This window comes from Podarcis raffonei, chromosome 2, assembly GCF_027172205.1.
Source record: "Podarcis raffonei isolate rPodRaf1 chromosome 2, rPodRaf1.pri, whole genome shotgun sequence".
NCBI classification, from domain to species: Eukaryota; Metazoa; Chordata; class Lepidosauria; order Squamata; family Lacertidae; genus Podarcis; species Podarcis raffonei.
In genome coordinates this window covers 71,399,265-71,539,194 of record NC_070603.1, presented here as the reverse complement: position 1 = coordinate 71,539,194, position 139,930 = coordinate 71,399,265, and the positions used below count along the sequence as shown (strand labels likewise).

The following is a 139,930-nucleotide window of genomic DNA, read 5'->3' as shown; positions in this document are numbered from 1 at the left end:
GATTTGATCAAGCTTTTCTTTCCAACAATGGAAATGTGAAATCCTGGGAAACATGCACTGGGTAGGGCTTCCTAAGCCTATATAGGCAACCATTTAAGGTTTCCTTTCCATATATTAGCCACAGCCTTGTCCTCTGAGTATGGTACCAAGGCAGTTTCTTTCCAAATGCAAACCACAGCTGGGTGATCTCCAACGCTAATCATACTCAGAGTATTGGGTTTACTCTGCGTATGACTTAGTTGGATATCACCCATTAACAAAAGGTTGTATTTGTGTGTTTTTTTAAAAAAGCAATAAATTCGTAGCAGAGGGTGAAGAAAAATAAAACCCAGTGTTCCTAGCCAGGAAAGGAGGTTAAGCAAGAACTGAACCATAAAGAAATCACTTTTCAACTGTAACATAAACCAAGGCAAAAAGAGAGGTTAGTTTGCGGCTCTGGTGACCTGAGGTCAAATGGCATCTTAGACTCTAGACAAGCAGGATATCAAACCCTGCAGGTGTCCGCTCTCCCCACAAGGGCCTATCCGCCCTGGCCAGGGCAGGGTCAGCATTCCAGGGCTCTGCCTGATAGGCTCAGGGGATAATGACATCTCCATCCGATGGCAAGAGCCATCTAAATGCAGAGCTGCAGCAGGGTTGTGTCAGCCAGCCCTGGGCCTGAGAAATGATGTGTTCTCAGACACCACTGGAGCAGGCTCCGTCCCCTGGGCACTCTCACGTACAGTACACAAATCACACACGCTTCACACTGGGTATTTGGAAACCACAAGACATCCATGCCCCCCACTCTCCTGATTCCTTTCGCAAACTCATGCTGTGAGAGCAGAGCTGTGGTTTCCTGTAGCCTGTTGCCCATGTGTCTGGAGCTCAGCAAGCACCTTGATGGAACCACTGTTTGCAGGGGGGTTTTCCCCCAGACTCTATGGCCTGAAGGAGGGAGAGAGGAGAGGGATCATTGGAAGCTGTTTCATACTGAGTCAGACCACTGGGTCCAGCAAGCTCAGTATTGTCTGCACAGACTGGCAGTGACAGTGTTTCAGATGGGGGTCCTTCCCCTGCCCTACGTAACCTATGGGACTCAGCTACATATATAAGGATAAAGCGCTTTGTATGTGTTATAACAGAGATGCAGATGGTGCTGTGGTCTAAACCACAGAGCCTAGGGCTTGCCAATCAGAAGGTCGTGGTTCAAATCCCCGTGACGGGGTGAGCTCCTGTTGCTCTGTCCCAGCTCCTGTCAACCTAGCAGTCCGAAAGCACGTGAAATACAAGTAGATAAATAGGTACCGCTCTGGCGGGAAGGTAAACAGTGTTTCTGTGCGCTGCTCTGGTTCGCCAGAAGTGGCTTAGTCATGCTGGCCACATGACCCAGAAGCTGTACGCCGGCACCCTCGGCCAATAAAGCAAGATGAGCGCCACAACCCCAGAGTTGTTCGTGACTGGACCTAATGGTCAGGGGTCCCTTTACCTTTATGCGTTATAACACCATGACACTAGATGGAGCTGTGGAGCTCCGTTTTTTGCCAATGGAGCTTCCCTGTAACGCGTTTACAACGCGTTTAATTGAATTGCTTCTTTGATGTGTCTAGATCCAGCCCTAGAGATGTCCGGGATTGAACCCTGGACAGTTTGCATACATGTGCTCTACCAGAGGGTGGGGGGAGAGAAAGAGATTTAGGGGGGGGGGTTTGCTCAGCCCTGTAGTTTAAAGTTAATCAAATAAATATTTAATGTATTTCACATATATAGACATGACATATACAATAAAGACAGCAGAAAAACAGAAAAAGCAACCAGAATGAGAAGCAGAAGAGGGCAAGATACCCTTGTGAGGAGCGGCTCAAGGTGTTAATTGCCTACTTTCAGCTTCAGAGAAAGGAAACCAAATGTTTCAATCATTTGATGAAATATCACAAGCATTGCTGCTAAGGTAGGAAGATTTCAGCAACATTCTCTGGCTAGGAAAACAGTTTCACATTGTTTTGGCAGCAGCTCTGTTGATTCTGGATTTCCCCATCCACCATACACTGGGCACACCCCAGCCCTGTTTGGTTTTCCCTTTAGCTTGTCTGTTTACTTTCTGGTTTGAGAAGAGCCTCTTTTTCACCTGCACAAGTGGCTGCCTGTTCTACTGGGCCCCGTCCATAAGATCCAAAACCCACATCATATCAGGGATGGAGAAAAGAGCTTAATTCAACTCTCAAGAGTTTCCATCAGATCCCTGGCCAGGAAGATTTGAAATCAAACATATTCCAAATTATTCCAATGAAAAAAGAGCACACTGCTTCACTAGTCCTTAAAAAAACCAGACCCTTTTCAGGAGAACTATCTGAAGACGTAGCTTGAGTATGTCACAGGAAAGGAAAGAGATCATAAACCTCAGAATGAGAAGTAAGAGGAATTTTAAAATGGGGAAAAAACCAACATTAGAAGTTTTTGCTTGTGAGACTTTGTCCATTTCTTGGTTCAATCAATTTGCAATGTAAATGTAAAATGGCACTGGCCAGAGAAGGATCATTCACCTTAGCGCTCCTTCTAGTTTTGCATCAGCTGTGATGAAATGTTTACATAAATGCAAGAGAGGCTGAAAGACGGTTTAAGTTGCATGAAAATACTTGCAGTTAAAATCTCTTCCCTTGGATGTATTTTGTTTTAAAGAGCAAGTTATATAATTCAGGTTATATAATTATTCATTGCTAGCTCCATCACCCCAAATCCCAACATTCCTGGTACCCAGAGAAAGAGTTGTTGTTGTTGGCATCCATCTGTCTCAAGAGACAATGGAGTGTGCCTCTGGGGGTGAAGACAAACCACTGCATTAGCAGCACCAAAGTGACGTCCCCAAGGTGCAAGCAGACTTTACCCTCATCTATGCATTTTTGAACACATTACTTGACTGGAGAACTGCACTGCAAAATTCAAAGGAATGCGAATTTCAAAGGACACCTGTTTCAGTTTGATTCTTGTTTCAGAATGTGCCAACTAAGTAAGTTCACATTTCACTGTGAACCAAATGAAATTTCTCTCCCCTCCCTAAGTGGTACATAGCCTCCGTAGCTGGTTGGCCAGGAGGGAATGCAGTCCTCAGCTTGAAAAAGGTTCCCCACCTCTGCCTTAGAAGTTCTAGGGCATGTTCAAAATAATGGCTCCAGAAGAACAGCTTTTGCAGTGTAAGATGCTTTTGTGCATCTCTGGGGCAACATCAAACTGCAATAACAATGATTGTGTTATTTATACCCCGCCGTCTGGCTGGGTCACCCCGGCCACTCTGGGCATCTTCCAGCATATACAGAAACAATAACAAAAATCATACATTAAAAACAACAAACAAGGATCAGTTTGAAAATGGATGGTGTAATGGATCCCTTCGATTGTGCCACAGGCCACTGGATGCCAGAATTACCGGTACTGTTCATCCCAAGGCAACAGATACTTTGCAGATGAAGAGTGTGTAGAAAGTAGCTTTGCCCAAAGTTTTGACAAGATACTGCTGTTCAAAATGAATGAAATTTCAAGGGATGTGTGTGAAACAGGGTTGTGTGGAGCTCAGTGCTGCCTTTCAGGAGTTGGCTGACTCACCCTGGGAAAGTGAGCCCTAGCAAATGTCAAAGCTGCCATAATGATCCCTAGCAAAAGGGTAACGACCTGCCCAGCTCCAGGAAACTTAGTGAGCGACTGGCAGCAAAATTGCAGGACTCAGGTCTGTGAGAAATATGTGCACTTTGTAACCTCAAGGGGAAAGACCTAACAGAGCCTGGTATTTAGAGAGCCGAATTCTAGATGCTGCATAACTGTCAGGCCCAACCAACCCTTGGTTCATCTGGCTTGCAAGAAGGTATCAAAGCAATCAGGGTTGGGGAAGCAATGGTACATGTTAGGAAGCCCCAGGCCCTGCTGACCCCAGCATATTGTAGCAGCTCCTGGAGAACAGAATAGAGGGTGCACAATGTTTGTAAAGCGTTAAGAGATGGTACAATGATGCTCAGGCAGCCATCTTTACCCAGAAACTCACTTTTGCTCCTTTTACTGAAGCAAAGAATTCTGCCCTTACGAGACTCTCACCAATGATGGTGCATGGATTGCAAGAGACCACTCATTTTCAAACGACTTCTAGCTGGTTCCAAAGGAATTTGGTGAGCAATCAGTTTTATAAGCTAGGTGCAATAAATCATCTTGAACAGTGTTAGAGCAAGTATAAATATACAATATATGCAAATTCTCACACATCTTTGTGGCAAATCTATTACAGTAACTGTATACATTTTAACATGGTCTTTCTTTCTGGAGGCATTTTACGGTGATGTGCTAAGGTCCATACACCAGATCATGTTATTCACACTTTTTAATGCTGCCACTTTGCTTCTGAAGGAAAAGCAGCCATGGAAGGCTCTGATCCAGTGCCACATTCCTGAACCAGATTTGCCCCCCCCCCCGTTTTCCCACTGAAACCAGGGCCACGGCTGTTAGTTGTCCCCAAAGTTGCCACATGTTGTTTTTCTGTTTTCTCAAAAGTCTTGTTTGATCTTCTAAAAAGCAAAGGCCAAAATCAAAGGAAGCCTAGGTGAATCCAAAAGCCTTGCATAGTCAATTAAAATGCCCCAAGTAATTTGGAGCATTGTATCTTGCTAAAAGTCAGGATGTTATTTATGGCTAACAGCCAAAAAGATATTTAGCTTGTGACTGAGTTATTATGGGGAGGAATTTTTTTTAAATGTAACATCTTTAGAAGAACAAAAATGGCTTTCTTTTATTTTGTTAAGCATCTCATGTATCCACCCTTGAAAACTGTGTTTGCACATCTCCTGAACATGTTAAAAACTTCCAGAGGGCTAGTCACACTAGTCACTTGCAGCAAAAATAACAAGGAACACCATAGTACCTTAAAGCCTAGGCTTGAGCTAGAGTCTCCATCATCTAATGGTTCTGTTCCTTCATCTGACGAAGTTCATCTTAGTCCATGAAATCTTATGCCACAATACATTTGTTAAGTTCTTTGTTTCCTAGATAAAAAAGAAAATCCATTCTGTGGATAGCCGGTAACATGGCAAGGACCAGGTTTCATGGTTCTCAACAGTCTACACAGTGCTGAGAAAAATGGCTTCTTAACACTGAGTTTGTGGGAAGAATAAGAATGAATTCAAACCATCCATTTCTGAGCACTGCGTTTGTGATTTTCAGCCAGATCATGCTGAGTTTTCACTTGTGCTGCTATGTGCAGAACTGCCCAGTGCTGGAGCCATGAGCAGAAGTCAGCAGGGAGCAGATATCTGAATGCTATTGCCACTTATGTGAACAGATGGCTTCTCTGTGTGTCATCAGTGGGTCCCCCCCAAGTTTTTAGTGCTCTTACAACAATACAAATACAATAACAATGAAACTTTGTGGAGTGGCACGATCAGATTACAATCACACAATGTAAACTGAGTGAAAACAGCACAATGTGTACAAGACTCTACTGCAGCACTAAGACATCCGGGATTCGTAACCTAACTGCTCTATAGGCAGGCATGGGGGCAGTATTATTGCTTCTGTTTATGTAGATAATAAATGAAAACCAAACCTTGTCAAAATGGTCCTGTTTAACCTGGCCTCTCACCACTCTTCAGTGTTTGGACAGGGCACAATCCCAAACTTTCCCTTCCATCTCAACATCCATGGCCTATTGGGGTGAGAAGCAATTTTGTGTGTCACCAATGTTTGCACAGAAGGTCTCCCCGCATAGCACACATTGCAGCTCAAAAGTCAACATACCCTGGTCAAATGGCCAGCCTGTAATGTGCAGAAATGGTTGTGGGAACAGGCCCTGAAAGAGCAATCCTTTGCCTGTCTTCCTTACTTTTGCTTCCCGTGCTGACATTTTGCAGTGACTAACTATTAACGCATCCTGTTTGATTCTGCTTGTTGTCACCATCCCACGCAGCATCTTAGAGGTGTCAGCTAGGATAAAGATGCTTAGGTTTATCTGGTCTCAGCTCATAAAACCAAAGCCATGGTGGGCAGGAATCAAGCTGTGCACGTAGCACTCCTTCCCAAAGGTCTCTCTGATGGATCACAGCACAGCCACCAGCCCCTAAGCCCAATTCCCTCCAGCAGATGCCATCTCCATATTGATTCACCAGAGCCATTTAAGATCAGACCCCAAGTCCCCCCCACCAAGTTATGGAAAGGTTGGCCCTTCCCTGCAACATGGTTCATCATACAAAACCCTCCCTCCACCACCCTTCTCCCATGCCTCTGTCAGTTCCTTCTCCTTGCATGTTCCCGCTGTTGGAAATGTGTTTTTCCATCTTTGATTCTAAGCCTCCACAATGACCTCATGGCTTTGCTGCACAGAAAGAGCTCTGGACTTGCAAGAGAAAGGGGCCAGAAAGATGCCAGAACCAGGCAAGCTGCGTGTAAACTTATCCCCCAGAGACCGGTTAGGAGACTGATTTAATTAACACAAGCAGCACATTAAGAGCGGCCAAGCAGTGTTCCCAGGTTGACACTCTCCAGACACCCTTTTGTCAGGAGAGCTCTGGCTGTCATCACCAGAACCAAATGCTCTTCTGACATGGCCTGGCTACCCCCTCGCTGGGGAGAGAAGCCTATCCAGACACACAGGCTGCATTCAGCTCAAACCCAGGTCTCGGTGCTCTTGCTTGATTGGTGGGGATGACTTGTACATCTCTGACACCATCTTGAAGAGCCTCTGAGGAGCACAGTCTCAAAGCTGACTCCATAAGGGGGAAACAAGGCATTGACCAATGTTCAGCTAGACACTATGTGCAAAGGCCTAAGATGCCATAATGGGGCCTTTATTACCCGAACCCGAATTTGATTGCCTTATATCAGGGATAGCCAATTTGGTGCCTTCTATGAGTTCTTGAACTCTCTCATCAGTCGCGGCCAGTATGGCCAATGGCCAGGGATGATGGGAGTTTTAGTCCAACAACATCTGAAAGGCAACAGGTTGGCTACTCCAACTTATAGTATCAGGATAGTCAAGCACTTTGGGAATTGGGGCAACCTCTCATTTCCCAATGAGAGAGGATATCACCAGCATGGAGGGAAACAGGATGCAATGCCTTTTGATCCCATCAGCACTGCTTCCCTGAGTGAAACCACTTAGGGAGCAGCTCTGGCCCAGTCAAAGCCAACAGGTAAGACGCCACCTGCCATCTGGCAGCCACTGCTTTCTCTTGCAAGCCCTGCATGGTGCTTTCAAAGGCCCACATGCCTGGAGTCCACACACATCCCTCAAATTTGACCCACAAGGCTAGGATCCAATAAGGATCTGGCCCACACAGGCTAAAAGGGGTTCCCTGCTCAAGGTTTTCAGAGTTTCAGACAGGGCTTTTCCCAGCTGCTGATGCCACACATTGAACCCTGGAACTTACCATGGATGTGCTAAACAGCTGAGATTCAGCCCTTCCTCAAATATCCAGTACTTTTTCCTTCTGGGCAGGGCTTGTCCGGGATATAGATAAAGATTTCTTGTTACGTATTGATTTTGAGTGAATCCAGCAGCTCCACAAAGGAGGTCACTGAGGTTGAGTATCTAATTTCATAAACAACCGAATGTCTGACCGCCAGCTCCATTTGTTGCCTCTGTTTCACTACCTGTGATTTTGAGATACCTCCCTGCCTTAGCCTGGGGCTATTTGTCAATAATTAATTGTTTGCATCTCATCAGCTCCCCACCCTGTCCTGCAAACTGCCATGCCAGGAATGCAGCACTCAGGATAAAGCACAAAGCCCACTTCTGTGCACGTTATCCTCTGGAATGCTACATTCCTGGCACAGAATGTGTGACACGGTGAGCTGGCTCAGCGCATCACGCTGACAGAACTGCAGGGGTCATGGCTGGTGCGCTAGTAACTGCCTCTGTCACCAGCTGTGGTGTGAAGGCAATATGGAAAGTGGTTAAGTAGGTGAGAAGTAGCTGGGGAGGGGAGGACTGTGGAAAATATAGCCACTTGCATTTCTGAAGCCGTGCACAATTTGATCCGAGTCCACCATACACAATTTGATTTCCTTTGACATACCTATGCCCCTCCATTTTCGTCATGCTGTGCCTTAAGAACATAAGGAGAGCATGCTGGATCAGACCAGTGGCCCATCTACTCCAATATCTACCTTCACAGTAGCCAACCAGATGCATGTAGGAAACCAGCAAGCAGGACCTGAGCGCAAGAGCCCTCTGCCCTCCTGTGGCTTCCATCGACTGGCCTTGAGAAGCCCTACTGCCTCCAGCCATGGAGGCAGAACATAGTCATTTGGGCTAGTAGCCACCAATAGCCTTATTTTGACATCCATTAGTCCAGTCACCTTCTAAAGCCATCTGGGTTGGTGCCGATCACTGCCTCCTGTGGGAGCAAGTTCCCATTGTTCAACTATGCGCTGCAAGGAGAGGAGGTGGAAAATGGACCTTCCGGAATATCACTTCAGCCAATTGCCAAACAAGTGGGAACCCTGGCTCTGAAATCCTTGCGATAAGAAAATGCCCAATTCTGCTTTTTTTTTAAAAAGTGTTCATTTTAGGATAAGGATGAATTAAGTAAGCCAATGCAAAAGCCAACACTTGTTCATAATGTTTATTTGTTTGGAGCACAGATCCTGAGTTCGCGTCTGCTCAGCATTGACTTGTCCTATTGTGCTCTACTAAACAGACTTTGCAGCTCCAAGGGGCCCTTCACTTTGACGTCACGCATCTATTTCAGACGACTTCTTTAATGTGCACCACACAGGCAGTTCTGTCCATTCACATTTGGGATTTGGGGCCTGGTCCAAGGGCCAGAAAAATGATTGGCCCAGTTCTGACTGACTTCACTGGAATGCTCTGGGCCAACCCTTTGGCGGGATGCAGAGGACGTATGGTGCTTAATTGAGGCTGTTATTGGTTTGGGGGGGGGGATTCATGTTAAAATGCAAGAATTGTCTAAGCAGAACGAAGGGCAGCAGCTGCACAAATATAACCTATATGGAATAATTGATCTGCTGGATTGTGCAGCTGGCTTTCTTTGTGAGCCGATCCAAAGTTCTCAAATTTACTCATTATTCCAAAAAATCACTGGCAAAATTCTTTGTGCGAGTCTCCCGCGAGAATTCTTTTGTGAATGTCTGAAGTGCACGCTGCTTCAGTTACACACATATCCGGTTACACACATCTTGGCTGGAACTATCTAAACACAACACAAATTCCAAATACTACTACGCGACGTTACAATCTGAAATTCATTTCCGCAGAACTGTTAATCTTCACCTTCTATTGAGAAAGCTCAGCCGGTTACACTTGCAAGGATTGAGGCAAACATACTGTGGCAAGGCCTGAAGTGGTCTGCTTTGGCTTTCTGACAGGGAAACCCTCCTCCAAAGCTCTTCCTGCGAGATGAGGCCAGCACAGGTGAGGCCTGCTTCCATGGATCTGGCAGGCCTGAAAGACCCTTGGTGCCTATTCTACAGGTGGCCAAGCAGAAAGGCTGTGGTGATGCTGGGCAGGAGAATCCATAGACCCTTTTTTATCTTAAAGCAGGGATGGGGAAGCTGTGGCCTTCCAGATGTTGTTGGAATCCAACAGGGCTGGCCCAAGGCGATTTGGAAACTGAGGCAAAACACAAGATCGTGCCTCCTCCACTAGGGGTGAGTGAAGATCTACATCAGGAACAAGTGGGGAATCAAATCAACCTTACCCAATGGTCAAACCTTTCAAGGGAAAGAGATCTGCCCTGAATCACACAGTGTGGGTGCTGAGCCCAAAAGACCTCAGAGGGCAGCCCTTGTCATTTCCTCCCTAGGGTTGGAAAGAGACCAGCAGTGCCTCATATTCACCAAGAGGCTGCTGCAGAGGTGGCATTATGAGGGGTTGCTGAGAAATGCACAGCAGCAACAGTGATGGGTGATGCACTCCTTGGAGGCCGGATCTGCTGCCCCTGTGGGTCCTGCCACCCAAGGCAGTTGCCTCACCTTGCCTCATGGGTTGGCCAGCCCTGGACACCAAATCCCATCATTCCTGACCACTGGCTGGGGTTGATGGGAGTTGGAGTCTAACAACACTTGGAGAAGGGCTATAAATCCTGGTTATGGACATAAGGAGGTGTCCCCATTCTAGCTCTAGATCTTCTCCAGGCAGTGCTCAGAAGATGAGAGTGAAAGGCAAACCAAGGCACTGGGACTTGGTTTGTCCTACAACTGGCTTCTCCACATGGCTTTTTGAAATAGGACATGTGGCTATTTTCAGAGAGCCTGAGAATGACTCCTAGTCAAATTTCAGGACGGACCCAAGACCAGCCACAATCAGACTGAGTTAAGAAGAACTCCTGCTTCAAAAGCAATTGAAAACCAAATGGAGCAGAGTGGGCTTTGGATCAGGTGGTATACCTAGTTAACTAGGGCCAAGAGGACCAGCACACACAGAGTATATTCTCCAACACATCACGGTGAAAAACCAGGACAACATCTTTCAGGGCCACAGTCCCGCATGAGTCACGTCTCCTGCATGAAATCGCAGCCCCCAAAAGTGCTTTTTGGGAGAGTGAGATGTGCGGAATCACACAGGATTGCGGTTCCCAAAATGGCCCCGTGCTCTTGTGGGGATGTCCGGGTTTTACCAGCACAGTTGAGGGGTAGAAGAAGTCCTTGGGTAGAATGTACTTTAAGCAAAAGGCTGGCTTTGGATGGCCTCCAAACTGAGCAAAGCTAAGGGGATGCAACAACCCTAAAATGTGGGGTACCTCTTCAACTCTCTTCTACTGCACCTTGGGGCTCCTTCCAGCCTGACTGGCAGCAAACCAGCATTGTGACCCCCCCCCCTTTAACAGCTACAGCAATAATAAAAAATAATAATTTGCAGCAGCTCCAGTACGAATCGCCAAGAGGGCTGGGGGTGGGGATTCATCGGGGCAGCTTTACGTGTCATGTGCAAAAAAATCACAGCCTAACCCTTTACTTACTTACTTACTTACTTACTTACTTACTTACTTACTTACTTAGAGAAAAATGCTGTGAGGTCATTTGCAAAAGCAGCCCTTTCAAAGAGTTATATTTGGGGCTCCTTTCTGTGGCCATGGTTACTGTGCGCCACGCTCTCACTTTGCCTCAGTGGCATTAAGGCCTTGGCTGGGGTTCCAGGAGAAGAGGAGGGGACGGAGGGGGCTGCATTTCCTGCTTTCCCTTGCAAATCACCTCATTCTTTGGGGCTTCTAAATGACTGCAGCAGCACACCGACTCACACAAAAGCAGGCCTGCCCTCTCTGTCAAAGACATCAAGTTAGGAAGCCGGGAATGAGAAATAAAGACAGTTTCCAAGAAGCACATGCGCACATGTCGGCCTCCCCACAGGGTGTCTGCCGCATTCCACGCTTGCGCCTGTCAAAAACCCTAAGCGTGCCCTAATCGCCCCCCTCCTGGCAGCTTGTCCCAGAAATCAGAATTAATCAGGTTGTTAGACTCCAGGCATACTTTCACTTCTTCGGGACACAGATTCTGCAAATGGAAAGTTTTATGTGCGATTCTTTATTTCTGTTTTTCTTCTCTGCCTTCCTAACTCACAGAAGAACCCAAAGCTTGATTCCTTCACTTTCTACGATGGTAGAGGAGAAGCCTGAGAACCACTTCCAAATTGCAGCACTCCCATTAGGGGAAAGCAGGGAAGGATTGCTAGCGTACGGTTACCAGACGTCCCCGGATTTGCAAATCTGTCCCCGGACAAATTCCATCCCCGGAATGTCCCCAGATTTGCAAATCTTTCCCTAGGAAATGTGGCAGCAGCAGCCTCAGCAACCCAGAGCCAGCCTGTTGGCTCTGGCTGGTTTCAGGAGCTGCTCGCTGCCATGGCGCCTGCCATTTTTCCTCACCGGAAGTTCCCTTGTGTGCAACACATCATATGAGGACTTCTGGCAAGGAAAAATGGCGGGCACCATGGCAGTGAGCAGCTCCTGAAGCCAGCCAGAGCCAACTGCGCTACTAGGCTGGCTCCCAGCTGCAGACTGCTGCTGCCACTGCCAAAGGGGAACCGGGGATGTCCACTGCTACAGATCTCCTGATCCCTTCCCCCTTTGTTTTGACTGATTAGGGAAGGCTCGGGAGTTGCGGCCGGCCGGCCGTTGCCCAGTTTTTAAAAAACTGTGCGCATTTATGTTTCACAGGGTGCGAAAGAAGGGCTTTGCACCTTTATACAATATGCATGTGTGCTTGGGCCCAGGGTCTTTTGCCTCACCATCCCCACTACTGACTCACCCAGATTCATTGAAAAAAATCTGGCAACCATATGCTAGCGCGTTAATAAAGATATATCCTGCAATTCCTGCATTTGATCAGCGGATGGACTAGTTCAGCAAAGAGGGGGACCTCCAGCCCATGGTCCTAATTCGCCCCACCTGGTCTCCCCATTTGTCCTTTTAGCACAAGCCATGCCCACTTGTCACACAACAGGTGACATCAGGTGCAGGGCAGGTAAAGCTGCAGCGCCAGATTCAAAGAGAAGAATCAAGAGCTTATTCCAAGCAGACAACACAACACTGTTTACTCTGACTCCGGTGTCTGAAGCTGAGTACCCGTGACACTAGTCACAACCCACAGGTTTCTTGTAGTCTTATAAAGAAATATGGCCGTTTGATGCATTTGCCCTCAAACCAGCTTCCATCTGATTTGGGGGGGAAACATAAGCCGCAATTAAGCTGAGGTGTGTACATTTGAGACAGCCATTGCACATGTGCAGATACCCACTTCACTGACTAGGAGTTTTGGGGGTGCAGCCATGGGGAAATAAGGAGGTGCACATCAAGTGAACACAGCACCCACTGAAAAACCTCTCTTGAGTAGCTGGGAACTCTCAGGAAAGGTCTGGGGTGTGGTTGGAGTGGAAGCAGGGAGTGCAGAGAGCACAGAGTTCCTCTCCCTAATTTTCTGTTTTCCACCCCTTCTCACCCTTTGGCATTCTCCACCCCACAGGCCTTTCTGACCACCACCCCCTCTCCCCAAGCCACGCCCCTAACCAACCCAGCTCCACCCTCTGCCTGAGTGTTTCTGCCTGTCTGGAATGTGTGCTTGAACTCTGACGATGCATCTTGCTTGTGTGTGGCCATGTGGAGAAAACAGCTTAGTGTACAAAGGAGAATTTAGATGATTTGATGTTCTGCCCACTAGTAGTCACTGTCAGGAAGAAGAGCGTTTTATGACAAGTCCAGTTGTGAGCCAAACTGAAGCCCCCAGTGGTGTTAACAAGAACGCCATGAGGGTTTATCACCCTCTCTTACCCCCATGCTCCTCCCCAAACCCTGCAGGAGCGCTAAAGCACCCCCCTCCTTTCCCTCCCATCTGCTAACTGGGTTGCTGGCTGAAATATACTCAGAGTCGCAAAGTGATTTCATGCTCTTTATTCAGCTCATAGTGGTGAGGAGGAATGAATGAAAGTCCCCTCAAAGTATCAGCTTTATATACATTATTTACACAATGGGCTGCACAAGATTGGCTAATTCCGGAATTCTACTGTAAGCCAATCAGGTTGTGGATTCACTTCTATCTGGAGCATGATTGGGTAGTTCCTGCCAACCAATCATACTGCTGCATTGTTCTAGGACCAATCAGACTGCTGCATTCTGAATCCTATTGTTCTAGGACCAATCAGACTGCTGCCTTTTGGATCCTATTGTTCTAGGACCAATCAGACTGCTGCAGTTTGGATCCTATTCGACTCAGTACATAACACCCCTCCCCTCTAAGTTCCAGTCCTGCCCGGGAGGTCGCATTCATAGTCCTCGAGGTACGCTGGCGGCCTACGTGTGCGTTGCGGCCTGGGGTGTTCCCTGGTCCGGGGTTCAGGTTCTGGCTCGTGTTCCAAGGATGCTGGCTGTGATGGGGCTATTTGGTCTGGCGCAACCGGCTCGCTCAGTTGTGGTTCTGGTTCCGGTGTCCTTTCGGCCTCGCAGGTCCTCTCTGTATTTACTGATTCTGCCTCTCCTGCTGGCCCCTCGTGCTCTATGGGCCTCACTGCCCCTCTGTTCCTTTGGGACTCCTCTGACCTTTCCTCCTCCTGGTTTTCTCCCGGGAATCGTCGCCGTATCTGGTCGCAGTGGCGGCGCCAGCATTGCCCCCCATCTGTTAGCACCTCGTACGACACGGGGCCAGTGACCCTGGTGACTGTGGCGGGTACCCATGCTGGGCCTGCCCCAAAATTCTTTGCGTACACTGGGTCCTGGGCCTCGAAGGTCCGGGGGTTCCTGCCTTCCCCCACCACTACCTCATCCTGAGCTCTATCGGGGTGAATGCGGTCCAATCTGATTGCAAGGCGCCGACCCATTAGTAGTTCAGCGGGGCTCCGGCCAGTCGTTGAGCTGGGGGTGCTGTGCTGTGCTAGAAGGAATGTGGCAAGGCGGTACTCCCAATCCCCTTGCGTCATGCGGCGAAGGGTGTCCTTGGTGGTCCGCACCATGCGTTCTGCTTGGCCATTGGTGGCAGGATGGAATGGCGCCGAACGGATGTGGCGGATGGCGTTCTGCGCTGTGAAGGTTTGGAATTCTCCTGACGTAAATGCAGTCCCGTTGTCTGAGACGAGAGTGTCAGGGAGCCCGTGGGTTGCAAACAGCCTGCGTAGTACCCGGATGGCTGCGGACGTAGAAGTGGACGGTACCAGTGCGACTTCCAGCCATTTGGTGTAGGAGTCCACCACTATGAAGAATGTTTTCCCCTGAAAGGGGCCAGCGAAGTCCACATGCAGGCGTGACCATGGTGCTCGGGCGGACTCCCAGGACTGGACTGGGGCCCTTGGGGGATCTGGGCGGGATTCTTGGCAGGCCTGGCAGTGTTTGACCCAGGCCTCTATCTCTCCGTCGATCCCCGGCCACCACACATAACTCCTGGCAAGGGCCTTCATTCTTACTACCCCTGGGTGTGTCTCGTGTAGGGCTGTGAGGACCCTTTTTCGGAGGGGCTGGGGAACAACGACCCTGCTTCCCCATAACAGGCACCCCTTGTGGGCCGACAGTTCATGTTTGCGGGTTGTGTAGCCGGCGAATTCTGGCCCGGGGCTGCTGCTGGGCCATCCCCTCCACACCCAGTCCAGGACCCGGGAGATGACCCTATCTTTCTTGGAATGGTGTGCAACTTCTTGTGCCTGAATGGGGCGGTCGGGAAGCAGCTCCAGGCTCATAACCTCTTGTGCGGGTGCTGGGTCGGGGCCTGTTTCCGGTAGTGGTAGCCTGCTGAGGGCATCCGCATGGCCCATCGCCTTCCCCGGACGGTGAATCAGTGCATACTGGTAGCTGGCAAGGAAAATTGACCACCTGAGGACGCGAGGAGACAGCACTTGGGGGGTCTGCTTTTCAGGGGCAAATAAGCCAAGCAACGGCTTGTGGTCAGTCACCACGGTGAAGGGCCGCCCGTACAAGAAATCATGGAATTTTTTTACTCCCTTCACGATTGCCAGACCCTCCTTGTCGATTTGCGAGTAGTTCCGCTCGGTTGAGTTGAGTGTCTGGGAAAAGTATGCCACCGGTACCTCTCTTCCATCCGGGAGTTGGTGTCCCAGGACAGCGCCAATTCCATAGGGCGAGGCATCGCATGCTAGCACCACCGGCAGCCTCTCGTCGAAGTGTGCCAAGACCGAGTTTGAGACAAGCAAGTCCTTGACTGCCTGGAATGCGGCCTCCTGGCGCTGGCCCCACACCCAAGGGGCCCGCTTGTCCAGGAGTCTGTGTAGGGGCTCTGCTACCGCCGCCTTGTGGGGAAGGAAGGAATGGTAAAAGTTCAATAGTCCCAAGAAGGCCTGAAGTTCAGTCTTGTTCTTGGGCGCTGGGGCATCACAAATGGCCCGTACCTTGTCCCCAGTCGGGTGGACCCCTTCTGCGTCCACCATAAATCCCAGAAAGTCCACCTGAGGCACTCCTAGTAGACATTTTTCCCGCTTCACCTTGAGACCCGCCGTCTGGAAACGGTGCAGAACGGTGCGGAGGCGGTCCTCAAACTCCTCTGGTGTGGGCCCGGCAATCAACACATCATCGAAGAAGGGGGTGACGCCCGGAATCCCTTTAAGTAGAGAGTCCATTAGATTCTGGAATATGCCTGGTGCCACGCTGACACCGAATTGCAGCCGCTTTACCCTGAATGCTCCTCTGTGCGTCACAATCGTCTGTGCCTCTGCTGTGGCCTCATCTACTGGCAGCTGTTGATATGCTTGGGCCAAGTCCAGCTTGCCAAAAATTTTCGACCCAGCCAGGGTGGCAAGAACATGGCTGACCACTGGCACTGGGTATGCATGGGCCGTGAGGGCCTTGTTTATGGTACATTTGTAGTCTGCGCAGATGCGGACTGAACCATTAGGCTTGACGGGCGTGACGATTGGGGTTTCCCAGGGGGCATTAGGCACCGGCTCCAGCACTCCTTGCTCCACGAGCCGGTCCAATTCCTCGTCTATACGGGGTTTCAGGGCGAACGGGACCCGGCGGGCCTTGAGCCTGACCGGTCGTACTGCGGGGTCAAGCTGTAGAGCAATGGGGGGGCCCGTATACTGTCCCAATTTCCCATCGAAAACCCCCGGAAATTCCTTGCATATGGCGTCCACGTCCACTTGTAAGCTAGTGTGGTTCACCCCGGTGACGGCTAGCCCTAGTGGTCCAAACCATGCCAATCCCAGTAAGCTAATGTAGGGGCCCTTGACCACAAGCAAGTCCAGTTGCCGCGTCCGCCCTCGGTATTGCACCCTGAAGGTCCCCACCCCCATTGTGGGGACCTTACGCTTTTGGAAGTCCCGGAGGGTGAATGGGGCCGGCCTGAGTTTGGGACCCCCAGTAGGACACAGTTTCCTTAAGGTCCTTGCCGAGATTATGGATAGAGTTGAACCCGTGTCAAGCTCCATGCGGCATGGGGCCCCCTCTATCTGTACGTCAACATAAATTTTCTCTACGTTGGGGTGGGGCAACTGGTATACCTGGAAGTCCGTGAGCTCTGTCGAGTTGCCTTGGTGCGTTGGGCCCCGGGACCTGGGGCTCTTGGATTGGTCATCTGATGCCTGGCGTCGGGTGGGCCGAGCCCGACACACCCGGGCGATGTGTCCCAATTTTCTGCACTGCCTGCACTCTGCGTTGCGGAAACGGCAGGTCCTCCTCTCGTGACTTTCTCCACAGCTTGCGCAGTTCCCTCCTTCTCGTCGAGGCAGCTGTGGTATGTGGGCTGCTTGAGTGCGCTGCTGTACTCGGTGCACCTCCTCCCTGTCGGATCCTGAGTCGTCGGTGAGGTCTTCGTGGTGGACCCTCGGTTGGGACAGCTGGCTCGGCCGTGCCTCTTGCGTCGACCTCTCGGCAGCTTCCGTTGCCAGGGCCTCCTCCAGAGCGACCTGGAACGTTAGGTCCTTCTTAGCGTAGAGGCGTCGTTGCAGCTTCTCATCCTTCAGGCCACCGACGAGGCGGTCACGAAGCATGTTCTCCAGCTCTGAGAAGTTGCAGAACCGGGCGGCTTGGCGGAGAGAGGTCACAAACCCAGTTATGGTTTCCCCAGGGGCTTGCCGCTTTGCGTAGAAGGCATTTCGACGAGCCACCACTGAGGGCTGCGGTGAAAAGTGCCCCTTCAGCTGTTCCATTATTGTTTTGTATGGAACAGTAGCGACGTCTTCCGGCGCAAGGAGAGCCCGGGCGATTTCAAACGTCTCCTCTCCGCAGACGCTGAAGAATATTGCCCTCTTCTTGGCGTCTTCTTCGTCGGTGACCCCTTTGGCTTCTAGGAGGAAGGTGAAACGGGAGGCGTACGCTTCCCAGTCTCCAGATGCTGGGTTGAATGGCGAGAAGCTGTTGTCGGTTGCCATTCTGAGTTCCTTGTGTCCCGGAGCTGAAGCCTGGATACACGGTGCGAGGCAGCGGTGCGGCAGGTGGCGGTGCTGCGGTGCTGTGTGTGGCAGTCAGCTCAGCGGGATCCCACCTTCGTCGCCAGTGAAATATACTCAGAGTCGCAAAGTGATTTCATGCTCTTTATTCAGCTCATAGTGGTGAGGAGGAATGAATGAAAGTCCCCTCAAAGTATCAGCTTTATATACATTATTTACACAATGGGCTGCACAAGATTGGCTAATTCCGGAATTCTACTGTAAGCCAATCAGGTTGTGGATTCACTTCTATCTGGAGCATGATTGGGTAGTTCCTGCCAACCAATCATACTGCTGCATTGTTCTAGGACCAATCAGACTGCTGCATTCTGAATCCTATTGTTCTAGGACCAATCAGACTGCTGCCTTTTGGATCCTATTGTTCTAGGACCAATCAGACTGCTGCAGTTTGGATCCTATTCGACTCAGTACATAACACTGGCTAAAGCGATGGCTGCCCGTTGGAGGTCTCCTCCGACCCCTTGCACTGACACCAACCCCTCTGGCAGAAGCAGACTGTCCAGCTCTAGGTATGGTGCGTGAAGAATGTGGAGCCAGAGTCAGAACGAAATGGAGATGAGGAGATAAGAAGGCTGAGCTGCTCTCTGGAAGGATCTCATAGTGCAGGCAGTTGCCTTAGTAATCTGATGGGCAGCAAGGAACTCGGGACATCTGTTAAGAGTTCAGCAGTATCTTCCTCCATGCTCAGCCTGGGCCCATGTGTAAATAAAGCCTCGGTCACAAAACACCAGCAAGGCTCCAATGACCTCACTGCAAGGAGACAGAACCTGAGTCCACCCGGGCTCCACGGTGCTCTCTCTGCTTGGCGAATTGATGTCACAATAGAAGAGCTAACATTTTGGCCAGAGCATGATAATCCAACAAGACCATTCATTTGGACTGTATCAGTAATGCTGATTTAAGGCACTGCTTTTTGTTTACTTTCAGATATAATATTGTGCCTGTGGTTCTAATATATCTTGTACATTACCTCACCCAGGGACCTTCAAGTAAAGGGCAGGTTACAAATAGATAAATAACCTATGGAAAATGAGCAATGTCCCAACTGAAGAAGAATGGCAACTTAAGCTAACAGACTATGTGCAGCTTGCAGACTTAACATGTAGAATAAGAGAACAAGAAGAATATACGTTTAGAGAAAATTGGAAAACGTTTATTGAATATATGGGGGGGACTGTGTATACCTGAAAATGTTGGCAGCATTAAGATAAATTCAACAGTGTAAATAAGTTTTGATGGATGCAATAATAGAATACTGTTTTGTAAAATATGCAGGGATTTACGATATGCAAAACGAACCATGGAAAGAGAAGAAAGGAAGTCATTGATATTTGAAGGATATTTAAATGAGTATTTTAAATTGTGTGTGTGTCCCCAATCAGAAACAAAGCTGCTCAATCCAATGCATATCTACCAGGTTAGACAATAGAATGGTGGTGGTGAGTAGCTGCACTTCTTTTGAGCCCCAGGACTTGTTGCATTAGCAGGGAAGTGTGCTCCAGCATTAGGAAGTGTGTGGTGATTGAGATGGAAATGTGCAGAAGCCTCTCGTGGAAGCCTCTTCGGGAAGCCTCTCGTGACATTCTTCCCAGTAGCTTTGTATCAGTGGGTAGAGGCCAGTGGGTGGGAAGAGAGGTACATTGAAACATATGTACTTCCCTTCTCCAAGTCAGACCAGTGGTCCATCTCACTTGGCATTGTCTACACTAAGATTGCCAGATTTTTTTCAATGAATCCGGGGACACTTCATTGAAATGAGTTGGAATGATAGGTAACCTTAGTCTACACCAGGGGTCAGCAAACTTTTTCAGCAGGGGGCTGGTCCACTGTCCCTCAGACCTTGTGGGGGGCTGGACTATATTTTTTTGGGGGGTGGAATGAACGAATTCCTGTGCCCCACAAATAACCCAGAGATGCATTTTAAATAAAAGCACACATTCTGCTCATGTAAAAACACACTGATTCCCGGACCGTCCGCGGGCCAGATTGAGAAGGTGATTGGGCTGCATCTGGCCCCTGGGCCTTAGGTTGCCTACCCCTGGTCTACACTGACCGGGAGTGGCTCTCGTGGGTTTTGTGGTGACTCCTCTCCCAATCCTACCTGGAGATGCTGGGGATTAAAGCTGGGACCTTCTGCAGGCAACACAGATGCTCTGCCCTGAGCTGTCTGCCTTCCCAAAAGGAATGGCTTCCTCCAGGAGGGCTCAGCGTCATTCCAGACAGGACAAAATGTCCCTTGTTTGAAGCCCTTGTTTCACGAGCAGCAGCAGCAGCAGAAGCAGCAGCAGCAGCAGCATCAGCATCCTCCCACTCTTCTAACCTTAGGCATCGCAAGCACAAAGGCCACTGTTACAATAATAGACTCCTCATGTCTGCAGCGTTAGATCAAAGGTCTCCCTCCCGCTCTGCTGGTAGTGTTCTAAAGGTTAAGACTTCAAGGGAAGATTGAGTTCTAAATTTGAACTCGTGTACGGGACAAACCTGCAGAGTTGCCTCCACTTATTACTACTAGCCGAGCAAAAAAGTGCCCTCCCCCACTCAAAAACAAAACAAAACAATACTTGTAACGAATGTTTGCTGAGAAAATGAAACATGAGTTCTGAACCAACAGTGACTTTTACAGATAAAGAGCTTTTGACAACTTGTTCCCTCTTAGTCATCACGGCAGTCATTTTAAGGTTTTCATCCTAATGCACAAATGTTATTTACAATCTTAGGGCCAAACTATATGTTATGTCAACAATGTGGTTTGCCCAGATGTTCATGCTTTTTCCTTCAAATCAAATTAGACTGTGCTCCTCATCCAGACTTAGAAAGGGAAACTGCACCTGCTGCAGGGAGGACTCTCATTCATACCCCACCCCACTCCCGGTCCAGTTCGGGATAAGCACCCCCACAGCTGCTATTTGTGAAAGAAAAACCCTGCACTTTAACACAAACCATGTTATCAATGTAATGTGTAGTTTGACCTTTGCATACCTGTGGAAATCTAGACTTTCCTTCAAAGTGGTCTTTCTCAAATTCCATCGCTTACATTTTGCTTGTTGGTAGTGTGGTTTTGTTGACTATCCATTGCGTTTCCCCCTCTGTGAATGAAATCATGGGCTTCTTCCTTGTTTCCTTCCTTTATTTTGCAACACATCATTGACGCAAAAATGGTGCATGGGTGGTGGATTTATACATTATTTAGCTTTATTAGTGGTTCTGGAATGCTTCCCCTATGCTACCTCATTAGTGCCATCTTGCTCTGTAGGACTGCCCCGCCCCCTGGAACTTTGTGGTATGGAAACTTAAAGGATTTCACTCAGCAGGAAGCTACAGAACATGGATTGATCGGCAAGGAAGCAAGATGTCTGCCTGAAACCTTTTGCAGGAGCAAACAGTGCCAAAAACTGGATCACATATAACCACCCCAACAGCATCATGAACGCAAATCACCACAAATGCACAATAAACAGCATGTCTGGGGAACTCCCCCAAAGCCACAACTATATACCATTGCATATTACCGTCAGGACTACAGGGAGGAGGAAGAGGATCTCAGCAAAGGGTGTAGCACACCAGGGCAAGCAGGGGATGGGGAAGTAAGTAAGTAAGTAAGTAAATAAGAAAGAAAGTACTCACAGGGTGATGGAGGATGGTGAAGGCATGGAAGTCAATGCACAGGAACCAGAGCAGCAGAACACATTGCCAAAGCGAGAGGGGCCCCAGTCTCCATGAACACAGTGGGCTCTGAGGCATAGGGAGCAGCAGGAGTGGGACTCCAGGAGACTAAGGCGGGCAAGGGCCCACAGCCCAGCTCTCTAGCTGGCCAGGTGGGGCTCGCTAGCTCTGGGAGGAGGTGTGTTATTCATCAGTTGGAATAGGCTTGGAACAGGTGAGGGTCACATGCCTATCAAGTCAGATGCTGCAATCAGCATATAAAGTACAAAAAGCAAGCAGAGCTGAGGTGCTGTGTCTGCTCAGCTGCCCATGTTGATAGACCTCAGCTTGAATGGTACAGGATCTCTGCAGGACTTTGCTTTGGTTTGGACACTGGAGATGTGGATTGACCCTGGAAAAGGGGATTGGTGGAATGACTTGCTGCCAGGTAGGCCAGGGGTTAAGGACAATCACCTGTTGAATGCTCCCCTAAGTAATCCATTAGGCATTAAATACTGGAACCAAGTATCACATTTGGTAACTATACACAGCTAATATCAGAAGGTTGGGTTTGATATTTCAAGTCTGAGGAATATTCAACATCAAAATGTGTAGAGGAGAAATTGGCAGGCCCATTTCAGCATTATTTGCCCAGTTTGATGGGGCGTTTGTGTTTTTAGAGCTCCGGTGTGAGAAATCACATGATTTGCAACAGCCTCTCCTTTTATTAAAACCAGATGCCTTGAGCCCCTTTGTGGTTGTGGAGGGAGGTTAAGAAGCCAGCCCTTTTGGATTTGTTACCACAAACACGGAAGATGAAGTTTAGGGGTGGGAAAAGGTTGCTACATCCCAATTTCAAGGCTCTCTGCTGTCAGTCACGAGGCTTGTGATGTTCCAAGCAAGTGCAGGTACTGCCTTTTGTAATTCTCTTTGAGAAGCCAGGGCCTAAGGCGCTTTTCGACTCAAGCCACAACTTTGCAGTGAGCTGGAGCGATGTGTTGCTGTAACTTCAAAGAATCTATTGATCCAGGTGGAGCGAGCATAGACTGTGCCAGCACTTTGTAATTCTGTTTGACTCCCCCCGCCCTCCCCAAGGCAGAAGTAATAGTTACGGAGTGGGAGCTGCAGAGGAAGGAAGGAGAGCCAAGCTGTTATAAACAAGGGAATGAGGACTCGGAACTCCTGGAGCCTATTTTCGTCTCCTGGTGAGGAGGTGGTAGAGATTAGTGGCTAGAACATGGAGAATTGGACTCGGCAAAGGCAGGCTTGTGTTCTCTTGCCAGCTCTTGCAGCTTACAGAAATCCATGGATACTAGTCCAGGGTCTAGAAACTAGCATTCTCAATTGCCCAGGATGGGTAAAGGACAACTCAATTCCCACCTCCTGTTCCACATGAAGTAAACACCGGGTTAGAGTGATGACAGGATTGACAAGGAAATTGTCTTTATGTTTTCTTTATTTCTAGAAAGAGAGAAAGTGGTTTTTAGATACAGAAAATAGAATTAGCTGGAGGTCTCTGTGGAGGTCACTGTGGGGTTCGGGGGGGGGCAGTGGTTAACATTTAGCAGAAGCTTAATGAAATCCACAAGCTCTACCTCAAGTTTTAGACAATTATGCCTTTCCCATTGCCTTCTGAAAACATAAAAGGTAAGGGAGCAAGCTTCTTCTGCCTCCTCTCTGCAATTCAAGCTATTAGGTTGTGTTGCACAAGAGGTTGGACCAGCCCCAGTGCCGTATTTACATATAAGCTAAACAAGCTATAGCTTAGGGCCCCACTCTCTTGAGGGCCCCCCAAAAAAATTAAAGGGAAAAAACAACTGGATGTACATTTCCAAAATGCAAGCTAACAAACAAAATAAAACCTATATACAGCAACAGTGTTTTGTGTTGTGTAGGCTCCTATGATGCCTATAAATTACCATATAGCATATATTCAACACGAAAAACAGCGACAATTTGTTGTTGTCAAAGGACAGCTGGACATATAAAGGGCCCCATTACCTTCAGTAGGTTAGGGCTTCATCAAACCTAAACCTGGCCCTGACCAGCCCCCACCTGCTGCCCCGATGACCCCCATCTATTGAGCATTCGTGCCGATCTTACTTGGAGGTTTCATTATATCCAGTCTTTCTTGAGCATTTGTTGTGATTGTTTGCAGGGCAGTTACAGTGCCATGAACATTAGTCATACCGATTCACTCGCAGGAAGTTAATGCATCTTCCCCTCATTCATTCATTCACCCCACACTTTACAATGCATTTCCCTGTCACTTTCTGAACCACAAAAAAAGTCCACCCTCTTCTTCCTTTAAGATGTTTTTATTTATTTTTATATATTTATAAAACTATATGCTGCCATCTCATGCAAACTATCAAGATGGTGTACAAAGAGATATACGAAGACAATCAAAATCCAACATAAAAACAATACAAAATAGTCATTAAAACAAGCTAATCTTATGAAAATTAAAACGAATAGGCTGGTCAGCATAAAGGGTCAAGACATGCCTGGAATGTAACAGTGAGAGTGCCTACCTAATCTCTACTGGAAGGGTATTCCAGAGCATGGGACCTGGTGACACTAAATGCCTGACTGCTCCGTAAGGCCAGGTGGGTCTCCATAACCCAGGGGCAATTTGTTGTGTCAGGTAACAAATGCTTTTACCTAGGGCCCATCCAGACCGATGGTTTTTTGCAGGTGTATTTTTTTCACGTATCATTGATGCAGCAATAGTGCACTAGAAGTGGATTTCTAATGGACTGTCCACACATCATTCTGATTTATCTGTTGTTCTGCAATGCTCCCCCAGTCTCATCACATTGTCTCATTTCTGAGATCTGGGGAGGGGGAGCCTGGGAGGAGTTGATCTAACCCAGCTGTGCCCACCCAGATGCTTACTGCAGCACCAAACACAGGCTGCGGGGATAGGGTGGGGGTTGGCCAATGGTCCACAGGACTTCCATCACCACCGCCAGGAAATCCCTCTGTCTTAAGAGCTGGCTGGGAGAGCCTGCACCTAATTTGGGGCCAAGGAAATGGTATACTAGGGTTTACAGTTCCTAGCAAGCAGTTCAGAAATGGACAACAACAGCAGTTGCTGTCTGGAACACACTTCAGCACAAGCAAAGTAGGAGAACAAATCTCTGGAGAGTTTGATGTATTGCTACATGAGCACAAATCAGTTTGGATGCACCAAAGAAAGGATGCTTGGAAAGGTCCCTACATGCATAAGCCCAAAGTTCAGGTATTCAATTAAATCGCTCCTGCAAAACACCAAGAGTCTCTGGAGGTGCCCTGGGTTATTCTCAGTGGATGTTCTGCACCTCAGGTGGTATGGCTCTTATCTTGGCTTGTTCTCACCGTAGCTGGTCCCAGTTGGGGGTAGAAAGCATGCTTCACTGAGGATGAATTCATGTGGGCAGAATCCTAGAGAAAATGACATGCATAATGTATAAATAAATCCAGCCGAAGTTTGTGAGCACTGAAAAGTGTGCTTAAATCTCACTGGTTTCAATGGGATAGAATTGCCATCATCTGGAGATTTTCCAGTAGGTTTCCCCCCTCTCTGTGTGCTGCTGTACCTGTGCTATTGCACAATCTGTCTCTCTCCCCCCGCCCCTGAATTGCAATGCTGTTTGTATTGTGTAGGAGTATTGTGTGGGAGCAGAAAATTTCATGCTCTTTTTTTCTTTTTAAAGGGCTATGAGTGCTCATCTGTCTAACCAGCTAAGGGCTCTCATTGAAACAAGAACTCACTAAAGTAAGAATAAAATGTAAAGCAGATTAAAAATAGTTCTAACACTGCACCTGTGATGAGGGGTGGCATGTGCGCTACTTGTAAGCAGTGATGTCACAAGGACTGCCCAATAGTTGCCTGCAACAGCATCGCAATAAGCATTCACACCTCAGCTGCACATGTTGTTGTTTTTCTCCTTTCTGGCAACTTTCTTTTAGGGTTTTAGCAGGCACCTTTATTTGTTTGGGTTTTTTTATTTATTTGAAAAGTCCTAATATCAGCTAAGTCCTTCAACTAGTAGGTTGACTCACTGCAAAAAAAACGGGGGCCGAAATTGGGTCTGCCAGGGAGAGTGATAACAGAAACAAACATGTTGTTCTGCACAGTTAAGGAGGGAGTCTTTTGCATTCCTCTCCCCCCACCCTTTGTACAAGCCCTAAGACTTTCTGCTGCATTATAATGAATGCATCATAGTCCAATACTAGGCAGAAAAGTTATCAAGTTCATTGTTAAAGTTCTCTCTCTCTCTCTCTCTCTCTCACTCACTCACTCACACACACACACACAGAGAGAGAGAGAGAGAGAGAGAGAGAGAGAGAGAGAGAGAGAGAGAACATGATTGTCTAACACTGAACATGATTGTCTCATGCTCATTAATTTGGTAGCAAAATGGAACCACAGTTGCTGCATAATTAGGGGTGGACCTGGCACATAGCAATAAATTTGTTTGTAAATAACAAGAGAAACAAACTTGTCCCATTGGTTCCAGCTGGATTTAGTCATAATTTACTTTTCTCTGCTTATCAGCTGTAGATCTAAGGCCAACCAGATCTGATCTTCCTTCACATAGCAGATGCAACAGATTACTTCTGGTGAGAAAAGCTTATGGATTATATAATTTCAGTTGATTCCAAATGGTTACGGTTTTAGGTATTCCCAAGCAATTTAAAAATGCTAGAACTGCTTGCGTTTCCTGTTGTGAGATCCCCAAAGTGTTGCTGAAGGGACAGCCTGCACACCCCTGAAGAAACAAAACAGGAGTGAACCCTTTGTGTTCAGGTATACAAAATATATTCTCCAAGAAGCGAGCACGGTGTTTCAGCACACACATTTCCTCATGCACATGATAGGCAGAATGAGAAATACACGAAGGAATTGAAAGCTGCAGCAAGATTAAACTGTGCAGGCCCAGCAATATTCAGAGTCCGGGAATTCGATCTGGAAAATGGTGAATATAACTAACCCACTAGTGCTACTGCGTAAAAAAAAATGGGTAATTAAGAACCACACAATCTGGGGCAAAATTTGGTGGCAGATAATTTTGTGAGCATCTATATATTCTGGGTGGCCTGTCACAGAAATGTGGCCTTTCACAAATCATCAACACCAATCAAAGCAGTACTCAAAATGGGGTGCCCCCCCCAAAAGGACAATGGGCCTTTTAAAACAGTTTGGCACTCTAGATAACTCCTTCCTTGGGTGACTGGGAATACTGAAAACCTTTCTTAGTCAATCAATTGTGAAATCCCTTTGAAGCAAGAACACAATCCAGGAAAGACTAGACCTGCCGTCCTCTTAAGAGGGCCCACCAGTCAGAAAGCTAGACAAGACATTTATTGTCTCTATTAAGAGCAACAGGAAACTTCTGGCTCCACCCAAACACAATGAAGTCCAGTGCTACCCAGTGACTAAATTTTGTGATGACACTGTCCATGCACTTTGGCTCCAAGTGAATATGAAAGCAGCATTGGTTTGTGAAAGCTTTTCATAGCAGAAGCAACCTAATCAGTTGCACGTGGTTTCTCTGAAACCAGTATCTGCTTCCTCCCAATCTTAGTATTTCCTTGTCCTATTCTTCAATAACTGCACTTCTTTAAATTTCTGACTTCTGACTTAAATGCTTTGCAATTCCAAAGAAATACAGCCATGTACATAGAATAGCCAGTTTCAAACTCATCATCTCATATAAACGCTTTGCCACAGTTGTCCGTTGTCACATCCTAGCTCAAACTTTGGCAAAGGAGGCAGCCTCTGGCATTTCCCAGGAATTGGTGAGAGGCAATGCCCTGGAGATAGGTCCCCCTAGCAACTGACACGTAATGTTGGTGTGGACAAGTGTGGAGGAGGTCTCACAGCAAGTCTGTCCAACAACCTATTGGGGTGGATGTTTCCTCCTGCTCATGCTTCCCTTGAAGGAGTTCATAGACTGATAGGAAAACACACACACACACACACACACACACACACACGGATAGTGTTACGCCCTGTTAGGGTCCCACATACTCCTCCCCAACGGCTATTTTTAAACTCTTAATGCAAGTGAAGATGCATGCAGACATCTCCGAGAGCCGGTGTGGTGTAGTGGTTAAGAGCGGTAGACCCGTAATCTGGGGAACCGGGTTCGCGTCTCCGCTCCTCCACATGCAGCTGCTGGGTGACCTTAGGCCAGTCACACTTCTCTGAAGTCTCTCAGCCTCACTCACCTCACAGAGTGTTTGTTGTGGGGGAGGAAGGGAAAAGGAGAATGTTAGCCGTTTTGAGACTCCTTCGGGTAGTGATAAAGCGGGATATCAAATCCAAATTCTTCTTCTTCTCCTCCGTCATATCATGCAATTTTGCCCTGAGTTGGATGCCCCAAAGATTCCAGTTTTGCCCTTGGGACAATTTGATTTGACTGACACAATCCCCACTTTCCTCTTCCCCTCTCTCACTGGGGACGCTTCCAATGTGTGGGAGGGGTGGCCCCCATTTCACCACACCCAACAAACAATAGAACATCCAGACTTTTAAAAGAGTTGGCAGTCTTCGTTCAGAACACTATCAGTGATTGCCCAGACTTGTTCATGGGGCAAGCAGATCATTAAGAACGAGCCCATTGTGGTGACCCGGGTGACATTCTGCGTCAGAGCTCTCATTTCAACTCTCCTCTCTCTCCTCGCACATTTAATATTAGAAATGTTACGAATCGCTCTTTGATTGGAGCAGCCTGCTTGGAGATGGAGAAAACTGCTTGCATTAGTCCTCTCTCTTTGTTTTCCCTTTCTTCTCTCTTTACTTTAAAGAAGGAAAGTTCAAGGTCTGACTCATCTCCCCTTGCCAGGAGGAAGGTATTTTTGAGCAAGATCAATAGACCTAAAGAGAGAGTGAGATGAGGAAATGCATTTTATCGACCGGCTAAATTTCCATGCTGGGAAACTCTCACCGTGAAATTATTTCCCTCCAGTTAGAAACAATCACCAAGAGAATCAAAGCACTTACTGTGTGCCTGGCTCTCTGCCAGTGGGGGTGCTGCAGAAGCTGCAGGACCAGATGCTTCCTGAAGGGGGTGCTGCTGCTACTGCCCAGGCAGGAAGAACTATCTTCTTTTATTCCACCAAGAGCAGAGCCACAAGACCACTAAGAGAAGTTTCCATTGTTACCTCGCTGGAGGCGGGACAGGATGTGCAAGTTCCCAGCATTTCCTCCATGCTGAAGATGCAAATTCCCAAGAACAGATCCATTTTGGTTTGAGACAACACAGTTTTCATTTTTTCATTTTATTTTATTTTGGTTAAAAAAACCAAACAAACCAGCTGAGGGCTGGATTTGTAGTCACCCTCTTTCCTGACTGGCTGACAATTCGGTGAGAAGGAACCGCGTGGGTAGGGTCTGTATTTCAACCCTACTGTTAAGTTGTGGGTGAACATATCAGACGACACAGCGATTCTTCAAACAGCTCTTGTTTATTCACAGGCCAGAACAGAACTGAACTGAAGGGTTCAGTCAGCCTGCTTATATAGAGCTCCAGTACAACGTTACTGTAACAACTTTCTAAAACTATCCAATCACTGAATGTCACTTTCGATCCTTCATTTGCATAACTATCTACAGTATCCCCCTGCTGGCCCAGGGTGAGAACTTCAGTACATAAGATCTACCTTGGGGAACACAGTGCCCAGGCCACTTGGCAAGAACATACAGATGACCAGCTTAACACGTGGTTGGTTACACATCATAGCAGGCTCCCACTTTTGGCTAAATCTCACAAATGTGCATACTAGTGGGCACCAAACTGCATTTGTTGGCACAACTGGTAGTTGCCATAAGGGTTGCTGATCGCATGCAGCAATCTGTAGCAGTGCAAGAGACTCTGTGATAGCATTTGTCCATTATCTCCGCAGCAAGTGGCTGCTTTTAACTCTTGATCAAGCTGCTTGAATCTTTTTGCATGATTGACGGACACCCGCTTTTGTCAGCTATTGAGTTAAATGTTTGGCGTGAGTTCTGTGCAGGGGAGTGTCTTAGTTTGATTGAGGAATTGCCAGAAAGTGGAAAGTTTTGATGGCTAGGATAAGAAGCAATGAAAAGCATCCACCTTTGCCTCTCTTGTCAGTTGTTGCTGGAGCTCCCAGGTAGCAGGGGAATTCGTTGCAAATCAAAAGAATATGGAATTCTTTTGAATTTTTTCCCCTGCACATTTCCCTGCTTTTCACAGCCGTCAACGATGATAAACAGAAGGATTATATTCAATGTTGTGTAAAAAAGGGGGGTGGGAGCCAGCACAAAACACACCATAGACTCCCCCCCCGCTCCCCCCCAGACTTTCTGATAGTGCCCTAATGCATTAATTATGAGACCCAGGTATGTATAATTTAAGATGTGTTCAATCTCCACTTCTTTGGAGTGGAACTTTACTTTGCTGAGGTTTGGACTAGTTTTCCATCAGATGCATTTGGAGCTCTATGTGTGATGAGATTGTAGCAATTGCTGGTAACGTCATGATAGCGTGTAGGTGACTGTTTCGTCTCGTCTTCCTGAGCTTGATGAGTAGCTCAAGATGGCTGGGAAATTATCAATGTGTTTAGTAAAAAGAAGTTTGAGCTGAGAAGGGCTCTCTTGTTTACACCCTGCTTGTCTGAAGTCTCTAATTTGTTTTCAGTACACATCCTTCATTTGATGGATCTGTGCACAGATTTAGTTAGATCATATGTTTTTGCTTCAACACCAACCCTGGATGCCAGATGAAGTCAAACATTTTCTTGAAGTTAATGGCAAATATTTTTCCTTTTACATGTTTGTGGACTATGTTGCAAAGATACAGTCAGTGGTCCCACCCCCGTTTTTCCCCTTCCAGTTAGGAAACTAGTTTGACTTAATTCTGCTATTGGTGTGTCAAGGATATTTCATTAGCATTTCAGTAGAACCAGGAAAGAGGAGACTTTTCTTACTGATTGCTTACTTTAGAGAGAAAATGAATTCTAAGAGTAGCCGCAGACCCAGAGTATGAACCCAGCTTCTGCTACAGACATACATCACAACACATCAAATACGACATCAAGTAGATTCCCATGACAAAGAGATGTGTCAGCCAATAGGTCTTTTGTCCTTAATTTTAGCTGGATTGAATTCATTGGATTAAATTTTCTATTTGATTTGGGTATCTGCAAACATGACATGAAGGCTGGCAACACCAACCCTGTCATGTGGGTTGCAGACGACCACAGTGCCTGGAGACAGGTTGTGTATCCATAGCAGGGACCAGAGGAAGAATGACTGTTGGGAGGAGCACAGAGAGAAGGAATGTCGTGTTGCACCTGAAGCAGCAAAACTGGATGCCTTCATCTGCCCCAGCTGCAACAAAACATGTCTCTCCCATATTGGTCTCCACAGCCACAGCAAGTGGCTCTTCCAACAGTTTGACTTCACCCCCGAAGGTATACTCCACCATTGTCTCCTGAGACGGATGGATGCCAACAACTTAACAATTGATTTTATCATTTGCAAATACAGTTTAGCTTTTAAAGACGGTAAAATCAAAGGCTTTGAAATGCTGCAGGCACTGGCATTTTAGAACATTCAAATCTTCCATAACTTGATATTTCAGAACTTCAAACTGTGGCAGACTGAAGGTCAGCTTTTAGTGAAATGGAAACTTTCAAACTGAGTGTACAAACACAAGGATAAGCTTATGAATTTAGCTTCCAAAATATACATTAGTTTACTTCATCTATTTCTGAAGATGTTTACCCATGATGTAAGAAAGTAAACCATAAGAAGGTGGAAAGTATTTAACAATGTGACTAGCTTGTTTGCTGTAAACAAGGTTACCAGACGTCCCCGTTTCCCGGGGACAGTCCCTGGATTTACAAATCAGTCCCCTGACAAAATCCTATCATTCCTACTGAAGTTGAAAAGTGTCCCTGGATTCATTGAAAAAAATCTGGTAACCTTATTGTAATATCTTACCGTCCTGGGTTGGAGACTAGACCCTTAAGTGACTTTTCTCTGTCTTATCACTGTAGCCCATACAATAAGGCTGTGCTCTGTCCCCACAGAGAGAGAAAAGCTTACATGAGTAGAAGTAAGATTTAAACTGATCAGGGTCCCTTGTCTCTCAACCTAAGATTATTCATTGAGGCTATATGGACAAGCTGTTGCCTAAGATGTTCAGGAATCATTCCTCAGCCTAAGACTATTCACTGAACTCACTTCCAGACAACCTGTTTATACTGATTTGTTTGCACAAAATTTATGTGGAGATTATATGACGCTGACTGCTTATGAATATTCATTCTCATTTGTTAGTGGGAAGGTTAGGCAATGCCGTATTCAGTGCATTTTCCTCTCACTTTTTTTTGCCACAAAATAATTCATGGGCAATGGTGTGTGGATTCCCCCCCCCCAAGCGGGTTTGCAAGAACACCAAATCCACCTTAATAGTGCAACCTGATTTTGCTGGTATGCCATTAAATCTTACCTGCAAATAGCAACAAACTGAAGGGGGCCTGAGACTATATGGACGAGTTGTTGTTCAATGGCAATTTCTCAGGACTTTTGCAGACTTTTCCTTTAGTAATAAGACCCTGGGGAAATGCCCACTTGTAAGCGCACTTGTTTCGCGCACAGATGCTCTGAGGTTCAGTCCATGGCATTCCCTGCTAGGGCTTTGAAAGACTCCTGTCTGAAACCCTGGAAACCCACTGTCAGTTGTAGATCAGGGGTAGGGGGGATAGACTACAACTCCTGTCCAGTGGTGGAGCTTCATGCTCCGGCACTAGGGGGCGGAGAGCTGGCACGTGCCCCGGGGGCATGGCACGTGTCCTAGGGGCATGGCGCACCGTCTGCAGGGGCGTGGCACCCAGTGCGCGGGGGGCAGCCACGATGGCACCCCACCAGGATCTCACTGCCAGGGGGCAGTGTGCTCCCCCTGCCCCCCTCTTCCTCCGCCAGTGCTCCCATCTTCCTTGAGTGTTGGCAGTGCGTGCTGGGGCTGATGGGAGCTGAAGTCCAACAACATCTGGAGGGAAACTCTTGTGTAGACAGTACTGAGCATTAGCCACTTACTCACTGTAAGACAGTTTCCTATGTCCCGTTTCCTCCAGGAGACCCCTTTTCCTGTGCAGTCACACACACAGGCTCTGCATCTCTTCAGAGCCCTCTCAAGGAGCATTCTGCAGCTGTGATCAGGGAGCTTGTGATCTGAACTTCCTCCTGAGAGGAAAAATTCTCTCTCCCCCTCTCTTTCCCCCCTCCCTCCTGCCTGTGCAAGTCTTGAAAATTGTGGGATGGCCACCCATTCAGATCTTTTCCAACTGTCAAGAGAGCAGCTCAGGAATTTTTAAAAAAATATATATATTTTCACAGTGAGATTTAGAATTTAGTTTTTCTCCATTAGGGATCTCCCTTGTTCTTTTTCCTGGATTCTTTGTGCGGTTTGGCTATAATTCATGGTTTTCCTGATTTGTTCCCCCTCTCCTTAGTTTTTCTGCATAGTGATGGTGCAGCAGTCATCTGTTAAACAGCACTGTGGTCCCTACCACTGATGGGCACAATTGGTTTTTGATTTGTCTTGGCAAGGAGCAGAACATGGATTCTTGCCCGTGCTGTTTAAAATCCACTAAGCAGCACATTGCAATCACTCCCTGAGGCTTACAGCATCATTTGGAGAAGGAAGTCTTGGCAGCTGCTCCTGCCGACTGGCCCATTGAGCCACAGATCCTGTCTTGGGAGATGATTCTGTGCTCGATTGGTATTCCTCTGGCAGTGACCTCTGGGAGCTCCACTGCATCGTTGGTTCCAGCAATGGCTTAGAAGCACACCACTGCCACAGTCTCCATGTAGTCTTTGAAGTACACCTGCCCTTTCTGTGCCGACAGTTTCTCACCAAGAGCTGAAAAAGAAACATGAGTCTAGCATGTCACCTCAGGTCCTTTTTTAGGAGCAGATATTTGCCTAATCGCTCAATCTGAGCCAGCCAGTCCTGGTTGCAGTGGCAACATAACCAATCACACCACTGGTGCTCATACTGGAACAGTGGCAGAGCATATGCCGGCGCTGCCCAGGGCATGGCAGGGAGTAGCAGTTCATGATGTTATCAGTTGGATGCCCAATAGAGAGTCAATACAGGCGCATAAACCCCATCTAGTGCTCAGGCTCATGTCATTTGGGAAACTCTTCCCTTGTCTGTCCTTCTATCCAGCCTGTCAGGATCTCCCTCTGCAATATGTAACAGAGCATTGTGGTACAGCAAGAGATTTGTGAACCCTTCACTGACTAGTGGCAGGTAGAGAAGACATTGGACATCTGCTACGGCTGCATCCCAAAGAAGAAAATAAAGGATATTGTGGACAAGAGCCCACAATCCCTACTGGAGCTTGCAGCCCTTTTATTTTAGTGGAATCATCACAGGGCGTCTGAAGCCAACATAATCTAATCTTAAAACAATCAGGTCCAAGGGTTTTGCTGTCCCTCCTCTGCCAGCAGTGACACACAAATATATCAAATACAGTGGTACCTCGGGTTAAGAACTAATAGGGCCTCCCACTGCCGCCGTGCAATTTCTGTTTTCATCCTGAAGCAAAGTTCTTAACCCAAGGTACTATTTCTGGGTTAGTGGAGTCTGTAACCTGAAGCGTCTGTAACCTGAAGTGTCTGTAACCCGAGGTACCACTGTAGAATCATAGCATTCTATCACAGTAAGTTGTAGCTTATTGAAATAATTTCCCTCTCCTCCCATACACAGGCACACACATGCACACACCCGTACTTTCTGTGGAAGTGAGGTTTCTGAAAGTTAGTGAGAGAAGATGATAGACTTTAGGTCCTTTAAAGTGCCACTTGGGTTGGAGGAGTGGGGCTTATGTTCAATGGCTATCTGCTACCATGGATAAAGCTATATTTAAGCTCATGGATGCAGTATCTGTTGTTGGTTGCAAGTTTATTGGTTGGTAAAGACAAATATATCTTTTCTGAGCAAGCCACATGAGAAAGTGCTGTGTAGCAGGGGTAAGGAGGGACTGTCATTATTGGGACTCTGCTGTCGCCTAGTGGGGATTACACAGCAGTGCAGACGACGATTCTGTGCCAAGCGCTATTCTACCCTGCCTTGTCCTGATTCCATAGGCATTTGTGACACACCCAGATGGAAATGAAATTCATGGATATTTGAAAAACAGGAACAGAAAAGTTAAGATAAACATGTGCTCCTGGATGTGTAAACAAATCACTCACAGAATGATATTAGTAACCAAGAGAAGGGGAACACATCCACAAGCAGCAGAGTTTATTATTGGGTGCAGCAATGGTGGTGGTGGGTTGTGAGTGTATATTTTTATTCCATATATATGTAATCTTCCCAACCACCATGTAGATTACCATTTTATCATATGTGGTCTGTGTATGTCACATTGTACATTTTATTAGGTGGAAGGGATATTCGTACAGGAGAAATGTTTGAGAGGGTGAATTATAGATACATCATGAGAAGCAAACAGATACTGTTAGTGGGATGAACAAGAGTAAACCAAAATGTTAGTGAAACACATGAAGGAAAAAAGAACTAGAGGGGAAAACAGGTCTGTTGATAGAGGAAAAAGTAAAATATTTGGGGGTATGGCTAACAGCAAGGAACTTAAATTTGTTTCAAGGTAATTATGTTAAAACATGGAGAGAAATCAAGAAAAAGTTAGAAATATGGGAAAGAATGAAACTTTATTAGGAAGGGTTTTAGTCATAAAAATGAATGTTCTGCCAAGGATGACTTTATTTCAGACAGCTCTAGTGATTGGTAATGCTGGATGCTTCAAGGAATGGCAAAGAAACATAATAAAAATTATCTGGCAGGGGAAGAAACAAAGAATAAAATATAAAATTTTAATTGATGCAAAAGAAAGAGGTGGCTTCTTGCTGCCAGACTTAAGACTATACTATGAGGCATCCTGCCTTTGCTGGTTAAAGGAGCGGTTTTTATTGAAGAATATGCAGGTTTTGGATCTTGAAGGACATAAGAAATTTGGCTGGTATGCATATTTGTGGCATGGGAAAACTGGAACGCATAAAGATTTCACCAGTGCTTTTTTTTCTAAAAAAATGTTTAGGGGTGCTCTCATTTCCCTACTCATATTGAAATGCCCAATGAGGCCAAACTTAGATTCACAAAATGTTTAGGGTTATGTGTACCCCTGCGTACCCCCAGAAAAAAAGGGCTGGGTTTCACCAACCATATAATTAGTAAAATAATTATATAGAGTATGGGATAAATACAAAAAACTTGCTAGAAAAGAAAACAGCAATGTGGCACTCACCAGTAGAAGCCATAGCAGTGGAAGAATATAGAAGCGGACTGGGTAACATATAGGGAGTTGCTAATAGAGGTGGAGGGGGAGGTTAAACTAAAAAAGTTTGAAGAAATAAGTGGAATATTAAGTTGGCCACAATATTGCCAATTAAATGAGATATTTTAGATAGATAAAAAAATGTCTTTACAACTCAAACATCCCAATAAGAATAATCAAAAGATAATGTCTAAAATGTATAAATTATTATTAGAATGTGAAACCAAGGATGCAATAGTCAAATCATCAATGATACATTGAGCAATGGATATAGGTTATATTGATATGGCAGCATGGGAAAGAATTTGGAAAGATTTAAAATTTACAGAATGCTGTAAATATGTTGGAAATGTAAAGAGAAAGAAGGAAACTTTTTCATATGTGGTGATCTTGTAAGGTTGCAAAAACCTTCTGGGAAATGATTTATAATGAATTGGAAAAAATATGTTTAAAATATGTTTTTAATATGTTTAAAAATATGTTTAAAAAACCCCAGCTTTTCTTTTAGGTGTACTTGAAGAGGTGCCGAAAGACAAAAAACAAAAAAACATGTATGCTACCACAGCTACCCAAATAATATATGCCCAAAACTGGAAAGAGGAGCTGACCCCCGTTTTGTGTACCCAGTGAGTGGTGTTCAGCCTCTTCTTCTGGGTGTTATGCTTCCTCAAAACAATCAGACCTAACTCTGGGGGAGCGGTGTTCATCTTTTGCCACCTAAGGTACTAGCACAGAGTACTTTTTAGCAGTTTAGGTTGATAATGAGAACTTTGCCCCTGCCCTCACATGTAACCTAGCTAGAATACAGTGGTGCCTCGCAAAACGAAATTACGGTAATTCGTTCCGCGAGTCTTTTCGTCTTGCGCGGTTTTTCATCTTGCGAAGCACGGTCCGTCGCAACTGCACCTCTTCAAGCGGCTTCGTCTTGCAAAGCAAGCCCATAGGGAAAATCGTCTTGCGAAGCAACTCAAAAAACGAAAAACTCTTTCGTCTTGCGAGTTTTTCGTCTTCCGAGGCATTCGTCTTGCGAGGTACCACTGTAATCCATGCCTTAGTAACCTCCCTTTTAGAGTACTGCAAGGTGCTGTAGGTGGGACTGCCTCTGAAAACTCTGCAGGAACTTCTGTTGGTGTGCAAAACAAAGTCTGCTCCTGTAACAGGACTGTGGTCTGATCCAGCAAGGGTCCACTTTATGTTCTTATTGCTTCCTGTGCAAAAAACAGACCCAGTTCTCTTCTCTCCTCCCCCGATGTGCCCTGATGGATGTTATCCACATGGGCAAACATGAGATGCAGGAAGACGTGGCTGCTGTGCCGTTGTTTCAGACAGCTCCATTCTCAATCAACTGACCCTACCAGACCTGCCAAGACAGGCCTCTGCCATGGAAATCCTCTTCAGAAGCGAATCTCGTAACACTAGAAGAGTCTGCTGGATCATGCCAATGGCTGATCTGGCGCAGCATCCTGTTCTCAGTGTGGTCGACGAGATGCCTGTAGGAAACCTGCAAGCAGGACCTGAGCACAAGAGCGCTCTACTCCCCTGGTTTCCTGCAACCTCTCCCTTCCTGAGACAGGGTGCTTGAGCCACCGACTAAATGATGTAATCACTGGGAGGGGTGAGGTTGAATTGGAACCGGGGCACTACTTCAATTCAGATTATAAATCATAGTTGGAAGGGACCCAGAGGGTAATCTAGTCCAGCCCTCTGCAATGCAGGAATCTCAACAAAATCCTACATGACAGGTGGCCATCCAACCTCTGCTTAAAAGCCTCCAAGGGGAGACCACCACTTCTCATGTCTGTTAAACGGCTCTCACAGAAAGGTAATTCCTACAGGATTTCATGTTTTGTAACTTAAATGCATTGGTTCAGACTCTATAGTCTCTGGAGAAAACAAGCTTGCTCCATCCTCCATGTGAGTCTTTTAGATAATTGAAGATAGTATCATAGAAAGGCCAAACAGTTCCATCTCCATGGGAAGGAAAGAAGGGAATAGAGAGAAGACTGGCAGCTAGCTGCCTGCTGCACTCTGGCTTGTGCTTCTCTGCAAGGATACACCACCTGGAGGGAACCTCACTAGGCAAAAAAGGTCCACGCAGAAGCCTTCTATTAGAATTTAGAGGGATGCTCCAGTAGATCCTCCAAGACAACACCAACTACTCACTTAAGGAGCGGAGCAATTCTGCCCTTTGCTGAAGTCCAAATTGCCTACTGCATCTGTAGCCAGCCTATTTGTGCTGGCTTCCTAAAGAATGCATTAGGGATTCTACAGACAGCAACTGAATAAAGCTCTTAGCCATGCTCAGGAGCTAGGGAATCCCCTGTTGAAGTGAACCGCACCACTGCAGCTCTAGCATTCAGTTTAATAACTCTCCAATGCACTTCACACTTGCTTGTATCTTTATTCAGGAGGAATGCTTTCTTGCCAAAGCCACCAGAAGTGGAGAAACAGAACCAAGAGAGACAATCCAGAGAAACAAGAGGTGAGAATAAAGCAAAGAAAGCGAAAAACTATCCCATACTAGGAAGGAAAGGAAATTGATGTGGCAGTAGGGGACTGGCTATATAGTTGCTTGGGCATAGGATCCTGACCCATTTCTTTTACTGGAGTTCTGCTGGCACACTTGCAGTCTTCCTAAATCTTTCTTATTTGTTAATCCCCAGATGGATATATTCCCGTAACACAACCCCAATTATGTGATAAGAGCTCAAATAACTTGGTTAGTGTTGTCAACAGGACTGCTGGTGTCATGGGAACTAGGGCAGTAGGTGCCATTTTCTGCATACATACATACATCCTTTTCTCAATACTTCAGAGCAGGACCAAAGGTATTTTATCCATTTGTTATCATCAGCAAACAGGTAGTTAGACATTGTCACTTATTCTTTGCCACAAATCAACTTTCCCCGCTGAGAAACAAAATTTGGTTTAGGCTTTATTTCTTCTTGAAAGAAGCCTGGACTGGCATCTATAATCAAAATCTTCAAAAAAAAAAACTATACAAAGACATATCTTACAAAATATACAGGAAAGTTTTGCCAAAAATGAGAAACAGTACAAAGTAGGCAGATATAACAGTGTAAAATCACATTAACACTTCCTCAACTGCTCCACAGGACAGGTGTGGGTTTTTGACTACACAAATTTAATAGCATGACACATAAATTTACACTATATACAAAAATGTATAAAGATCCAGCACCCCCTTTTAATCTAGTTATGGTTCTTCCAACATGAAGCTGTGGTGCTTTGTGTTTTATGATCCACAAAGAGAAGCATTACACGCTGGAATTAATGGAAATCCTGAAACTAGAAGTAGTTAACCTCAAGCCATAACTAAAGTAACTGCAATGCCTCCAAGGTCATAAGGTTTTTAACAGTCTGTTTGGGGAAAAATAGGGTGAGATGTTTCATGCTTCCAAGATGGACGGTGCTTATTCCATTTCAGTGAATCGAGCAAACATAGCTTTCCGTACTGCATCTTTGTAAGAGTCTGCTGTAGAGACACCGTAAGAACTACCTTTTGCTCCTAGCCCAGCTCCCCTCATTCTCACTTGAGCCTGCAAAGAAACACAGGTATTTTAGTAGCAGCAAAAGAAACATGACCACAGAAGTTACGTTTCATTCATCACAAGTCTCAATGGGAGAAGAACACCCCACCTCTGGAAAATAATTTAAACTCACTTTTTAGCCAAGCAAGTATGATCCACCACCACCCCCCAAAAAAATATTCCTCAGGTATGCTGTCCCAATTCAGCAACCTTTCTTTGGGCCAGTGGGCACATTTGGAAAGTGCCATGAGTGTTATTCAGAAAACATCTGCCGTGGTTAACTCAAAATGGCTGCCACATCCATAAAAGCAGAAAGAAACAGGAGCACAAAATGGTGTGAGCAAGTGTGTCCCCCAATGGGAAAAAGTCACCTAAATCTGTCACTGCCACACTTGTTCTGAGCATCTCTCCTCCATTCAAGAGAGATAGAAGCGTGGGCATGTTTAAGATTGTGTACTTAAGTGTAATTCAGATTTTTAAACCACTTTTCAACTATCTAGGATGATAACCATATACAACTCCTCCCTGCTTACCTCAATGGGGGCTGTGATACCTTGACATTTCCTTCCTAATCCTGAACCTTCCCTCCAGCCCATAGCTTGAAGCATTTTGTTGCCGATATTACTATGGTCAATGCCATCTTTTGTGGGCTGTTCATAATTCCTAAAAAACAAACACACAGTTAAACTAAGGAAAATTTAGAGAATTTAATTTAAATGTAAAATAGTAAAGTATTTCAAATACATACACAGTGCCTGCATCAAACACTTTTTTCCGCTTTGGCTCTGGTGGCTCTGGTATGCCGTATTTCTCACGTCTTTCAGCTGCTCTGTCTCTGTATTTCATCTGAAATTATATCAATTTCATCAACTTCTGAACTCATTGTCAACCCCAGCACATACTCTAGTACCCTTCTGCTTCTAAGTAGCAAAACAATGTGGCATCTATTGATGTAGGCAGCATAGAACGCAAGAGAGTCAAGTACAATATCCAAACAGTGGAGAAAAAGAGAAAGAACGGGTGCACATCATACAGACTGATCCCACTCTATTGCGACTGGATTGAATTACTTTCAGAATTAAGAATTGTTGCCCATTTTTAACGCTGACAAAATAAAGGGGGCACAACAAAAAGTTCTGAACCAGATTGCAACAGTTAATACATAAAGTACATGAATGGCAATCATTCTGCAGATTTTGGCTACATAACTAGTTGATCTAAAATCTTTATTCCCCACCCCAAAAGACACATGTGAACGAGATGTATTTTTTTCTGTGTTGCAGAAAACTAGGACACTGGAAGCTCCTAAATGTCAGGGGTTGGCAAGATATATTCCTTCCCCTTGAGATTTTTTCAACTACCAAGTTTCAATCCAGGACTTCCCATCTTTTACCTATTTCATGTTTGAGAACCATAGTTTGCATTTCTATCATTCCAATTTCTTTTTGAAAGCAATAGAATTAACCCAAATCTTGGGGATCGCAACAGAATGCTTGTGGAATGGTTGCCTGGGGGCTGAATGAACACCTCAAAATCTATTGTCTTGTTTACATACCACTTACCTCTCTCTCACGCATTTCCAAGGCTTCGAGCTCTTGCTCTGATAGTCTCGATCTCCTGTAGATGTCCATGTTTTGCTTTATAGGAAAAAACAATAATCAAAATTGAATAATTGAGACTGGCACAGGAAGCTATTTTTTTAAAAAATATATTTTCTGATTTAAGACTACCTCACGGTTTTATTCCTAACAAGCAAATATCCATAAGTAATAAAACACTGCAAGTGAGAAGCTCAATGCCACATACTATTTTGTGTATCTAAAAAGACAGACAAAATTTGTGCCCCCCCCAATCATGTGGGATACAACCCTGTGGGAAGTATCCCAACAGGAGACATAGACAGGCATAGTAATATTAAGAGTGCGCTCCAGCTCACTACTGCCCCCCACCCCGCAAAGCCAGAGCCATTCTATCAACTACCCTGTGGAAAAAATACTAACATTTTTTATGTTGATATTGCTTATTGTGCTTTTTAAAATGGAGTTTAGTATTACTTAGTAGGTGAGATATAAGTAACTATAATTAAGACGACAAGATTCGAACTACAGAGGGAAAAGAGAAACTCTCCACTTGTCTAGAATCCTCTTGACCGCTTTCCATGCTTCCGCCCCCGCGCCAAGCCAAGAGAACAAGTTGATATTCAGTTATTTTGGGTGGCAACTATAAAATTCTGCAATATTGAGTTTATTGTTTGAAGTTGATTACCTTATGAAGATCAGAGAGCTGTTGGTGCCTGACTAGAGCTTCTTTATTTGGAAACTGTCTTCTACATAACAAACAGGCCATTTTTTTCCAGTCTGTTAGTTTTTCTTCTTCATTTTCCAGCCTTTCCAAGAAATCCTCTTCATTATCACTGTCTCCACTATAAGCAGCCACCAATCCACGCTGGAAGAGGAGTAATGTTATTTTAGCCCAATAAATACAAGCTGCCAAGTTCTATCACACTAAAGGGCAGGTGATAGACAGTAGATTGTTATGGGCTCTACCAGGCTACTAGAGGGTTGATATAGGAAACCTCAGGCCACTGCTGTTCTACAGCTCAACATGCCTGACAAAGAGGCACCCTATGAACGTGTAAATTGCATTTATTTCCCTGACAAGATTAGAACTCTACTGAATGTCCCATATCCTATAACTCTCAGGTGTTGCTTTACTTCCTTTTTAGAAGGAACACCCTAAAAAGAAAGGAGTTACTGTAAAGATCAGTTTCCCAGCTAAGACCAACAAAGTTTCATCACAATGGCCAACAGCCCTTTTGCAACTCCAGAGATTAAAAGGGTCCCAAAATACTCCTTCCTATTTTCAGTACCTCTGTCTGCAAACTTCTAAATTATTGCATAAAGGACACAGAAGCCTAATTAATTAACATGTTTAGCTGAAATAAGACTGACCACTAAATATAAGCTTGCAAAAAAAATCAATTCTGATTCTATTCTTGCTCCATCACAAAAAGAACACGTGTTTCACAGCTCAAAGAAAGCACACGCCAAAACTTATTTATGAATTAGGCATGTTAACAAAAACCTTAAACAACACTAATGTCAGTGCAAGTTTCTATTCACTCACTTTCAGTGGGTTATCATCTTCACCACCATTCTTTATAACTTCTGTTATTATCTGCTGTCTCTCAGACAAGGTACCCTGAAGAAAGAAAGAAGTGTTAAGCCCAAAAACTGTATACAATATCCTTTTAAGATATTAAATCCTACCAACCTTTACCTTTTTCTCAAACAGAGCAAAGCCAGCATCAGCTGCTGCAGATTCTCGTCTTTCTTCCTCTCTTGCATTCAGAGGTTGAAAGCTATTCTTGAAGTTCTCCTTCTGTTTGTTTAGACTCTTAGCCCAACGTTCCATGTCTTTAGCAATCTAAATAGGAAAACATTGACATAAATTAAGTCTATACCAATAAAACAAATCAAATTTAGTATCTGCATACAATATCACATTTTCCGCACCTATAGATTTCAGGTTATTCACATGCAACTCAATTTTGTCAAATGAGTTATCAAACTAGTGTGAAAAGACATGTATTTGAAAATCTTTACATAACCAACTTAAGTGTTTAGTTCGTCATTTAAAGGTTATATTACTAAATTGCCTAGGTTCACGAGAGGTGTCATCCTGTTAGCGATTTGAGCATATTGGGACCCACTGATAGTGTAAACACGTAACCACACCTGCCTGCTTATGGTGCCAAATACTTTTAAGCTATCCATTTTTCACTTAATACTGTTAATAAGACATGCAATTTTCATTACGTGATTGAAGTAAAAAGAGTGTTTTGTGTTCAAACATGCAAACTTTGATTTTATCAATTAAAGCTGTCATTCTGATCATCACCTGCTGAGCTGTTTTACTCTTGGGCTTCTCTTTCTTCTCTTTCCCTTCTTTTGTGGAAGATGCATTATTCTGATGGTAAGATATACCCTCTGCTGCAGGCATGTAGGTCTCTTTCTCACCATCCCAGTAAAGATACTGCTGTGTTATCGCATTGTAGTAGTACTGAGGGGGGAGAAATACGTATCAATTCATATTTATATCCTATACATCAAGTTACCTTTCAAAAAAATAAATTTCCTCATATGCAACTCGTGTAGAGACAGATACCAAAACCAAGAACAAGTTTGAGTTAAATTTGGATTGTTATGGGTTCACATTCTTAATCGACAGAGAAACTCCCTATGCAGCCTGATTTTCTGAAATAGTCTGTGCAAACATTGTTTCAGATAAAATAAAATAAAAACTCCTTCTAGTAGCACCTTAGAGACCAACTAAGTTTGTTATTGGTATGAGCTTTCATGTGCATGCACACTTCTTCAGATTGTGTCAGATAATACCAAAGATTTGAAAGACATACCAATCAAATGGCTATATGGCAGCCTGTGAACAGCAAAGGCATGAATGCACATGTCACTACTGCAAATTAATACCAAGTTGGACAATTTGTACTTCTACCACAGTACTCTCCACTGACAGTAACTGTTCAAGGCCTGGGAAACAGATTACTCTGACACTCTGTTTCCAAAAGGTATGCCCGATTTGGCACAGGTTATGACCCCATGTTATTTTTAGTTAAAAAGAGCTGCGAGCACTGTTTACCTGGGAGTTTGGATCATAATAGAGCCCCGTTACAGGATCATAATAGAAACCTGATGATTCATCATATTGGTATGTAGAAGTATCTGGAACAGCTGAGAATTTAGAAATGTGAGCTATTATTATCTGCGTGTGTTAAATCACCATTACTTAGTAGATGTCAAGAAAACCACAAATCGCAACAGTAAATATGATAAAGCAGCAGTTGTCTGGCCAACTTGCTCATAATGAACTAGCTAGTCTCGATCAACCCTAGGTCTGAGACACCCACAGGCATCATCTGGAATTCTGCTCATAGCAATTCTGATAATCGTTCTCAACTCCCTTTTACCTGTTTTCTGTATCACTCATTTCCTTCCAGCAGTGCCTTTGCCCTTTCATTTTGCCTCCCAACCCCCAAAGGTCTTGGATATTCTCACTTCAGGAAAACACTACAGCCGATTAACAACAAGTTCATCCTACCCACATGGTTACTTTTGTCCTGAAAATGAGCACTATCAATACATATGAGTGTAACCTGCTGTCTATTTCCATTGATCATTGGAAGGGAAGTTTGCTTACCATACTTGGTGCCAGGGACCACGCCAGTTGAAGATGCTGATGGCACCTGCGCACTAGTGCCTGGCTGTGCTACTTGAGTCTATGGGGGGGGGGGGACAATTTAAAAATAGGATCTTTAAAAGTTGCAACTGTTCAGTAACTTAACATAAAAAAAACTTACACTCAGTCCCCCTCAACCTGGTGCCCTCCAGATGGTTTTTTAACTACAATTCCCACCAGCCAAATCAGCATGGCCAAAAGCAGTTAACTGAAGCTGAGGTTCACTAGATCTTGAAGGCTGCCTTAAATAAACCTATTCAGTATACTACATACAGGTCAATACTTCCAAAATGGAGTTTATACATGCAAGCTTTACTAAGCCACACCAATATCTTTCAGCCAAATGTACCTTCCAAATTATTATAAGATAAAATCTCACTCCAACAGAATACAGATTATATTTACCGGAGAATCGGGAGAGCTGTTCTGTTGATTATATAACTGAGGACTCTGGGAAACAACAGCTGCTGTAGTAGCACTTGTCACTGGAGTACCTGGCAATAGAGTTATTAAAAGTTCAGCAAAGCAATCTGAAAAACTACAATAGCACTTTGTTACTCAACTAGAGCAGGCATGGCCAAACTTGGCCCTCCAGGTGTTTTGGGACTACAACTCCCATCATTCCTAGGTAACAGGACCAGTGGTCAGGGATGATGGGAATTGTAGTCCCAAAACACCTGGAGGGCCAAGTTTGGCCATGCCTGAACTAGAGCATTTAGATTTTCTAGACTGTTCAAATGCACAAACTCATTGTTTACCCTTGTATGCCACTCTACTGAATGCAGAGAACAGCACTGAGTATTCCATACAGCTCTTGTACAGGAACATGGGTAAGTAGAATTTTACCACAGTAATAGGAAGAGGAAACTGTTACCTGATATTGTAGCTGTATCTGTGTCCAATGTTCCTGCTTGATTCTGGTAAAACTGCTGATAATCCTGTGAACACTATGCAAAGAATTAAGACAAAATTACTTGTGTGGTACATAATATAAATACACAGGCTTGGCTCTTAACAGAAATAAATTTATAGAAGAAAAGTCCTGGAAGTCATGCTCCCTGCCCTGTGGAATTTTTTCCACCCAGCTTTGGGAGGGTGGGCCTTGATTGACTCCAGCTACAAAAAGCTGAGGCTGCTGAAGAGGTCGGAGACCATTTTGGTTCTCTCTTTAGTGCAGACCCTGGGTCATCAGGCCTGAGCTGCTACAGCTACCACCCACCATGAACCACCCTTGGCAGGATGCGTTCTATGCTTAAGATATTCTCTTATTAATTATGCTGTTTTAAATGTGCATTTTACATTTGACTTCCTTTAGCAATGTTTTCTTACGAAACGTTTAAGATATTTTTGTTGCATTAAATTTGCATTCTGTGGTTTACTGCCTTTGTAATGTTTTATTTTGAAATCTTCAGTTTCCTGTTATGTTGTTTTGAATGTATGCTTTGACTTTCTTCAGTAATGTTTGATTCTGGATTGTTTTATTTGATGTTTTAATGTGTTGTAAACAGCTTTTGAGATTCCCCCTCGTTTAAAATATAAAGTGGTATAGAAAAGAAATGCATAATAATGATGATGTTTTCTGCCTCCTGGAGGGTTGGGGAATCTTATAGATGATGCTGTCTAAGGTTCAGCTTAACTGCAAAAAAAGACTGGGGAAGAGCCCAATCCGATTTTGGGATGATTCATTATCCTCCCAGAAGCTCATTGCCCCCCATTTCATAGCCCTGGACGGGCTTTTTGGAGTGGGTGGGAAAAGAGAGGAAACTTTCTGACAACTTATTTCCGTTCACTTGTGAACCTAAGATAATATTAGTCATACGTACCTGAGTGTACTGGGTATAGCCATCCTGTCCCAGCTGGAGGTAGTTGAATTCAACTGCTCCACCTTCTCCACTTTGAGGCTATAAATTAAAGGATATGGTAAAGTAAATAAACCAAACCAAACCAAACCAAACCAAACACAAAGGCTGTTTAGATGGCTCTTAAATTGATGGAATAAAGCAAGGCCATTTACAACAATCAATTTTAGACTCAGATCCCCTACCTGGGTTGATGACCACTGGGCTGCAGCAATGGCTGTACTAGCAACAGAGAAAGCACTGACACGATTACCATCTGGGAGAAGCAAATCCCTAAAAAGAAGAAAAACATCTAAGAACATTTCACAGACAACCTGCTATCATAAAAAGCTTCAAAACACCTTTTCATTTCCGTTTTATCACTGACATTTGCAAATATAGCAGCAATACCAATTTCCAATTATTTACCATTTGGAGAAAATTTGACATACATTTTAAATATGAAAGAGCAGCAGTTAATGAAACTCACTTCCTGGCACTCTTGGCAAAATCCACACCAATCGTTTTGCCATCTATTTTAAGAGGTGGCTGAAGACTCTGCAAAATTTGCAACAGCTGAGAAGCATCCTAGAAAGAAATTACAGGTATTGGACAAAGCTCAAATTAACACACAAAATTATTGCTCAGAAGGGCACTGAGCTAGGCAGGCACATCACATGGGCTGCATACCTTTACACAAGATTTTGTTCTATTATGAGTATTAATGGCCTGATACAATGCCTCTGACTGATAAAATGACCAAACGCTGTACCCTTCTCACCACATTTAAGAAGTGTCTTGCCCACTCATCTAGTACTATGTAAGCCATAAATGTGGTACTTCAATAAGATGATCCTCCAAAAGTTGCTTTAATTCCACTACCTCTACAAAGCTAGAGAAGGCGCAGTTGCTCAAGATGCTGCACATCTCACTGAACTGGAATACTTTTACTTTTTTCCAGTGACCATATACGAAATTCAGTATCAAAGTGAAATAAAGTATGTTCTCACCATTGCTGAAGACAATTGTACAAAAGCAAAGCCTCTATTCTGTTGGGTCTGTTTGTCTTTAATAAGTCGAATGTTATTTACTGCCAGTGAAGCATATGGTGATAGCGCTGTCATGATCGATTCCACTACTGTGTGAGGGGCTATGTTTCTGAGAATAAGAGCTAGGAGAACAAATAACAAGTTATTACAAGATGCTCCATATATTACCCTTTAAGTGTAAGAACACACCAAATTCATAAATTAAAAAATATTGTATTAATATTTTGTAATAACACCTAAGGTATATGAATATAACCTAGTCATATATATGTTACACTCACTATCACAGGAATACATTAGTAAGATGTAGTTTTAAATATGAGTACAAGCAACCCCTGATTTATGTGGGAGTTGTGTTCTGGGTTATTGTACACAATGGTGGAGTGTGTATAAGCTTGCCCCACCCCCTTTTCTAGCGATTTCTGGGGCGGGTGTGTGTCCCTTGGAATCACATAAATCGGTTGTTGCCTGTATGTTAGAACTTCTTAATATAAATATAAAGCTAGATAGGTGGCCTTTCCTATATGTACTAAGAATGGGGAGCAGGAAGAACCCAATAAAGAGAATCAAATCTTATAGGAAATGACATGATTGCAGGGGAGGAAATAATGAGGGGGGGAGGGTTCTTGTCTACAGAAAGGGACCCAAAAAGGGGAGGGAGAGGCAGTGAGTGAAGGGAAAACATGGAGAAAACCAATTTTCAAAGTGCCAAAATGTTTTATTATGCTCAACATTTCATAATTAGAAAATTTATTTACCAAGAATAGCTTACAAAATCTGCAGCAAAGCTTTTTGAAATCTGAGAACATTTTGAAACTTGAGCCACTGATGAAAAAGAAAAAGAAGAGTAATGTACTAAGGAGGGGAAGCAGAGGAGTATGTGCTCTTAGAGTGGTGGTAGAGAAAGATCAGTTTAAAAAACATCAACAGAGAAAAACATGCTTGAAGACTGAGGAAGGCGGGGGAAAGAATGGGGTAAAGAAAGCCCTGCAACAGCTGTGAGGGCTAAATTTGGGTTTCAAGTGTCCTGAGCTAAAACGTTATCAATACTTCTTATAAATCTCTGGGTTACTGTGCTTCAGCACCTTGGATTTCTGCCCTATGGTCTACTCTTCTGAAATGAAAATGAAAATACTGAATCAAATCTATGGGGATCTTGGCAGGAAATGGACTTTATCTTGCAACACACACTTTGGCCGACCAATCCCACAGTATAACAGAAGACTTGAGACTTTACTCACTATCACAGTAGTAGTCTACAGACTGAACAGCCTCTGGTCCTCCAGGTGGTACCTCCTGTTCTGAATCTTTATTGCAAATCAGAAAAAATAATTTTAATCATGCAGTAACTTAGGTTGTCACATCAAGACGCCTCTACTATGTCAGAGTAAGAATAACATGCATAATTTATAATTGTGAAATAAAAATATCTTTAGTTTAAGTTACTCAAATAGAACTTACCAAATTTATCTGCTCCACAACGGAAGCATTTTAGACGCCTCCTGAAGTTGTAAAGGCAGCACTAACAAACAAACAAATCCATTACATTTTTAGATCATTCAGCTGATGAAGCTTGCTGTAGCATACCACATCTATACCAATTAATTTAAAGTGAAACTGTTACCACATATAATCATAATCTGCAGACTTCAGATACCAGTCTCAACAAACTTTATCCGTTCACACAAATAGCAATTCTGCAAGTAGCCTCTATAAAATAAACTAGCCTATCCTCTATAGCATTTTCTTGGCAATGCCAATCTTTCTATTGAAATATTACAGAATCACTGAATTTGGAGTAAACATTGTTCAGTGTTGAGAAGAGCTAGAGCTCACAGTTCCATCAGCTGCATGGGTCTATAGCCCTGGAACGTGCATTAAGAGCAGAGAAAACACACAGAATTTCTCATCGTTTTAGAACACCGTACCATCTCTACATGAAGCCAATAATCAGTGGCTTTTGCCTTTAAAGTTTGTTAACCTTTCTATTTTCTCATATTTATCTCCCGCTTTTCTTCCAATGTGGAACCCAGGGAAGTACACTAGTGGTTCCCAGAAAAGTCACCAAACCAGGCACTGAATACTAGACACAGACCTGCTTAGCTTCAGCAAGGAATGGCCTCACACACCTTCAGATCATTCCCTGGGTATGTATATTCTTGTTGAACTGTTTGTACTTGTTTGTGGCAAGCCTTATAATTTATTTAGATTTTGCTGTAATAACTCTGAATTTTAAATGTTACTAAAATTTAAGTCACTTCCATGGGTGTAGTTAATAATGATTAATGAAGTTAAAGAGCAACTAGGAAAGATGTGAAACATTGCTTTACCTTGTTGCAAAGCCAGTCTTCAAATTTAGGCCTGGGATTACTGTAGTGCATTGCGATTTGTTTCCCTTGAATCAACAGTTTTTTCTGCAAAAAAAGCACATTTAGTTATTCCTGTATCACGGCACAGATGTCCATTTTCCCATGGCAGAGCACACTTCGGAGGATTCAGTGCTCATGAATTAAATGGACAACATATGGGGAGGACGTAGAGAACCAACCACCGCCTCCTACACTCTGCCCATTCAATCCTGCAGGACACGGGCAGTAAGAAAATGGGATGTGCAGTAAAAGTAAACGAAATCAGGGAGTGTTGATCAAGCTGCCAAAACTAAGCGCTGACATGGAACCAGGAAATGTCTCAAAGGAGACCGAGTCCTACTGGCATAGCAACACGCTTTTAAAAATGTTGTCAAGTGATTGCTTCACTTCTTTCCCAACTCCAAACACCCTAGAATTTTAAAACTTCAAAACAAATGGATTGTTTTCAGTTGCTTTCTTCATGAAGCGCCCCTTGAAAGTACAGTAATTTCTCCCAAGAGGACCCTGGTTAGCTTCCTGGAGGCTGAACAAAAGGTCATGAACTGAACACACGTTCAGTATGAATCTTTTTTGACTAATTCATCGGTTCACATAAAAGCTTGTGTAAGAAATTTGCATTCTTCAGACAGTAGCTTTCTTCAAATAACTACAATGCTACTGAAATTTCACAATAGGGTACCAGTTCATTTTGCTCTCAGTGCCCCTTCAAAGTTAGATTGACGCTATAAACGATTAGCTGCTTAAATGTATACGAAGAAGCCAAGTTTCTCAACTTAAACTTTATTGATTCCTACATATACATAGTTCCCCTATCCCTCCCCTAATTTCTGTAAGCCATTAACAGCTATTCATTCAGAGAGATGCACCTTTAAGTATGTCAAGATGTGTATGTTAAACCTAATTTTTAGCTAAAATATTACGTCAGAAAATAAAGTTCTAAATATAAATGGCATGAAGAAACTTATAGGGTGCAGATTTCATCCTTTTATTGCTAGAGTAGCCAAGTAAGGGGAAGGTTGAAGGACCCAGAACAAACTGGGTTATGCACACACAAGTTGCTGGCATATTTACACTAAATCATGTTTGTCTGACAGTTAGCAACAGGGCCACTGGGGAGACTTGACTACTTTTCCCTAATGCTAGAGGATGTGTGGTTATTTTTTGGAGTGAATTTGAAATTTATTCAGTAAGATGAATACTGATATAGCTTTGTATATGTTAAAAATTGTGCAGAGTTTACTAGTAAATCCAGTTAATGTTAATTCAGGCACCCATCTGCGCCACCAATGCATGCTATGAACACCATAAAAGTCATTTAATGCATGCAAGGATTAGGTACTCTTTCAGCTTAAGTGTTGTGGTGGTTGCCCATGATTTGAAGTCCAGAGAAATACTCATTATACTTCTGGTTATTGGATGTCAGAAGTGGAAAAATTCAGCAAAAGATGCATTTTCAATCTTGTTTTTAAGCCACAATAATTGTATTTCTGCTCTTTATAGATTTTTAATATCTCCACCAGCTGCATAGGTCTAGCTTAACAGCAATTCAGTGGGAGAGAAGTTTTGCTATGAAAAACTGAAGTATTATTAATCCAGAAGCATACCAATGCACTGGAAATAAGCAGGGAGATATTTCACTATTATTTTAATTACAATTTTTTGTTGATTACATTAGTAATACTCCACAATGTTCCACTTACATTTGTTAAGTAATATTGAAAAGGCATATGTGTTACTATAAAAGTGCAGCTGCAGTTTAATAGACTGCCCTTTCACAGCTAGTGCTAGCATAAAGCACATACAGTATTACTGCATTCAGAAAAGCCTGTATGGTTTGAAACTTGAGAAGTTACTATGGAAATAATGTTTAGAGACCAAATCAGCCAGGTAAAATGCTATGTTATTATCAGAATAGTAATCTGCTGGTTTTATAACAGGCAGTTTGGCAAATCTACTGGGGCTCTCTAGCACTATAACACATTTCGAAAATTTTAACATATACAAAGCTTTTAATCTTTAGGAAGTCATGGTTTTGGAACAAACCACTCCTTCAGCCTTTCATTTATTCCTTTTTAAAAACTGTACAGACTTGTTCCATTTTCAGGAATAATCTAGACTTTGTGAGTGAAGCAACCTGATTGGCTTCCATCCAGCTGGTAGCATCTTGAAAGTGATAAAACTCCACGAAGGCGAAACCACGGCTTACACCTAGAGACAGCATTCAGATATAGACGGGATAGTTGTGTTAGTCAGTTCCTTTAAAACAGGTGAATCTCTCTCCAACTGCTTCATTACTTCATGACAAAGCAGTTTTATAAATGCGACGTCAACTCTGAATTTGCTTCTTGTTTTGCCATGGCAAGGAAACCAAGCTGCCTTAACACCTGAATGGGATCCATGTTTAAAGGTAACCATGCAATGAACTACTAAAGTTTAAAAACAAATTAACAGTAGGTGTTACTTACCATACCCTTTAATATATAAAAATCTGAAGGCTTCTTCCACTATCTATAGCCTTTCAAAAGGCTAAATTCCTTACCCATGGCAAACCTTTCATTCTGATTGTACTTGCAGGTGTGGGGAAAACGTTTTAGGCCTGGGGAAGAGGAAGGTACTGCCAAAAAAATAGGTTAACACTCTCACCTGTCTTTCTCTTCATCAGCCTCACATCCGCAGGCCGAGGGCCTTCACAGGACTCAATGATCTCGCGAATCTGTATGCAAGTTTAATTTTTTAAAAAACTATTAATACTAAAAATTGAGTGCTTTTCAAGATTATATAAGCTGTTTCAGCATTTATTCTAATGCAATCCAAATATTCTAAAGACAATAGTTAAGTATTACTTACATTATAGTCTGTAACAGTGATAGGGAGCCCACGCAACATGATGGTCTTGCTTTCTTTCTCATCATTAATGTCATTTCGATAGTCATGCTCTCCATAGTCCCCATCAGAATGATATCCATCTTCTGATTTGTCACTATTACGCCGTTCGCGTTCACGCTCTCTCTGCCAAGTAAGCATGTGTTTTAGCAAGCTGACTCTATAGCAGTTTATCCATTAAAAAAAAAAATCAGGACCTGTGAAAATCATTCAATCCATATTCAAACAATCCTTTCTTTGCTTGAGAAACGTTTACTTTCTACAGTATCCAGAAAAAATATTGACCATATGAGCTCCATATAGTAAGTAAAGCTAGGAAGTGTACCATTTATTAACACAGGAAACAGCACAATACAAACACTCATTATGCCAGGGATAAGGAACCTGTAGCCCTCCAACAGTCGAGGTTCTCCAATCACCATCAGTCCCAGCCAGAATGGACAATGGTCAAGGATGGAAAATGCTAACCAAGAGTATTTGGAGGGCCACCTGTTTCCCATTTCTGCATAACAGTAACCAAAGTTAAAACATGTGTTGTTCAAAACTTTCCATGTACACAGACATTACGCTCACCTCAGGACTGTCATAATCTCTACCATCATAATCTCTACCATCATAATCTCTGCCATCATAATCCCGACTATCGTAATCCCGGTAATCATCGTATCTGTCACTTCTGCGCTCCTCGCTAGATCTTTTATAGTCAGAATCCCGTCGACGACTTCTGGAGTCCCGCTCATCACGATCATCTCTATCTATGATAGAGCCGTATCTTCCACTCCGTTCAGTTCTGCTCACACTACACAAAGAGTTGGTCAAGTCAGACAGCTTGAAAAATGTAATTAATCAGCAAAGCTTTTAACAGGGTCAGCAGGGTTATGCAAAAAACAATCAAATAAAGCCCCAAGTAGCCCCAGCCACACTGGGGCATCATAGTACAATGGCTTAAAAAGAGAGAGAGAGAGAGAACACATGGCTATACAAGTAACTCCCAAATTATGTGGGGGCTACATTCTAAGTAACTGCACCTTAAAGTGAAATCACATATGCCATATTGGCCCAAATATAAACCACACCTTTAAAATTCAAGGGGGGGGGAGAGAGAGACAATACCCGAATATAAGCCACTCCCTTAAAATTCAGCAGGGACTCATACCTGTTCTGTTTTACCGTATGTCTGTTTCAGCAGAGATATCATAAAAGCCAATTTTTGTAAGGTCGCAAATTTAAGCCGACTTAAACTTTTCATGGTTAGAAATTGGGGAAAAAGTGAGGCTTATATTCAGGCCAATACGGTATTTGAAACACCACTGAAAAAACCTGCAAACACCCCACCCCTTTTTGTGTTACTTCTGGGTTCAACGCAATGCACATGTGTGCAGTCACAAACATATCGGATGTGCCTAAAATGGTCACTGTCTGTAATTTGCATGTGATTCTCCCTTTTCATAAAGAGCTACCCAGGAATATATAAAGGTGGCCCAGGGTAATTTCAGGTACAACTTTGACTAATAAGAATTATTATGCACTTGTGACTTTATAGGGAGACATTCATTTTAAGAAATCCTAACTAATGTTAAATTGCAAAAAAAAATCAAAAAAAAAATCAAGTATTTTTTCCTGTGATTTTTACCTCTATAAAAAAAAATCAAATTAATTGATGACTGACTAAATAGCTATAGAAGACAGCATGAAAATTTCACTCTCTTTTTGCATGTATATAAAAAAGTAAATGTTGGAATTTGGCTGTTTTACACTTAACAAATAAAAGGTTACTTCAGGATTTTAGATTTCAGAGTTACAATCCCCAAACCAATAAGCTTTGGGGATGACAGGACTTAAGAAAATGTGTACAGGATTGTGCTGTAAATTACTTAAGAAGACAACACAGTTGTAGAAATGATTGCTACATTAACTGCTTTTAAAATCTCAATAGCATTTCACTGGAAAACAAATTCCCTACCTGCCTTTTGGGATTTGTTTTTATAGTATTTGGGACACAGCTAGAATGCTAAAAAATTACTTAATATGCATCTTACTTAACATTTGTAAAGACAAAAAATAAGAAATCTATTTGTTAAAAAATGAACTCCAAAATCGTTAGCTTTCAGGGATGATTTAAATTTACAGGGATATATGTCCTTATTTACTGTTTACACTGGTGTGGTAAAATATACAAATAGTTGGGTCCTAAGTATTGTACACTCTCTTGCTCAGGTTCTTGTAACTAACGTATTAGCTAATTTTTAGTTGTGTTAGTGTTGTGTATTTAATATGTTAAATACACAACTGTTTTTCTATGTTAATACATGCACAAAAGTGGTTCAAGTGCTTTATAAAAAACACTTTTATTTATTAAACACATTTTTACTCTTCCTTTCCATCAAAACAATCAAAGCAGCTTTTATTACTTTACCTGTGTAAAGTGAACACATACAGGGAAAGCATCAACACACAAGGACATTTGGCGAAAGGGGTTGTGCATTTAGGACCAGACTCAAAGATTACAGGTCCTCCCATCATCTTGTGACATATACTCTGAAGCAGGGATTGTATTCTAGGTTGCTTGGTTGCAGATTGAAAGCTAAGAACTTCAAGGTAGCTTTCTCTGAAATGCTACATATTCAATGTGCTAGACAGGCACAGGTGATTAATCTCAATGCATGGATAAGACAAGTGATGACAGTAGGAGGGATTTAGATTTTTTTTAGGCACTATGGCAAGGGTCAGCAACCTAAGGCCCATGGGCCGGAAGCCCATGAAGCGGCCCATGGAGGTTGTTTGAGCGGTCCATGAGCTGCCCCCAAACCGAGTTGCCCGCCCACGCACTAAACTACCACAGTGCGGTGACTCGCTTCCACGGCGCTGAAAATCGCAGGGGGGCGCGCTCACGCGCACCCACAATCCGGCCCATGGAGGGATCTCCACGGAACTGATCCAGCCCAGGCAAGATAAACCTTGCTGACCCCTGCACTAAGGGACAAAAGAAAGTGTTTCTCCACAGGAGGCAGTGATTACCAACTGGGATGGCTTTAAAAAAGGATCAGCATAAATTCATAGAGGGCTATCTATGGCTACTGGCAGTGTGCTTTTTTCCATCCCTCATTGTCCATTTGCATTTCTTTTTGCCAAGTTTGTGTTCCTTTTTGTTCTGATTTGGATAGGACTTCTACTTATTTAAAGAAACCTTACTCCATATAATTATTTGACTTTGCTCATTAATTACATTGGCTTGATGGTACCTATTCTCACCTGCAATTTAGCTGAGCTTTTATTATTATAGTTTTGAACAACCCCCCAACCATTGTGAAGTTTCTTCTTTTGAAGTCAAGTGTGACTATCTTGGCAATTGTTCACTTACATGTATGTTCAATTTGAAAGCATTATGGTCACTGTTTGTAGTCAATTCAATAACATTTACAAGTCACAAAAGTTGCTGGATGCCAAAGATCAAGTAGAGGGGTCTTTTCCATGGCCAACTGTTCAAGGGCACTGTCATTTAGAGCAACTAGAAATTTTACTTCTTTGTTGTGAATGGATCTAGTGGTGAGCAGTGAGGCGACCAAGTTTGCTGATCCCACCAAATCATTCAAGGTGTTAAGAACAAAAAGTATTGCAAGGTGCTCCAAAAGGATCCATCCAAAATGGGTAAATGGCTATTAAAATGGAAAATGCAATTCAACATAATCAAGTGTAAAATAAGGCACATTGGGACAAAAAGTATCGCAACTTCACATGTGTTTATATAGGATCCGAACAGGTAGTAACTGACAGGGAAGAGGACCTTGGGGTAATAGTGAATAGTTTGATGAAAATGTGTGTTGTGCAGCAGCGGTGAAAATGCTGATTTTCATATTAAGGATCATTAGGAAAGTCACTGAAAATAAAGCTATTAATATCATAATATGGTTATACGAATCTTTGGTTTGACCATACACAGCATATGGAGTACAATTATGGCTTCTGTTCCTAAAAAGGATGTTGTAGAGCTGAAAAAGGGAGATTGAATATGATCATGGGGATGAAACAACCCCCTATGAGGAAAGGTTTCAACATGTGGGGCCTTTTAAATTTAAAAAGGGAAAGTAAGGGAGGATCTGATAAAGGTGTACCAAATTATGAATGATGTGCAGAAGGGGGATAGAGAAAAGCATTTCTCACAGTACTTGGGAACATTCAGTGAAACTGAATGTGGGAAAATTCTGGACAATAAAAAATGTTTTTCCCACAGCATTTAAAACTATGGACTTCATCCCTACAAGATCTAATAAGGGCTATCTTGGAAGGCTTTAAAAAAAGATTTAAACAAATTCATGACACTGGAAGCAATATGCCTCTGAATGCCAGTTGCCAAAAATCGTATGTGGGCAGAGTGCTGCTAAAACCAAGTGCTGCTTGCAAGCTACCACAGGCATTTTGCTGGCTACTGTAAAAACAAGATGCTGAACAAGATGGATATTTGGTGTGATCCAACGAGGTGCATGCAAGCTTCCTACACAATTTAGAACCCTGACTGTCCAGGTTTTTTATACTGTAGAGCAAATAGGCACTCTGCTTCAAAAAGGCAGAAGCAGGGGCTATTCAACTTGGGGCAGGGCTAAACAAGTGACCATGCAGCCGCCCTGGCCACACATGTTCCCATCATGCAAGTAACGCCTGAAGATTGCTAAAGAGATACATTCATATACCACAGATCTGGAACACATCAGGGAAAAAAGTGTTTTTCATATTTCATCAATCTACATCTCTGAAATTGCAGCCACCATTATGTAATACTCCAATGTTTGCTTTTGCCTACCGTTTGTCAGAACCCATGGCTTGCCTTCAGTTCCTGCTTCTAGTGAATTGAGTTGTCTATTTAGGAGAAGAAGAAAAACAATCAATGCAGACACCGAACCGATCATTTTTAAAGCGTAGTACAGAAATGCAAGGCTCCAAAGTAAAGCCTACAAAAACCTGGTCAGGCACCCTAGTAATGAATGCCCCTCCAACAGCGTACTTTGAACTAAAAAATGGCTTTCAGTACCCTCGCTCCTAATGCTATGTCTGCAGCAAAAAAGAAAAACAGTAACAAGATAAGCAGGGAATCGCTGTAAAAGGGTTATCTGCAGAGGTGTTAAAAGACATATTTAGATATTCACAAAAAGTGACTCTTAAGGTACGCTTATGTTGGGAAGGTATAGAGAAGTCAGAAGCGGAATGGCCACGCTGGTCTTGGTTAAATTAAACCAGAAGAATCCTTTCTACAACGGGTGCCTCCCGCTGGGCATTGCAAGAGACTGGCGCTGACAGGGCGGCGTTTAATGGTGGCCGATATTCCGCAGCAGACAGAGAGAGAAACGCAGGACGCAACCACACCTGCGGCGACCAACAATAGGGACCACAATAGCAATTATGCGGAGTTCGCCACAAACGCAATGAAGGGGAGGCGGCGACTTGTAGGAAGGGACGGAAAGGCATTTAAAAAGACACCTAAAACTGAAGCTCCTTCCCACCGAAGCAGCATTTCCTAAGCCTTCCCCTGCTTCAGAAAGCGGACGGTTGGCACTCCAAACCGCCGCGCCCACCTCCGCCCCCCCCAAACCGGGCTCCATATGGCGCCTCTTCTCTCTCTCGCTCGCTCTTTGGCGCCTCTGAAGCTGCAGGAGGCTCCAGTTACGGCTTAAAAGTCTTATGAAGAGCAAAAAAAAGTAAAAAATTCTAATTCGTTATTCCCAAGTCAGACTAAGGACTCTTCCCGAGTTCTTCTCTACTGACTATATAGCCGTCTCCGCATCGGAAACCCGATTTTCAGTACCTACCGGGGAGGGGAAATGGGCCAAGGGCCGCCTCTGCTACCGCAACAGCTACAGCAGTAGCCACACCAGCTTCTGTCAAACACCACAAAATGGCGCTGAAGGGGAGCTCGCCGTCTTCTACCCACAATCCCTCGCGCTCCCCGCCTCCTCGCTCCTCCTCCTGGAAGCTTCCAGCGAGCCGCGAGCTCGAGAGGCAGCCACGAGCTCCGCGCGGCCTGCTGGGTAGCGTCGGTGTGCTGGAGCCCAACCTTCGTTTATTGCGTTTCGCGGGGTGGGGGAGGGAGGGCGAAGAGCGGGATTGTGCCCAAAAATGTTCGTGATGGGACCTCAGAGATGCGAAGCTAGACCCACCGCGGCAAGCTTGTCGCTGCCAAGTAGACCCATGACTCAAGCATCTCCCGGGGTTTCCTCCCCGCCGGCCACGGAGCCTGCTTTGTGCAAAAGTGATGTGCAGCGACTGCAAAGATCCCGCTGGGCAGACAACCATTTTGTGAAATTTACATCGCCGGCAATCACGGCCATTTCATAAAGCCGGCGAGCTGAACAGAAGTCTGGAGCGTGTGAATACACCATGATGATGTAATTTTTTTAAAATAATAATGGCGAAATGAAATTAAGTAGGCTTTCTAACACACGCCTTAATGGTACATCGCAATTCACATGCAGTCTATAGAAAAGCCTTTTCTGCAGAATTGCCACGTTCTGGAGAAACAAGCGAAGCACGTAATGGGTGCGATCCTGTGCGCATTTACTTGGTACAGTATTATGTCTCCTTGGGCACAGTGAGGCTTACTGTTGAGGAAGCATATACTGTACACAGGAATGGGGAAACGTCTCGCCCGTCGCTCCACTGAGTCGCTTTGTAGCCGGCGCTGCCCCTCCCTCTCCAGACGCGCCTAGTCAAGGCGGATTCTGGTCTTATTTTTGGTCCTATTGCAAATACATAAACGGGCCTTACTAAGGACAGGGAAACAAAAGGCTTGCCGCTTGTTTTCTCACCGTATGAAATGGCGGGGAAGATGGTCTCCACATAAGTGGGGCGAGCGAGAAAGCGATCTCCCAATTTTACCACACACACCCCCGAATTCTAACCCTCCCAAAATGGCTGGCGCGGGTGGGTAGAGGTGGGATGCCTCTCAATACCAAAATATCCCTCAACAGCCACTTTCAGGAGCGACACCTTACACTGCAGAATGACTGCGCCTGTAGAAATAGAGTTCAGCCAAAACGGTGACTTTCCAAAAATAAGCTTTGAGCTACTATTTATAAAGGACTAATGCTTAGGGAACTGCAAGTGAAACGCAGCAACATTTTGTCATGTGTAGCGATCGTCCTGTTCCTGGTCTCAGCCAGCCCTGACCTTCTCTAATAGATGTGGCCACAGTGGATCGCTTCCTGGCTGCCATACCTTTGGGGTTTCTTTCTTAAATACGTTTTGTATTTTTGCAAATCCCGGGATTCCCCCAAAGCCTGCCTCCTGTGTGTGATGGATGGTGTTGTCTTAGCTGCATAAGGACACACACACTGAGAATGTGTCATTTTTGGTATTTAGGAAGGTTGTTTGAAATTCAAATTATCAACTTAAAGGGGGGGGGGAAGCTTTATGGTTTCTGTACAAACTGAAAGCATTGTTAGCTAAATGTGCAACCAAGCACATTAGTTGGGAAAGCATCCTAAGCTTGTTTATGCAGAAGTTGGCTCCAGTGAGAACACTGGCACTGAGCTCCAAGCAGAACTGGATGTGACTTGGGACCTGTGGATGTAACAACAGGGAGGAAAATCTGACTAGAACTGCAGCACCTCAGGAGTTCAGCCACTCCCCATCATTTTTTCAGATTACAATCTCTCACCTGCACACCCTTATTTGGGCTCTGAAGTAAGACTGGTATCATACTGATGCATATATACGTTTCCCCAGCAGGGATACAGTATTGGGTGTGGAGGCTGTAAACAGGAAAATTGTGGCCTAAAATGGTTTGTGTATTTCTATTCCCAAACATTTGAATTTGCACATTGTTTAAATGCACCCCAGGTTAGTAAGAATTAAACCCTTTGCCCAAAAGGAGGCATTTGTTGTAAAAGCATAGGTTAAGAGGATATTGATATTGCCCACTCATCAAATGGGCGAAAAAAATACTAGGTTCTCATAATATTGTAGCATACTACAGGCTGGAATCCTATACATATTTACCCAAGATTAAATCCCATTGAACACTGTGTGACTTGCTTCTGAGTAGCTATGCTTAGGGTTGCACTGCCTATGGCTAAAACCAGCAGCATACCCAACTGGTGATCAACTATGATTCTTCTCTTCAGCTTAATGCTAAAATACCATGTAGCTAGAACAGCTAGGAAACTTACAATGCTTCAGAAATAGATGGGCTGCAGTAAGTATTAGGAGGCTGCAATGTGGAGCTTGGTAATTTTATATAATATCTGTATCCATCTATAATTGCTTTATTGTTTTGGCAATTAATCTTATGCAATTGCTGTTATTTTCTTTATACATTGTGCTGCATCAATTATTTTGGTAACATTGAATTGCTTTCGATTTCCCTTTCTGTTCTTATGAAGTTATTTATTACTTCTTTAATATTTCTATATTGTTCATTGTATATCAATAATCTTATTTTCTTTCACTTTATGAAAGAAAGAATTAGGCTATTATATAACATTGTACTATCATTTCAAAGGCATTTAAACAGAAACTATTTCTCCGGTAAGATTCAGCTCAAAAATCTGTAAAGAGGGAAAGAAGAGACCAAACATTGACTTTTTTTGTTTTATTCCAAAAACAAAAACACACTTCAGCAGCAAAAAAACATTGATTCAAAAAACAAGACAGACACAAAGAAGGGCCGGAGGGTATGGGGTGTGTTGGGTATGGTGGGATGTCTTTACAGGTTCATTCAAGTTCCTTGTAGCGGGCAAACATGACTCGCCGCACAGCATCTCGGTACGTTTCATTAGATTGCCTTCTGCTGGGCCTCCCTTGGGTCCCTAATCCTGCTCCCCTCTTTCGACTTTCAGCCTGGAAAAATAAAGAGAGAGAGGGAGGGAGAGATAAAAGCAGCTAGTTGTACTTGCACCTAGAACATTCACCAAGTTCACTTCTTATCACTAGGGAAGGAATAAACATTGCTTGGCATGCTACAGACAGATCCAGTACAGGCATTCACCAAACTCATGAGGGTGAAAACTGCCCCTCCCCGCAAAAGCCCACCCATGGAGGCTCCTCATGTCTTTCCACTCACTGGGCAAAAATCAGAAAGGAGCCCCAATGCAGGGACATTGCGGGCAGGACTTGCCTGCACATGCACACACCCCTATCTCTAGACAGTTTTAGCCCTTTGCATGTTCAAGTGAGTACCTGAACAATCAAAAGCCATTTCAAGCTATTTAAAACATAGCTTAACAATATTGCTTTGAGTAAGGATAATGTACAGGCAATACATAATTTAATACCAGCTAGCTTTGCCTAAAAAATGCTGTAAATAAGGACACTGAGTGTTTGGTCCTTTAAGTGGCCATGCTATGCCACCTCCATTCTTGGGGATCCTTTTCTGAATCCCACCTTCAGCACCAAAACCCACCTTGCTCCAGTATTGCCAACCACATTAAAAAAACCTATACCCCTCACTTTCCACTTCATTTAAGTGCTCAAGACAGCTAACATAACAGGAGTTAACAAAAAATATAACTAGAACAGCAATGTTTTCATGTGAAGACTCTGCTAATAATAAGGACAGATTGACTTCCCAGGGCAGGATATTCCATATCCTGGGTGCTGAAACCAAGAAGACCCTTTACCTCACTTCCACTAATAGCACTTCAGATGCCAGTACGCAGAGATATTGCAGGGATCCTGTTCATGCTTGTAAGATGCAATAATTCAAAACAGTTGCCTTTGCAAACACAAGAATTTTACCTCCACTGGTGACGTCATGCCCTGTTCATTGCGACCCAAACCTGAACCTTCCTTCCAGCCCATAGCCTGCATCATACGGCTTCCTTTGTTATTGCTCTCCAGTCTTCCTCTATCTGAGGGCTTGTAGTCACTGCAAACAAATGTAAGTATGCTGGCATGAATAAACTTTCAGGAGCACATCTGCTATAGAAATTATTGTATAAGCAATAGCGTGTTTTATAGAGGCAAAGAAACTTTAGGAGCCGGGCTGTTAGCTGCCTAAAGAATGAGCATCTAGGCCAGGGTGCATTAATTTTAATAGATCTATTCTGGATAGAACTTAGCTGGATACAACTGAAAGAGTTGGGAGGCACTTCAGTTCCCACCATCACCACCATCTGTCAATACAGGAAAGCCATTACGGCATCCCTGTAAGATAGTCATTGAGCCTCTAACCAAAAGAGATCACACTTTGCAAAGCAGCCTGTTTCACTGTTACAGAATAAGCTGGCAAAAACAACTTTGAGATAAGAATGTCCCAATACCTTTCAGAATTCCTGAAATTCTTCGGTCGTTTTCTCTCTGGAGAGTTCTGTTCCTCAAATCTCTCTCTTCTGTCACCTCCTTTTTCTTTAAACCTTCCCTTTATATTAAAAGGCAGAGTTAGTGAAGATGGCATCACAGATTTCCCCTCCCAAAATGCATTCATTCACTAAAAATTATACATTTGTGCAACTAACCTAAGGAGTGGAGAAAAATTCCCCAGTAGTCCCTCAACACTGCAACAGAGCATCTTGCTTTATTTTCCAGACATTTCCAAACAAGCATCTACAAGAACCTACCCATCTTATTAACTTTGCATTATCAATGTAATATCAAAGTACCACTTTGATCTTGCATCTCCATAAAATTGAAACCATTTGGTTATCTTTCAGGGTGTTTAATTTTCTTTGGAAGTGTGGAATGAAGTGCTAGCATTAAGGCAGAGAGGGGCCTGACATTCAGATCCAAGAACACTGCTGCACACTGAAAGCAAGACTTTTCTGTGGGCATAAATTTAACACTCAGAGTCTACATCTTCTGACAGATCCATTTTGTCTCTCTCCCTATCAAGGCAAGACGAGAGCCAGTGCAGTCTCTCTGCACAGCTAAGAGAAGAGTCTCCAGGGCTGGGTGTTTATAACAAACCATATTCCTACACGATCAGGTTGCTTAATTCTTTCCCACTTGGAGCCTTTATTGGCACTTGACTTTATTTCTAAATAGCAGGTAGACTAATAGCACCCAGAAAAACAAGGTAAACAACAGCACTCTCCAGATGGCAAGGGAAATCTCAGGGAGGCACAGAGGTCACACAAAGGAAAGTTCTCAATATCAACTGATGGTGCTGCTTAAGGCTGTCATGGCATGACAAAAAATTGGGTAGATGATGGATGATTGTTTAATTCACTTTCAGGACCTGGAATCTAGATACCTGCTGCACTCTGTGTGTGTGTGTGTGTGTGTGTGTGTGTGTACACACACCCACACACACCCAAGTAAGCATTGGTGGGGCACACAGGGAATTAGTGTTTTGTTTATGCAGAGCCACAGCTGCACAGGACCATACAAAGCAGATGTAATTACCTCACGTTCTCGCCTCTCCAAATACGCAAGCTCTTGTTCCGATTGTTTTATTTTACGATGAATTTCTAGGTTTTGCTGTAAGAAGCAAAATGAATGAATAGCTTTTGAATTGTCTCACTTCAGGCAATGAAAAATATTTATTCTAGCCATGTAAAATGTTTAGCCATTTCTTAAATTTTGTAAGATAGTAGGATGTATGGGCAAACATTTGGAAATAAAACGAAGCGCTATACTGAATTCCAACAGCTGAGTACATATTACTACAAAATAAATATGCCTAAGAGTACAAAATGAAAGCAAAGAAATTTAATTTATTCATATCCATTCCATGTATTGCTGTTCCTAAAAAGACAGTTTTCATTCTCTTAAAAATGGCCACCTGAGGCCTTGTTTCGGGTGTCATTGCCAAATGAAGCTTGGGCACCAACTTGGTGGAATGCCCTCCCCAGAGAAACTCAGCAGGCAATGACTGTTCCCTTTCAGGTATAACCTGGGATTTTTAGGAAGCCTTTGGCTAATCTAACACTGTTGGTGATTCTCAGTTGTTTTGATTTTTATTTCTGCTGAGAAGGGGATTGGAAAGGTTTGCATTGAGCTCATTTTGGGGAAAGAGTAAACAGGATCATATTGACCATCTAACACTTTCTGATATCTCCCACAAGCTCACATGTACCATCCTCTTTCCTCTGTCCCTTTTCAGTATGAACCATGGTTTAATGCTACACCTGCCTTGTGGTTAACACAATCTGAAACCAGGATTTGAAGCTGTTTTCAAAAGCAGGCATAACACTAGCAGATCACAGCACTGAAAAGAGAAAGGAGTGCGTTCAAGCAGGACACAATACAGGAAGGAAGGAGAAATCAGGAAAAATTACATCTTTGAGAGGCACTTGTGAAATATGGAGAAGTTTTGTTAAATGAAGTATGAATAGCAGATTCTCCTAAATGGGCTGCTTTTTTCCTTACTTTGTGAAGATTGGAAAGTTGTTGATGCTTGATCAGGACTTCTTTATTTGGAAACTGTCTCCGGCAAAGTAAACATGCTAACTTATTCCAGTCAGTCAGCTTTTCTTCATCATTTTCAAGCTTCTGTGGCCGCTCCTCCTGTTGCACTGGTGGCCGTGGAGGCTGTGGCTGTGGTTCCTCTTCCTCCTCCTCCTCCTCCTCATTGTCACTGTCTCCACCATATTCTCCTAGGAGTCCTATCAGAGGATTCACCACCTTTGGCTGAAGGGGCGGGAGTGGGGGGGGCAGAATGAGAACCACATGCAAACCAAAGCCAGTTCAGTGGATCTGAGGTCTTAGATGCCTTAACTGATGTATTACTGGTCTAGTACAGTTGCTAAGTGACTAAGCTACAATCAGGGAAATCCCTGGTTTGAATCTCGCCTCTACCATGAACTCACTAGGGGGGAAACCAAAATGTAAGAAGACAAACGGAAAGCGTGCCTGCATGCAAAATAAAGATAATTGGGAACTGGTACTATTGTTGCATAAATTTGACTTTGACTCAATCCCTGATTGAAACAAGAGACTGAAATGGTACAGGCCATTCAACTAGCTCACAAGTTGAATGCAACCTTCTGCTGCATGTGTAGACCAAATCTAAGTCAGCACTGCTGCCTCTTCTGTCTTGCACATGGTGCTCCTGTTGACATGTTGCTTTTTTTGATGCACATTACACGGACAATTTGAAATCTGTTACAATTTCTCCTCATTTTCAATCAATTTTAAAAAAACTGATATGAAGAGAAATGAAATCTAAACAACTTAGCCCATCAAGAGAAACACTAACAACAAAATCCTATGCATGCAAATTTATTCAGAAGTAAGTCCCACTAAGTTCAATGGCTCCCACTTGAAAGTAGGTTTAGGGATACAGTCCAAGAAGCCCCCTAACCACACAGCAGTCCATTCAGTTTTGCTGCAAAAAAGAGGGGGACAGGACACTTTCCCTGCTACAATCCTAAGAATTGTGACTGACTAGCTTACTACAACATGCACCCGACAAATTTCAGCAGGACAGTAAGCCTCATACTTGATAAGATCAATAAATAATAATTAAATGTTCCAGATGACAAATGCCAAGTAAAGTCCTTACTGGGGGTGTACTCTCTTCTTTTTTCAGTGTTGGAGGTAGTGGTTTTTTAAAGACATCTTCTGCAGGAAGTTTTTCTTCTGGATTCTCATTCTGAAACATTAAGACTGGGAGTTAAAACTTATTGCCAGCTCGACTTCCCCACTGCCTGCCTCCAACCATTTTTCTTACTAGTACCTTTACATCCTTTACAGCAACAAGCATAAAGGAGATACATGGTTTCTTGTCTCTCCTACTTTTGCTATCCTCAGTTATACTCTTTTGCATCTAAGAATGACAAACTGTGGCTGAGAGTCAGAGGGGTGTTCCAAAGGGATTGTGTAGCTGGTAGATACTTAGCAAACAGCGCATCAAAGCTGTAAGGAGGAACACGTATGCCAAGTGTTGAAATCTGCTACTGGCTGTATGAGATGTTGAAAATATGCTTTCAGCTCCTGTTCTTGAATTCAATTAATGTTGCTCTTCCCTCCCTGTTCAGATCAAGTCAAACTAGCTTTTAAACAAGAGCAAGTGCAATGCACTCATTTACTGGGTAACTCTTAGCACGTAAGATTCTCTGGAGATTACACCACAAGTATCAGACCAGATTGTGCATGGAAACTTGGTATTTTAGATATCCAGTTTACTACTGGAAAATTCTCCTATTTATTCAGAATGAGTCACAGGAAAACTGGAAGCTTGAGCAATTTGAGGAAGCAGCATGTAAATCAAATTACAGTCCTTTGTCACTCTCAGAACTTTTATCTCAAAAGAAGAAAATAATATTGACAGTTATACTGAACTATTTGTGCCCATTTATGGGCTTACTAACACCTCCCTTGGAACTCTCAGTTCTGGATGTGAACTGGGCTTTGCTCTCTTGGCAACTTCAGGGACTAAGTAGGATTGTATGTTTTCAAGAGTGAATGGTCATTTTTAAAATGCTGTGTACACTCAAGTGGTGTGATCTGCAGTGTACCATCTCAACAGTCCAGTGAATCATAGTATTTTCTACAAATAATGATTTTTATACTTTAGTCACTTTGCTTGCATCTTTTAAAACACACACTTAGGTTTAGTGGCACTTGGTTTCTGGATCCACAAACCTGTGCCCTCTTTTGAAAGAGTGTTTGATCTGCTTGTTTTTATGATCAAATGAGCTTTTGTGCTCATGAAGAAGCTGGGTGCCTTAAAAGGATTATGCGTTTAAAAGGAAATTGGATTATCTACAGGTTAAGCTAAACCCGATCTATTGCATATTTTGCAAGTTCCTAGACTTGCCTAGCTGCAAAAGCAAGCTTTGACTATGGCAGCATTAATCTTTGGACCATGACAATTTGTACAGTTCATAAGAATGATGATGGCGCAGCTATTTTACCTTGGCCGACTTGTTTCTGTGTCTCTCTCTTCTCTCTCGGTTATCTCTACTGGATGGCTCATCTCGTTCACTTGCCCTATCCCTATCCTGGCTCCTGCGCCTCCTCCCAGTATGCGGTGGTGGGGATGAAGATGCTTCTCGACCCATTGGAACATCTCTCTGGAAGGAGATATTTGGTACATGTTTAGAGAATATTTTCCCCTGGCACTGAAATGGCAAAGTGAGCACACACATGCACATGCCCTCACCTGAGTATTGGGATCATAGTATACTCCTGTAATGGGGTCAAAATAGTTTCCAGTGTCTGGATCATAAATGAATGTGGACACATCGGAAGAAGCTGAGGGGGAAAAAGAAGTAAGGACAAACATCATATACTTCTGAAGATGTCAAACATTATTTAAATAAAAACAGAGATGGCCCAAGACATTCTGGTGTTCGAGGGGGAAGATTCCAAAGGGTTGCCAGGATAATAAATATATATTAAACTAAATACAGTGGTACCTCAGGTTACATATGCTTCAGGTTACATACTCTGCTAACCCAGAAATAGTGCTTCAGGTTAAGAACTTTGCTTCAGGTTGAGAACAGAAATCGTGCTCTGGCGGCGCAGCAGCAGCAGGAGGCCCCATTAGCTAAAGTGGTGCTTCGGGTTAAGAACAGTTTCAGGTTAAGTACGGACCTCCGGAACAAATTAAGTACTTAACCCGAGGTACCACTGTAACTGCTGTTGCTTAAAGATACCCTGAAACTCTGTCTTATGGTAAGGCCAGCCCTGAAAGAATGGGGTAATGCTTGGGTAGAAATTATCCTGCTCAGAGACTAGATGATGAAATTTCAACCTAAAAATTTAATAAGGACGAGGTGACTAGCACTGCACATCTCTACACGTGCTTCAATGTATTTCTCTCCAAGGAGTGAGAAGGTGTCACTTTTTTGGCTTGATCATTTCCTGAGGCCTCCAATAAGTGTCAATCCAACAGAAGAGAACCAGTCAAATTATAACCAAGCCAGATCTTGGGGTGCATGTAAGAAATTAGTGTTTGCATTTGGTATCACTCCAAATACCCTTTCTAAGCTGGTAATTATGTAGGGCAGGGAGAGCTAACTTTTCAGCCAAAGACATTCAGTCATCCCTCCAAGAGCCACTCAGCAGTTTCACAGAGCTCAGTCTCACACATACACACTCTCTCACACAAACACAAATGCAATTAAACACTGAAACATGTACCCTCTCATATACAAACACATGCAGACCCACATACACAAAACCAGTACTTACAGCACTCCCCACTCCAGCGCTAAAGGAGAAGGCAAATGCTGGCTTAAAGACTAGGCGTAATCTTCAATATCAGTGCTATGGTACATAGTGCTGAGATCAGAGATAAAAGATTCCTATGGCTACCTTTTGGAGTAGCTCTCTAAAGAACAAGCAGAGGGATTCTATCTTCCAATCACTCTCTAAAGGATAGATAGCTTGATCTCCTGATCCCATCAGGAGATAAAAGTTGTGGGGACCAATGTCTACTTCCTATGACTTGGTAAGCCAGATATGGCTCACAGGCAAGCCACATTTAGCGCAGGGAAGCCTTGCGATTCTACACTAGATTTGGCTGAATTTTTCAAGTCAGAAAAAGTTCTTCCAAGATTTTGCAGTCAGAATAAAAGTCAAACATAGGATCAACACGCATTTTCACTGAAAAATCTTCGATGTCCAATACAAAATCCAAAAAACAGGAAATTTCAGGCTGGTGTACACGTTTCATTTTGTTTCAAAGCATACTCAGCTTTGAAAAGTGCATTTGCAAAAACTTATAATTGTTATTGAAAATGTCAAGAATTCTATGGTCAGAATTCAACCAAAACGTCTTGGCAGCACAAGGATTTCCATTTGCACAACTAGACTTCCTCCTGCACCCTCCCCAAATCTGCTCCAGAGGGTTGGGGAAACCCCTAGAATAGATTTAGGGGGTGCACAGGGGGAAGAGGAGGGAAGAATGTTCTGTTGCACAAGTAGAAATCTGTATGCTGATGGAACATTCACAGCAGTGCTTTGCTGGATATAACCCTATAAGGAACATTTTAAAAAAATGGAATAAGGACACTGAGCTTTCACAAGTAGAAAGTGACCAGAAGAACACAGTAACAAGAAAATGAAGTTGAGTCTTACACTCTGATCTTCGCTTCTGTGAGTCAGCGCCTCTCCTGTCACCTGTGCCCCGCTTGCCCTAATACAGAAAAGGCATTTAAAAACACAAACCAAGAAAGCAGAACATCTGGTGGACATTTCCCCACAATTCAAAGTACTCCAGTCTAATCTGCATGTATTGGGTTGTCATGCAATAAAAGGCATCGATGTATGCTTCTCTGACCTAAATGTGCAACTCAGGAAAGCCAGTAAGTGGTCCTTTACTGACATCAAAAGGCGCTAAGTCAGATCAGATGTGCATTACCGAAATGCCTACAGAAGAGATGACCTTCTCCTGCTCATCATGGAGGAAGATTGGAAGGGCAGTAATCTGAACCAATACTGGAAAATACAGGTAATTTCCCTCGTGGCAACTTCTATAGAATAGTTAAGAATGCCAGCAAACACTCATAAATCAAACTCTTCAATCCCTCAGTGTCCGCATAGCTGAGGCAGGAGTCAATTCCCTCAGAGTGCCATCAAAGATTGTACTACAAGCATACCTGGCTATAGCGTGGAACATCACTGTGGTCTCCATATTCATTTCTAGCAACAAAAAGAGAACATCTGAATTAATACCAGTTTAAGTTTTCTGAAGATTCTACATGCATGGCAAGTGTTACTTTTGCTTCACTCTAATGTTGCTAGTTTCAGTGGGCCATTTGGTCAACAAGAAACTTGGCTTTATAGCTCAGTCGGCTGTTGCTCATGTTCACTATGACTACCTTCCAATGGCTTAGATGTGATATCACCACATTGTTGCAAAGGAACTATGAGCTGAGTTCACAGCCATGTTAACAAGGAGATTCAACTGCATATCGTCATAACGCTACTGTTTTGTTTTGTTTTTGTAAACAACGTCCTCTGCAAAACTTCCCTCAAATGTTTAATCAAGCATCAATCTGAATGTTTTGATGCCTGGTGTAAAAGCATATGTTGATAACACAGAGTCATAATTGTGTGTTTTTAGTGAGGTTTCTATTACCTCCTCTTTCCGGTGGCTAGGTTTACATCCACAGCACGGCCATCTATGCTGATTGGGGGATCCAGATCTTGTAAAACCTTCACTATGCGGACTGCTTCCTGTGGAGACAAGAATCCAGTTGGGGGTGGGGGGGAGACAAGTTTGAGCCACCAAGCCAGAAATAAGTTGTCACAATAATAATAATTTTATTATTTATACCCCCACCCATCAAGTTCCTCTAGCGGCCCTAAGTCCAAGTGAGTCCCACCCGTCCCCAAAGGAGCTCTCACTTTCCTCCTCTTGGTCACCAGTTCCCTCTGACACCAGTTGATCCAAGGCATACTCTTTCTCTTGGCCCAGCCTTTATGCCCTGAAGAAAAAGCTCAAACCCAGACTACAACACATAGCCACAAGGAGTTCAGAAGCTTGACTAACTATAGCTCAGCATTACAGGTGAAATCAAACAAAACAGGTACTCTCTACCATGGTTTTCTAAAGCAAGTCAGCTTCAAACTATGGCTTATGAAGCTGGCTTGTTTTTGTAAACCATAGTTAAGGTTAACCACAGTTTTGTGTTTGGAGACAACACTGAGCTGTGCTTAATAAACTATAAAGTGGAAGCTTTATGGCCACATCAGGAGGAAGAGCATCCTCTTAATGCATTAACTATGCAACCACTGCTGGCTAGCCTTGGACAGAGAAGGCAGAAGAAATTGTTCCAATATTGGAACTAAACATTATACACAAAAACACAAGCCAGAAGGGGGCTCCGTCACATAAGAAGATAAAGGCACAGGAAAACATCCAGTGTTGCTCCAGATTTTACAGAATTGTTCTTCCTCTCCTTCCCCGTGAAGCACATGGGGGGGTGCCCTACAGGACAGGTGACACTGTTTGCACAAGGGTATGTCTACCATAGAATTGTCAATACTATACTGTGCAGTGGTGGGTGGCGAATGACAACATACAGCATGAGAGTCCAGTTCAATGAAGCCATAGGTGTAGCCCATCCGACCGGCTTTGTTCTTCATGACACGCACACTTGAAGTAGACAAGCGGACGTAGGGTGCCAGAAGTCCTACAATCACTTCCGGTGGAGTGAAGCGAGGGATGCGTTTTAGCATAATTGCTGTTAACAAAGTTACAAGGAGAAAGTGAAATATTACTTCAGGAGGAGAAATGTACATCAACTTTTCTGTCATCCTGTGTCAAAAGCTCCTTGTATTAGGCTCAGCTGACTTGAAGACTACTCAGTGTTAAAATCAATAATGCTGCAGAACACAAAGAGAATTCTAAACTGCAAGCTTCAATTCAAGCCTCTTTTTGCAAGTTACTCAAGTCCAAGTGTCCATTATGAACTCAGTGAGACCAAATAATCTACTTACTTTTACTCTCATCCTCCTGATGTTTGGTTTCCATGGATTCTCTTCTTGAACCATGTTCTTGGTTCTCCCTTCGAGGTGGGTACAATTCAGAGTCCCTTTTCTTTTCTTGTGAAGGCCATTGTTCCCTACTTTCATCCTTCTTGGGTTCAGGTTCCTGAGGTTGACTTCCCTGCTCAGAAGTAGGTTTCTGAGGAGAAGGTTCCTGTGGAGGAGCAGGGTCCTTAAGAGGTTCTTCCTCTGGTGTTGGTTCCTCAGATAACTCTTCCTCCCCCTTTTCAACCTTTTCTTCTGTTACTAGCAAAAAGTAAAACAAGTGAAGCCCTGTCTGCAGTAACCACTGTATTAAAACTGTTCTTTTAGTCCCTTATATGTGTTAGTGAAAACTGTTTTCAGCTTAGCCGTCTGTATATTATAGACTTGTTAGTGATTTACATCAGTGATAGGCAGGATCACACTAACAAACCAGATACAAGGATCAGCATAAACATGAGTAGCACCACTTGTTCCTCTAAGTCTCCATTGTTAGCCTTTAACAGCTTGGGAGGTAATTTCTTCCCTTCCCCTCTCTTTGGTAGTGCCAGCTTGCCAACACAGCATTACTGAAGAGAGAGTCTTTGGATGAAACACTGCACTTTCAAGCAAAAAAAAAAAAGTATTGCAACTCATACAGACTTAAAGACTGTTCCAAGTCCAGACCAATCTCTGTCAAGGAGAGTGCTTGACTAGTTTTAAGTTGACCATCTGCAGAAAGGAACACAGTAACTCTACCAATAATGCTGGCAATATCTGCTAGAACATCATAGTTGAGGAACCTACAGCCCTCCAGATGTTGTTGGTTCCAATGGGAGTTGCGGTCTACAACATCTCGAGGGACACGTGCATCTCAGTTTTTTATTCACTTAGAATTTACACTACTATTTATTTATTTAAATGTCAATTAAACAAAAATAGGCTCACCATCTCTTGGGAGTCTGCAGTAATAACAGGATGAACGATACCCTACTGTGGACACTTTACACTGCAATGAAAGAGGCACAGCATGAGGGAAAGACACTTAAAATGTTTTTCTCCATCCAATATACTTTGTAGCTCTTATACAAATGCCATTGCTTTATTAAAGCATAAGCTGAATGTTGCATCAAAATGTGTGTGTGTGCTACCACCTACATCTCCAGGGTTGTTGGCATCTGTCTGTTTTGAGAGACAATGGAGTGTGCCTCTAGGGATGAAGTGAAACCACTGCATTAGGCAATATATATGGTGGTCCTGGGCTGCCCAGATGACAAGACCTCGCTGATGTGGTCCAAAGGGAAGCAGAGCAATATGTTTGGCACCAGCTTGGCTGTAGGAGTTCCCGGAAGGAGGCATACAAGGCGCCATCCAAATGTCTTAGGGCTCCATTCCGGATTTGTGTAGGATTCACTCCTAAGCCTTTTCTTGTCCCAAAGATATTCCGCAAGAGAGCAGAGGTTTGAGACCAGAGTTTTCCTTCTCCTAGACTGATGAGGTTCTTCTTCCCAGGTTGTTGAGCCCCATCTGCCCCAATCTCCATGGTATTGTGCAGATAAAAAGCATGTGTTGTCATGCTAGTGTTTACCCAACTCTTGAAAGTGGCAGCTAAATGAATTGGGGTGGGTGGGGGAGGGAGGGAGGGAGAGGAAGGATACTTACAGAATGACACATTATGCTTCCCCTGCCCCCCAAATTACACATTATTGGAGACGCAAACTGGCAGCTCCCATGCATCTGCTCATAGTGTAGTTTAGGCCTTAGGCAAGCAGCACCGGAGCCTGTGTCATTAAGAGGTCTTGAGTTCAATGGAACAAAATCTCAAAGCTGTCGATTATCATCGCTCCTCATTGGCAATATCCAAGTCTTATGTACTTCAATGGAATTTGCTTGTAATAAAACCTGCTCTTGATGAAGCTACCTGTGAAGCTTATTATCTTCATTGTTTACAGCAGCCCTATATATTACAAAACATTTTCCAGTAGTGCAGGTTCCTTACTTTTAATGTCTGTTTTTAAAGTACTGCAGGTGCCAAATAATGCCCATTCTGCATTTGTAAGAACTTGATCATTTAGTATGGCAACTCCTACACTTTGGAACTCCCTGCCTATTGTGATCAAGCAGGCGCCTTCACTGTATTCTATCTTTTTTGCACATACTGAAAACACTGCTGTTTAGATAAGCCTACCCAGATGCTTAGGAAGGCGAGGTAATTTTAATCTGTTTTAGGACTTCAACTTTTGTATGTTTTAAAGTAGAGTTAATTTTTTTTCTTTATTTTACTGTTTACCAAAATTGTAAACCACTTTGAGGGGTTGTTGTTGTTTTCTTCTTACAGTCAAGCAGTGTATAAATTTTATGAATTAAACAAATAAATAAAGCAAACGGGGGAAATACCTCCGGGATTTTTATACTAGACGCCAATTCACAAACGCCTCATTTAATTCGAAGAATTCTCAACTCAGAAAGCATCTAGTTTTGTGCACATTCCCTCCCCTGCCAATGGGGAAACTCTGGCAGCACCATCCCATGTGGGCTTAGAAAGATTCCACATCCCAAAAAAATCACATTTATTTTCTCAGCAGAGGGATGGTACACATATACCCACGACATTCTTAGCAGCTGGAGATCTCTCCCCCAGAAAGTAGCACACCAACAGGATAGCATTCAACACACTGTATCTGTGGTCTTATTCTCAATACGCTTTCTGAGATAACTTGCAGTTCTCTTTCCATATACTCACACGCCTGCAGTGCCAGAATTCAGGCGACTGGCTATATTCCAGAGTCACTTCTTTACCACCAATCACAAGGTGTCCCTATTAAAATCAAAAAGAGAAAGGGGAATTTACTTGCCAAACGTAACAAAAACAAACAAACCTGAAGAGGGACTTTATTGGGGAAAGTCATGTGGCTGATTTAAACACCTGAAATGTTGGAAATGAATGAAAACAAACAAGGAAAAGGTGACTTCCATTTCAGATACATCGATTCTATACTGCTATAAGCTGACAGAGCAAAAATCTCAAGTTAACTCTACAAAGAAGAGGCAAAATGGTATTGCCTTTAATAAAGGTTACACATGTGCGTGTTAAGAGAAAATGGAGATGATCAAACTAAGTTTTAGCCATATGCTACAAATACAGGCTGGACTTAATAAAGCAAGTTTAATGGTAAAGACATTTACACTCTGATCCTAAAGAAGCCACTGCTTGTCTAGTTGGCTGCCCTGTCACTGTGGCACAGACATGTAACAGCATGTTTTAGTAGAGATTTTTGGAGTTGGAAAGGACCATGAGGGTCATCTAGTCCAACCCCTGCAGGAATCTTTCACCTTGAACCCACAACCCTGACTGAGCTATGTTGTGCTGATATGACTGCTACCCAGTCATATGATATGAGGTCCAGTGCTGAGAAGTGAGGTTACAGGGAACCAGGCAGAGGGCCTTCTCAGTAGTGGCACCTGCCCTGTGGAATGCCCTTCCATCAGATGTCAAAGGAATAAACAACTATCTGACTTTTAGAAGACTTCTGAAGGAAGACCTGTTTAGGGGAGTTTTTAATATTTGGTATTTTATTCTGTTTTTAGTCCTCTGTTGGGAGTTGCTCAGAGTGGCTGAGGGAACCCAGTCAGATGGGTGGAGTATAAATAATAAAAATTATTATTATTATTATTATTATTATTATTATTACCCCTTACCTGATCCTAACTGGCGTGTGGTAGTGCAGAAAGTCTTAGGGCTTAAAAAATAATAATTACTTTTTCCATACATGTATCTTAAGACTCAGATGCATATTTATTTCATTGGCAAGCTAGATGCTTGACTTGCAGGCTGAACACAAGGCTTAAGCAATATCTTAAAACACGTCTCCCTTTAAAAGCTTTGTCAGAAAAGGTAGGTTACATCTCAAGAGATTCTCAGCAGTGCTCGTCTTATGATGAAAGCAAACAGGTGACACTTTGCCAGTTAGAATCTACTTATGAAATATTAAGCATTAAAACTTGTGATGGCCTACATAAGAGGATTTAATGTTCAGCTGATAGGTGGTACTCGAGTTTATTAAAACGAAAGAAATACCCTGTACTCAGAACAGTCGGTTCCTTCAAAGGATGACTAGAAGAAAGTAAAATACCCGCCTCTCTACACTTTTAACCTGTCATCGATACAATTATGATGAAAAGGTGACGGACACATATCTAGAACCGTTTTTACAATACAGGAAATGCTTCTGGCACTAACGCATTGCTCTTTACCGAAAAACAGAAAGAAACAAAACCGGCACCTTCTTTTGACAAAACACAAAGGAACGATCACTCCAGAGTTTTGTTATAAACTCCAGTGGGTTGGCGGAACTGCCAGAGCAGATGGGGTGTGTGCATGAAGGGTTACAGGAAGGGGGGGGGGAGTCCTGTCACATCTGATGGTACAAAACTGGGTCTTACCATATATGACAGCCCTTCAAATATTAGTTCCATGGAATAAAGGCAAGAGACTCGTTTTAAGAAAAGCTCCCAAGATGGGCATGTTTAACGTCTATTTACGGGAGAAATGCATATGTCCCATGACAGCAAAGATAAAAAGGTGCCTAGCAGATATAATTTGTTTTTCTTGATTCAATTTCCTACTCACTCCCTAGATAGATTTGTAATTTCCATCCCAAGTGGTATTCACGAGTGACTCCAATAATATTCTATTTAAATTAGCAACAAAACCAGTATTCCGCCCCCCCATGGATATCCAAATCCAAACCTGTTCTCTATAATTTGGTTCAGACATCACCTCCCTTCAAGTTCCATTAGTCAGTTTTATCATCTGTGAGGATTCTGTGGTGAAAAGGTTTATAGTGTAGCCCCAGCAGATATCCTACTACCATATTTGAAGACATGCATTTCTGGAGTCAACCCAAACTAAAGCAAGCAATGCCAGATCAAGCAAGTTAAACTAATTGTAAAGTTTTATTAAGCTAAGACTAAGAAACATACACAGATATATTGCTTCTAATTCCAGGTCAACCCTGAGTTTAGTTTTTCTTCCTTACTTTCTTTCCCCACTAGCCCATTCAGACAACAGCCTTTTATCTACTCTGACTTTTTCCCTTCAAAATTTGAGGGTCTTTTCTGATTGGCTCCCTAAATTGTATCTTCCTCTGGGGATAACCTCTGGCCCAGCTGTTAGCTCATTTCACAGACAGGAACACTGTACAACATGCCTCCCCCTTAACCTAGACTTTGTCAGACTCTGATGCTAAAACTCTGATGCCCTCCTGTGCTCATTAATTTGTTAAAGGGTTGACCTATGCAAATTTGCTACTAAATGTCTGTATTGTATTCATCAAATCTTTGAGAAGTCTTACGCAAACATGTACACTTCTAAATAGCATTACTTCTGCTAATTTTGTTATTTCCAAATGCTTTTAGCTATCATGCTTACTCAAAGTATGATTTATCAGTCATATATTAAATGAAAATGCATGTATTCTTCTAGTCCTACACAAATGAAAGAAAAACCAGGAGCCTTTGTTTTTACAACAATTTTTTACTTAAGTCAGATTATGACAAGCAAAGTATTTCCTGTCTATCAAGGCTAATTTGTTAACAGCAGTAATATACGAATTTCTTCGGTTTGTTGTGTTTTTATACTCTGATGTTCCAATTCAGATTCTCAATCTGAAGATCACAGTTTCGTTGTGCTCCACATAGTCCTAAATGTGAGGTGGATTCCAACCTGGAAACAGCTGATCTCCTGAAACACAAAAAGCATTCATGAACAATAACATAGCTATATTACTTATTAGCATATTTTTATATTACTTTATTAACAATCATAGTTACTACTTACCAGATGCAGTCATCAACAACAAGCTTTTCTTTCTTTATAAGAACCGCTTAATAGTGGCTGTGTTAGCAATGCTGCATTGACCTTGGATCCCTCAAAATTTCAAGAAGTCAGAAACTACATTAGCCTGCTCACCAACTTCTTGCCATCACAGGAAAACACTCCAGGGAAAAGGTGTTGGGTGGGTTTGGTTTTTTTGAACCCTTTTCTATTTCTATCTCAGAGACTATAGCTTTAAAACTCATCTCTGTACTTTAGCACATTTTTAAAGGAAGGAGAATGAAGCACCTAAGTGATGTTTAACATTTCACTTCTTATTTTAAGAATAATTTTTCTTATTACATTTTTATCCTAGCCTTCCCCCTGCTCACATGCATCCTTCTACCGCGCTCTGCCCAAGATGTGTCTTTATGCTGCTTCAACTTTCCATTCCCAAAACAGATTATACGCAGAGATTTTCAAGCAGTCTCTGATACATAGAGTTTTATTCCCAGACAGATCATCACCATAAATGGCACATTCTGGTAAGAGTCAAAGGGTGAGAGCCAATGTAGCATGGGAAGGCATCTGCTCACGCAAAGGAACTTCTCTTTTCTCTCCCCTTCCACCTGCAGCCCCCAACTGCCCTGGAGGGTTGGGGGACCCTCTGTCACAGATTTTGGGGCTACACAGGACTGTAGGGGAAAAGAAACAGGAAGTCCCATTTGCACAAGTGGATTGTCACTGAACAAGTGGGCAGATATCACTGGATATCAGCCATACTCACATACTCTTTCTTTTTAAAAATAAGAAATAAGAAGAGCCGGTGGGTGGGTGTGAAATGTACACCATTACATTTCTGGATTATAAAGCATTAATAATAAGGGCCAAATGACATGTTAAACACAGAGATGTATAAAACAGCTTCTGGCGCATCCACTTTCAGCAGAGAAGCACAGAGAGTATTTAAACCGTTTTCACCCACTGCAACCACCCCTCTCCTTGCACTGCTGATATGTTTCTAAAACCCCATGAACGAGGCGAGGAAAAAGCAACTGGGGAAAGAGGCAAGTGCAGGTAAGTTTAAGTGCAGTACAGAATTGTCCTTCCAAACCTGCTTTGCTCTACAAAAAGCAACAACTAGGAATTAAATACCTGGAATGATGCAAACTTAATTTCAAAGATCTGATATACACACCCATATCTCAAACTGCTTTGAAGATCGTCTCATGGCACGTAATATGGATGAGCGGGGGGGACGGGGACTGCTGCTTAAGAAAAGCAAGCCTAAAGCTCACTTCCATATACTAGCAGCTGTGTGGTGCTTGGAGCCCTTGCCATTGTTTCCTTAATTGAAATCTAGATATGTGGTCTTAATACATCTTCAGGGATTAATCATTCAAGTTTAAGTGTAAATTGGTTTACAACACAGTTACCATACGACTGCCATCTTGAAATAAAAATTAGTGTCAAGAAATAGTATTACTTTCACAGAAAAATCCTTCTGAATTGTAATGTTAACAGAAAATAATGTTGCCCAACTCTTCACACTATATCTTATAATACTTTCACAATCAATGTAGTCTAATGCTCAAGGCTAAGGTTGATTAATGTTGAATCATTCCACAACTTTTAAAAATGGATGGCACACTTTGATCATTACAATTTGGGCCCTATTAATAGAAACCCGCACAATGTGGCTTTCCACTCTCCTACCCACCCACAAACTGGCTTGGGGAAGATCAGACAAACCCCCAGAACAGCATGTGGTGGGAGGAGAGGAGGGATTGATGCATGTAGTGAGCTGAAATGTTTGTGCTGATGGAAAAACTGAAAGTGTGACATTCCTCCCTTTGTTCTCCCTATCTGATGGGTGGCTGCTAAATTCATCAGCTTGCCTTTACATCAATCCAGACATTTGGGACAGGTGAGAACTACACAGGAAGAGGTGAGAAGAGGAAACTGGCACCTGTTTAACCAAGTGGGTAACATGTTTATAAAACTGTACACAATAGGACATGCTAACACCCAGTTTCTTCTGCTGCTTGCTTCAGATGTTCTCCCCACCACCACTCTTTTAAATTATAGCAAGGGTGCTATAATAGGGAAAGCCTAGAGTCAGTGTCAAGCTAAATGAGGGTGTTTCCAGGCAGTTCCTAATACTGTGAATTTGATATTTATATACTGTAGGCTAGATGTGGGATGTTTCACAGTGTCTCGCTTTGTGTGTGTGAACATCTTGCTATCTTTTGTCCACGCTAGTATCTATGTCATGCTGGAGTTAGGTTAGGGTACAATTCATTTGAACAGCTCCTATCTTTAAATTTGTCTCCTTTTTTTTGCCCAAATCCCCTCTGGCTGGTCAGTTCAGCATGAGTCTTGTGCTGCCAGAAACTCTGGCTGATCACTGTGAATTCTCCAGGGCTTCCAATCCCACAGAAAAAATCCTCTTTCTTCTGTGCTCCACACAGAGGAAGCTCTTTTACTCACACAGGGAAGACTTTGAGGGAATTGGATGGGAGAGCACACACATGAATGCCAAAACAATTAGAGATTTAAAGCAACTGCAGCTGCTATTCAGTGTTGGAGACACTCTTCCAAAAAGATGGATAATTAGTCTGCTTAAAGCAAATAGGAAAATGTACTTATTACCACAAATGTGGCTCTCAAAAGTCCTTCTAAATATTACTAAAACCCTTTTCCCATTCACCACAATTTTAAAAGGCAGTGATAGGAAACTTTTTTTTATTAAAAAAAAGCATTACAATGTTAAAGAAGTATCACACTTGTTTGTTTAAGTAGTGTATTTAATAATAGCTCAGGGTGCAATCCAGTCATCGTTGTTGCTGTTGTTAAAGTTGTTTGTCACTTTATCTTGCCCAAGGCAACCCAAAATGATTTACAACCTAGCTCCCTACAGATACAAGTGCAGAGCGTTTTACATTAATACATCCCACCCATTTCTAAAAGCTCACAGACAGTTAAAGACCTGGTTATAGATGGTTTTGCCTGGTGCCTAAAGATATATAATGATGGTGCCAGGCAAGCTTCCCTGCGGAGAGCATCCTGCAAACGGGCAGCCAATTATTGCTTAGGTGTTCCCAGAAAGGCTCTTGATCCAGCAAAAACCTCTGCTAATAGAAAACCCAATTTGGGGGGCTGCAGGGGCACTGGCAAAAACTGCCTCCCCTCTTCCTCTCTTAGCAGATGGCTCCACTGGATCAAAAGCCCTTCTGAGAGCACAAGAGCACCAGCTGGATTCCACTCAATTTGGAAACATTCCTATTGAATTCAATGGGACTTATTCCCAAATAAATGTGTAAGAATGTAAATTCAGGAAATATTTTAACTTCAACACCTGCTGAGCAACCCTCAAACATATGCCTTAAACTCTCTGTCAGCTGCAGAAAAATCTGGAGAGTGTTTTAGCCTGCACATCTTGCTCAGAAGCAGCACTTGCCAGGTTTACCAATACTCATCATGGTCCTGTGTGAAATAACAGTGCATTTTAAAGGACACCAATGCACACATCCCGATCGCTGCACACCACAGGGGAAGATAACTTCTAGTGGGCAAGCTTGTATGCCATTATTATCTTCTTCTCAATGAGGAAGTCCAGGTTTCATCAGAACACCACTTAATTGAAGTATTATGAATGGATACTTAATTGGATGTTTTTTATTGGAAAATCAATAAAAATGATTTTTTTAAAAAAACACCACTTGAAAAACATAGGGCTCAAATATACAAATTCTAGAATGCTCTCCAATGAAGAATACTTCCAACACTACTTTCTCTTGCTTGCACTCTGAGAAGTGCAAGGAAGTGGTTGAAATGCTGGCCAAAGTCATGCTTGGGAAGAGGCAAATCACCAAAGTCATAATAGCAGAGGAAGGTTCTCCATGCTGTTCTGGTATGGAATCTTAACACACATGCTGTAATAAAATTTAGTCAGACACATACAGAGAAGCAGCAGACATACACAAGTTACAAATGGAGCCACAGTCTGGGGCTCCTGGGAGAGAGGGCATTAATCACAGCAAAATGTATAAAAAATAGAATTTATAGCTCAACATCTTCTTATTTAGATTCTATTTTCAGTCACCCCATACTATGTGGGCACACCATTATAGAGCACTTACTGTGATCATGCAGATAGGAATTAGATGGCTGTCAAAGGACAAAACACAGGGTCAGCCTAACAGAGCATTTCAAAGATTTGAAAATGGGGGGAGAGGTTCCTGGACTTCAGACCCAACCCCCAAAGATTGAATGTCTGCTAATTTCAACTTGTACAGTGCTACTCCCAAACACTTTGTCAATGAAGAACCATTGCATTTTCAGTATATACTATTTTCAGTTCCTCTTTTAATCATAATCATGCCAAGGCACGCAGATCTTTAGCAGTGTGAACTTTGCTTTGTATCTCTCTTGCTCTTACACTGCCCTGTGGTATTACAGGAAAGAAGACACAGCAGGAAAAGGCCACCTCATCATGACCTACTCTAGCTGGGCCACCCCAAGGCTAATCCATTGTCCTGTGAGAAGACCTTCTCCAACCCCAAATGCCTTGTGGTCATGATCCTGATGACTTCTAATATTGTTTGGTCAGTGGGTGGTATTCATCTAAGTTTTACTCAGGGCAGAACCACTGAAATTAATGCACATGACTAAGGTAGGTACAATGATTTTCAATTGGTCAGCTCTGAATAAAACCTGACTACCCCCTTGTTTGTGGTGGTGGTCTTTTCAAAAAATGCTGTTTGTAAGCCACTTTGGAAATATGTTCAAACTAAAAGGTCAAATTTAAATAAAAACAAAAACACAAAAATACAGAGTTTGTCCCCAAATTGTGCATAGGTTCATTTTAAAAACAAACTTTTAAACTTCTAATTCAAGCGGTTTTTTGTCACAGGAGGCTTAGAAACAAGTATTGTAATCTGAACCTAAGATGATACAGTTCCAAACTCAGTGGGGGCCCAAGTGCCCACTATGGGGAATTAGTTCTTGAGGAAGACTTAAGGAGATGTGACAGTACCATATTGGAGAATCCAGAGAGATAACTTACAAAGCACTCTCAGGTTGAGCAGTAACAGAATCTTAAGAAACTCTTTTAATGGGAAGAGGGTGTCATAAGATAAGCTTAGGATCTCTGCAGTTGCAGAACTATTTGTTGCATTATTTCTTTGATGGTGTATTCTACGATGTCTTGTCTATTTTATATATTTGATTAGTTGGTTTTTATTTTGTGTTCTGTACCCCATTGTGTTCTTGTATCTGCATTCACAAAGGGCAGACTATAAATATTTTTAATAAATAAAAATAATGCCTCTATCAACAGATGAGCATTCACTCAATTGTGTTGCATGTTAAAACTAGACCTTTTTGGATCAAAAGGCCACAGCTGAACTAGTTGTTACTAGTATGAGCTTTCATTTTATTGCCATTGCCCAGATCTTATGGCAACTATGGAAAATGTAGGACAAAGAACATAGCCGCTCCAATAGTCCCTTGTGCTCTTGTGAAAAAAGCAGCTTTTTCTGAGATGCAAGATTCGTCTTTTGCTAACCTGAACTGGTCAACTATAGTCCGGAAGAATATTATATACAGGAATCCTTGCCGTTACATTTGGTACAACTTTTGTGAGCTCTCAATGGTATTTTTAGAATGTCACTTACATCTTCTGCAAGCCCTGCTCAATTGCAAACACCCAGGTTCACACAATCCATAGTGCAAGAGTGTGGTGCTTTCTAAATGTTACAGGACTACAACTCACAACAGCCACAGCCAGCATGATCACTGGTGAGCAATGTTGGGAACTGAAGACCAAAAATATATGGAGGGCATCATCTTGACTATTCCTGCCACAGAGGGGCTTCTTGAAGACTAACAAATTTATTGCGGCATACCTATTTTCCGGACCAGTACCCAAGAAAAGTAGGGAAAAAATGTGTGACCATTGCTTTAACAAAGCCAGGACAAAAACAAAACAAAACAAAACAGAACAGAACAGATAGTGGTGGATGTGTCACTGCTATGCAGAGTACAGGTTGCATGGAACCCAAGAAAATTATTACAACATCCATGTTTCCCACTAGTGATGAACAGATATAGCAAGATCAGTTATGAGTAAATATCTACAAAGGGACAATATTTGCTGCAGTGATCTAGCCATGTGATGGACTCTACAAATGCCAAGAACAGCTTACTCATTAAAGAAATTTCCCCTTCCGTAGGTGTCCACTTAAACTGGTGACCATGCTACATCTTTTCATCACCAGTGGCTGTTAGTCATGAGTGGATGTCACCACACTGGTTGAATCTTCCATTTCTGCTCTCCTGGGTACTGTTACATACCAACTTCTACTGACTCTTTGACCTTTCATTTTAATGCACACATTTCTCCCTTCTCCCCTCTGAACTTGGCATAACTTGCTATATACCAGGCCCCTTAAATTACCACTTATGGATCTAACAGGGGGCTTTGTCCTATGGAAAGATAGGGCACAAATACATGTTAGTGTTTAAGGTTCCACCAGATTTTGTTTTTGTTGCGACAGACCAACTGAGTTACCCTTTTGGAATTTGTCTCCATTTGCAACAGTTGTACTTGTCTTTCAAACGATTAAGGTTTCTAATTATCTCCAAATAATAAAATAGGTAAAGGACCCCTGACAGTTAAGTCCAGTTGTGAAACTCTGGGGTTGCGGCGCTCATTTCGCTTTACTGGCCGAGGGAGCCGACGTTTTGTCCGCAGACAGTTTTTCCAGGTCATGTGGCCAGCATGACTAAGCCGCTTCTGGCGAAGCCAGAGCAGCACATGGAAACACCGTTTACCTTCCCGCCGTGGCAGTATCTATTCATCTACTTGCACTTTGACGTGCTTTAGAACTGCTAGGTTGGAAGCAGCAGGGACCAAACAATGGGAGCTCACCCCATCACGGGGATTTAAACCGCTGACCTTCCGATCGGCAAGCCCAGGCTCAGTGGTTTACACCACACTGAAAGACGGTAACGTCTACAGGGACTTGGATTTTATGCCCTTGCTTCATTGTTGTAGCCAAGGAAAAGGCCTGACCTTTTCTGGGGGTCTTTTCAGAACCCCAATGAGCAACTAGATCTAACCCACAACATATACCCACCATTGGACCATGAGCTTTCAAACTGGTCTTTTAAAAACAGACCTTAATATTCTTGTGATTAAGGAGATCCCAGATGTCAGTTACTTGGATCCATGAGATAAAAATCCAGGAATAGACAAAAATGACAGCAATAACTTTTATGAAATGCAGGTGCAAGCCGGCGCCAGTGAAATGAACAAATATGTGTTGGCAGAACTCCATCCATGAGACTCCTCTGTTAAGAGGTGGGGAGGCACTCATTCCCCCTGTCCACGGAAAAGCTACTCAGGAGTAAGGTTACCAGATTTTTTTCAATGAATCCAGGGACACAATAAATAAATAAATAAATAAATAAATAAATAAATAAATAAATAGTGTGTGTGTGTGTGTAATTATTTTTTTAAAATTAAGAAGTAATATCTTCTCTTCTGTGGTATCCTCTGTTGCACTGCCTTCCTCTGGGTCCCGGCCTGCTTTCTTGGAGGGCTAGCTGTGCTTCCACTCCCTCCCTCTCCCTCCTTGCACTGCGATCCCCTACAGGCTTACTCAGGAGTAAGCGTTAGCATATACTCCATACTCCTGCTGCTGCCCTGCCCGCACAGGCGTCTCCTGCACAGGCACCAGTGGAGTTTGAGAATATGACTGTGGGATGATCACAGAATCACAGATTTGGAAAGGACCTCTGAGGGGCATCCAGGCCAACCCCCTGCAATGGAGGTACCTCAACAAGAGCAGCCACAACTTAAAAGAACATAAGGCTTCCCTGCTCAATTTACACCTATTGTGACACAGAAGGTACCCCCCCAGCCCCATCCCACCAATCTCTCCCTTTTTATCAAAGGGAAGGGGAGGGAGGCAAGCAAGCAGAGGTAGCCTCTTTTAATTTTTTTAAGGTTCATTTTTTAATAAGAAGGGAACAGGAAAGCTGTTTAGGGGGAACCAAAATAAACACCCCCAAAATAAACATAAAACATTCCTCCCCTTTTATTTTTTGCTAGTGGGGGTGGGTGTAAGGGAAGAAAAATGAAGCAGCAGCACATAATGATATATAGGGTTGGGGAACCAAATGTGTGAAAAGACAAAGGGAGAATTGGGAAGAGTTTATGGGTAAGGAGGAAAAAAATGGGGAGACAAACAATAACACACATAGAGAGGAGGGAAGGCAGTCCAATGCAGCTCACAAACATGCAGAATGGAGCAAAAGAGGCAAGACAGTTTCCTCCACCACCACCCTTAACTTTGAAGCAACAGCCTCTGTCTGGGAGGGCCAAGGGAAGGCTTAAGGCAGCATCCTGCTTTCTGCCGGCTTGGTAGCTCAGCTCACAAGCAGGCAGAATACAGCAAAGGGGGCTTTAAAGGCATGAAAAGGTGCTCCTTCTTCCTCATGAGCAAGCAGGAGAGACAGGGCAGCTTGCAGAGAGGTCATGCAAGGAGGCTTCTTCCCTGCACCTCAGCTCTGCCTCTCCAAAGAGCAGCCTTGCCTCTCCTGCTCAAGCAAGCAAGCAGGAGGAGCAGGGCTGCTTGCAGAGCTGATGGAGAGGGAGGTTTGCTGCAACTCTCATGCCTTTCAGCTGACGCACGAAAAGAGTTGCAGCAAAGCCCAGCTGCACCTCCAGCTCCTGAGGAGACCCTCTCTGGAACGGTAGCGGATGATTGCTTTGGGCTCTGGGGAGGGTCTGGAAGTCCCCAGGCATATGATTAATCCGGGGACATTACATTAAATCCGGGGACATTCAGCGGATGGATTTTGTCTGGGGATAGATTGGTAAATCCGGGGGCTGTCCCCGGAAACATCTGGTAATCATACTCGGGTGTAAGACCCCATCTAACAGTGTGGAACTGCAAAAGAATATGCCAAAAAAATCACTTTCTCTGCTCCCCCTTCCCTTCAGCGGTACCCTCTGCTGGAGCTTGGTCCTTCCACAAACAGAAGTCTAGATCCAACCACAATGAGTGTTGATAATTCTCAGAGCCCAAACTGGATTTCACCAGATAGCACTGTATATCATTATCTTGAGATCTGAATGCAAAACTGTTTGTGGCGCTTACTTTCCACAGTTTATTCAGCTTGTGACAAAATAGAAACAAATTGTGGAGAGCACTGAAGTATAAGTACCTGGAACTTCTAAACATTCCCCATACACTGGACACACATTTTCAAGGTGGCTGAAGACCTCTGATTTCAGCGTGCTTCTACTGTTTGATTTAGTCTTCAAGTTTGCTATCTCTGGTTCTTAATCTGGCTAATTGGTTTTAAACTATATGATTTTATTTTTTAGATTTTGCATACAGTGCATATTTTATTGCATATTTAAAAACTTTTGTAAGCCGCTTTGTTTACTTGCCAAATGAAAAGGGGAGGATAGAAGCAGCACTAGTAATCCCTCCAAGCACAAAGGCTGTGGAGCATGCTATTTCTCTCCAAAGATAACTAGGTGGCCAGTAGCCATGTGCCTTCAGATGGGGTGAGAAAAGGCAGTGGATATACAGAAAAAGAATCAAAATTTCAAACAGAGATAATAAATAATGATTATAAGATAATGTCAAAAATGTATAAAATGTTGTTGGAATGGCAAACGATGGATGAGGAGGTAAAGTCGGTTATGATACATTGGGCCAGAGACTTTGGTTATAATATACAATTGGTTGATTGGGAAAAGTATGGAATGAAAATATGAAATTTACTGCATATACTGCGTTAAAGGAAAATATTATGAAAATGGTATATAGATGGTATATTACACCGGTTAAGTTAGCAAAAATGTTTAAAACATGTAATAAGTGTTGGAAATGTGGTGGGAATGTAAAGGGTTCCTGGGAAATTATATATAATGAGTTGAAGAAGATGTTTAAATACACATTTGTAAAGAAACCAGAAGCCTTTTTGTTAGGAATAATAGGAAGAGAGATAAATAGAAGGGACCACAAACTTTTTCAATACGCAGTAACAGCGGCAAGAATATTAATGGCCCAAAAATGGAAACAAGAGGAGTTACCGACCCTTGAAGAGTGGAGAAACTTATGGATTATGCAGAATTGGACAAATTGACTGGGAAGATTAGATATCAACGGGATCACAAGTTCATCGAGGACTGGGAAAAGTTTACAGATTATCTGAAAAGCATATGTGACGAACAGACAACGCTAGTGGGTTTTAAAGAGGCTATGTGAAGGTTAAAGATGTATTGTAAAAAAGAAATAGAATTGAAAGGATAATATTAAATGGCAATACTAAATATAGAGAATGCGTAAAAATGAAAAATATGGATGATTGGTGGAGAAGCTGGTGGAAGTCCAAAAAGTTGAAATTTGTGAATAAAGTTTGAGATGGCGAATTTGTAAAAGGAAAAATTTAATAAAAAATATTATATAAAAAAAGAGAAAAGGCAGTGGGCAGGGCCACACATGCCCCATCACAATTATGCTTATTCACACATACACAGCCACCCCGTCACAGTTACACACATCCATTTACACCCACACTACCATCAGTAGTGTATGATGGGCTGAGGAGAGCACAATTTACATGGAAGGACAGTTCCCACCCAGTTCTCCTCACCACAAACACACTCCTATTTGTTGAGCTGGGAGAGAACAGCATGATTTGCATTAGGAATTTTGCAGTGGGAGTGACTCCGGCACCAACATAGGGGATTCCGAAAGGTTCCAACTTGCAGTCGGCGAGTTGCCCACATGTGAGTTACAGCACCTAAATCTTTTGGCTAGCATCCAACGACGTCAGCAGAATGGCTGACTTTTACACTTCATGGAAATCTGCTTGAGAAGGTATTCTGACATTCAGGGTAGCTTTTGAGGGACACAAAGGTAACAGAATCACAGAACTGTAGAGTTGGAAAGGTCCATGAGGATCATCTATTCCAACTCCCTGCAATGCAGGAATACAGTATGCAGCTGTCCCATACAGGAATCAAACCTGCAACCTTGGAGTTATCAGCACCACGCTTTAACCAACTGAGCTATCCAGAATCCTAAATGCTAAAGGCAAAAGGCTAGAAAGCCCTGCCCAGGAGGTTACACATGACCCTTTAGATTCCTGCTATTACCCTTGCATAATTCCTATATAGGATTTACTCAGTCAGTGAGGGTAATTCAAACTTACCTCTACAGCCAAGAGGACTCGCCCGCTTCTTGCTACAGGAAAGTTGATATTGTCCGGAATCCCATGGGTAATCTGGATATGACCCTGCAAGCTCTTTTCTGTAATATGCTGCATGATTGCAGCCAGTGAGTAGTTTCTGTAGATGCACACTTTCTGTTATGGATTGCTACCATGTAGCTCACTGCTACTTGGAGCCATGTATTATTTTAATTCCTTTAACCATGCCAGTAAATTAAACAAAAAAGCCAGGATCCACTGGACTCCTAACAGCCCAAACAATCACTTGACTACAACCAATACACAGTAAAAACGAGCTGCAGCAGGAGCAAAGTTTTCCTTCAGTTGTTTCACTAGGCATGTTTACACCACACATTTCATCACCAGACAGATTCTTGTGAAAAGCTCAATCAGGCAATCAGGATGCACACTAATTTGCAGTCCAACCATGGAAGGACAGTCACAACAGAATAGCTGTATATGAACTATTGCAGCTACTCAAATATTCATTTCTCTACCAGCACAGAAAAGGAACAGCCTGGATGAAATGTCTCAAGAAAGCAACTTGACTTGACAGAAAGACATCCTGTGCTGTGTCTTCTAAATTGTGAAAGAAAACAATGCTATGGGAAATCTGCCAAGGTTCTTCTAATACGTTACAGCATGTCATAAAAAGGATATCAAGGGACTCATCACCATGAATGCCAAACACAAAATAAAAGTGATCTATAAAAAACTGAAATGTCTCCACACTTGAAGTCCTTGCTTTCACCAAGATTTTCTAAGAAGCACATTTTTTCCTATGGCACAAGATGCACAGAGTTTAAGGAGTCAATTAATAAGCTACAAAATGAGATGATTTTGTTTAAGAATGTTCCAACCTATATGTGAAATACAACAGAATAGTCTTAAACATATACAGTCATACCTCGGCTTACAGGCGCTTCAGGTTGCGTTTTTTTCAGGTTGCGGACCACCGAAACCCGGAAGTACTGGAACGGGTTATTTCCGGGTTTCAGCGGTCACGCTTTGCACATGCACAGAAGTACCAAATCGCAACCCGCACGTGCGCAGACGCAGGTTGCGAACACTGTGGGTTGCAAATGTGCATCCCGCACGGATCACGTTCGCAACCCGAGATTCCACTGTATAAGAACTTAATCATCTTCATTGCTACAACCTCCGCCTCAACAGTAGATCTATTATCATCACCTCCAAGCCTTCAAGAGCTACTAGTTCCTTTAGGAGAACAAGAAGAGTCCTCTGCACACTGCTTATGTACTTCAAACTGCACACGAGGGACTGTGCACAGGGCTATTTTTCTGCTTTACTGCAATGCATTGTTTTGGCCTGAGGGAAGCAACTGTACATTCAGTTCTCACAACTGTGTGCTTTATTTATTAACAGGCTTGCATTATGAAAGTTCCATGCATAGCTGTGACATCCTACTTTAAGGCAGGAAAAGTTATCAAAGACAGCACTCAAATGAATGGACCAGGGGAGGCCAATACCCTTCTTTATAAGACATGGCCACTGACTTATTTCTGAAGTGAAGGAAGTTTTATGTGAAGCTATGCCGATATTTCACAGTACACAAACACTTAGCCTATATATGTTAGCATTGTCAAGTGAAGCTAAGATACCCATATAAGATGGTGAACAATGGCCAGTCTGCACCCTGACATTCACTGCTGGTGATTTGCATATTGCTTGGTTTTTGCACTTATTGAATAACGAATTTAAAGGGAGGGGGACATCAAATTCACAAAACTTCCAATATGATGGGACGTCCCTTGGACACTGCCATTCTGTGTCTTAGTATGGTCTTAGTTGATGTTCTGTCAAGACAGGAAAGGGTTTTCATACTCTCTCATTCTGGCAATAACTAAAATACATTCCTGCATCATCAGAAGCAGGGCTTCATTCTTTTATATAAGGTATGAAAGGATGATTTCAACCAGAATTTTTTTTGTAAGTTGCAGCATAGTAGGCTGACCCGCGCAGCTGTTACCCTGGAGCAAACCTGGTCATTACTCCAGTACCCCAAAGAGGAGGTGCAAGAATCCTTCAGAGCATTTCTCCAAGAGATTAGCTTCTTACTACTTGACTTAGTATGTGCCAAGGGCAAACAGAATGTCCAGTCATGCTGTAGTACAAATAAGGCTTAGAAGCATGCACTTTAATGCCACGTATATTACATGGGAAGAAAATCGTTCATGTTTCTTTGAGCCAGAGGGTGGTGCCTAATGCCCTGAAGGGGGCAGTAGTGTGACTGTTCCTACAAACCCTTACTTGGACTCTGAGCAAGTTGAGAATTGTCCCTTAGTCAGAAATACCACTTCTGGTGGTAAAGCACTGTACAACTTTAGATTTTTTTTTGGGGGGGGGATATTGGTGGCCTTACTAAAGACCCTCCTGGAGGACCCATTTTAATCCAGGACTGGTTTGGGGACAGAATTGGCCTTGGATTAACTTCTATGGGAGAGGTATAAGGGAAGCACAACCCTGTTGTTCTTGCTTGATCTCTCAGTGGCTTTTGATAGCATTGACCATGGCATCTGATTAGAGCAGCCTTTCTCAACCTTGGGTCCCCAGATGTTGTTGGACTACAACTTCCACTATCCTTGACCACTGGTCCTCCTGGCTAGGAATGATTGGAGTTGTAGTCCAACAATATCTGGGGATCCAAGGTTGAGAAAGCCTGGACTAGAGTGTCTCCAGAGTTGGGGATAGTATTTTACCATGGTTCCACTCCTACTTAGGGTGACAGGTTCAGAGAACAGCATTAGATAACCGGGTTGCACGATGATGCCTATCAGTCAGGGTTTGTGAACCTTCTTCAGCCCAGTGACCACACTGACATAGGCCACCCCTCTAAGGGTCACATACCAGTGACTGGCAAGGTCAATGTATACAGAGAACATGCTACACACATACAAACAACACAAACAGCACACACTCACCACCATGCCACTACCCAATGCACAACTCATTCCTCCTCCTCTCCAAAATGCTGTGTTTCAAAGAAATTTCTGCAATGTGTTATACAAGGAGCTGCCTCTGAGGACTGTTCAGAAAGTCCAGCTGGTGCAGAATTCAGTGGCTGGGTTGCTCACGAGGGCAAGTACATTTGAGCATATTGTGCCAATCCTGGCCCGACTGCACTGGCTGCCAATTAGTTTATGGGCCCAATTCAAAGTGCTGGTTTTGACCTATAAAGCCTTAAATGCCTGAGGACTGCAATACCTCAAGGACAGCCTCTCCTCATATAAACTGACCCAGACCCTGTGATCATCATCTGATGCCCTTCTTCATGTGCCTCCTCCACGAGAGTGGAGAGGTCCAAAGAGCGGCAACACAAGAACAGACCTTTTCTGCAGTGGCTTTCCAGTTTGTGGAATGCTCTCCCCAAGGAGGCTCGCCTGGCACCTTCATTATATATTTTTAGATGCCAGGCAAAAACATTTCTCTTTAAACAGGCCTTTGGCTGGTTAACATTCTTTTAACTGTCCTTTTAACTGTGTTGTGGGAGGGGGCTACTGTATTAGTTTTTGTTTTTGTTTTAGCATTACAGATGAATATGGTCACTATTTAGTGGTCATATTACTACAGTGGTACCTCAGGTTACATACTCTTCAGGTTGCATACGCATCAGGTTACAGACTCCACTAACCCAGAAATAGTACCTCGGGTTAAGAACTTTGCTTCAGGATGAGAACAGAAATCGTGGTCTGGTGGTGCGGCGGCAGCAAGAGGCCCCATTAGCTAAAGTGGTGTTTCAGGTTAAGAACAGTTTCAGGTTAAGAACGGACCTCCAGAACAAATTAAGTACTTAACCCGAGGTACCACTGTACAGCGTGGACACCTCTTCCAAGTCCCACAGCAATAAGAGGTTCCCCTAACCAGAGGAAGAGGACAGAAAGCCTTTTTAGTGCAATCTCAGCAGGATCCTGTATTGATATGAGATTTTGCTTTACAAAAACAACTGCCGAAAGAATAACAAGAGTGACTCAAGAAGACAGAAGTGTGAAAGCTACATGGAAAGGACTGTTGTAATCTCTTGGTTAATCAAACTACTCCCCCTTTGTACAGAGGCAAAATATGCAACACAATATTGCCAGCACACGCACTCCAATTATGCAAAGATACGATTGCCAAAGTATTTACAAACAGATGAAAGCAAAAGGCAAATATTTTTCTCATGCAATTCTCCTAACATTGTCCAACTTGTATTATGCCAACTTCTCACGCATTTGACCCTAGTGACATTTTTTTAAATCCATTATATTTATTGTCCTGTTTTTCCATGCTATATACAACACTGTCAAAAGGTAGCTTTAAAACAATGAAACCACTGCAAAACATAAAAGAGTATAAGTGGCCACATTAATAGGACACAATAGTCAAAGATTAAAAGGTTAGTGGGGGGGAAATGGCCTTAGCTGTGGACTTGCATGAAAGTAGGGAAGGAGTCCAGAGCTTTCACCAGGGACAGCATTCGACCATCTAGGCACTACTAGAAAGAAGGACCTATCTCCGCTGCTCACCTACCATACCTCTGTTAGCAATGGGATATACAGACAAGTGCTTTTCACTGTGTCTTTAACACTCAGGCAGGAGAGTATGACACTTAAAATATCCTGGTCTTAGTCCCGCCCCCCATTACAAACTTGTTTCTCAGCTTAATTCAGGTTGATTGTACAGTGGTACCTCGGGTTACAGACACTTCAGGTTACAGACTCCACTAACCCAGAAATAGTACCTCGGGTTAAGAACTTTGCTTCAGGATGAGAACAGAAATCGTGCGGCGGCACAGCAGCAGCGGGAGACCCCATTTGCTAAAGTGGTATCTCAGGTTAAGAACAGTTTCAGGTTAAGAACAGACCTCCAGCACGAATTAAGTTCTTAACCTGAGGCACCGGGTATTAACTAAAGCCCTCAAGGGCCTATCTTTTCCTTGTTGAGGGTACACTCCCTCAGGAGTAAATCTGCTATTTAAGAGGGAAGGCACATGCTAGCAGTAAGCAAGCAGGAGCAAATAATTGACAGAGCCAGAGAAAAAACTGTTTTGGAATAACTAGCCCAGAATAACCACTGCCCTGATTCAATTTTCACCATGGCTATCTCAGATTAGAATTCCCAATCCTAAATGCCACTGGGGAAGGAACAAAAAGCAAGAAAGGCACTGGTGGGGGTGGAAGAATGGGCCATCTTCAGACGATGTCAGGGGCTGTGCTTACATGGTAGCTAATGGAGATGATGTAAGACGGGACAAGCTGCATTCTGAGATCCCATCCTGAAGACCATTTTTAGCAGTGGAGGCTGCCCGCCTGTCAATCATACCTCATCACCATGGCATCAGGTGAACCACTTAGCCCTGCTATAGCTGGGGATTGTCTGCACAATGGAGTTCCCATTAAGAAATCCTAGCCACTTGGTGCAAACAAAATTAGCTGCAGGAGCAACTTGTCGTCTCACACTGTTTTCTACAGTAGTTCTATAGATATCACAAGGATACCCAAATAAATGCTCAGTCTGAGACCTCAGATGCACACAAATGAAGTTCTTTACTGGAAAAAGATACTGGGCTGTAACTTATGATGCCTTGTACTAGTGGAAAGTGCTTCTGCTCATGCAAGTTGAGCCATCCAGTTTTTAGTATTTCCTCCTCCCCACGACAGCCTTCCATGCCATATCCCACGTTTTCAAGAGAGTTCCCCAACCTTTAGGAGCAGCATAGAAGGCATGGAGTGGAGCTGGCAGGATCAATCCCAAAAAGATAATGTACCCCACTATACACAATCATGTGCTTTCTGCTAGTGCAAAACCGCTTCTGGATACTGCAGCTAACAAGTGAATGTGCCACAGACTGCACATAACAAGTAAAAGAAGAACTGCAAGAATTGCAGCCACACACTTCACCAGCCTTTCTTCCCAATAAAGTTCTCTTCCTTTTATGTCACAACTGGTCAAACGCAACATAGATGAGCTGCTGGCCTCAATGTTTCATCCTTAAGTGAATGCTCTAAATTGACTTAAGTTGCCTGCACACCATCAGTGGTTCATGGACCACAGTTAAGAACCACTGTTGGCAAAGGGCTTCAAACTTAACATGAATCAGGCCTTACAGGAAAGATAAGTGAACATATTTTGTGGTTCTTCTACAGTTCCTTATCCAGCTCATTCTAATGATTTATCAATGATCCAGAAAATGGTAAGAGAAAGATCTGCCTGTGCTTACAGCTACTTAACAACTATGAGAAATTGAACGCGCTTATCAATTTGGTTTATGGAATTTATATCCTTTGTATTACAAGGGCTATAACTAACTTGAAATGGATCACCCAACTCAGGCATAGCAAATAAACCTTGTAACACAACCTTGTGTCAGCTCAGTTGTTTCACTGACTGGCAACAGTATCACGACAACTATACTAATGCCATCATCTAATACAAACATTCTTCAGTTTTCAATCACAGGTAATCTATGCTTAAAATAAATGACAGACATTGGCTATTTTAGAATAGGAACCAAGACAAGGCAGAACTGGCAGCATTTTAATCCTCCTCGGCTCCTGGTGACTATAAAGAATAAAAGCGCATGAATACCCTGGATAGCTGAGATTTTGAAAATTAATGCAGGTTGCTCCCTCCATCCCACACAGGGAGCTAAACATGTCCTCAAAATGAAATAACCTTTTGAAATAATTGAATTCTTCAATTAAAAAAAAAGGCATACTCAGTAATTTTCTATTAAGAAGAAATGCTAAATTATTTCCCTTTCAAGGCTGTTGTCTGAAGAAGGAAGGAGCCAGTTCATTAACTCTGAAGTCATTTTGGTAGTGAGATAACAATTCAGCTTCATATATGCAGGCGATGCAAACTAGATAAGACACGTTACTTTCTGCACCACTTCCCTACCTAAAAAGGCATCTCACCCCAAATGGACAGCAGCAACATACTAGCAGAGAAAGTGATGTCAAAAACCAAATGACAAGACAACTGACAACAGACCACCATGAAAGTCATGGTATTAAAATTTTACAAATATCACACAGTGGGTGTTCTATCAGCGAGAACAGGAGACACATTCAATTATCGTTTGCTTTACTCATTTCTCTACCCTGAATTAAATGGCAATGCACTTGCAGCAACAAGAGTGCCTGGAATGCCAAATAAATCCCTCTGGTGACATACTTCCTACAAAAAGTAAAGTAGCTTTTTGAGAGTGAGGGGTCTTCATGTACAATACGTCAAAGAGAAATTCTGCCCTGATATAGAGCACACACCCACACACACGAACTCTACAGTTAATGAACAGGCAGAAGCTGAACCTGGTCAATCCTGAGTCAGAAAGCATCCAAACATTATAAATCAAAAGTTGATCCAAAAGAAGGGAAGGGGCTCTGCAGTATGCCCTCTGCTTATGTTTGACGGTTAACCTTGTGCCAGTGCTTTTTTGAGCCATGTGTACACAAGAGCCACTGCTCAGATTAATTTGGGACTCTCTGCAGAATAAGAAGCTTTAATGGTGGGAAACTTGTTTGTGGCTGCACGGCTACTGGAAACAACATCTGAGGTTGCTGCAGCTTAAGTGAGATGAAGAAGAAACAGGGAAACTGTTTCCAGGCCACTGGTGAAAGAGACATGTAGGTTTTGAAAATAAAACCTTGTTGGTGGGCAGCACTGTGGTAAATGCCAATCATATTTAACACAAATCTAAACTATGCTACCAAGACAGCTAATCAGATCTCTGTGGGAAGCCTGCAAGTTGAACCTGAGCCAAACAGCACTTTCCCCACTTATCACTTTCACTAACTGGCATTCAGAGGTATATTGCCTCAGGTAGTTGGGTTAACACAGTCATTGTATCTAGTAACTATTGATAGCCTTATCTTCCTTGAATTTGTCTAATCTTCTTCTAACGTCATCCAAATTTGTTGCCATCACTTCCTCTTTTGGGGTAGTTATCTTCTGTTATCTGTCCAGAATAGGATGAACTATGTAATGGTATAAAATGCAAATAAGAAGAAGAGAATAAAGCTGCAGACAGACTACTGGAACAGCAGCTATGAAATAAGGAATTCTTATTCCAAAGTAATATTTCAAATTCAGTCGTGATTGAGAATTTATGGAACATCTGAAAGAGTTAAGAAACAACCCCCCTACCAAGAACTACAGATCTTATGTATGTTATATTTTACATTGCCAAGTCACTTTGAGACTTTTTATTGTACAAAGTGACTGATAAATGGTTAATAATAATGAAGTATCATCTTCCTTATTGGTTCAGCCAATTTTGAAGAAGGAAAGCAAATTCATATTCTGAGTTATAATCAGGCTTATATATAGTGCTGCCCTGAGTTTTTGAGCTACGGGGGGACAGTAAACAAAAAAAGGATGGGCAATGCCAATATCTAGAAGGACAATCCATAGATTCTACAAAAATAGGATGCTGTCAGAAAATAACTACAACATTCAAATGGCTGCTTTACTTTAATATGTATAAAAAGGTACCTGACAGCTGTTCGAACAGGGAAGCACTCTGGTCATTATATCTGATAATCATGTTACGAGAACAGATTCATGGCGAGGATTCCTAAATTTCATTTCTCAAATTACTGGGTATAAATCATCACATTTAGCATCAATCTGTTCATTGAGATTACCAAGGACACAGTGTTTCCAGCTTACATTATTTTTGTGAGAAAATCACTTCTAGAATTGTAGCAGCCAGAAACTGGAAGACATTTCTCAAGCTGGATATGAAGAACTGAGTAACAACAAGTAAGAATTTACTATGCAAAAATAGTTGAGAATTTGATCAATTTCTTAAAAGGGGGGGGGACATAGGGCTTATTTTCTAAAATTTCCAAGCCATGGGTATTATTGTAAGATCCATTTTCTTTTATATATAGCCAAAGATATAATTTGGAGCTATTATAGCGAATTTCTATTTCTAAGAAAATGTTAAGACATTCAGATTAACCAGGTGCAGCTGGAACAGGCCAGACTTCTCTTATGCAGCTCCAACTTGCATAAAAATATAAATATGAATACTCAAGGAAACAGACAAAGCCCGCCCCTCCAACCAGATGAAAACACATAGACAAATGAGGCATGCAAATTGGATTTTTCACTCAGAGCTGCATATTAGTGGTCTAGCCCATGAATACACGTAGAGGGGTGTGTGTGAGTCTGCACTCCCAAGAGCATATTCAAACATAACTATTTTGCTTAGAGGAAGTACAGATTTTCATTTTACTGTACAATCAAGAAAGTGAAACATCTGACATTAGCAGTTTAGCTACTGTCACTTGAAATCTACCACATATACAAGCTCATAAGAACAACCACCAGAACTGGAAACCTTTCCTTAACTACCACACTTAGAAACTATCAAGCCTGCGAAGCATGCACAACTTGAGAGGCAGACTATTTAGGGAAAAAATGAACTTAAGTTCTTTCTGTGGAACATTAAGCCTCTCCAGATTTCTGCAATACATCAGCATATTGGCTGTTACGCTGTACAGTTTTTTTGGGGGGGAAGACTTTCTCTGAATCTTTATTTTAAAAAAAAATCACTAGGTGTCAACCCTCCCCACAAAAATATTCTTCTAGCAGCATTTTCGACCGAAGTGTAAAGCAACCTGGTTGGCTTCCATGCAGGCGATGGCCTCTTCCAAGAGGGAAAACTCCACGCAGATATAGCCATAGTCGTAACCTGGGGACAGCATTTAAATACAGACGGGATTTGCGTTAGTGCCAGAAAGCCACAATTTCAGTACCCAGTTTCCCCTTCCCTTCAGCACACACCCATTTACCGCCACCCTATGCTCCCCATAAAACAAAACAAAGGCAATAGTTGGTGCTTTTAAAAACTGGTCTTAAACATTCTAAAATTCAGTAGGCAATGTGGGTTTCCATTAAAAAGCCAACAAAAGTGTAAAGGGCTCATTCTCCTAGAAATTAAGGAGATACTGAACACTACAGAGTTACACTTATTAAAAAAGCATAACACCCATTTCAAAAGTCCAGGCAGCAGAGTCTGGTTTCAATGGCATCATTTCTACCCTTGTGAAACCAAGAAGTCAAAGTGCTTAAGTTTTTGTTAATTTTTTACTACAGTAATAGTATTAGTCTCAGAATCTTTTTCACCCCAAGAGAAGATCATTTTTTTAACCCTTTTGATTTTTAAACTGATCTAATGCAGTTCTAAAACACTGCAAGAAAATTAACAAGACTACCCTAAAATGTTATTGTTCCTTTCTTCACAGGTAGTCCAAGTTAAAGGACAAGCAATTATTTTTTTGGAGGGGTCCATTTGTAATCTCTTTAACCATATTGTAAAATGGTTAGTTAACCATATTCCACTAATAGAATAGTATTTTCTAGTGATGAAAGTTATTTCAAGAAGTGATGCACCCATCTGCCTGAAAAGGAGGCCAGAAGGGTACATAAAGATGTCCTTACCTCAAAATTATCAAGGATTCATAACCATCTAAATTAATACCAAGGCTTACTCAAGGGAAGATGTGTCACTTTAAGCAGGGAACAGTGTGCAAAGTTTCCAAGGCTGAAACTGCAAGAACTGGTTTGCAATGGAATAATTCACAATGAAACAAAAATAAAACATTTTGTTTTGACTGCTTCATCTACTCAGATGCTTCAGTTCTTTTCACAAATAACACAAAACATAACCATTATGTACTAACTCTGCCCGATCTGGTATTGCGGATAGAACAAATTAATGCAACAGAAGGCCTTGTGTAGCACAGATAAGTAACTGGCACAGGAGTATGAATAGGTTTTGTTTTTGTTTTTTCTTTAAAGAAAACAAGCAAACAAATACCAGAAACTCTATGTGACATACACACACACGTCATCTTTGTCTATCAGGAGATATCCACCTTCCTCAGACATGAAATCACTGGAAAGATGCTGTGTCCTAAAACTAGTTTGCAATGCTTTGGTCTCCTTATCACTCAGCGCTGAACTCTTTACAGGTAGCATAGGGATGTGTGATGTAAGAAGCTATGGAATTTGGCTAAGGTGGGGGGAAAGGAAGAACATATCAATTACAAGTTTCCTGGGGGTTGGAGGATCCAGAACATTTCTATGCCATCTGGTGGGATTTTCTTTCTTATGCTTTGGATCTTGAGGATCAAGATTCACCATCTACGTCAGCTCAGGACATATGGATGATTTGAGTTATATTAGTTTCTTACCATTTCCTTTTCTTACTATTTATTGCTTCTTTTGCTTTCTCTATATACCATGATGTAATACCCTGCTACTGCACTTTTGGGTTGTTAATAATGTCAATGATGATTATTTTTTAAGCAGCATTCCATAATGTACAACAACATTTATCCATATTGTGATGTCATCACATTGTATGTTGTGTGTCCATCCCTAACCAATATTATTGGTGGTGGCTGTTAAGCAAATTTACAGCAAGAGGATGTCATGACATAACTTGCTACACAACTGAAGGGCAAAGAGGGCAGAATATTTAAAGGCGATGTCATATTCAGCAGTATCTCCATGTCACTAATAACTTAAATTTTGGCTAACAGTGTTAGATTTTATCTATTTCTTTGGGTGGCACGGAGACCAGCAGATTGAGTAATGCCCATGCCCATGTATCTGGAAGATGAGCTGCTGAATTCTGTGCAATCAATTCAGCAGCTTTATAAAGGTTTCTTGAAGGCAAAACTACATTTTATTTTATTTTTATTTAACAGAATTTATATGCTGCTTGATTGTAAACAAAACCTCTAAAAACAGTCTCATGCTATCTGTCTACCTATAGTGTGAAAATTGGCATTCTAGTGAAATACGTTTGCAAGCTGCAGATTTTCCTCTGCCTCCACACACCCCAGCAATACAGCCACCATCAGGTAAAGATACCAGGGAAAGGATTGTACAGGTCTATAAATTCCCAATCGGAAATAAAATTTGTGACACATTTTTACCACAAGACTAACTGTTGTGACTTTCTATTAGAAACAAACACTAATGCTGAAATTAATCATATTCTACACAAACGATAGATAATGCCTTCTGTCATTAAATCTATTTTTACTTCCATGTACTGAGACAATCTCCCACTTTAAGATCTTAATAAAAATCAAATGTTTATTTATTATACCTCTCACAAGGCCAGCAAGAGTTGCATGCAATTTTAATGAGTTTATATTTTAATTTACACTGAAATATGGAAATAGTTTTCTTTCATCCCAATAACCCTGAAGTATATGTTAGGTTGGCTTCTCACAGCCTGTCCAACGCCACTTGGTAAGCTTTGTGACCAAGCAGTGATTTTTCAAGCTCATTCTCTGCCATACAAATTCAGCACTATCCACACAGCACCCCCAACAGATTTCTCAGGAATTCAAAGCAGGATGAAGATGACAATTGCCTCAAACTTTCTATGCACTGCCTATTTGGATTTTGGTTTAAGCATATTTTTTTAAATTTATTTGCTTATTAACAGGATTTTTAGACTAGGTTTCACTTTTCAAAAATACCAAAGCGATTCAAATCATAGCACACAAAACCTTTAAAAAAACCAGTAAGTCACAGTAAAAACATCACAGTAAATAAAAACAGCAAGTTTTCATAACAACGTCACAGTAGCCAACAGCAACAGGAAACAACACCAGCAATCAGGAAAAGTTCATGGCAGGCAACATGCCACCTTTAGTGCCCATCAAATCTGAACAGAAAAAGCATTCTACAAGGTAGGTGCCACAACAGAAAAGGCCCTTCTCCAGGTCCCCACCAAATAGATATTTGTAGGTTGAGGCACAGTAAGGAGGGCCCCTTCAGCAGACAGTAATGACTGGGTCAGTCTATAGGGGATATCTATGTCTTGAGCTACTCAGGGCTTTAAAGGCCAACACTAACAGCTTAAATTTGGTTCAGTAACTGATCAGCAGCCAGTGCAGCTCTTTCCACACAGATGCTGTGGGTGAAACAGCAGTGTAGAAACCATTCTTAGCTAGCTGCAGATTTTGAACCAAACCTAACAGCAACCCACAGAGATTGCATAACAGCAATCCAACCTAGAGGTTACGAACACATGGATCACAGCAAGTAGTTTATCCCCATCCAGAACCCATTGTAACAGGTGCATCAACCCAAGATGGTGAAGGGTGCTCCTTACCACAGAGGTTAGTTGAGCCACCAGTACCCAAGAGCACACCCAGACTATGTATCTGCCCCTTTTTAGGATAAGCGCAACATCAGCCTCAATTCCCAGACCCAGGAACCACCTCTGCACAGTGCCTCAATCTTCTCAAAATTCAGCTTCAGATTATGGGCCCTCACCTGGCCCACCACTGCATTCAGATCAGTCTATGTCAGGTACTAGACTAAAACACATCAGAGAACTAATTCATTGCTCCAAATCTCCTAATGACCACTCCCAACAACGTCATACAAATGTTTTGGATCATGGTAGGGGCCTAGGGTTAAACTCCACAATATCCATATGTTCCCTATTTGGTCTCTTCCCCACTCCATACTAGCTATTTTTTAAAACAACAAGTTGTTTTCAACAACAACAACTTGCTTAGTTTGTGCTCAGAAGTTCATGGCAGGGGGAAACCTTAAAAAAGTGTTATGTTAACTATACAGCGGTATGAATTTCTCTAATGGTGACTATCTTCTTACATATCTTTCTAAACACATATTTATCACAGTCATCACTGGTATTTTAGCATATGGGTATTTTACATAAAGGTTCAGATTGGTCTATGCATTATAGGCATAGCAGATTGCTGGAAATGGCCTCCATACAATAGCTTACACTTGACCATATGTAACTCACCATATCATTTTTTAATAAATTGAGAGATAAGACATAATGCTTATTGGCCAGAGAATCACATGACTACACACTCCCTCCTAGTCCCTTGGCTTGCATTCATAGAACCTGGCTTATTTAAGCCACAATTATCCATGATATCAACAAACAAACAAAAAGAAACTGTGGTTTAATCTCTTATTTAAAAATATAGGACATGATATTTTGTATGCAGAAATTACACCACATGTAATTTCTATGAAATTGAAACCATGGAACTGTGGTTTGATGAAACAAATGGAATATGGCTCTGTCTTAATTATATTTCAGACAAATGGCAACACTAGGAGTTTGGCTTTTTTTAAAAAAAACTTTTATTCAATAATTTATTTAGTTTTAGACTTGATGATCACATCATTCTTGGGAGTTAACAAGCAATCACAATGCTGGCTAGAAAACAAAGTGACTTGCTCACAAGCTCATTCATTGGATATGATGGCACTGGTCAGCATTATTAGAGACAACCTACTCCTTAAAATATTTCTTGACTCATATGAAACAAAAGGCCATACGTCCAATTTCAAACTGCCTGCCATAAAAACGACATTAAGTTCTCTCTTCCTGTGATGTACATACCAAAATAGGGGAAATGAGATGCTTCAATGCACCAAGGCACGAACTGAAAAACCATCCCACCTCTCCCCCAAATTACTCATATACAGTGGTACCTCTGGATGCGAACGGATCCGTTCCGGAGCCCCGTTCGCATCCTGAAACAAATACAACCCGCGCCTGCGAGCGCACGGGTCGTGATTCGCCGCTTCCACGCATGTGTGTGGCGTCATTTTGAGCGTCTGAGCATGCGGCAAAACCTGGAAGTAATGCGTTCCGTTACTTCCAGGTCGCCACGGAGAGCAACCCGAAAATGCTCAACCCAAAGCATATTTAACCCAAGGTATGACTGTACAGATCAAATATCTTATGTCACGTTATCAGAGAGGATAGATTCAGGCCATACTTGCTCACTTTTCACATGGAGACTTACAGTTGCTATCTGGTCACATCAACATAGCATACCTGCCTAAAGAGGCTACATGAATTATGAACTAAATATGCCATGTTTTCAACAAGCTGCAAACTCCCTGCCTACCAGAACTTTAGCATGCATTACACAGAGGAAACTCAGTTCCACATGCAACTATTTTCGAATTGAGTTAGAGAAATATCAGGGCAGCCAAAGATAAGGGGCAGAATTCAGTTATGGCAAAAACGGGTAAGAGAAGGACTGAATGAAGATCTTTCATCGAACAGATATAACCTGTAATACTCACTATAACCTAAAGTATTCACCAAACTTCATTTGTTAAATTTATATCCCACCTTTTCATACATATTTTTTAACAAGGCAGCTAACATGAGAAGTTCTCAACCTACACAGATTGTGATAGAGAACTTTTTACGAACTCTTGCACAAACTCTACCCCCATGCAACCCCTTCAGGGCTTACCTCCTGAGAAACCGCCCCAAGCATCAGTACAAACATCAAATCATAGTTGCAAATTATGTATCTCAAAGTGCTTTCAGTTGCTTGTAATTCAAGAACACATTTGACTATCAAAATATGAACATAATTCAAATATTTTCATCCCTTTCTACATCCTATCATTTTCAAAATATTTACATTTATTGCTCTGACAAATATATAAGGTGGCTTAAAATAGAATTTTCTTCCCAGAAAACCTAGATGCCTGTAGAATACAGAACTTTCTCTGCACCCAGAATCCCCTCTATATATTATTTTTTTCTGCTGTACTGCAGCAGCACACAGAACATGGCATTCAATTTAGTTTTGGCTGAAAGTTCTGTAAATGGTTGACAGGATTTCTCAGTTCCCTAGTTTGGGTACAGCTTCTCAAGCGGTGCCAAGGACTGTTGGAAATCAAACCCCACCAGGCACATTTGTAATTCCCCCACCCCACCCGTCACAATCCAAAGAGAAGTTACACCTTAATACAAATCAAACACATATTTTATGCCTGCTTATACATACGAGTGCTAAAATAAATTTCTCTCCTCTAAATTCTATTTTACTAATGATTTAGTGAACTTTTCATTCAGTGTAGTTACTCATGAATCGGAACTCAACCCTACTTTATCCCAATTCTCTATTTCCCAACAAACTTGTCAGAAACATAAACACTGGGATTCAATTCCAAGGATTTGTTTTTCAGCTCAAAGGGTTTGCTTCAAACATTTCAAAAAGAAATCAGTTGACACTGAAAGTAAAACAAAACTGCACACACCTACGCTTTAATTCTAGTTTTTCAATATGATGCTGTATTGTTTTTACCTATTTACTACTAGAAGTTAACCTTCTCTGGGAGTAGAAATACAGAAGGGTGTGAAATTATCAGTTCCAAATAAATATTTTATAGTAAATATTTAATTATTATATTTTTTAAAAAATCATAAATCTGACCAAAATCATGTTGTAAACAGAAATGCATAAAGGAAGCAGAGAAGCACGGATCATATGATTTCCCTCCCAGTTAGGGGTTATTACGCTGGATGGCCTCTTTGTCATTGTGATTAAGAACACTGTAGGGAGAATCTCCATATATTGACAAATGTTTGTATCCAGCAGAACAGACTTACTTAAACTACTCAGACCTAACAGCAGAACATGGGGTGGTTACTTAAACTACTCAGACCTAACAGCAGAACATGGGGTGGTTTTCAACTAAATAATTGTGTGAACAGAATACTTCTGCTTGTACAATGGATCTTTCTCCCTACACGCACCCCATGCCAGCATCAAATCTGCTCCAGAGGCCTGGGGAAACCCATAGAACAGATTTAGGAGATATAGGGAGGAGAGGTGGAGGACAGAATGTTTGCCTAACTGCTATATTGAATTTCACCCATGGTTTGGCATCACAAAAACAAGCCTTAGGCTTTCACTCTGCTTCCTACCCTCACATGAGAAAATAAGGAACTTCCAGCCATGATCTGCATCAAACCATTATTTGCAGTTTTGCCCAAACATTAAACTATGGCTTTACTGAAAGTGATGTTCAGCTCATAGTTTGCAAACCTGGATTACAGGCATTTTGCAGAAAGCTTAGTTTGCTGGGTTCAGACAAACTACAAATTGTGCTTTGCCTAAAACGGTGATCAGAAGCTTCTAATCTCCATGTGCAAGCGAAGGAGGAACTGCATGATGCTAAGGTGCATGTTCAGAGTGCCAATGACGGCCTGCTGTTACGTCTCCTCTCAGCACCCTAGTTTCCTTCACAGAAGCAGCCCTAATAGCACAAAGACACTGCTCTTTATACACCAAGTTCAAAAAGCAGTTTGAATTTTGCTTCCCTTTAATCTGATGCAAAGTCTCCAAACAGATTCTGTACTCAGGATATTGAAAGCAGTTTGGAGGTACTCCAAGAACAACTTCTGAAAAGAAAAATTTGCAACTTTGTGGATATTTTCAGTGCCCTTATCCAGACTGAGGGTATATAAGCAAACTATTTGATTTCCACATCACAGAGACCCAGGAAATACGTGTACTAAGGATGTAGTACGCACTAGTAGGTTACAGGACTGTTTGCTTTAAAGAAGTTCCAGATTTTAAATCCTTATAGAGATTTCTGTTACAATCAGACTGGAGTAGTAAAAGGAAAGGAAAAGTTCCAGAACATCTCCCCATTTTTCCTCCTGCATCTCTCACCCCTTCTAGAACTGTAACATTAATGTCTCACATTCCCTACCTTCATGTTTAACCTAGTCCATCATTCTTTGCCTCCCCAAACCCCACCAAGAAAACTGCTAATTATTCCCTAATCAAACTTCATTTGGACAAGTCAGGAAGTTACCGATTGAGGCCAGGAGATTTTAATGAAGCCATCCTCTGAAATGAGAAGTCCAACCCAACGTATAGAAACTTGGGAAGCATATAAGTATAGAAACGTTTCCACTGAGCTATTTAGAGCTATCAGGACTTGAAGATACTGGAATTAGGTGCCACAACATCTCAAGAGAAGACTATTTGTACATAGGATGTTACAGGGTAAGTAATCTTGCCCAATGAGAAGATTTAATAAAGAACATCCACTAGAAATACTCCACTGTCATCTCCAGAAGGCTTCCTTAGGAGTGTTTTTGGGGGTTTTTCCATGGCTAACGCAGAATTAGCCTGTCAGCTGTAAATCACCTCTGCTAAGCCTGGGCTCAATCCTGAAGAAGGCAAGGGAAGACTAGATGACCCAAAGGCCATTTAATCAATAGTAGTAAGGATGTCAGAAAAGGAAGCCATAATTGCAAGGCAAAATGTAAATCCACCCAACAGACACTGAATAAATTCTCACCTGTAGTATAATCTTTCAGGCGCATATTCTTCACTGGTGTCCCAACACACGCTTGGAAAGCATTAAGAATCTACAAAAGCAAACAAAGTTTCAGGTTAAGTTTTTAAAAAACAAAAACCCTATACAATAACATTTTTTTAAAAGGGAACATTCTGTTCTACCACAGGGCTGTCTCTGAAGACATTTTGGAAACTTCAGCTGGTGCAGAATTCAATGACCAGGTTGCTCACTGGTGCAAGACAGTTTGAGTGCATAACACCAATCCTGGTCCAACTGCACTGGCTGCCAATTAGTTTCCCGATCCAATTCAAAGTGCTAGTTTTGATCTATATAGCCTTACATGCTTCAGGTCCTCAATGGCCGCCTCTCCCCCTATGAGGTGACCTGGACCCTGCAATCACCATCTAAGGCCCTTATCTGTGTGTCTCCTCCATGAGAGGTCCAGAGGGCAGCAACACAAGAATGGGCCTTTTACACAGAGGCTCCCCACATGGAATGCTCTTCCCAGGAAGGCTTGCCTGGCGCCCACATTACATACATTTAGGTGCCAGGCAAACACAATCCTCTTCAAATAGGCCTTTGACTGTTAAAACTATATATGGCCTTTAAATTTTTGTGCTGGGGATGTTATTGTTTTCACTATTGTGTTGTGCATTTTGTGCCTTTATGTTGTAATCTGCCTAATGATCTTTGGATGAAGGACAGCATATAAACTTAATCAACAACAACAACAATACAACATATGGAGAAAACTGTTACTGTGGAATACTGGCTGTTCTAATTAAGTTTCAAGAAGCAAAATAAATACTTACATCATCTTTTGTTGCAGTTTGAGGCACTTTTCCTAGTCGAATCAGCTTGCTTGGTTTTATATCTTTGAGGCCGGTTCTATAATCCTGGTCCTTAAAGAAAAAGTTCAAGGAAACTTTAAAGACAAGAATGAAGACCTATCATTTTACTAAACAGCTTATAATGATTTAAAATAAATAACACTATTGTTTTTATATAAGACGTTCACGATGTTGAAACACAACCAGCTTCACATGTAAACTGTTTGAAGTCCCCTGTCAGTCTGGAATGTGGAATTTGAATTACTAGTAAGCAAAGGAAGACTACTAGATTTGAGAAAGTTTCAACGTTATAAATTATCATTGCAACATTACCTTACAGTAACTTAACTAGGTTTTAAATATACAAAGGAGGGGAGGCTGTAATTAACATATTCTTCCAAAGCTTTCATAAATATGTTTACACATGATTATAGATACAAGCTTTCCAACGAATCACATACCTGAAGATCTGGCTGAGAATCTTTAGAAGACTTGCCCTCTGCAAAAGACTTGCCATGTTCATAGTCAAACATCTGACTTCCTGGGAGTCGATGATCTACATCTCGATACTCAATGCCCCTATAGTCTGTATCTTGCCTTCCAAGGAAATCCAGGTCACTTTTTTCCTTAAGTCCAAGAGCAGATGGTTCAGATACTTGCTGTTCACCCGCAGGGAACTCCTGATTGCTAACAAAGGCCTGAGAAGGCTTATCTTGATCCTGAAGAGTGGGAAGAGGACCACAGCTACTTTGGAAGTCTAGTGACGAGTCAGTCTCGGGCTTCTGTCTTTGAGATTCTTCTTCTCTGGCTCTTGGTTCTGAATGTGGAAACTCCTTGCTTTGAACACTAAAGGAAGACCGCTCCCTAGCAGCAAGTCCAGCCTCATCTACCTCACATTCTCTATCTGTTGGCGGCACTGTAGAAAGGCTATGCTGGTAGTCCACAAGGTTTGGGTCCACCGAGGGCACATCTCTGTCTGCAAAATCCACAGGAGGTGGCACATCCCTACCCCTAAAATCCTGATCAGTCTGAGATTTTGGCCTATTTCTGAAATTTGAATGGGGTACATCTCTGTCTCTGAAGTCTAGGTCAGCTGCACCCACGCTCCTCAAGTCCATATCAGGCATTTCTCTTTTCCTAAACTCTGAATATGGCTGCTCCCTGCCCCTATAATCCTGTTCAGACATGTCCCTTGCCCTAAAGTGTGGGTGAGATCCATCTCGGTTTCTGAAGTCTAAATCAAATGTTCCCCTTGCACGAAAATCAGATGGAGCGTCATCTCTGCCTCTATAGCTCATATTATGAGCTTCCCTATCCCTGTAGTTCATACGGAAAGAATCCCTATTCCTGTAATCCATTGGAGGAATGTCTCCTCCACTATAATCCATAGACTGCCCCTCCCTATCCTGGAAATCTCCTTGATACATCTCCCTGCCTCTAAAATCTGGAAGAAGTGGCACCCTGCCCCTGAAGTCCAAGTGTGACTCATCTCTATTCTGAAAATCAGGTGGGTAATCTCTGCCTCCAAAACCATGCAAATGACCCTCCCCACCTCTGAAGTCACTATGTGGTCCATCTCTACCTCCAAAGCTGAAAGTAGGTTCCTCTCTGTTGGCAAACTGAGGATTGAGGATGCCTGGGTGTCCCTGGATATCAAAAGGAAGTGATTCTCTGCCAGAGAAGTTGCCAGAGTGTCTTTCTTGAGCAAGACTATCAAGGGGAGGAGGAGAGTAATCCCTGTTCCACCCGGGAGCAAACCTTTCTTCTTGGCTCCCACTGTAGAAATAAAGACAGTGTTATTCATAATGTCCTTCGAGTTTGTAATCTACACATCAGCATGTTCTTCTCTAAACCTTTTACAGAGCTGTTCAACAGTAAGATCCGCAGAAGATATTGATGTTTGGTAGTTTAAGAGGAGGTAGTATACGACAGGCGTGACAAGTAAACTTGCGTACTCCCATTTCACCATAATTCCCAGTTGAACTCAACATGGAATACCTGAAATATTAATGAGTCATTGAAGGTAACAATCTACATAGTCTCACAGTACATACAGCTGGGGCATTTGGAATTCTCCATTAAGGAAGCCACCGCATTTGTCCTTGATGCTCCTCCAAATAAAGAATTTCCATTAAATCTGGTTTTATCACTATCTTAAGCAGTTGAGCAACTATGCTCATGCTGCTATATTCATAAAACAAGGCCTTTATGGAGAAGCTCAATACTGTATTTGAATGACACTGCCCAGTCCATGTGTTAGTTGTACTAACGTACTATCAAGAAGGGGAGACAATTATGAGATTTTATATACTTTCTCGGCTCGCACCATTGTTTTATTTTGATCTCAATTTGCAGTAGTGCATATTGCACCTTCCTCATGTGCTCCTTCATCTGCACCATAACAACTGAATACCCATCTAACATGTCTCATGCGTATTTAGTAGGCAGACCCATGCATAAAAGCAAAGCATCTCTGTCGTCTGCTGATGGCTACTATCCATTACTCTTTGAAGACATTTCCCCAAACAAATCAATGTGGTTCTGTCAGTATAGCTGTTTCTCTCAAGCTTTTTCATTGTGTCAGAGCATATGCATGCATGCCATAAAGTTTCCAGGAGCATTTGATCCTAGAAACTCCAAGGCCCTACCATAAACCAAGGCATAATGTACAGTTCTAGTAGCCTAGCAAAGTAGCTTTGGCCATGAGGGTCAAGTTCATGGCCTGCACATATAAACACGAGCATAAACACTCTTCCATGACCTTATAGTGTCCCAACATCGAGTGGAATCTATTTTCTGGAACCTACTTTCTGCCAAAACAACATTTAATAGTTCCTGTAGGCATTTGTTAATATAACTGTCAATTTGACAAGGGAAATGTTCATACCTTCCAAGTGTACACTGAGTTATATTCACCAGCTACATCTGCTTCCAGGATACTCCATTCTATCCTCGTCCTCTCATCAGCATTCCATGACCATGGTTCCCCCAGAACTAATGGTACCTCCCTCGTGTGTACTCGAGATGTTATTTTGACTACATAAAAAGCAGCACTAGGAAACCTTGGGGAGGAGCTGGTGGTGGGGAAGGGCAAGCCCTGTAAGGATGCTGTGCAAGTGGGTTGTCACAAGTGGTTACCAATTATGAAGCAGAGATTTTGTGTCATCTTATTACATGGTATCTAGCCTAATGCAGGACAAATATAAATACAAAAATTTATTTCATGTTAAACACTTACCGAAAAGGACCCATTCTGTTGGCTGGTCGAGGGTTTCCCCACATTTTGTCTGTGATAAGACAAACAGAAGAAAGAGTTCTTGTTTTTGTCAAACTGCAGCTGTGTTTTCTACAAGATAAAAATATGATAAAAAGCCAACTAAATTAGCATTCTTCTGGCTAATAAATTTTATCTTTTAAACCAGCAAATATTACCCAGTTCAACTTCTTGAATCATTTGAACCTACAAGGTAAGAGTCAAAAGCTAAGCAGTTGACCACTGTGCAACTGAAAGACAGTGCGAATTTCCATTGTAAACTGTGAGACAACTATTCTAAATCAAAACATTTCCCCAACACCTCTACTGATAAGAGGTTTGCAAGGTCCTATGTTTCACAAGAGTGGTTGAATCAATAACAGTCTAGAACGTTCATCAGGTCTTTCAACATCTCAGTGAATCCTGCACATCTACAGACAGCATTTAACTCAATCAGAATTATAAAATAAGGCCATTCTGATTAGAGCAATTTAAAACATAGCATCAATACCACAACATGGGTCATATCCAAAGAAAAGCAACAGGTGCTAATTTGTTGTGTGAAGTTGCTCCATAATTTATTCAGAAGTGTCAAAGGAGATGAGATATGGAGAGTGGAAAGAGCAGAAGAAGAGGAAGTAAGAGTAAAGAAGGAGGCCCAGCAAAGCACATTGCACATCAGAGAGAGGAGTTCTTATCTAATCTTCACTGAACTTTACACACACCTAGCATACCTGAAATTCAGAGCCACTTCCAGTCCATCCTAACTGCCCACAAATAAATCACCTGTGTTTTGCCAAAAACACTAGCAAGATGCTCTTTATTCTGGATATTGGCAAATGTACAGCCCTTCCTGAACTCCACCACAATTTGCCTTAAACACCCACTCTATAAAGAACAAAAGTCTGTATGTATCCCAATTTAAATCGATGTACAATATGTTGAAGGTGAAAGAAGAAGAACAATCAGATCCACCACTATTAATCATACGGGAACAACCATGATACTAGTTGCATTATGTCTTCCTCAGAAGAACTCTGCAAATGAATAATATGACTCAAAAATGGGCAAATATGTGGCCAGCACTATGCCACATTGTCCAATTGGGCTGTTTCCAATGTTTATATCAAAAATACTTTTGTTTCCAGCATACATTCTAGGGCTTGGCTTTAAAAAGAAATCTATAAATATGCATTTCCACAACCAATGGGTGGGTTTTCACTTCATACAATACACATTCCAGTCCAGGGAATAAATATTATTAATCTGATACTGATAAGTAAAAAAAACCCTGTGCTAGCATTAATTCTGCATGGAAACTTGTCTTTTTATAGATGGGGAAGTAAATATGATAATCTAGTAAACTAAAGCAAAAATGTGCTGAGTTCTAGATACCTTGATCCCAAGTGCACTGGGGGGAAAACATGTTTAGTATACATTTCTACCTGAATTATAGGTAGAATTAACAAAGATAAATTGCAAAACAGCACAGCTGAGTGTTAGGGTGGAGCAGTCTGGGAAGAAAAGACTGAGCAGCAGGATAAACAAAGCCTCTCTTTATGTGTCACTTCCTATACATGTTCTGTGCCTCAACTAGCCTGTGAACAGTTTGTATTGAAAGAAAGTCACAAATAACCTTATGACTTGCATTGATTTGAGCATTGTAAGAATAACTACTGAACTGATAACTAACTGCATGTTATCCTAGCAACAACCAACTACTACAAGAGAAACTAGGTAAATATTTCAATCCAAGAATATTCCATTTTTGCCTTGAAGGTTACTGTACACAACTTTTTTAAAAAACAACAATTTTTAATGGCGGACAAACTATTTGTAGAGGTATGTCCTTTGTTTTCCAAGAACTCAATGTGATGCATTTTAAAATATAACTTTTAAAATAATAATTATACTTTAAAAAGTGTTCAATATATTGATTTCCTTATTTTGAGTGTTTTTGATGCTGATGATTTGTAATAATTAATGATTGTTTTAAAACTGGTTCTTTTGTTTATTTGCATTTTCAGTTATTTATTATATTAAATTGCTTAAAGCCAGTTTGGAATGGGTGTCTTCTGGCAGCATATAAGTGCAGCTGTAACAAAATTAAAATATGGCTACAGAATTAGGTGTTCCCAAGCCAATGCTCAAATAGAGTGTGTTCTGAGTAAAAATTCTACCATATTAAAACTAATAAAAACAAGAATATGCTATATATCCATTAACAAGCCTTTCCAGATATTCAGTAAATATAATGGGGGAAATGCCGTTTTTATTTATTTCATTTCTTATCCCACTCATACTCTAAGGAGCTCAGGGAGAGGTAAACGGTTATTGATGGTTTGCATAATTAGAATCTGTCATTCATTTATGTGTTGCCTGCAGCAGCAACATGTCACTGGAACAAAGTGTGACCGCATTTGCTTTGATTCCAAGACTACAGTTATTACTCATAGCCAATTAATTAAGGCCACACTCCTAATTCTACCATCTTGGGGGTGGATACAATGGAGTTCAACAGAAGTAGCTTCCAAGCAGACATTTTTATTTAACTTATTAAATTTCTATCCCACTCTTCCTCCCAAAAGGCCAGTTAGGGATGAGATGTAAAAATGATATGATTACATCTACACAACTTCACATAAAATTAAAAAAAAATTAAAGGGAAGAGCACTAGCTTTTCAGATTATCATAGAATTATAGAACTGTAGAGCTGGAAGGGACCTCGGGGGTCATCCAGTCCAACACCCTGCAATGCATATGTGTATGTGTGTGTTACTGCTAGCATTCTGTCGTGTGAGACATGGGAAGGCGGGAGGCCCCCTTCTAAGATAGCCGGTGATATCTGCTGTTTTCACAATTAACAGATTTTTTAAAATAAAAACACCTCCCTGAGATCATTTAAATTTACTAACTTTTCATTTCCTCCCCAGATGCTTGCACAATTATTCCTAGAGCCAGGGGTTTTATTTTTGTTTCTGCACCTTCAGTTCCAATCATACTTCTGGATCACAAATCTGCAAGCGCCCCACATCTCCTTGACAGAGTTTAACAGCACAGGAAATCTTACTACACAAGCCAATCCAATGGTACACCCTCAGCTTAGCCTACACTGGCAGCAGCTCACCCAAGTGCCAAGGAAGAGAGGCCTCTGAACAACCCTATCAACTGAAGATACCAGTAACTGAACGGGAACCTTCCAAAGGCGTTCTCACAGGAAGCTTGAAACCCATCGCACCCCCCAATTATTTACGAATTTGTCAATTAAATGTGTATACCGCCCTTCACCCGAAGATCACAGGGCGGTTCACAATATAAAACTACACAGAAAGGACACAAAATACATAATAAACCAACAGTCCTCGCCGCCGCCGGGTGCAGAACTTGGGTCTACCTCCTTCAGTGTTAACAAGCGGACACCCCTCCAGGCCCCCCCCTCTGCCGGGAGAGCATTTCTACGACTCAAACGCCCCCCTCTTCTTGCCCCCCACCCAGCAAATGCCACGAGCTGAGGATGCGTCCGAGTCACCAGTATCCCTGGCAAGAGGCTCCCCTCCCCGCCGCCCTGTCCCGCGCGGCCCTGTCAGCGCCAGGCGCGTTTCCCGCGTGCGGTCTCGCTGCTCCAAAAGGGACAAAAGGAGACCCTTTCCCTACCCGCCTCCCTCACGACCCAAGGCGGACGGGAGTCGGCCGCACAAGCCCAGCGAGGCAGGTTGGGCCTTCCGTGCCAGAGAAAGAGCGGGAGCGCGAAGGGGAGATACCCACCACAAGCAAGGCGGGCAGCTCGGCCACTCTGGGCCTCCACAGCGAAGCCGCAACGCCGAGCCAGAGGAAACCGGAAGTTCCGGTGCGCTCAACCATGTGACCTTGCAAAGCGCACCCAGCCATCCCGGGGCACGCGCGCAGCGGCCTATACGGCTAACCATAGTCTTAAGGCGGATAGAGCGGTTCCCAGATAGCTTCGGAAGCCATCTTTTGGGGGTCTCTCCAAGAGGCGGAAGTGGGAGCTGCCCAAAGAAAACAATGGCGAAATCCAGGATTTTAGCGTCGCTGGGGTTGGGTTGCGTGCGGCAGCCAAAAGTAAAAAAAAAAAAAGCAAGCTTTCTTGCGGAATTTTTTTTATTTTATTTTTTTGGTCGAGTGCTTTCAAACTTTAAAGCCCCACGCATCTGCAGTCAAGTCAATGAAGCTATGCAGTAGGATGCTGGGTGGGGCTTATTAACGTAGGTAGCCCTTTGTTGCAAGAAAGCTAGAGCAACGTCAGCCCGCCTTTCACTGAAAATATTAGTAGGGAGCTGCACTAAAACTGGTATAAGTTGCACGCTCTTCAATTTGGAAACAATACACTGGCATGGGAACCGCTTTAAAGGTTTTTCTTACAGTCAGTGGTATATAAATTTCACCAACAAAAAGAAATGAACTTTTAACTGTCTTAAAACTTAATAATAATAATAATAATAGCTCTGAGTTAGAAAAGGCGTGATTTGCTGTCGGGTGCTGGAGGTGGAGAAAGTGCTGCTGCTGCTACTAAATCACAGCTACGCCAAAATCCTGGATTTCTTTATTCTATATTCCAATTTTGTTATCTGTGTACTGCTACCAGACAACAGCCACGTACAAGAGGGAACTCGGAGTAATCCCAAGGCTTGAAAAAGTACACACACAAAAAAGGAAAAAGAAAACCCTGGGGGAAATAAGAAGTCAACCTAGTGAGGACTGAGCATCAGTAGCTGCAGGACGCTGATCGATTGTTACAGGGGTAGGGAAATGCAATGGAGTTTCGTGGACGAAGGCTGGGTTGAACCGTGAACAAGATCACTCTGAACTAGAATATGGTGAAGAGCAAGTAAATGTAAATCCATAAATTAATTAACATTTTGTTGCAGGTCCGGTCCCACTTGTTTTGTGTGGACAGCTCTCACTTATGCCCCATGGAATAAGAAAAAGATAGCTACAGAAGGACTCGGGAAATGAATCATCAGACAACTGAATTGTAATTCTAATATTTGTATTTTTAAAATGCTCCTATACGCCCTAAATGCCCTGCTTGGAAAGAGGAAATAAAGAAAAAGAACTCACTTGCTCAATGCGGAGGGGTGTATGTCTTATAACTACATTTCCCAGGATGCTCCGCAACCCACTTCCTCCTTTTCTCTAGTGTAGATGTGTAATACTGGTACTTGCAGCCTTATATTCATGGTTTGAGCCTGTGAGAACGATGACGGCAACGACAATTTGGGCTGTTGATGAAGTTGGTCAGTACTGCGGTTGTATAAACATTCCAGTCGTATAGAAGAAGGGCTGAAGCAGATTTATTTTGAAGAATAGCAGGATTTTATGTGAAGCTCTCTGATAAAGTTATCATAACATATCGAAGTTTGGGCGGGCATTCTACACACGATCTGAAACACTTTTATTGTTATTCCACGTGTTGTTTGGACAAGGCTTCTCATTGAATACGTTTGGAGGCTGACCTCAAGACTCTTCTTTCACCTTTTATTTTTTCAATAAAATTGATAAACTAAGGCACGCTTAATGAAGTTGCAGTCACTATTTGGTTCTTTAATTGTTAGTGCTACCTTACATTTTATATAATTTATTTGTTTAAGTACCTTGGAAGAAGGGGGTGGAGAGTAACAAAATAACACTTAATAACACTTGTGGAGGGTTTGTATATTAGTCACACACTATCATGACTTGGAGATGGGTCTGGGTTGTGCAAGTAAGCATAGCAGAATGCAGTTCTAGGTTTGCAAACCAGAAGGGAAGGCAGCACTAAGACACAGGAAGTGGAGGAGGCCTTCAGTCTCATCATGCATTGGGCAGGAGAAGGCCCAGTAAACCCATCCCTGTCCTTTGGTTTCATTGTGCTGATGGAGGCTTGAATGTGTAAAGTTGTGGGGTGGAAGGCACACACATCTCCCCAGAAACCAGTAGGCCAAGCCCTGCCCTTTCATCACAGAGGTGATGGAAATGGCTATAACAGTGGAACTATGTTTTCTTTTTCCTCCACTTTAGGCTCCTCAATAAGCATTTCACACCTTACCTGTCTCTCTTGAAAGGCATACACTTAGTCTTCCTTAAATGTGGGTTTGACAAGACATTCATATTCTCAATGTAATTAACTATTCTGAACTATTTTGTCAAGCAGAGGTAAGGAAGCATTGTCACCAGTTTCCAAGTTCGAGAATGAGATACTAGTGGCATGTTCATAAAATGTTACGTTCATTCTTTTAAACCACTTAATGGCAGCAGACCTCCAAATGCCAGTTTCTGGGAGAGAAACTGACAGAGGCCTATTGCCTGCTTTTGTGCTTTCCAGGGGCATCTAGTTGGCCACTGTAGGGAAAGGGATTCTAAACTAAATGGGCCTTTGGTCTGATCCTTAAGTTCTTAAGCATTTTCACATCAGATGTTGCAATTCTGCATCTTCAATTGATAGAATCTTGCCTTCTTCACCAGTTTTTTTCTGCACCAACCCTAAAGTGCCCTAAAGTGCTTAATTACTGTGATTTCCAAAATAGTGCTATAAGGACAAACACAATGGGGTTTTTTGGGGGTGGGGATCCTTCAAGAGCAACATGCTGCTCCTTCAATAGCTTTGTACCTGTGGAGGTTATTTGACAGATCATATTTCGGAACTGGTGCAAGGAAGTAGCTATGACTGCCATTCCACACATACTTACTTGGGAGTAAATCCCATTATATTGGATGCGGTTTACCTCTGTATAAACCTGCAGCAGATTGAACTGAAAAGTTGTGTGAACTGTGATTATGGAAGTTGTAAGGACTACCAAGGTTGAGTTAACTGAGCTAAATGTATTTATTTATTGCATTTATATCACACCTTTTCCCCCAAGGAGCTTAAGGTATGCCCCACGGAGAGCCTCAAGGTCCATAAATAGCAACACCCTAGTGGTCCCGGGCCCTAAGGAAGTTGGATTAGCTTCAACCAGAGCCAGGGCCTTTTCAACACTGGCTCCGGCCTGGTGGAACGCTCTGCCTCATGAGACCAGGGCCCTGCAGGATCTGATTTCTTTCCGCAGGGCCTGTAAGACAGAGTTGTTCCGCCTGGCCTTTGGCTTGGAGCCAATTTGATTCCCTCCCCCTCTTTCTTTTTTCTTTTCCTTTCTCCTCCTGCGATGAGGCTACATTTTAATATTTTAATGTTTCAATATTTTAATGTTGTATTTTAATTTTGTTTTTAAGTTGTATTCATTCAACTTGTTTTTATTATTGCTTGTTAGCCGCCCTGAGCCTGGCCTTGGCTGGGGAGGGCGGGGTATAAATAAAAATTATTATTATTATTATTATTAAGGTGCTATACATAGTTCTTCTCATTTAATCACAACAACAGATTAGGCTGAGAGTCAGTGACTGGCCCAAGGTCGGCCAGTGAGCTTCCTGACTGAGTGGAGTTTTGAACCATGGTCTTCCAGGTCCTTGTCCAGAACTCTAACCACTACAGTACACTGGCTGAATGTGAACATTCTGATTTACAGATCTTAATGCATACAGCTAAAAGCCCTTCAACTTATTTTTGTAGCAGACTCGATCATACATGCTTCTCTAGGAGTAAATCTGAATGAACACAGGAGAATTCAGTTCTAAGTAATGTGGCAGCATGGCTGTAATCACAAACATATTTATTTGGGAATAAAACCCAGCGAGACTTCTGAAAAAACATGCCACAAGTTTGTTTTGGCTTTTTTTCCTCCTTAACATTTAAGAATGTGATGTGACTTAATAAAAACATTACAACAGAACACTTTACAGGATTTAATAGTTTGAAACAGGACTTCCTCTCCATTTCCCCATCTTCATCATGAGATTAATAGTGTCAGCTGACCTTACGAGGCTGTCATAAGCATTCAAGATAGAATGCATGTAGAGTGCTTTGAACTAAGTGATACTTAAATCACTCCTATTTTTATCATCAAACACAGACACCAAGGTTTCCTATGTTGAGAGAAAGCTTAAATCTTCACAGATTTTCACATCTAGGCAGATGTGCATCAACCAGAAGTCTCTTCCATTTTCTGTGGAGATCGTATTTTGTCCACTGAAACACCATAACTGCAGAGTGTGGAACTACATTCCCCAAGATGCACTGGGACTTGTGGCCCAGAAAGTGACCTTTGAAAGGAAAAGTAGGTAGTGCACTGTACCTTCCTAGCTATAGCTGGCGAGGGCAGACACAGCTGGCTGGACTGGGAAGCATGCCTGTGACTGTGCAGCATCAGAGTCCCCAGAGGAGATAGCAGCATGCAGAACCCCCTCTCCTCTTCCCCTGGAGGCTCACGCTCTTCCCTTTCTGCTTAGACATCACCGGCAAGGCAGCTGCAGAAGCAGACACTCACTGGCGCTTTCCACTCCTCTGCAGGCTGTTCCTGTCAAAGCTGTAAGTATCCTTTGTGTGCTGCTAGACCAAACAGGAAGGCACATACAGGGGCTGGGCCTGTGGATTTCTTTCTTCAGCCTTGCATATATTCCACGTTATTTGAGCAACATAAATGGCCCGCTGTGGAATCGGGGAAACTGAAATTCTTCCTAACTGGATTTTGTACAAATTCGTCTGCTGTACTACCAAAGCCAACAACGATAATGTTCCTCAGGAAACCAGAAGCAAGGAAACCAGAGTGGTTTGGGATCACACTGTGCTCCCTAGGATATTCTTTTCTGACAGAGAGAGACAGCCCAGGAGGAAATGTAGCAAAAGTAAAAGTCAGGGACATTTCTTGAGAAGGACTGGCTATGTCCCCACTACTTAAATTGTGTGCTGGTGCTCTCGGGGTGGCTTAGAAGTTATACAAAAGCATAAATAATTATTTGATTTAGAGCAATGTGCTGGGCTGAATGTCTGTCTGCAGAGCAATTAACTCTACCAAGTAGCAGCAGGTCAAACTTGTGGCCTTGTGTGCCTCCTCATCCTAGAGCAAAAGGCTGTAATACTGATATCAAAATGCCTATGTTACTCTTTACAGCTGCAAAAGCACTTTATCACCATTAACATGCTGATACCTTTTATTGTTATAAATGGCCATTATTGTCATTGTATAGGGAAATGACTGAGCCTGAAAGAAGTGTAGCTTGTCCAAGTCCACACACTCAGTCTGTACTCTGTAGCAGTGTGAGAAACTCTGATATATATGCCCAGCACCAAATGGCTCCTTAAACCAGGGTTACAGTTTCAAAAACGGAATGCCTAGTTGCCATTTTTGGACCAGGCGGCTCAAAAGTTGTATTTTTCAATACAGTGGTACCTCAGGTTACACACACGTCAGGTTACATAAGCTTCAGGTTACAGACTCCGCTAACCCAGAAATAGTGCTTCAGGTTAAGAACTTTGCTTCAGGATGAGAACAGAAATCGTGCTCCGGCGGCGCAGTGGCAGTGGGAGGCCCCATTAGCTAAAGTGGTGCTTCAGGTTACGAACAGTTTCAGGTTAAGAACGGACCTCCGGAACGAATTAAGTACTTAACCTGAGGTACCACTGTATGACTTTTTGGTTCCTGTAATTCATTCTGATTGTGCAGATAAAATATCATGGATTGAATTCTACAGGATGCGTTGCTAGTGTGTGAAAACAGACCAGGTCCAAGGATCCCCAGGCACGCACCTCCAGATGGTGGAGACATCAGGCGCCATCCTGGCCCCTGGGCATCTTCACTTGATCGCAAGTGACCGATAGCCAGGTGCAATATGCACCTGGCAGATTTCGAACGCTGCTCTGTAGCAATGGTAAGAACAGAACTCAGGTCTCCCAGGTCTTTGTGGGTGAATGGCAGCTCACCCAGGAGAAAGTAAAGCCAGTATGGTGTAGTTAGAGTGTCAGACTAGAACCAGGGAGGTCCGGTTTAAACCACAAACTCACTGGGTGACCTTGGGCCAGTCACTATCTCTCAGCTTAACCAACCTCCCAGGGTTGTGACGAGGTTTAAAGAGGAGTGAATATCATGTGTGTTGCACTGAGAACCTTGGGGGCAAAATGGAACAAAATTGGGGGGGGGGTCTTAGCTTGCCCATGTTGATAACAAAATCTGGATGGATGGGCAGGTTCTCACCACCACCCCAAATCTGGCCAGTTGGGGACCATTTACTTTGTGCTACGTAAGACAGTGAGTTTCTTTTATGTAAAGAGAAAAAGGTTGATGCAACTGGGGATACAATTTGGCGTGACCCAAACGTCTTGGAATAGAGACAGGGGTTGTTTCCTCTCATCTCTATCCTGTTGAAATAAACATTTTGGTAATTTCTAAATAAGGAGTTAGTTGGCCTGATAAAATGTTAGGGCTTGATTAATTACAGTTTATGGAATCTCAAACTTGCAAGCTCTTCAAGGGTGTTAAGGAATAATCATAAGCTACAATTATCTTAATTAGTGGTCTGCTGAAGATACTTCAGCTCATCAGTAAATTTTATTGTTTGGTTGTATGTTTTTATATTGTTGTAAATTGCTGTGATCTTTATGTGTATCTTTATGATACAGTGGTATATAAATATTTTTATAAATAAATAAATTAAGCTGGGACCTAATTGCAGAATGTATGTAAAACACACCTAGGGACATTGGAGGAATTCCTCGCTCCTGGTATCTCTTCACTATGTTTCTCGCACATCACCCAGAGTTATTGTATGGAATAATACTTCCTCTCTAAAAAGAGACAAACATCTGTCATATGATTTATCTGATAGACCAGAGGGGAACCTCTGACCTCTAGATGATGTTGAACTCCAGCTCCCAACCGCCATCGCTAGCATGGTTAATAGCCAGGGTTGATGGGAGTCACTGGTTCTGCTTTTTCTTTTCTTTTTTTGTACGAATGGAGTTCTCTTGTCTAATACAGGAATAGGGAACCAGATGTTGCTAACCTATGTCTTGTTCCCTATTCCTGTGTTAAACTACAAAAGCCCAATTTCTAACAAAAAATGCAGAACCAGTGACTTTTCCACCGTACTAATACATGCAGATTAAGTATGTATTCTGAACCAAACACCTATTAAATAGTTGCTCTTTTCATTTGCTGAATTTTGTGTTGCTCTGTTTTTCCAAGAATTTTTTTAATGTAGCTATTTGTTTTTAATATATATTGTGTACGTATATTATTTTATCATTTTCTGTATGTCATTTAATATATTAAACCTTGATAGATTTTAGTAAAATTCATGCTTAAATGTTCATTGTATTTTACTCAAATTCTTTAATACGGTATGTTATCTTTCATTAAAGCCTATTAGTATTTAAGCTAGTTGTATTTTGGTTTTTGTTGTTTAGCAGTGTTTCCTCGGACCAAGCATCACTTCAAAGCGTACAGCTGGCTATGCGCCATTGGTTTTCAGACCTAGAATTCTGAAACAGCATGCAGTCCAGACCTTTGCATGTTTATTCAGAAGTAGATTCTACTGAAATTGCTGGGTCTTACTTCCAAATATATGCATAGGATTGCACAAATTTGTGCTGAAAATTTACATTGCTGCACAAGGGGGAAAAGCAAACCAGTCACAAAAGCAGGTGGAGTGATGGCTCAAGTCAGTTATCCATTGTTCCAGGAAGATGGATGAGAGAGCAGGAGAAAGGCACAAGGTGGTAAGGAAACAGACCAGCTTAACTCATACCAACAGTCAAGTGCAAAGTTAGCTCTGGATTTCCATTTCTACCTATTTGTTAATCTGGTTTAGTGGGAATTTCCCCCCTCTTTTGAAAGCAATGCAGTTGAAATTAAATTCAGTTCAGCACTGATCTATAATAACTTTATTTATTTTGTTAACCACTTGCAGATCCTGTGCACCTTGACTCAGAAATAATTTCCACTGTGTTCATTGGGATTAACACCCAGAAAAAGTGTGTCAGATGGTAGCATGAGTTCATTCAAGCTATAATCCTATAATAATAATAATTTATTGTTTATACCCCATCCATCTGGCTGGGTTTCCCCAGCCAATCCTATACTTGCTTACCTAGGAGTAAGAACCATTGAACTCTGTATCACTTACCGTATTTTTCGCCCTATAGGACACACTTTTCCCCCCTCCAAAAATGAAGGGGAAATCTGTGTGCATCCTATGGGGCGAATACAGGCTTTCGCTGAAGCTTGGAGAGCGAGAGGGGTCGGTGCGCACCGACCCCTCTCGCTCTCAAGGCTTCAGGAAGCTATCAGCAAGCCTGGGGAGACCGCGGGAGTTCCCGCAGGGCTCCCTAGGCTGCGGATAGCAGCCTGCCGCCCGGCGCGCAGGGTAACCTGAAGCAGAGCGCCCCGCACGCCGGGCAAACATCCGCAGCGTGGGGAGCCCTGCGGGAGTTCCCGCGGGGCTCCCCACGCTGCGGATAGCAGCCTGCTGCCCGGCGCACGGGGTGCCCTGAAGCAGAGCACCCCGCGCGCCGGGCAGACATCCGCAGCGAGGGGAGCCCTGCGGGAGTTCCCGCGGGGCTCCCCATGCTGCGGATAGCAGCCTGCCACCCGGCGCGCGGGGTGCCCTGAAGCAAAGCGCCCCGTGCGCCGGGCAGACATCAGCCAGCCCCACAAGCTCGGGGGACAGTGGGGAGGCGCAGTGCCGCCATCCCACTGTTCCCCGACCTGGTTTGGGGGGGAAATAAAGGAAAATTTTCCCCTTTATTTCCTCCCCAAAAAATTAGGTGCGTCCTATGGGACGGAGCATCCTATGGGACGAAAAATACGGTATCTCAGAGTACATAGGTTTAGGTTGCACTGTAACAAGTTAGCTCAGCACATTCCAAAGTCTTGTGGTAGATGACAGATATTAAAAATAAGTAACTACAAAGGACATATGTTAAAATAAAATAAACACCCTGCTGCCAACCAACTTAACATAAACACTCATCTTCAATACATGGCACTTTTTTTTTTACATGATCAGTAGGTGAAAATTCCCCAGTGTGTAGAATACCTTGCTATGGATAGCAAGGTATCTGGGATGGAATGAAAAAGGGTGTTCAGTGCTACCAGCTCTTACCATTTAACTTATTTCATTTTGTGCCTGGATGTTTAAAGACTGAAAGCATGCAGCTTGTAACCAATTCTGCTTTAATTGAAATAATCAGAATGTCTTTCCCATCCTGTGTGTGCCGTCAAAAGTTTGAAAATATGGAAGTCGTGTGCTTTAATAGCTGTGAAACCTAAAGGCAAATGAAAGAACCCACTTTCATTTGCTTTTGAGTCTTTTTGTGATTTGTACACCTAATCTCATAAGGATTTGACTCCTCCGTTATCATTTGATTTTAACAACCACAGGCAAACACCGATGGGACATGGTTGACATTTAACCAATCAATATGAAAAAGACACATTTTTATTGAGCCGGTGTTAACATGAGGAGTCTCTTGCAGAAGCAGACTGTTCATCAGTGAGGAGAGAGATATCGCTGAGTACATTACCAAACCCTCCTGCACTTCACGGTTTCAAATAAAAACATTATTCTGTACATATAATACTTTAATTGTCCTGTGAATAAGGACCACTGCCCCTGCTTCCTGTTCGATTGTTACACATTGCAGGAAAAGATTGACCATTTTACTGCGGGATCAACAGATCTAGCCATCCCTACCAAACACTTGAATCATGTGGTGTTAGTGCCGTTGCTGTTGAAACATCTGTCCCCATTGCTTGCTGGCCAGAGCCATACTTCCAGGTCTTGAGAGCATTGTTGAGTTCAAATATTGCTTAGCCATGGATTTTTGGGCAAGCCGCTGTATCTTAGCCTCCCTTCTCCATTTGTAAAGTGAAAATGATAGTAACTTTTCTCATAGGGAGGTGTTGAGAAGAAACAAACGCTGCACTACGCAGTTAGAAAATGCTCACTCTATATGGGATAACTATGGCGTAATTAAACCCGAAGCATTTCCAGGCTGACTTCCTGCTTCATATAAATCCGATGCTATGGAGGTGCTCCAATGCACTTGTTTTGTCACTCAGGTTAGGTAACTGCATAAGATCTGCACTGCTTTGGGGAATAAAAGCTAGCAGGTCTTTTTTTGTTTGCTTTTTTGCAGGTCCCCACAAGCTTCCAAGGGATGGCTGCTGATGTTCACAAGAAGGATGGAGATGTGCCCAATGGCTCATTGGTCCCATGCGACAGAAAGCAGGCTGAGAGGTCAGAGAGTCCTACCCCAGGTCTCACGCAGGGAACAGAACCAGGTAGGTGTGGGCAGAGCAATTCAGAGGGGTTGGGGAGGGCGAAGCAAAGGAAGAGGGGACCACCCAATCCAAAGCTTTGCCAGGCAGGTGGGGCTGTTCTCTGTCCCACTCCCCTTTATTTGGGGGCCAGTGTTTTAGCGCTTTCCCCTGCCACCGACGCCTGTTTTTGCCAGTTCCACAGTTGGCACACTTACGGTGGGGTGGCAATGCAAAAGGGTGCTGTGTTTAATCTACAATTTTCTTTGTGCACCGCTTAGACTGTGTTCCCCCTGCTATTTCCTATGCACTCACTGCCTTTTCAGTACTGGGTTTTTAATCTGTGTTCACACGAAATTATCCAAATGCATGTTATCCTGTACTTGGTTATAAAAGACTACTCTTTGATGCATTGTTTCTCAAGCTTCACACCTCTTGCTAATACCTTTGCATAGGGTAAAGATATCTCCGCTCCCTGGTGTGAACTGAAACAAACTGACACTAAGGAAGCTGTGCTGATGTGAACAGCTAGGGAGGCAAGAGGTGTGAAAAGCACCAGCGGGAAAATCAACATCACTATGCTTTAATCTAAGGCATGGGTAGGCAAACTAAGACCTGGGGGCTGGATCCAGACCAATCGCCTTCTAAATCCGGCCTGCATACGGTCCGGGAATCAGCGTGTTTTTACATGAATAGAATGTGTCCTTTTATTTAAAATGTAAATCTGGGTTATTTGTGGGGCACAGGAATTCGTTCATTTCCCCCCCACCCCAGAAAAATATAGTCTGGCCCCCCACAAGGTCTGAGGGACAGTGGAAGGTTTGCTGACCTAAGGGGATAATAAGGAACACACCCTTAGAGACCTCTTTGATTAAGTGTTTTATAAGTCTCCTACTTTTTAAGCTGAGCCGGAATTTTGTTTAAAATAGGAAATTCGTATTCAAATCTATTTTCAATCAAGTATGCACCATACACACAAAAACATTTTTTCTGTGATTTGGGCTTTTCACTACCTGCTGATTTCTCCACCCCACTTCCCAAAATTGTTATGAACTTATAGTCAGGCACCATTATCTGATCAACTCTGTGGACTGACAAAAAAAAAATCTCCAGCCAACAGTGCTCATCTGAGGCTGGCATAAACACAGACTGTGTCATAATGACAAACCCAGAAGCTGTTGACCTGCTCCTTAGGCAGCATTTCCCGACCGCCCACACCTTATGCTAGCAATAATAAATGTCATATTCCCTTGATCAAAACAAGGAGAGGACACAAAACAGAGCTAACTAAATTCTGCACTGCTGGAAAGCAAGAGGTAATCCAGAACAGTTGTTGTCATTCGTCTGTCTCGAGAGACGAGGCACCACTGGGGGTAAAGTGAAACCGTTGGAGAGTTATAGTGCCTACAGTGACTGTGGAGACCGATATGGGAGGGACATGTTTTGTTGCAGCTGGGACAGATGAAAGCATCTGGTTTTGCTGTTACAGATGCACCAAGGTGTTTCTTCTGTCTGCACAGAAAAGGGTATAGACCAATAGACCTGTTGTAGGTTCAACATGGCTGTATGGTGAGAATGAACCTGTCTGAGGTCACCTTTGTAATCAACAAGTAGCCAATCCCAAACATGCTTACTTCGTAATATAAATTCCACTCTTATTGATGGGACTTATTCCAAGAAAGTGCTCCTAGGATTACATCTTTAACCTGCATGTACTTTTCAGCTGCTTGTGGAGAATTGTTTTCTCATTTCTTTCTTTGTAAAACTGCTACAAAAGGCTCAGTGAAGCAGTTCCTTTGTGAATGTACCTAAAGAATGCACATGCTCTGCTTTAGTATGGAAGATAATGAATATCAGATACTTAGTTGGGAGTCAAAGGGTTTCGGGTACAAGGACCTCAATTTCCTGCTATCCCACAGTGCAGTTACCACATCAAAATGATAAAATGAAAGGCCCTGTGTGTTCTAAAGAAAGCTATAGAATTGGAGTGCTTTCTAAGGAGGAACATTCATTATGGATTGGGAAGCATGCATGCTATTTAACTAAAGGATATTTCTTTACAGCATGGCACAACCACTGAAATCTGCGGTTTGCAGCTTGTAACCCACTGGATGAGGAGCACAGGAAACTCTGGCATAAGGTTAAGGAAAATGTTGGGAGATTTTTGCCATTGTATGTGTCTTGTGGGCATTTATGAGTTTTCCTACTCACTCTTTGATGACGCCATTGTCGTAGCTTTTTATCTGCTCCTTCCGGAGAGTAACTCATTATCTGTTCTGGCATGTTGTTTACAAGGGGCAGGCCAGGAGGGAACCATGTTTGTTCATGCCAAGTCCTATGAAGACCTGACCAGCACGGAGAATCAGGATGCGACTCCCCAGAGCCCGGACGAAAGCGAAGAGCGCCAAGGTGAGCAGGCAAAGATGGAGGAGATCAGCAAGGACTTCAGTGAACTGAGCACCCAGCTCACTGGCATAGCCCTGGATTTGGAGGAAGAGATAAGGCACAGCAAAGAAGACAAGATGGAGCTCTCACCGCAGGCCTCGCACCGAGACTCTGTGCTGTCCGGGAAGGAGGAAGAAGACGTGACCATGGATGCCTGGCGCATGCACCAGAAGCATGTCTTTGTTCTAAGTGAGGCAGGCAAGCCAGTGTATTCCCGCTATGGGTCTGAAGAGGCACTGTCCAGCACCATGGGGGTGATGATGGCTCTGGTGTCCTTCCTTGAAGCACAGAAGAATTCCATCAGGTCTATTCATGCAGGTACTTAGGAGTCTAACCGACAGGGTTTCTTCCCAAGAGACCGCTATCTTACCGTTTTTCATTTGGCTTCCCAATTGGAAAAGAACCTGAGAAACAGGAGCAAGGAGTGCGAATGATCTTTCCCCAGGATAGCCCCCTGCCAGAGTGGCATGGGGACATGTTTTCATTATGCTCCTTTCTAACCCAGCAGCTTTAGGAAATATTAGATGTCATCGAATATCCGATTGCCAGTCCCAACTTGTACACAGAATAATCAGAAGAGAACAATATGCCGTTTTCACATTCCATTTAGAAAATGCTTCAAAACTAAGCCAGAGAAGGAAGCTATAGATTTCTTTGAAAGGCAAGTCTCAAGTCAAAGTGTAGTAAAAATGATTATCTAAATCAATGTTTGGTCAAGAGAGCCTTTCCAGACTGCTAGCTATGGATGCTGATAACCATGTTGACAGTGCTGCAGTCTATGGGATGGGGAATCTATATGTAGATACCAGTCAAAAGCAATATTCTATAAGTAAAGGTAAAGGTACCCCTGACCATTAGGTCCAGTCATGGACAACTCTGGGGTTGCGCCGCTCATCTTGCTTTACTGGCTGAGGGAGCCGGCGTTTGTCCACAGACAGCTTCCAGGTCATGTGGCCAGCATGACTAAGCTGCTTTTGGTGAAACAGAGCAGTGCACGAAAACGCTGTTTACCTTCCCGCTGGAGCAGTACCTATTTATCTACTTGCATTTGACGTGCTTTCGGACTGCTGGGTTGGCAGGAACAGGGACTGAGCAACGGGAGCTCACCCCGTCGCAGGGATTCGAACTGCTGACCCTCTGATCGGCAAGCCCTAGGCTCAGTGGTTTAGACCACAGTGCCACCCGCGTCCCTATTCTATAAGTATGCTTCCTTAAATCCTGACAATCACTGCCCTAATCATTAGCAATTAACTTAGATGCAATTAACTTAGATTGTTTTCTTACCCCTAATTCTCATTGAGCAGGGAAACCCAAGCTTGGACCATATCATTTTAAATTGCTGATGGGGATCACAAAAAATCCATGCATGTTAAGCACACACACACACACACGAGCGAGAGAGAGAAGGCTAGGTTAGAACCCTTCTCCATGATGTCTAGGATTTTTCTTTTATGTACAGGAACTTGTTTTAGTAGAGTAGCTGTCAGTCACACGAATCCTCACCTGCAATCTGAAGTAGTAGAGCTCAGATGCAAATTGACCAACTTGGTGAGAAGTAGATATTTAAGAATGGGAAGTCACTCTATGAAGCTAAAATATGAGCCCCTGGTAAAGATGGTTTCCTTATGCCATAGCAAGGCAACCTTGCTAACTGCATACGCAATAGAGTTTTGTATTCCCTATTCTTTGTTAGGTTTTAAACACAGGGTTTCCGGGAGAGTGTAGGCTTCTTATCGCACTGTTGCACGGAAATTTGCTTTGTAAGGAAATTGATTTTATTCCCACCATCTATTGTAAGGTTAGGGAACTAGGTCTGGTCAATGGGCTGGAGTCTTCCTTGCCCCACTTGACATGGGCCAACTTTGATAGGCGGGTGGGACTGCTCACCTGTAAATCATCTGACATCATTACGACATCAGGTGACAACTTGAAAGGGGCTTGCTGCAGACTGTGGGATAGGTGAGAGTGGCTTGTGGAAAACAGACTCCAAGACCAAATTAGGACCACCGCCAAGCCTAGTTAGGCCTGCAGGCCAGGGATTCCCCCACAAGTGATCTATGGATTCAGAGGAGTTGCCTCAAAAGAACCATAGCTGCTTTGTGTTCAGGACTTCCCACTGTGTTCTAAAGAAACTGATGTGTTTCTTCTCGCTTTCTCCCTCCCCATCCTTGCCTTCTTGGCAGATGGGTACAAGGTGGTGTTTGTGCGCAGGAGCCCCCTGGTGCTGGTTGCTGTGGCTCAGACACGGCAGTCAGAACAAGAAATTGCTCAGGAGCTTCTTTATATCTACTACCAGATCCTTAGTCTCTTGACGTGGACCCAGCTCAGCCGTATCTTCCAGCAGAAGCAGAACTATGACCTGAGGAGGCTGCTGGCAGGCTCCGAGCGCATCACGGACAACTTGCTAGACCTGATGGCGAGGGACCCGAGCTTTCTGATGGGGGCTGCACGTTGCCTCTCTATGGCTGCTGGAGTCAGGGATGCCGTGAGCTCCTGCCTCCAGCAAGCCAAAGCTAAAAGCCTAGTCTTCTCCATCCTCTTATCCAAGAACCAGCTGGTATCTCTGGTGAGAAAAAAGGACCAGTTCCTGCATCCGATTGACCTTCACCTACTCTTCAACCTCATCAGTTCATCCTCCTCATTTAGAGAAGGAGAAGCCTGGACTCCCATCTGCCTGCCCAAATTCAACTCTAGCGGTTTCTTCCACGCTCACATTTCCTACTTGGAGCAGGACACAGACTTGTGCCTCCTTCTGATCTCCACTGACCGTGAGGACTTCTTCACAGCGTCTGACTGCAAGCGCAGGTTCCAGGAACGGCTGAAGAAGCGTGGTGTTTATCATGCCCTCGTGGAGGCGCTGTGCACTCCTTTCTACACTGTCTCCCAGGTGGGAATCCCAGACCTCCGACACTTCATCTACAAATCAAAGAGCTCAGGACTCTTCACCAGGTGAGAATCTGTTCTGGGCCGCATATTTCTTTCAGCTCATAAATATTAGCTGATGCTTTGCTAAGTGGCAAGGGTGGGTGGGATTTATCTATTAATTTAAAAGCATTTCTAAATGACTTAAGTGTTAAAAGATATCTAAATGATATATGAAATGCAACATAAAAACAATAGGGCAGAATCGTAAAAACAGAGAGTTGTAGGCAATGTTAGTCATTCACAGAGTAGACCAACTGAAATTAATGGACAGACTAACTCAAAGTTACTCAAAGATACAACCCAGAGATACAGAATAAAAAAATCCCCAGTATTATAAAAACAGGAATTCAGTACAGGACCCAATTTTATGGGTCAGGGAAAGTGCCTATTTTGTATTGTTTTTTGCTTTAAATATACTTGCTGTTTGGGAGGGTTTGCTGGTTTTGTGCCTTAAAGACGATTGTGTAGAAGGTGATCAAAAAAATTAATAATAATAATAATAATAATAATAATAATATTCAAGGGCAGGTGGTCTTTCAGGTAACCTTGTTGGACTACCCTTCTCTGTGGCACAATAGTCAATACCAGTCAGGATGGCCTCCATGTTTAGCTTTGGGGCAGTACTACAGAGCTCATAGGATGCATAACATATTGATGTGACGCTGCATGGCCCACTGGTTTTACCTCTAGAATCAAAAGTGAGGCCAGACTTTGAACTGCAAGAATTCTGTTTCAGTGACAGCTCATCTGATAACCAGGAATGCATTTAGCTAGTTCCCTAGCTCTGGCTTCTGCCCCAGATCTTTTTCTTTCTGAACTTATTTCTGAATAGTTTTCTTTTTGTCCTGTGAAAAGAAGCTATTCTGCTGTAGTCCATTTTCCTTTCCATTCATGATGAGAGGTTTAACTAAGGGGAAATTTCTTTTTCCAGCCCAGAGATTGATGCTCCCTACATCACTGAGGAGGAAAAAGAGAGACTTCTGGGATTGTATCAGTACTTACACAGCCGGGCCCATAATTCTTCCCGTCCTCTGAGCTACATCTATTACACTGGATCTAATGAAAATCTCCTGGCTTGGGTAAGTTACACCTCAGCGGCAGTTGCTAGAAAAATCACAGTAAAAGCAAAAGCTGGGGCTGTAACTGGATGTACTAGCTTATTATCTGGGTTCACCAATTTAGAATTACAAGATCAGAAATGGATGCTAGCATGTATTGCAACAAATGCTTTGTTTTTTGTACATTTGCTCTTTGCGGGTGTGTCCTCTGGGTACATTTCCCAATGTCCATTAACTTAATCTTTAAAAATGCATGGTAAGTGTGATGGATAAAAGAGCATACAAGGTTTAAAGCAGCAAATAATTCTTCATCAGATTTCTTCTCATTTCTTCTTATTAACATCCTCTCTCACCAACAACATCTGAACCAGTGAAAAATACCAAAATCTCAATCTTGGCAATCACCACGGCAACAATTCTTCTTCTAGAGGAGTGGGCTTGCATTGTTGGCATGTTGTAACGGAGCTTTAACATTTCCTTTCTTCAGGTAACTAGTGCCTTTGAGCTCTACGTATGCTTCAGCCCCCTGGGAACCAAAGCAGCAGCTGTCAGCGCTGTCAACAAACTTATGAGGTGGATCCGCAAGGAAGAAGACCGGCTCTTTATATTAACACCCCAGACTTACTGACTGCTGTGGCCTGTGTCGTCTGCCTGGGGTTCCTCAGTGCCAGTGAATGCCCGAAGGGATGTCCTCTTGCCTCTGGGGAGACTAGACCTCTCTCAGAGATTCCCTCCCCAACCAGAAATGGGAGGAGGAGGAGAAAAGGTGGGTTTGAGGAGAACAGAGTTTTGTGCCTACAGGGAGCATCTGGGAAGGAGACTTGCATTTCAGTTTGTACTACATTTTAAACATTAACCCTACTGCGCCTGGAATTGAAACATGGATCCTCCTGGCCTTCATCCATGTGATTGCTACCCAAGATGCTCTTCATCCCAAACATAGAATGTAATTTTTGCCACTTTTTTTCTTTTAGCTTGTCTTAAACCAAATCTTGTCCACATCTCCAGAGTGTGTTTTCCCCTCCTCTCCTAACTAGCTTCTGTTGGGAGAAGTTCAGGCAATTGTTTTCCTGTATTGTTGGCCAAGCCAATGCATCAAGGAGTCCAGTGTACTTCATTGCACATGGCTTCCCTAATCTTTAATGACTTCCCAAATGTCCTCTGTGTCCAACCTGTGCCAGGCTGCGTTGCACCTGAAGCAGTGGGTCATCAAAGCAGCACGTACTGGGGAGCAGAGAGAGCATTTTATGAACTGTCTGGCTCCCTGCTGCACACTTCCCTTTGGAATTGGCTTAGGTCACTGATTCCTTCTAGTTTTTATTCAAGTTCCTAGTTTGCAAAGCTCTGATGCATCCACATCTCTGCTATTATACTCCACATGCTGCCCACACAGACTGGGGCGTAGGAAGGGGTGTGTGGTGGGGCGGTCCACCCTGGGTGTCATCCTAGAGGGGGTGACAAAATCCTCCCTGGGTGGATCGCCGCCGTGCCGATCACCCCCTCAGGTGAATCGCACCACCCCCGGGTGCCCGGCTTGTATGCCACTCTGGGTGCCCGATAGACTTTTCTTTATTATATTACTCATAATTTCAACCACAAAGGAAAGCTGCAGGTTCAAGGATAGGTGTGGATAATGCAAGACTCTTTTAATTGTTTAACAATTGTTTAGACTGATCACTTTCACACTGAGGATGTACCAGAAGAAATCAAAAGCTCAGATTTTATCCATCCCAATGACAGAATGATTTACACTGTTAGATGACAAAAAGACAAAGGTGTTTTCCACATCAAGCTTAAACCACCTTTTTCTTATATCTGTCTGCAATTATATTTTACATTCTATCCTTTCGTTAATAACATTACTACAAGGTGCAAATAGGAAGAGAAAAGACAGAGATGCTTTTTTGGCCTCGTGTTATAGGAATGCTCGGAGATGATGCAGTCTACTCAGGAGGTAGACTTGCAGATTTCACGGGCGACAAAGGAGCTAAGTTCTACTCCCCATGCCCAACACATCTGTGATGTAACAGGAGATTATTCCCATCCATGGTGAAGCAATCACATTCCACGTACCGTATACACATAATTAAAGAATGTGCTGTGCTCCAGGAATAACAAACAGTATAGTGAAAAGCATACATAGGGAAGTGGCAATTGTGCCTGCAGTTCACTTTGTAATTGCCTCATTATAAGAAATGTAGAGACAGATCTGGAGGGAGGCACTTGTATAGCTGATATTCTACCCAGCGAAAAACATAGCAAACAACAAAATCAGGAAAGAAGGTGTGGACTACATTTGAGAGGTTTGGGAGAATACAAAGGATTGTGCTTAGGTCTTCCAAGTTCCAAAGTAGATCAGCAAAGAGAATTCTCTCTCTCGGGTTGACCTCTGTAATATACACAAAGAGAAGACCATACAGTTATTCTAAAGTCTCATTAACCTCAACCAAATACTGGGCATTATTTATCCTTGGCCATGATCTCAGACAGGTAGTAAACCTTTGCCTGGGTTGTAGCACCTCAGATTGCAGGCGGGGGGGGGGGGTTGCTCATGTGACCAAACATTCCTTTGTACAAAAGGAATATAACATTTTTGGGCACATTGAGAAATAGCTTGTCAGGGAGAAGGCCAGGCTGGACCTCTTCTCCCTGACATCCAGTTTTCCATGTGAATGATGTTTTTTGGAATGATAGGCATTCCGTTTTTGCATGCATGCTGCAGTTGTACAGCCCTAGGCCCAAGTTCGCTGTCTCCATGTGACCCCAGGCTTAGATGTGAGACTTTGTAGGAACTCAATACTTTAAGCTTGTTTAAGCTTGTGTGAGAGAGGGGGGAAGGTGGGGGGGGGGAGAGAAGGTTAATGTGACATACCAATGGCAATGTAATTCATTAAAGCAAATGAGCAAAAGCATTGTGTCAACTCCTGTCTCTAAAAGGCTGGGAACACGACAGCCACAGGGTGGCAGCAAAGGGTCAGCAGTGTGAAAGCTTTCTTACTGATCAGGGCAGTGACAACACAAACAAGAAATCGATCCAAATGGAATTTTAAAAATGAACAAATTTCCTGTGCTTACAGTGTGTGAGTCCAAGGTCACATCTTCTGCTACACATGTGAATTAGAAAGTCATATAGTTGCTTTAGATTTCTACAGTTACAATAGTAAAGGTAAAGGGACCCCTGACCATTAGGTCCAGTCGTGACCGACTCTGGGGTTGCGGCGCTCATCTCGCTTTACTGGCTGAGGGAGCCGGCGTACAGCTTCTGGGTCATAAGGCCAGCATGACTCAGCCACTTCTGGCGAACCAGAGCAGCGCACGGAAACGCCGTTTACCTTCCCGCCGGAGCGTTACCTACTTATCTACTTGCACTTTGACGTGCTTTCAACTGCTAGGTTGGCAGGAGCTGGGACCAAGCAACGGGAGCTCACCCCGTCGCAGGGATTCGAACCACCGACCTTCTGATCGGCAAGTCCTAGGCTCTGGTTTAACCCACAGCGCCACTCACAGTTACACAGTTACACAATTACAATATTCGTGATCAATTCCTTAATAACTTTTAACTTTCATTTTCAGTATATTGGAACCTCCATTGAGAAAACCTCAATTACCCAACTAAAAATCCTACTTAGTCCACCCTCATTTTTGTCCTTCACATATCATGTCAAATCTCTCTAAATAGTTCTTTCATTAATCCAAAGTACATCATTTGAGTTTTCTGGATAACATCTCCCCTAACCTTACCTAACCTTTTGCTAATTAAACCATTTGGTTTCAGGAAATTTGCAGTAAAATTGTTACTTTCGTTGTTAGGTTGTGCAACTTGCAGTTGGTACATGTCGTATCAAGGGTGAGCCCAGATGGGGCTTGCTTTAGGATTAGGCAAAGATATCAATTCCAAAAGAGCGTAAGAGAAGTTTTGCTGTTCATCCCTTATGCGCACCCCTGCTTGCAGTTCTTTTGCGAAAGTTTGTGTTCCTTTTTGTTCTCTTCTCATTTGGACAAGACTTCCAGTTTTTGAAGGAAGACTTCTCCCTCTAATAGCTCATTTGACTACTTGTTAACCCACTGGCATCCTCTTGCTCCTTTCCTGACCTGTAGTATACATTTCAGTTGAGCTTCTAATATTGTATTTTTCAACAACACCCTGCCATTTTGGAGTGAAAAAACCTTATTGACTTTGACTTTCAGCTTCCTTTTTATTGATCCCCTCATTTTTGGGAAGTTTTCTCTTTTCACAAATGTGACCATGTTGAATTTTCTTGACAATTTGCCATTTACAGGTATGTTTACTTTAATAGCGCTATGGTCACTGCTCCCAATTGGTTCAGCAACACTTATAGCCTGCAGCAGGTTCTGGGCGCCACCAAATATTAAGCCCAGGGTGCTGCCCTCTGGTCGGCTCCATGACCATATGTACTATAAAAAGGTAAAGGGACCCCTGACCGCTAAGTCCAGTTGCAGATTACTCTGGGGTTGCGCCGCTCATCTTACTGGCTGAGGGAGCCGGCATTTGTCCGCAGACAGCTTCATGCTGCCAGCATGACTAAGCTGCTTCTGGTGAACCAGAGCAGCGCACGGAAATGCAGTTTACCTTCCTGCCAGAGCGGTACCTATTTATCTACTTGCACTTTGACGTGCTTTCAAACTGCTAGGTTGGCACGAGCAGGGTCTGAGCAATGGGCACTCACCCCGTCGTGGGGATTCGAACCACTGACCTTCTGCTCGGCAAGTTCTAGGCTCTGTGGTTTAGACCACAGCACCACCTGGGTCCCATATGTACTGTACTAGAGCAATTATTAGGGTTTCAATAAATTTCACCCATTTGTCATGACTGGAACACATATGTAGCCAATCTATGTGATGGTAGTTGAAGTCACTCTTTTCTGGATGCTTCCTTGATTTTATTCTTCATCTCAAGATCTCCCTGATCATTTTGAACGTGGATGATCGCAAGAGTATTAAATTACTCTTGGGGACCCACAACTATCCTGTGGGGGAATCTGCCCCTTTGGGGATTTCTAGCTTGCTGAACTAAATCTCCTGTTTGCATTGCTTGTTCTGTCCTTCGAGGGAGGGCACAGCAACTACTATGCTACCCCACTAAAGAGAGATTCCCAGAAAATATTTCACAAGGGCATTTAAAATGCCTGGAGAAAAGCCGGAAGGAGCCCTACAAAGAAACTGGAAATAATAGTATGAATGCCAGAGATGGATGATATAATCATGGTTTTGATTTTGCTACTTTAATTCAGTGCAAGCAATTCCTATGTAGAAAGGAGCTCTTGATGCCTTTTGTAAAATAGTTGTCAGCTTTAACAACCCTTACATTGCCTTATTTAAATCTTCTCAACACAAATCACATTTTAATAAGCTTTGTTAAGAAAAATGTAGGGCAAGATTGTGAAACTCTTTGCAGATCAGTTGATAACTAAAACGTTTATCTTTTGGGATACAGTTACTGTTATGGTAAGATGATGGGAATTAGTGTCTGTCCCGTGTGGGAGAAAGCAATCCCAGATCTGTAAGGTTTCTTTATTTATTTAGAGCATGTCTACCTTGCAGCCTCTCAGTCCTCACCACAAAAACCTTTCAGTGCAGCTTATGTGGAATAAAGGAAGACAGCCCCTTCCTGTGGGCTTACAAAAATACACAACACTAAAGGAAGAGGGAAAGCAAACTCAGGCACCGATTCTTAAATAGCGGTTCTTATAAGTACTAGGAATGGAAAGAGTTCAGAAATGGGTTGGGGGCAGGGGAACCTAGTAGAGCTGGTCTTCCCGCAAAGCCAATGGAATGGGGCCTCCTCCCATCTCGCCCACAGAGGCAGCCAGCTGTCTATTGGAATGGCTGCTGTCACAAGACATTTGTGGGAGATGTAAATAATTCATTTGCAAATGCACAATAGAGATAATAAAAATATATACTGTATGTTGAAAGGCAACGGGGGTAAAGAAGCCAAGAAGGAAATGGAATCAGAAATAATCAGGAAAACAGAGAAATAAAGATTGATAAGATGCAATTTGATTTATGGGTCATAAGATGCAGCCATGTTGCATTAATACTTTGTTGTTGTTTAGTCGTTTAGTCGTGTCCGACTCTTCGTGACCCCATGGACCAGAGCACGCCAGGCACCTCTGTCCTCCACTGCCTCCCGCAGTTTGGTCAAACTCATGCTGGTAACCTTGAAAACACTATCCAACCATCTCGTCCTCTGTCGCCCCCTTCTCCTTGTGCCCTCCATCTTTCCCAGCATCAGTGTCTTCTCCAGGGAGTCTTCTCTTCTCATGAGGTGGCCAAAGTACTGGAGCCTCAGCTTCACGATCTGTCCTTCCAGTGAGCACTCAGGGCTGATTTCCTTAAGAATGGATGCATTTGATCTTCTTGCAGTCCATGGGACTCTCAAGAGTCTTCTCCAGCACCATAATTCAAAAGCATCAATTCTTCGGCGATCAGCCTTCTTTATGGTCCAGCTCTCACTTCCATACATCACTACTGGGAAAACCATGGCTTTAACTATACGGACCTTTGTTGGCAAGGTGACGTCTCTACTTCTCAAGATGCTGTCTAGGCCTGTCATTGCCCTTCTCCCAAGAAGCAGGCGTCTTTTAATTTCGTGGCTGCTGTCACCATCTGCAGTGATCATGGAGCCCAAGAAAGTAAAATCTCTCACTGCCTCCATTTCTTCCCCTTCTATTTGCCAGGAGGTGATGGGACTAGTTATTTAAAAATCTACTACCATATAGGAAAAGAAAATTGCTAAAAATAATGGTTTGAGATGCCTGGGTGACCCCCCCCCCTTTGATAGTTCTCTCTTCTTTCATAAAATGTGTTAGATTTTTAGAGCCCAGTACAGTGGTACCTCGGGTTACAGATGCTTCAGGTTACATACGCTTCAGGTTACAGACTCCGCTAACCCAGAAATAATACCTCGGGTTAAGAACTTTGCTTCAGGATGAGAACAGAAATCGCACGGCAGCAGCGGGAGGCCCCATTAGCTAAAGTGGTACCTCAGGTGAAGAATAGTTTCAGGTTAAGAACAGACCTCCAGAACAAATTAAGTTCTTAACCCGAGTTACCACTGTAAATAAAAAGTGTTCCCGCAAGCCATCTTAAAGTTAGAACTGTTTCCTTCTGTTGGCTGAAAGCAACTCTGCTCCCTCCGCACAAAGACGGTAGGTTGTAGAGGGACCCCTCTCATGATTTCAAAACACAGAATAATCCTCCCCTCGTACTTGTACCCTCTCCCCCCATGCTGCTGCTGTTGCTGAATCTAGCATTATGTGGTCCACCAGGCCATTGGGGGCATGTGTGCTTGTGAGCATACAGACGCATGTCAATCTGCCAGGTGTGTTTCTCTTGTGAACATTACGGTAATATGGTATTCACCTGGAGAGATTACAGTACTTGCTGCACAGACAGAGTGCAACTCTCAGGTTCCAGCTCTGCCTTGTCTGGCAGACTGTGCCTGGGTGGGAGGAAGTGTGCAAGGGAGGGAATAGCACTGACCAACTTTAAGATCCATGTGTGGGTCCTTTACCTTACCCATACTGTATTACACAGTAGCAGCCCACCTACCCGTCCAGTCTGTATTTACATTTGCCACTGCATATTTCAAAAACAAGAACCACTTTGCCTACTGTTGGGCAGCATGAGACAGCTGCCCGAGGCTGCTGATTTGGGGTGTAGTAAAAGAGCAGCGAATTGTTCCTTATTTATATTATTGCCTTTTCCTCCTCTCAGCGAGAGGCTGTTTGTAAAGTTTTCAGGAGCCAAATAGCTAAGTTGGCCTTGAATAACTACAGTGGTACCTCGGGTTAAGAACTTAATTCATTCTGGAGGTCTGTTCTTAACCTGAAACTGTTCTTAACCTGAAGCACCAGTTTAGCTAATGGGGCCTCCTGCTGCCGCTGTGCCACCGCTGCATGATTTCTGTTCTCATCCTGAAGCAAAGTTCTTAACCTGAG

The 139,930-nt window shown here is 42.9% G+C and overlaps 3 protein-coding genes across 6 annotated transcripts; 1 reads left to right on the top strand and 2 right to left on the bottom strand.

Annotated features, from left to right (window-relative positions):
- Positions 1–38,743: 38,743 nt before the first annotated feature.
- RBM5 (RNA binding motif protein 5) lies at positions 38,744–58,696 on the bottom strand. Its single transcript, XM_053377397.1, has 25 exons — positions 58,569–58,696; positions 57,566–57,621; positions 53,341–53,566; positions 52,732–52,893; positions 52,528–52,597; positions 52,019–52,092; positions 49,846–49,929; positions 48,977–49,037; positions 48,757–48,822; positions 47,477–47,637; positions 46,957–47,054; positions 46,673–46,760; positions 46,452–46,529; positions 45,503–45,575; positions 45,034–45,122; positions 44,590–44,668; positions 44,032–44,123; positions 43,273–43,434; positions 42,652–42,798; positions 42,499–42,573; positions 41,638–41,817; positions 40,935–41,009; positions 40,121–40,218; positions 39,906–40,035; positions 38,744–39,381 (listed from the first exon to the last, which is right to left on the bottom strand). Exons 2-25 carry the CDS (start codon positions 57,580–57,582, stop codon positions 39,256–39,258), a joined length of 2,511 nt encoding a protein of 836 aa, XP_053233372.1. The 5' UTR covers positions 57,583–57,621; positions 58,569–58,696; the 3' UTR covers positions 38,744–39,255.
- Positions 58,697–61,333: 2,637 nt separating this feature from the next.
- On the bottom strand, positions 61,334–115,300 carry RBM6 (RNA binding motif protein 6). 3 transcript variants are annotated; one of them, XM_053377391.1, is made up of 21 exons: positions 115,175–115,300; positions 111,395–111,502; positions 108,618–109,932; positions 108,139–108,228; positions 107,327–107,396; positions 98,803–98,876; positions 74,843–74,917; positions 73,048–73,108; positions 72,091–72,384; positions 71,674–71,834; positions 70,727–70,824; positions 70,245–70,287; positions 69,724–69,781; positions 67,802–67,893; positions 67,554–67,712; positions 66,200–66,289; positions 65,065–65,325; positions 64,099–64,173; positions 63,018–63,115; positions 62,494–62,623; positions 61,334–61,596 (listed from the first exon to the last, which is right to left on the bottom strand). In XM_053377391.1, the coding sequence occupies exons 2-21, from the start codon at positions 111,436–111,438 to the stop codon at positions 61,471–61,473; spliced, it is 3,414 nt and encodes a 1,137-aa protein (XP_053233366.1). In that variant the 5' UTR covers positions 111,439–111,502; positions 115,175–115,300; the 3' UTR covers positions 61,334–61,470. The 3 variants fall into 3 exon arrangements, with proteins under 3 accessions (XP_053233366.1, XP_053233368.1, XP_053233367.1); XM_053377393.1 differs by having other exon boundaries at positions 72,091–72,378; XM_053377392.1 differs by having other exon boundaries at positions 111,395–111,443; positions 115,175–115,291.
- A 4,235-nt stretch (positions 115,301–119,535) lies between these two features.
- On the top strand, positions 119,536–133,372 carry MON1A (MON1 homolog A, secretory trafficking associated). 2 transcript variants are annotated; one of them, XM_053377396.1, is made up of 7 exons: positions 119,536–119,810; positions 124,660–124,793; positions 125,418–125,562; positions 127,834–128,301; positions 130,167–130,932; positions 131,840–131,987; positions 132,454–133,372. In XM_053377396.1, the coding sequence occupies exons 3-7, from the start codon at positions 125,439–125,441 to the stop codon at positions 132,592–132,594; spliced, it is 1,647 nt and encodes a 548-aa protein (XP_053233371.1). In that variant the 5' UTR covers positions 119,536–119,810; positions 124,660–124,793; positions 125,418–125,438; the 3' UTR covers positions 132,595–133,372. The 2 variants fall into 2 exon arrangements, with proteins under 2 accessions (XP_053233371.1, XP_053233370.1); XM_053377395.1 differs by lacking the exon at positions 124,660–124,793 and having other exon boundaries at positions 119,537–119,810.
- The last annotated feature ends 6,558 nt before the right edge of the window (positions 133,373–139,930 follow it).

Bases quoted from the DNA above. Each gene is read 5' to 3' on its own strand.
- RBM6 (XM_053377391.1), bottom strand. From the start codon at position 111,438: ATGTGGGGAAACCCTCGACCAGCCAACAGAATGGGTCCTTTTCG. The intron at 72,385-73,047 runs GTGAGCCTATTT...ACTTTTTGCTAG, and splicing joins CTGCAGACTCCCAAGAGATG to TAACAGAAGAAAAGGTTGAA. The intron at 70,825-71,673 runs GTATGTTGTCAT...TTGTCTCCACAG, and splicing joins TTGAACTGGACTCTCATGCT to GAAGCAGTCCGCATAGTGAA.
- MON1A (XM_053377396.1), top strand. From the start codon at position 125,439: ATGGCTGCTGATGTTCACAAGAAGGATGGAGATGTGCCCAATGGCTCA. The intron at 128,302-130,166 runs GTACTTAGGAGT...CCTTCTTGGCAG, and splicing joins CATCAGGTCTATTCATGCAG to ATGGGTACAAGGTGGTGTTT. The intron at 131,988-132,453 runs GTAAGTTACACC...TCCTTTCTTCAG, and splicing joins ATGAAAATCTCCTGGCTTGG to GTAACTAGTGCCTTTGAGCT.
- RBM5 (XM_053377397.1), bottom strand. The intron at 44,124-44,589 runs GTAAGCAAACTT...CTAAATTCTCAG, and splicing joins GGTCCCTGGCACCAAGTATG to CTGTTCCAGATACTTCTACA. The intron at 42,574-42,651 runs GTAAAGGTTGGT...TTCTTTCTTCAG, and splicing joins TTGCTCTGTTTGAGAAAAAG to GGTACCTTGTCTGAGAGACA.